Raw genomic sequence first — 144,179 nt, forward strand, 5'->3', positions numbered from 1 at the left:
CAACACAGAACTTCGCTGACGCGCCCCTGCGGTGGAGGCACGCATTAGGGAAGTAAACAGGAGGACGTCCAGGGATGGCCTCCCAGCAATTAGCGTCCGCTCTGTAGCCATCTTTTGGCTATAAAGCGGGCGCAAAGTGGTTAAGAGAGGGGAGGGAGGGGGGAAAGAAAATACATTTTTATCCCCCCCTTTTTTTTTGCCCTCCCTTTTCTCCTCTTTGGGGGGGAGGGGAGGGAGAAATAGCCTTCCCCCCTTTTCCTTTCTTCCCTTCCTCCTCCACCCTTGCCCCTTCCTCCTGCTCTCCTATATTCTTTAAGAAAAGGTGGGGGGTTGAGGAGCAGAAGGGCCGAAATCTAAACAAATTACCTATATAGAAAAATGCAATATATCGGTAATGCCCTAAAATATTGTTTGAGGAAGAATGTAGTTGAATGGTTGAATGAGTGGGGAAGGAGGGAGGGATATGTAGAAAGGAGAATGGTCACGAGGGAAAGGGTGAGATTTAGGATATTTGGTGAAAAGAAGGTTAAAAATTAAAAAATAACTAATATGAGTAATCAATATACTTTTTTGTCATGGAATGTGAGAGGTATGGGTACGCAAAACGAACACAGGTTTTTACAGAAATTAGTAAACTAAGATAATTTGTATTCAAGAAACACACTTGACTAAAGAGAGACTGGACTATTTAAAGAAACCTTGGATACAATGGTCTAGCCACTCATGTCATACAACATATTCAAGAGGGGTCTCTATTATGGTGCATCGGGCAGTGACGTTGGAATGTATTAAAGAAAAAAGAGACCCGCAAGGAAGATATGTTTTTGTTTTTGCCTTGATGCATTCATTGCCATTTGTAATTATGGAAATATATAACCCTCCACCTGCTACAAAGGGAGTATTGAAGGAAGCAATATTACTTATGTCAGAATACCCAGAGGCACATGTGTTTAAACTCAAAGAAGGATAGGTTTGGGAGAAATAATCAAAAAGGAATAGTAGGATCAAAGGTGCTGGAAAAGTTCATAAACAAAGTACGTCAGTATAAAAACCAATTAACAGTTAATGTAAGAAATTTCAAAAAACACGAAAAAAACTTTGAGCAAGGACACCAATCAAATAAGATATGTAACTTTTTGATAAGATAACAGATCCCATCATTGGCAATTTCAGAAGTGAGAAAAGAGAAAGGGGAGGTGGTAAAAATATTACATTGATATGTATACATCGACATTGCCCTGTACAAGAGAAGAGCTAGAGGAATACCTGAAGGATTTCGATTTTCTTAAATTAACAGAGGAACAAAAGGAGGAGATAGAGAGCGATATAGTGGTAGGTGAAGTGCAAGAAATTAGACCATCAGAAAAACAGCGCATCAGGGAGACTCATAGTCTGATGTAAAAAGCATAAAAAACAATTTATTAGATAAAAAAACTAAAAGACGTCTGATCCTCCTGGGATCTTAAAACCATTACATCAGTCAATCACGACAATATAAAACAACAGTTGCTTGGTGATGAATTAGCCCTGGAATCTTCTATTCGTGACTTTAAAATGTTGGTAATAACAGGGTTGTGCTGCCAGTACAGTCTATTATGCACAAGGATTTAGTGATTGTGGGTGATCCTCTCCCAAAGGCAGGGGGAACCAATAAGGTTCATAAACAAGTGCAAATAAATGGATGGAACTGAGTTCCAAAAGTCACTCACTTTGCTGATGGCTGGACTGTAGGGCTGGGGCGCCGTCGTGCTGAGCTTGAGGAGTGGAAGAGAAAGGATCGATCCTGCTCCCTGTGCTCCGGGACGGAGGTGCAGTGTACGCTGAAGGATATTTATCCAAGTTGGACACAAGGTGGCGTCCACCTTGTGTGTTGGAGAGGCTTGGAGCGCAGCGCACCGCGTGTGAAGCCGCTTGCCCGAGCGGTTGTTGGTCACTGTTAGTCACGTGGAGGGCTCCGTAGCGGGGAGTAGCCATGCCGACCGGCCTGCTAACATGTTTCACGCGCATGCGCTTTATCAAAGCTGAGGCGGCGTGCGGCACCCATAAGAATATATGGCATCGGGTTGTGTAGAGGGGCGGGGAATATTGGAGTGAGCCAGATTAACCCCTTGTGTGTCAATACGCGTGTTTGGCTTGGAGCTTATTGAGCAATAATATCTATTGGTATGTAGATTTATGGGACACAGACAACAATGGATTCGGTTTTGATTGAGATGTTAAGTGAGTGAAAAGGGATATTAAAATATGAGGAAAAGTTTGGGGTGGGGAAAATGAGAGATAATTATGTGAGAGGGGGGGGGGGATGTATATAAAAGGTATATAAAAATGTATATAGGATGTAGCGACATATATTTGAATAAAAATTGTAAATAAAAAATGAAAAATTTAAGAAAAAGGGTGAAAAGTAAAAATGAAAATGAAAATAAAAATAAAAATAAAAATGAAAATAAAAATGGATATATGTATATTTAGAAAGTTGAATAAGGGTATATGTGTAAATTTTTTATTTGGAAGTATATGATAATCTATATATGTACATACACGCATATATATATATACATGCGTATTCACCTATACAGATACATAATACAATGGGGGGGGGAAGGGGGGGGGGTCGTGCTCTAGATGCTACCCTATAGTTGTTACAATTTGTTGGACAAATTTGGATACTAATGGGGATGATGCATTGGTATTGGTGATGGGTTAAGAATAACGGGCAGTGGGTTATATTTATGTCTGACAGATGTGTATCAGGAGGTTATACTGAGGATATTGATATCTTCATTGAGGCCTTCTGGTGAAAGGGTACCCATAAGATATATCCAAAAAGTTTCTCTGCGACAAAGGAGGGAAAATCTTTCGTTATCCGTTAGGGTACCTTTTGGTAAGGACTCAATTGCAAGGACCATTTTTTAAAAATCTTTATCATGGAACTGGCGGAAATGGCGCGGGACACTGTGTTTAATGCAACCCTTTTTAATTAGGCAGCGATGTTCACCCACCCTGATGCGTAGGGCCCGTGTAGTGCGACCTACATAAAGGAGGCCGCAGGGACAACGTAGGACATAGATCACATATTCGGTGGAGCATGTGATGAATTGTTTTATCTCAAAAGTTTTTCCTTTAGGTGTGATGATGGTGGATTGACCATTAGGGATGGATTGACAGGTAAAACAGCCTCTTTTGCGACATTTATAGATCCCATGTCTATTGTCGAAATACAACCTGATATCAGAGAATATTTTATTCAGATTTTTACCTGATTTTGTAAGTTTGCTAGGAGCAATAATATTTTTTATTGTGCGGGAACGTCTGAAGGTAATTTGTGGTCTAGACGGGAGGGATGATACCAGGATCGGATCTAGCTTAAGAATATCATAATGTTTGAGAATTATTTTGGAAACATGTTGATATTGTGTATTGAAAGTGGAAATGAACCTAACTGTGGGACTGTCGTATGTGGAGTCTTTGGGACGCTTTTTAGTGGGTGAATGCTTGGTTGCATGTTTCCTGAAGGCCTGTGTGATTAGGTCATCTGGGTAGCCTTTTTCTATAAACTTTTTTGCCATCTGTTGGCCTTGTTGTATGTAATCATCAGTTAGGGTACAGTTTCTACGCAGCCTCTGGAATTGGCCGCTGGGGATGTTTTTCTTCCAAACTGGGTGATGACAACTCTTGTAATGTAGATAAGAGTTGCCTGACGTAGGTTTGATATGATTGCTAGTGGTGACATTTTGCTCATTATGGGATAGGACAAGGTCCAAAAAGACCAGCTGGTTTTGGTCAATAACTGATGTAAAGGATAGGCCCATGGGGTTGTTGTTACAAAAACTGACGAAGGAGGCAAAATTGTCCACGCCTCCACTCCATATGAGCAAAATGTCATCTATATATCGACCATAAAACACAATGAACTCAGCCAAGGGATTATTTGTCCAAATATTTAGTGCAAGAGGCTATCTTCTCTATGGGAAAGGGTAAATCCCCAGGAGTGGATGGAATACCGTTGGAAATGTATCAGCGATATGTGGAGATTATGGCACCAGTTATGACAAAAATGTATAGAGAGACATACTCACATTGAGTAATGCCCCCTCTATGTACAAAGCAACAGTTATATTGATACCAAAACCAGATAAAGATAGAACTGAATGTGGGTCATATAGACCAATTTCATTACTAAACATAGATTACAAGGTACTGGCAAAAATTTTAGCTTAAAGGCTTAATGAGGTAATTTTGTCTATTGTAGCGGATGACCAAACTGGATTTATACCAGGGAAATCCACTTCAATTAATATTAGAAGAATGCAGTTTATGATACAGATGAGAGAGTTCATTTCGGAAACAAGTGCCTTGGCATCATTATATATGGCCAAGGCATTTGATTCCATAGAATGAGAATTTCTACAGACAGTCCTGGGAAAAAATGGGTTTGGGGAAAAATTTTGAAAATGGATTAGAATAATTTATAAACAACCATTTTCTAATTTGTTAATAAATGGGATATTATCCTCCACGATAAAACTACACAGAGGAACAAGACAGGGTTGCCCAATGTCACCTCAATTATTTGCGTTGGCAATTGAAGCATTGGCAAATAAATTTAGGCAATCAAAAAGGTATAAAGGGATTAAAGTGGAGAAAAAAACTGAGCATATAGGTTTATATTCAGATGATATTATATTATATATGGGAGACGCACAAGCATCCCTGATGGAAGCAATGAAAATAATAGAAACTTATGGATTATTTTCGGACTTAAAATAAACTGACAGAAGTCAGCACTTATGTTGCTAGATACAGGTAATGAAAGGAGAGTCCAGACCCCATTAAAAATAGTTGATGTGTTTAAATATTTTGTAATAAATATCACTCTGAATCCTGAGGAAGACATTAAAGCTAATTTAATTCCCTTGGTAGAATATTTTAAGAGAAAACTGGGAATATGGATAAGGTTACCAATATCAATGGCAGGAAGAATTCACCTGATTAAGTCCATTATACTTCCCAAGTGTCTGTATGCGTTTGCACATTCCTCGATAAAAATACCAAAACAGATATTTAAAAAATTAAACTCACAGATGACTAGGTTTATCTGGGCATATGGTAGATGTAAACTAAAACTTGGTAAATTACAAAGGCCAAAAATAGAACCTGGGTTGGTTCTCCCGGACTTATACCTATACTATCTTGCCGTCGGAGTAAAAATCCCTCGTCTAAAGGTGGCCAGGGCAGTATGGAAGGAAGCAAAAAAACTGAGGAGTTATACTGATATTCCAAGAGAAGCTGCCTTATGGAACTGGGAATATGGATAAGGTTACCAATATCAATGGCAGGAAGAATTCACCTGATTAAGTCCATTATACTTCCCAAGTGTCTGTATGCGTTTGCACATTCCTCGATAAAAATACCAAAACAGATATTTAAAAAATTAAACTCACAGGTGACTAGGTTTATCTGGGCATATGGTAGATGTAAACTAAAACTTGGTAAATTACAAAGGCCAAAAATAGAAGCTGGGTTGGTTCTCCCGGACTTATACCTATACTATCTTGCCGTCGGAGTAAAAATCCTTCGTCTAAAGGTGGCCAGGGCAGTATGGAAGGAAGCAAAAAAACTGAGGAGTTATACTGATATTCCAAGAGAAGCTGCCTTATGGAATAACCCAACATTTGCGCATCAAGAAATTTTTGAAGATAGCAAATTCTGGAAGCAGAACAAGATTACAACTATCAGTCAGCTGTATGATAAAAACACAATATTAATTTATGAAAATCTGTGTAAACAATATAACTTTTCAAGTAAACAGTTCTATAGATACATTCAGCTTAGACAGGTACTTCAGGCCTAGTTTAGAAGGAAAGAATTCTAAATATCGAAATATCCCCTTTATAGGTATTTTGAGATCACAGGGACCTAAGGGATTAATATCTAAGCTCTACTCACACTTGTTACAGAAAAAAATAGGAGGTGAACCATTGAGAATAAGAGATAAATGGCAGGCAGCTATCCCAGACATGAGTGATCAAGAATGGGATGAAGTCTGTAACTCTCACCTGAAAGTATCCCCGGCAATGAATAATAGGATAATTCAGTTAAATATAATTCACCAGACATACTTGGCTCCAAATAGACTGTATAAAATGGGGAGGATGCACGAACCAAAATGCATTAGATGTGGGCAGGGGGGAGCAGACTTCCTTCAAATAATGTGGTATTGGGGTAAAATAGGGGGATACTGGCAACAGGTGATTAGAAAAATATAAAAAGTTTTAAATAAACCTATTTTGGCTACGTTGGAACTCTGTTTGCTGGGGATATTAAGGAATAAGAAAGGTGGCAGATATAATCAGATTTTCTTACAGGAAGTATTATTTCTAGCAAGAAAACAAATAATAGAGAAATCGATTAAACCAAACCCACCGACAATAACTCAATGGGTGAGAGCAGTAAATCAGGTTCTACCTTATGAAAGAATAATGTATGAACAAAGGGGAAATGTGCAGAGATATGAAAATATATGGGCAAAGTGGAATAGATCATGCTTAACAATGGACCCAGGAATATCTGAAAACGCAGGGTAATGTGACCATGAGTGGATGTGAGAGAATGGAGTGAATGAGAGGAGAAAATGGAAATGTAATTAGATGTATATGAAGAATTGTATAAGGATATAAAATGTAACTATGTAAATTATTATGTAAGAAAAATATTTTGTAATAAAGAGTATTGAAAAAAAAAAGAGCAGAACATAGCAGAGGAGCCCGGCGAGAAGACCCCCAAAGTCAGAAGAAGACCCCCGGATCTGTCTAATAAACTACTTTAAAAACCTGTGTTGTGTTTTTTTATTAACACTTTTTCCCTCAGGTGAATGGGTAGGGGTAGTTCGTTCCCCATACTCATTCACATAAGGGGGCCCCAGATCCCAGCCCCCCACCCTATTAAAGGTGGCTCCCCGATTCTGATAAGGAATGTCAGCGAAGAGGCCCTTGTCCTCATAAACATGGGGACAAGGTGCTTTGGGATGGGGGGGCCACAGTTCCCCTCCTTCCCCAAAGCACCCCCCCATGTTGAGGGCACATGGCCTGGTATGGCTCAGGAGGGGGGGGCGCTCGCTTGTCCCAGCCCCCTTTCCTGAACGGCCGGGCTGTGTGCTCGGATAAGTGTCTGGTATGGACTTTGGGGGGGACCCCCACACCATCCATACCAGGCGACAGGGCTAGCAAGGTGTCAATCTCGCCGATGGAGGAGGTCTCATCTGAACAAAGCACCTTCTTCCACATATTTGCTGTGTCCCCCACAGGGCTTATGGCAAACTTCAAACAGGCTTTCTTTCAACACTAGCTTTCTTTTTGCCACTCTTCCATAAAGGCCAGATTTGTGGAGTGCACAGCTAAGTTGTCATGTGGACAGATTCTCCCACCTGAGCTGTGGCTCTCTGCAGCTCCTCTAGAGTTACCGTGGACCTCTTGACTGCTTCTCTGATAAATGCTCTCCTTACTCGGCCTGTCAGTTTATGTGGACGTCCATGTCTTGGTAGGGTTTTCAGTTGTGCCACACTCTTTCCATCTTCAGTTGATGGATTGAGATGTTTAAAGCTTGGGATATTTTTTTATCCCCTAACCCTGCTTTAAACTTCTCCACAACTTTATCCCTGACCTGTCCGGTGTGTCCCTTCATAATGCTATTTGTTCACTAAGGTTATCTAACAAACCTCTGAGGGCTTCACATAACATCTGCATTTCTACTGAAATTAAAATACATACAGGTAGAATGTATTTACTAATTAGGTGACTTCTTTGGTAACTTTACTAATTAGGTGACTAAATTTTAGTTAGGGGTATCAGAGTAAAAGGGACTGAATACAAATGCACATCACACTTTTCAGATATTTGTTAGAAATTTGGAAAACCATTTATCATTTTCTTTCCACATCACAATTATGTGCCACTTTGTGTTGGTCTATCAAATAAACATGACAAAATGTGGACAATTTCAAGGGATATTTCAAGGCACTAATTATATATATATATATATATGTATATATATATATATATATATATATATATATATATATATACATACATACATATACACACACACACACACACACACACACACATACACTGCTTCCAAATATAATACTTGGCTTCTAAAACAGGGGGTCAGACTAACGTGTAGCACTAACCCCCGAAGGAGCTGCTGGTTATTTTTGGGCTTACCGTTACCTTCTGTTCTCCTTATGGCACGTCTAGGGGATGTCCCGTGGTAGATGGACCAGTAACTTGAGACTGACAATAGATCCACTTAAATGGATTTTATTTGCAAACTCAGACAATTGAACAGTCTTTCAACTTGGGATCAGAGGGTTGGAAAGGAAGTTAAGGTACTCTTAGCCCTTGTACACACGGTTGGAGATTCCGACAACCAAATCCGTCAGATTAATTCCGGAAGAGGTCTGGAAGTGATCTTGCATACACACGGTCGGACTAAACTGTTGGAAAATCCGATTGTACATAACATGATGACTTTATTTCATTACGACGGGACTACGTTCAGGCTAGTAGCCAATAGCTTTGGTCTAGGAATTTGATGTGAGCATGCGTGGCACTTTGTCCGTCGGAGTAGGCTACACATGATCGGAGTATGTCCGATAGGAGCATTTTGTCAGAAAATTATACCGGCAAGTTGGAAAACTTGGTCCGTCGGATATTCCAACGGAAACAGTCCGATGCAGACCACACACAGTCGAAATATCCGACAAAACGGTAGGACACATTCAAAAACGTTGAAGAACTTGCTTACTTTGACTGCATCCAGAGAATAGCCATTCGCTATTTGCTAATTCCTGCTTTACAATAACTGCAGTATGGAGGTCAATGAGGGCTTGTTTTAAAAATCCTTTACTGCTTTTTAACAATATGCAATTATTTTAATGCTAATCGTGTGGGCATATGTATACTTTAAATACCTATTTTATCCTAGGTTACACAAACAAGTTTGATACCTTTTTCTTACCTACAGGAGAACAGATGTAAAGACGGTGACACCTTGGCTTGCTCCTATTGTATGGGAAGGTACCTTTAATATAGATATAATCAATGCTCAGCACCACAAAGCAGGCACTCGCATTGGTCTGACAGTATTTGCTATCAAAAAGTAAGTTAAAAACTACAATACATAACATTAAAGCTACTGCACATGTTGTTCAGATATAACTTTGGCTGGGTCACCATGCAGCACATTTGACCTCTATAAGTTGTGGTCTTTCTATCTGTCTGGAGCCATAACAAACCTGAATTGCCGATGGAGATATTGTGACTCTATCACAGTAAAGTGCAATAGATCTCTGGCTATTGAGATCTCTCCATCTGTCATTCACTTGGAGATCACTTATTTGGATTAATGCACAGTTCGTTATTGTCAACTTTGAGATTCTGTACTCTGTTTCACAAATATAGACTTTTTATTGTGATTGTTTTTATTTTTAATTACATTCATATTTTTGCACTCATTTTTTATAATTAAATTAATGAGCTTATGTCGGCTCATGCGGAGCATATTCAGTGAATGTTGACTGCACAGGACTATAGTGCTGATGAAAGCAATCTACTCTGAAAATAAGCGACCGGTGTTGCGGTCGCCTGTGTGGGGCACACTTAGTGGACTTTGCTAAGTATTGGATCACAGCACTTACGATATGCCCGCTGAGCGACTTCTGAATGGCTGGATTCTTTTATCCTAACAGAGAATCAGACAATAGCGTCCTGGAGAGCTGTGGTAACATATTGGATACATATTTGAATAGTTAAAATCTGCCGATAAATCATCTGGATATTGCGGCGTCCATAGACTTAATTGAAATTAATAGCCTCCTGGTTCAAAAAGGACTGTCTGATTGCAATACACTTGTCTTTTGTGGCTTTAGTTATAGCCTGCTAGTAGAAACTGACATTTGCACAGAAAACTCTTTGAAACAAAGTAGCATGGTTTAAACGGAAAATATATTCAATTTGAACTTGGGCAAATTAATGCCGGTGAATGAACTTGCACCTTACATTTATACATAGTAAATGAACACTTTGCTACAAATCTAGTTAGAAACCAGGCTGATAGCAACAGATGTAGCTTAATTACCTATTTCTCCCCCTAGCTTGCTGTTGACTGCTTGGTAAATGTTTAAAGACATTTTGAGTATTTCTCAATGTTTAATATATATTAATCGGTTACAGCAGCCAACAGCAATTGGTCCAGACCAGCGTCATTTTTGTGTTTGTTGTGTGTGTTATTTATGTATGTCCTGTTGGTAGTCTGTCTTTCATGGTATATGTACTGTATATTTATATATGGGTATTCTTTATGAATTGCTCTTGGTTTTTATTAATTTAATTGTGGTTAATAATGAAATTAAACATATAAAAATAAAAATATAATTTTTGAATGAATTAACCTTATTCTGAATTATTTTTTGGTGCCCAAAGTAACCCGTTTTGCAGTCCGTGCCTATCGAACTGCGTTTTTTTCTTTTTCTATATGCCATTAGGTTACGGCACCAATACCTTAATTAAGGATGAATGACTCAATTGTGGTAAAATAAAAGTGATCCTTTATTAGTGGACAAACTTGAACTTTTTTCCCTTTCCCCTTTCCCTAAAATGAATTTCCCTACTGCAGTAATTATTAATTTGGAACCATTAATCAATATGGGGATAAGAATTGTCTATTTCCAAAGTTTCCAGACAGTTGGTGAGCTTTGCCTAGGAGGGAATTTACAGGTAAGCCTGACAATCCAAAACAAGGAGCTTGAGGCAATCCGGTGTGGTAAAATTTCATGCGACTCCATAAAACTTCCTCACCCCGTCACTTCCGGTGAGGCTCCGTCACTCTAACAGCTGACGGCGGGCCTTTACTGCGCATGCGCCAAGTCCGTGATCTGAACGGCGCATGCGCAAGATCGTAAGTTCAGCGGTGGTTAAAAATTATAGACAGAGAAATGCTGGTGGGCGGGCGGAGCTGAACAGATGCTCAGGACGTCAGCAGCAGCCCCGCCCACCCTAGTAACATGCCCCTGAATCTTAAGTGGTGGTGAAAAATCATACTCATGTGGGCGGAGACTTGCGGGTGGGCGGGCGGAGCTAACGATGGCTTTATTATATCATCGGCAGCACCAATATGTATATATTTGTATATATTTATTAAAGCTGAACAATAAGCAGTGTATTTATTAAAGCTGAACAATTAGCAGTGTATTTATTAAAGCTGAACAATAAGCAGTGTATTTATTAACCACTTGGGTACCGCGCTATTGCAAAATGACGGCAATAGCGCGGACCCACATTTTCGGGACTACGTCTATTGACGTAGTCCCGGTTACGAGCGGCCTGCGCGCCCCCTGAGGGGCGCGCGTGGCGCGCTCTGTGATCGGCGAGTCCGTGAGACTCGCCTGATCACCGATCCGTGTAAGGGGTCGATCCCGACCCCTTATCACGTGATCAGCTGTCAGCCAATGACAGCTGATCATGTGATAAAACGGAGCCGGTAATCGGCTAGTATTCCTCCTCGCGCTGACAGCGCGAGGAGAAAAAAAAAAAGCCGATCGCCGGCGGCCGTGTTCGGGACATCAGTCCCGATCACGGCCAGCAATTTAAACGGACACCTGCCCCCTGCCAGTGCCCACCTGCCACCCGCAGTGCCATCCTGAAATAAAGTAAGTGCCCCCCTGTCAGTGCCACCCAGCAGTGCCCATAGTGCCCACAGTGCCACCCAGCAGTGCCCACAGTGCCACCCAGCAGTGCCACCCACAGTGCCACCCAAAATCTGCCTCAAAGGTGCTGCACCCCAGTGCCGCCCATCAGTGCCCAGCAGTGCCGCCCATCAGTGCCCAGCAGTGCCGCCCATCAGTGCCCAGCAGTGCCACCTATCAGAGCCACCTATCAGTGCCACCTATCAGTGCCCATCAGTCCCATCTATCTGTGGTACCTATCAGTGCCCATCCGTGCCACCCATCCGTGCCACTTATCCGTGCCACCCATCCGTGCCATCTTATCTGTGCCCATCTTTGCCCATCAGTGCCGCCTTATCTGTGCCCATCGGTGCCGCCTTATCTGTGCCTATTAGTGCCGCCTTAACTATGCCTATCAGTGCCCACCAGTGCAGCCTATCAGTGCCCACCAATGCAGCCCATCAGTGCCCACCAATGCAGCCCATCAGTGCCCACCAATGCAGCCTATCAGTGCCGCCTAATCAGCGCACTTCAATGAAGGAGAAAAATGACCCGTTTGCAAAATTTTATAACAAACTATTAAAACATGATTTTTTTTTTTTTTTTTTGCATCTTTTTTTGTTTGTTTAGCAAAAAATAAAACTCCGAGCTGTAACTAAATACCACCAAAAGAAAGCTCTATTTGTGGGAAAAAAATGATAAAAATTTCATTTGGGTACAGTGTTGTATGACCGCGCAATTGTCATTCAAAGTGCATCAGCGCTGAAAGCTGAAAATTGGTCTGGGACTGAGGGGGGTTTAAGTGCCCAGTAAGCAAGTGGTTAAAGCTGAACAATTAGCAGTGTATTTATTAAAGCTGAACAATAAGCAGTGTATTTATTAAAGCTGAACAATTAGCAGTGTATTTATTAAAGCTGAACAATAAGCAGTGTATTTATTAAAGCTGAACAATAAGCAGTGTATTTATTAAAGCTGAACAATTAACAGTGTATTTATTAGGCTGCTTTCACACTGGGGCGGTGCGGGCGTCGGCGGTAAAGCACCGCTATTTTTAGCGGCGCTTTACCGTCGTTTTAGCGGCGGTCTGCGGGCGCTAGCGGGGTGGTTTTAACCCCCGCTAGCGGCCGAAAAAAGGGTTAAAACCACTGCGCTTTGCCGGCGGTATTGCTGCGCTGTCCCATTGATTTCAATGGGTAGGAGCGGTTTAGGAGCGGTGAATACACGGCTCCTTCACCGCTCCAAAGATGTGGCTAGCAGGACTTTTTTCACTGTCCTGCCAGCGCACCGCTTCAGTGTGAAAGCCCTCCGGCTTTCACACTGGAGTGACAGGGGCCGGTTTATTTCAGGCGCTACACAGGCGCTATTTTTAGCGCTGTAACGCCTGAAAACCACCCCAGTGTGAAAGGGGCCTTAAAGCTGAAGAATATGGGCACAATATTGGGGACAGTGTGTGCGTTTGGGGACAGTGGCTGCATTTGGGCACAGTGGCTGCGTTTGGGGCACAATGTCTGCGTTTGGGGACAGTGTGTGCGACAGTGTCTGTATTTGGGCACAGTGGCTGCATTTGGAATGATCACAGTCAATTGCGTGGTAAACGGCCAATGGCTGTTTACCAGCATCAGTGGCGAGCAGTGTTCCCGGGAACACGCCGCCACCAACGTGCCCGCGCAGAGCACGCCCACGATTGCCGTGGAGATGTGGGGCGGAACCATCTGTGGTCACGCGGTAAACAGCCTCATGGCTGTAATGGGGCCTAGTCCTCATGTGATGGGGACCAAGGCCTGATGTGATGGGGGGTCCTGTGATGTGATGGGGGGTCTTCTGATGTGATGGGGGTCCTGTGATGTAATGGGGCCTAGTCCTCATGTGATGGGGACCAAGGCCTGATGTGATGGGGGGGTCCTGTGATGTGATGGGGGGTCTTCTGATGTGATGGGAGTGTCCTGTGATGTAATGGGGGGCCTAGGCCTGATGTGATGGTAACCAAGGCCTGATGTGATGGGGGGTCCTGTGATGTGATGGGGGGTCTTCTGATGTGATGGGAGTGTCCTGTGATGTAATGGGGCCTCATCCTCATGTGATGGGGACCAAGGCCTGATGTGATGGGGGTCCTGTGATGTGATGGGGGTCTTCTGATGTGATGGGGGTGTCCTGTGATGTAATGGGGGCCTAGGCCTGATGTGATGGTAACCAAGGCCTGATGTGATGGGTGGTCTTCTGATGCGATGGGGGGGTCTTCTGATGTGATGGGGGTCCTGTGATGTAATGGGGGCCTAGTCCTCATGTGATGGGGACCAAGGCCTGATGTGATGGGGGGGTCCTGTGATGTGATGGGGGTCTTCTGATGTGATGGGGGTGTCCTGTGATGTAATGGGGGCCTAGGCCTGATGTGATGGTAACCAAGGCCTGATGTGATGGGGGGTCTTCTGATGCGATGGGGGGGGGTCTTCTGATGTGATGGGGGTCCTGTGATGTAATGGGGGCCTAGTCCTCATGTGATGGGGACCAAGGCCTGATGTGATGGGGGGGTCCTGTGATGTGATGGGGGTCTTCTGATGTGATGGGGGTGTCCTGTGATGTAATGGGGGCCTAGGCCTGATGTGATGGTAACCAAGGCCTGATGTGATGGGGGGGTCTCCTGATGCGATGGGGGGGTCTTCTGATGTGATGGGGGTCCTGTGATGTAATGGGGGCCTAGTCCTCATGTGATGGGGACCAAGGCCTGATGTGATGGGGGGGGTCCTGTGATGTGATGGGGGTCTTCTGATGTGATGGGAGTGTCCTGTGATGTAATGGGGCCTAGTCCTCATGTGGACGTGTGATGTGTTGCCCTGAGTTGCTAGGTCACATGGCTAGCTTCTATCCCAGGGACATCTGGCTGCTAGGCTGCCTGAGGGACATTGTGGGAGAGCAGCGTAGGGTTGGGACTTACAGCTTGTAGTCCAACCAGAAGCAACAGTGCTCCTGTCTGGGAAAACAAGCTGCGGTCGGGAGGTAAAAAGGAACAGCTGTCGCCACAAAGGGACCATACACCGTGGTACCAGAGACCATTGTGAGTAACTAAAGCCATTACCCAAGCAGTCTTCTCACTAACCAGAGATGCTGAAGTGGGAAAACTTGAGTTAGTGCCAAGCCAGGGACCTATCTGAGGAGACGCTTTGAGAGCTCCTTTGAGTGCTGTTCACCTGAGAAGGTCGGAGATGCTACACTGTATCCAAATTAAATTTTTATCATTTTTTTCCCACAAACAGAGCTTTCTTTTGGTGATATTTGATCACCTCTGCGGTTTTTATTTTTTGCTAAACAAATAAAAAAAAGACATAAAAGTTTTCTCCTTCACTGATGGGGCTGCAGTGACGGGTACCGATAAGGCCACACTGATGGGCACTGATGAGGTGGCACTGATGGGTGACACGGATGGGCACTGATAGGTGGCACAAATTGGCACTGATAGCTGGCAAGGATTGGCATGGATAGGCGGCATGGACGGGCATGGATAGGCGGCACAGATGGGCATGGATGGTCACTGATAAGCGGCACTGTATTGTATTATATAGTACTGATGGATGCCAATCAGTGCCAAACAATAATGCATACCAATCAGTGATGCCCATTGTGGGCACTGATTGGCATCCATTGTGGGCACTGACTGGCATCCCTGGTGGTCTAGGGGGTGCATACCTGGTGCTGGGCATCCCTGGTGGTGTCCCTGGTGGTCCAGTGTGGGCATACTCGGGGGAGGCTGCAATGATAATCGATCAACACAGACCCCCCCCCCCCCCCCCCTGTCAGAGGAGCAGCCAATCGGCTCTACTTGCATCTGACAGACGCAAGTGAGGAAAAGATGATCAACGTCTCTTCTTATTTACACTGTGATCAGCCATGATAGGACACGGCTGATCATGTGGTAAAGAGTCTCCGTCAGAGGCTCTTTATTGAGATCGTAGTTGCGGGGTGTCAGACTGACACACCGCAACAACGATCGCCGCGATGCACGCCCCCGGGGGTGCAAAGTGGATCAAAATCATGAGGACCTCATATGGCGCCCGGTCAGGATTTTGAAACCACTTTGCCGCTGTCATTTTGCTATAGGCCAGGCGGCAAAGTGGTTAAGAGACCATAAATCTCTGTGCATTAAAAAAGTGTCTAGTGCCCATCAATTCTTTTTGCACTGCACCCAACTTGCCTTTTAACCCACTCTACACAGAAGGATGTCAGCTGTCCCTAACTCTTAAAGTCACCAATATGCCTCCAAGAGCCCAGGACTCTACTACAAGAGGAAAGAGCGCTACACAGAAACCCAGGTATTAGTACAAGTACCACAAGTAGGTGAGGAATCTTTGGAGTGTGGCACAGTAAACACTAAAAACTTCCTAACAGCAGCATCAGCCACACTGTGATGTAATGGGTTCTTGATACACCAGCTAGTTGCATTGATCGAAAAACAATCATGATTTTTGACCATCTGGCCCCCGGAACAGTACGCCCTTGCTTCGCTGTTACAAGTCTCCTATTACTGGACAATAGGGGTGCAACGGATCCAAAAAACTCACGGACCGGATCGTTCCTCGGATCTGAGTCACGGATTGGATCCGTTTTCGGATCAGCCAATAATAATTGAATTTGCAAAAACCTGTTTAATGTGATTGTAGCCGTATTAGTGCAATTGTGACAGAGAAAATTGAGTACTGTCCGTGATACTTTTTTTATTTGCACTAACATACAATTTTTCAGGACAAGCTTTCGGGGTATGTCCCCTTCTTCAAGGTCCAAGCAGTACTGATTTACAAATTTTTAAAAATTTGTAAATCAGTACTGCTTGGACCTTGAAGAAAATTTGTAAATCATTACTGCTTGGACCTTGAAGAAGGGGACATACCCCGAAAGCTTGTTCTGAAAAATTGTATGTTAGTGCAAATAAAAAAAGTATCAAAAACCTGTTAAAATTCCACCACAACATAGTCCCCACTGTAATATATATCTCCCCCACTGTAATATTGGCTGAGCATGGCTGGGTACGGCTGGCTACCGCCGAGTATGGCTGGATATTACAGGGTATGGCACAGTATTTGCTGGGTACGGCAGAGTATTGGCTGGGTACGGCAGAGTATTGGCTGGGTATGGAGGGATGGCTGTGACTGCACTTGTCACAGAGCAGTTCTGTGGACACAACAGATGCAGCCCGCAGCGCTGCTGCCTTCCAATTTCTCCCCTCCACTGTACAGATCAGTACACAGAGGGGAGAGAGGAACTGGCGTCACTATGACGCCAGTTTGTTAACAAGTGATCGCTCCGTCATTTGACGAAGCGATCACATTGTAAATGGGTGCACCAAGATGGCCGCCGCTACGGAGCTAGGCCGAAGCCACGGCCTTTCCTAAGGCCGAGGCTGCCGGGGCACTCCGCGGATCGTGGCGTGTGCTGATCTGAACAGGGTGACCTGTTCGCTTCACGGATCGGTGATGATCCATTGCACCCCTGCTGGACAATGCAAGTGCATTCCCTTCCCCCATCACATCAGGCCTAGGTCCCCATCACATGAGGACTAGGCCCCCATTACATCACAGGACCCCCATCACATCAGAAGACCCCCCATCACATCACAGGACCCCTATCAGTGACCATCCATGCCCATCTGTGCCGCCTATCCATGCCCGTCCATGCCGCCTATCCATGCCAATCCTTGCCAGCTATCCGTGCCAATTTGTGCCACCTATCAGTGCCCATCCGTGTCGCCCATCAGTGCCACCTCATCAGTGCCCATCAGTGTGGCCTTATCGGTACCCGTCACTGCAGCCCCATCAGTGAAGGAGAAAACTTTTATGTCTTTTTTTTATTTGTTTAGCAAAAAATAAAAACCGCAGAGGTGATCAAATACCACCAAAAGAAAGCTCTGTTTGTGGGGAAAAAATGATAAAAATTTAATTTGGATACAGTGTAGCATCTCCGACCTTCTCAGGTGACCAGCACTCAAAGGAGCTCTTAAAGCGTCTCCTCAGATAGGTCCCTGGCTTAGCACTAACTCAAGTTTTCCCACTTCAGCATCTCTGGTTAGTGAGAAGACTGCTTGGGTAATGGCTTTAGTTACTCACAATGGTCTCTGGTACCACGGTGTATGGTCCCTTTGTGGCGACAGCTGTTCCTTTTTACCTCCCGACCGCAGCTTGTTTTCCCAGACAGGAGCACTGTTGCTTCTGGTTGGACTACAAGCTGTAAGTCCCAACCCTATGCTGCTCTCCCACAATGTCCCTCAGGCAGCATAGCAGCCAGATGTCCCTGGGATAGAAGCTAGCCATGTGACCTAGCAACTCAGGGCAACACATCACACGTCCACATGAGGACTAGGCCCCATTACATCACAGGACACTCCCATCACATCAGAAGACCCCCATCACATCACAGGACCCCCCCTATCACATCAGGCCTTGGTCCCCATCACATGAGGACTAGGCCCCCATTACATCACAGGACCCCCATCACATCAGAAGACCCCCCCATCGCATCAGAAGACCCCCCATCACATCAGGCCTTGGTTACCATCACATCAGGCCTAGGCCCCCATTACATCACAGGACACCCCCATCACATCAGAAGACCCCCATCACATCACAGGACCCCCCCATCACATCAGGCCTTGGTCCCCATCACATGAGGACTAGGCCCCCATTACATCACAGGACCCCCATCACATCAGAAGACCCCCCCATCGCATCAGAAGACCCCCCATCACATCAGGCCTTGGTTACCATCACATCAGGCCTAGGCCCCCATTACATCACAGGACACCCCCATCACATCAGAAGACCCCCATCACATCACAGGACCCCCCCATCACATCAGGCCTTGGTCCCCATCACATGAGGACTAGGCCCCCATTACATCACAGGACACTCCCATCGCATCAGAAGACCCCCATCACATCACAGGACCCCCCCCCCCCATCACATCAGGCCTTGGTCCCCATCACATGAGGACTAGGCCCCATTACATCACAGGACCCCCATCACATCAGAAGACCCCCCATCACATCACAGGACCCCCATCACATCAGGCCTTGGTCCCCATCACATGAGGACTAGGCCCCATTACAGCCATGAGGCTGTTTACCGCGTGATCACAGATGGTTCCGCCCCACCCCTCCACGGCGACCGCGGGCGCGCTCTGCGCGTGTACGTTGGTGGCCGCCCCACCTCTCCATGGTGATCGCGGGCGCGCTCTGCGCGCGTACGTTGGTGGCCGCCCCACATCTCCACGGCAATCGCGGGCGCGCTCTGCGCGGGCACGTTGGTGGCGGCGTGTTCCCGGGAACACTGCTCGCCACTGATGCTGGTAAACAGCCATTGGCCGTTTACCACGCAATTGACTGTGATCATTCCAAATGCAGCCACTGTGCCCAAATACAGACACTGTCACACACACTGTCCCCAAACGCAGACATTGTGCCGCAAACGCAGCCACTGTGCCCAAATGCAGCCACTGTCCCCAAACGCACACACTGTCCCCAATATTGTGCCCATATTCTTCAGCTTTAAGGCCCCTTTCACACTGGGGTGGTTTTCAGGCCTTACAGCGCTAAAAATAGCGCCTGTGTAGCGCCTGAAAAAAACCGGCCCCTGTCACTCCAGTGTGAAAGCCGGAGGGCTTTCACACTGAAGCGGTGCGCTGGCAGGACAGTGAAAAAAGTCCTGCTAGCCACATCTTTGGAGCGGTGAAGGAGCCGTGTATTCACCGCTCCTAAACCGCTCCTACCCATTGAAATCAATGGGACAGCGCGCAGCAATACCGCCGGCAAAGCGCCGCTGCAGCGGCGCTTTGCGGGTGGTTTTAACCCTTTTTTCGGCCGCTAGCGGGGGTTAAAACCACCCCGCTAGCGCCCGCAGACCGCCACTAAAACGACGGTAAAGCGCCGCTAAAAATAGCGGTGCTTTACCGCCGACTCCCGCACCGCCCCAGTGTGAAAGCAGCCTAATAAATACACTGCTAATTGTTCAGCTTTAATAAATACACTGCTTATTGTTCAGCTTTAATAAATACACTGCTTATTGTTCAGCTTTAATAAATACACTGCTAATTGTTCAGCTTTAATAAATACACTGCTTATTGTTCAGCTTTAATAAATATATACAAATATATACATATTGGTGCAGCCGATGATATAATAAAGCCATCGTTAGCTCCGCCCGCCCACCCGCAAGTCTCCGCCCACTTGAGTATGATTTTTCACCACCACTTAAGATTCAGGGGCATGTTACTAGGGTGGGCGGGGCTGCTGCTGACGTCCTGAGCATCTGTTCAGCTCCGCCCGCCCACCAGCATTTCTCTGTCTATAATTTTTAACCACCGCTGAACTTACGATCTTGCGCATGCGCCGTTCAGATCACGGACTTGGCGCATGCGCAGTAAAGGCCCGCCGTCAGCTGTTAGAGTGACGGAGCCTCACCGGAAGTGACGGGGTGAGGAAGTTTTATGGAGTCGCATGAAATTTTACCACACCGGGAATCTCTGATAATCAGCCGGCTCAGGTAAGCCTTTTGCTTACATATGAGTAATTAGACTTCCTTTATCGTTAAGGCATTTTCAGGACAAAGGGTACCTATTTTACTCCCCATAAATCGAACTGTATTGATTGGTGGTTATATGTTATGTCGTCACTGTTTACTGCCCATCGGAAGGTTATAGATAAGAAAAGGCAACTTTTTGATATTCCAATAATTATGACACTCCTTCAATGCCACATGAACTGTTCCCTTGATCCTTTCCCATTAAAGGGTCATCCCCCTCTGAGATGCACACAAACTTGCACATATTTGGTTTGCTGTTGGGAGGTAAGTAAGAGACAACCACCCCCCTCTTCCCCTCCCTCTGTCATGATCGGGGGTCAGGCTCGAAAACCCAATTGCTATAGCAGTTGCAGGACTACCCCGCCCAGCAGGATAGGTACACAGGCAGTCATCCTGGCAGATGACGCAGGCTCACCTGAGGTTCGGAGTCTGTATGCCCTTTACACACGGTCAGACTTTCCGGCGGAAAATACGATTGTGTGTGGGCTCCATCTGACTTTTTCCGTCTGAATTTCTGACACACAAAGTTTGAGAGCTGGACCTAAAATTTTCCAACAAAATCCAATGGACAAAGTGCCATGCATGCTCAGAATAAAATTAAGAGAAGAAAGTTGTTGGCTACTGGCCCATTTATAGTTCTGATGTATGTGTTTGATGTCACCTCGTTCAGAACGATCAGATTTTCCGACAACTTTGCGTAAACGTGTGTATGCAAGACAAGTTTGGCCCAAAATCCATCGGAAAAAATCTTTTTATCGGAATGTCCGACCGTGTGTACAGGGCATAAGTACTAACTGGTATTCACCAGAGCTACTGATAGTGGAGATGGATTTTGCTGCGAGTTAATACCAGGTCACGGTCCTTGGGATCGCCCCACCAGGAGGTGAGCGAGCCGGGTCCAGTAGCGGATAAGAAGGTAAGAATCAAACAGAAGCGTGATCAGTAAAAAAGCCAAAAGGTCGGTAACGAGTAGTTTCTGGTTGGGATCAGGCAGAAGCGTAGTCGAAAAACAAGCCAAGGGTCGATAACTAGCAGTAGCAAATATGGACGGCAGAAGGGAAGACAGAAGCGAGATACTGGATGGAGATTGCACTTCTTCTTTGCCAGAGTATTGTGTTGAGACACAGCCGACATCATGAAGTTCATGCGAGGATCAAAGAGTTCAAGGTTCAGCAGAAATCAAGGCACAGGGCAGGGTTGTCCAAAAGATCTGACAAATCACTGTCTAGCATCTCAGATAGCTCAGTGAGCAGATTTATTGCCAGACACAGCTGAGGTCCCAGGTTCTGACAGTACTTCCCTCATCCCCTGGACGTCTTAGGGCTCGGTTTGTGAGGGAATCTCTGGTGGAATTCTCTTGTTAATCTAGGAACATGAACATTTTACTCTGGCCCATATCCTTCTTATTGAACCAGATATTGTAATTTGTTCCATATTCTTCTTCACCCTGTACCTCAATAGATGGAGGCGGTGGAAGAATTCTTCCAGAAAAAGTATTTTCATGAAATGGTTTGAGTAGCGAGATGTGAAACACAGATTGAATCTTCATACTGTCCGGAAGTTGTAGGCAAAAGGTGACTGGGTTGATCTGGGCAGAGATCTGGAAAGGTCCCACAAACTTTTGTCCCAACTTTGCAGAGGGAACATGAACATTCAGATTTTTAGTAGATAACCAAACTTCATCACCCACATGAAAGGTAGGAAGTTCTCTGCAATATCTTTCTGCAGCCTTTTGTAAGTTTCCTGAGCTTCCCTCAAAGCAGTGGAAGCCCATCAATAGGGGGCGCAGGGGAGCTGCCCCCCCCCAGAGCTGGTCATCATAAAAAAAAGTTCCTTTAAGTGTGCTGTGGGCACCTGACGCATAGGTGTCTATGAGAAGCATGATGAGCATGAAACCACGTGAACGAGTCTGGGAAGCTTTATTGGCTGCCTTTAGAGTGTCTTCGGGATGCAGACCATTGCGCCCCGAACACTCCCACTGTCCTGAGGTGGTTTATGATTGGCAGTGTCCATAGGATGTAGGGAGGTGCTTGCCAAGCAGAACTGCAGTGTCACTCATGGTTTCTTGAGTCCACTCATCATCCTGGTCCCTGTGGCTCTATCCCTGTACAGCGGGGGCAGCTCCTACTCCTCCTGGCCCGTCCATACTACAGGGGACCCGGTAGGCTGCTCTATGATTCTGCACTCAGTGAACTTACAGCCGCTCTGTCTCTCATGCTGTGACTGCCTGCAGGTAAGCAACAGACCTCTTCCTGGGAAGCCTCCACATTTCTTTACTCTGTTATGGAACTAGGTAGATTTGCTACTGCTATGTTGTCCTTGCCATCTACTCTGGGGAGCTGACAGGTGGGCGAATTGGTCTCGGGATCTCTGGAATGTGAGAAGAGAGAGAGCCCAATTTACAACAGATGTTTGTTTTGCAGGGATCGCAGTGCACAGCCCAGGCCAGCGAGACAGCATCATTTCCCCGCTGCTAGGCTGATCAGTAATTAGTGGAACATCTCAGCCATATTCTTGGAGACAGAGTGGGCAAGTGCAAGAAGGAAATGAGTAGGGGATTGGGGACCAATGTGTACATGGGAAGGGGGGGTAATATGTACAGGAAGGTGGGGGTAAAATGTACAGGGAGGGGGTAAAATGTACAGGAAGGTGGGGGTAACATGTACAAGGAGGGGGTAAAATGTATAGGAAGGTAGGGGTAAAATATACAGGAAGGTAGGGGTAAAATGTACAGGAAGGAGGGGTAACATGTACAGGGAGGGGGTAAACAGATACAGAGATTGTATGGCTGAATTTGCATTGCATTCACACCAAAATGGTGCAGGGCTTTTTTTTTTAGTCTGCACTGAAATTGGATCACATGAGTGTGAAGACCTATGCGATCAGATTCCTGCACCATTTGACAGTTCACGGTACGATCTGCAAAACGATCTGGTGGTGTCATTAACTTTGTATTTACACCCACAGAAATTTACATAGGGTAGTGTGAACGAGTCCAATGCAATGTGGGAACTGGCACTGAATGTTTTTGTGCCCGGTGTGATCCCCAGGCAGTGTCACTTCCTTTGCTGTCCAATCTGGACTTGTGTAAGTGTAAACCCAGTCCCTGTGTGTTGCTGCTGGATGGGCACAGCAGCCAGCAGGTGTACAGATCTGGGAACTCAGCACAGGGATGGTGGGAACCCCTCATAATGGGCACAGGAGGTGTACAGACCCAGGAACTCAGCACAGGGATGATGGGAAACTACCATTCTGCTCATTGACAGTGAGGTGTGAGGTTGTTGGTTCCTTAGATCCTGTGTTTCCAGAGACCAGGGGCTAAAGTTGCCTGTGGAAGACGCTGGGCCTGGCCCCAGGAGAGATGAGTCTCTGTCTGCCTTTAGAGGGAGGATTGTTGAAACTCTGAAGCGGATTGAGACAGAAGAGGAGAAATTTGTGCCAAAGTGTTCAGAAGAACAAGCTGCGCGGAAGCAGAAAGAACTGGTGAGTTCTCTGAAGGAGAATAGTGGAGCATTTAAAGAGAAATATAGGAATGAGGAACGGTTTAGCTAAATGTGAAGAGCAGCCACTTCCTGAATGGAAAGTGTCCCAATCAGTGAGGAGATGCAGGTACAGACAGAGTCAGCAGAGAATGCGAAAGTGGACCTGGAGGATGAGCCCAGCTCTTCAATACCTCAGGCATCTGCTGAGCCCTCAATGGCAGAGGCCTCTGTCCCCCTCCCTCTGCAACAGCAACATTAAAACATCTGAGCAGGAGGTTAAGGGAGGTACTGCAATGCTGTAGTTTATCACTAAGCTGGAATCCCCTTTGGATGCAGCTTCCTCGGATGATGATGATAAGATGGATACAGTTCCTAGCCCTGTGGAAGAGAGACCTGTGATCCACCATGAAGTCTGCAATAATTTGGGGGGGTCTCATCCCACCGTCAGCCATAACATTGCAGAAGTAACAGCACAGCAAGCAGGTATAGTGTGTGTGCGCAAGATGGTGGTGTGAACTTTGATGACAATGGGCTTTCTGGGGGTTGTAGTGCTACGAGCAGTCATGCATGTCCACCATACAATACCATCTGATTTATCTGCTGAAAACAAGGCTTCAGATTTAAATTAAATTGGTGAGAGTGTTGGGAATAACTGTCAGCTTCAGTCTGCAGAGAGGAGCTCCATGGACAATGTAGTGACTTTGCCTGGACCAGACACAGCGGCTGTTCCTGAGAATAGTGGAGGAGATGCTGGGAGCAGTAGTTCTACAACTCTCCAGGAGTCTGCAGTGGACAGGACTGTGATGGAACCCAGGAAAGAAGCTGAGCATTCAGAGCAGAGGGAGAGGGTGGGTACTCTGTTAATCCAACGACTGCTATCCCAGCCGAATCAGACTCTCTGCCTGCTGGTTTGATTGTGTTTAAGGACAAGACTGCAATTACTGGTGCTGTAAGAAAAATATATGCTGGTGTTGCTGCTACAGGATTTAGGAGGAGGGAGCATGGAAATGTTTTATCTTCCTCAATGTTTAAAAGGAGGAATGTTGTGCAGCTTAAATGGGAGGGTGGAGGACTTCCTCCGCATAAGAGGGCAGTGGTGAATAAAATTCTGCACGTGGGGTTTAGGCCCACAGATAGCTTTGTAATGTGACCAAAACCGCACTACCCAAAATAATGTTAGCTGCCAGCACCGCAGACTCACTGCAAGAAATAAAACAACACTAATATAAATTACACTATAATCCTAAATCAATAAAGTAATACATATCAAATTGACTTATGATATTCAATAGTGATCCCTATAGCATATCATGGATTAGATTAAACCAATCCAATGATGTATGTTATCAATAACCACACTGTGCAAAATACGTGATCAACAATACATTAAATGTATATATATATATATATATATATATATATATATATATATATATATATATATATATATATATATATATATATATATATATCCACCCACCCAAGTGAATATATTATAGTCCATGAACATCAAAATATTGAAGTATAAAGTGAAGTATCTTGAAAATTAAAGTGACTTCTGTGAATTGACTGCGGAAATCTACCACCACATGGAGAGAGGTTTACCAGGTGTTTTGGACCCAACTAGGTATATACCTAATGAGTCACACGTGTTTGTTGGTGTAAACACACCCAGGGATACAGCTGGCAAACTTCCAAATACCCATGTACACCAGAACGGACAGATAATAACTCAAAACAGATGATGTAGATATTTATTTATTTATTTCAGTTACTTATATAGCGCCATCAATTTACGCAGCGCTTTACATATATACATTGTACATTCACATCAGTCCCTACCCTCAAGGAGCTTACAATCTAAGGTCCCTAACTCACATTCATACATACTAGGGACAATTTAGACAGGATCCAATTAACCTACCAGCATGTCTTTGGAGGATGACCATGTAGGATGACTGAGGACGGTAGTTCTTCCCCGTATAATGTAGACCAAAAAGAAAATACACCCTCGTAGTGTGATACCGTTTTAAAACATTTATTACACAAAAAAGGCATAAAAATGGGTACTCACATAATTAGAGGCAAATATAGGCATAAAATTATGATCTGGCTACGCAGTGGCATCAGCAAGCCCTTCCTGACGCATTTCTCCTAAACAGGCATCATCTGGGGGTGCTGGTTCACTGCGGCCACTGCGTATTTATAGTATATGGGGTACTCACAATGAGGGTCAGCTCCCCGCCATCTGGATCCAGATACATACTACTTCCAGTAACACTAAGATGGCACCCGTGGCTTGCTATCCAAGCCTCATTCTGGTATATACATCTGGTCATTATATATATGACCAGAGCGGCGCATCTAAATCCATATTACATATAAGTATCTGTGAATTTATCAAATCATTTGCGCCTAACTATATCGCTAATATATATATATATATATATATATATATATATATATATATATATATATATATATATATATATATACATAATTGTTTTGAAAAGGGGCATAAACCTAAGCACAAAACATCCAGGAAAATGTCTGCTGGACCGGAAAGGGTCCTCCGCAGAAAATCCTATTGGACAACGAGAGAATGGACCTCAATAGCATCCCGCTTCAGAGTGTACTTCCGGCTGCACTGCTCAATGCACAGTACGCACACCGGAAAGAAGCGTTTAGTTGGAAGTGGACCGCATTGCGGCTCACACCTCGCTATTGCCGCAGATGGAGAATAATGAACCACGTGAGTGGCTCAAACTTCACCATCCCCGCGAACACAGACACCCTCACAGGCCCTATTAGTAATTAAACACTGTCTGCTAGGGCAAATCCAATAATCTAGCGGTGTCCACAATTGGACAATAAAAGCCCCTAAGTCAATAAAAATCTATTATTAGGGACAACATTCTATAAAATAGATTATTGGACATAGTAATTCCTTACGGGGAACTGACCCCACCGTGTGCCCCCTTATAATAAACATATAAAAACATAATAAAATTTAAAATAAATATAATTAAAATTAAAAAATACAAATAAAAAACAGGAAACGGACAACTCTCTCTCCATAGGTCTTCAAACACATTTAGAGAAGAAAGATAAAGATCAAAAAAATAAAAAACGTAAAAAGTACTCTAGAGATTTGGGTTATTCCAATTCGAGGTCTGTCTTTGGGTGTCAGAAATTTGTACTAACTGAAAAAAAAATCAGAAATTCCTATGGAGTCTGGAGCTGGTGTTGGTGGCAACATTTCAGCTGTCCAATCCAGTTCTGCCACCCAGAGATTATTACAGACCCCTAAGGATAGAGGTCGAAAACACAAGGACGACTCCGTACCTCACCCTAAAAATAATAGAAATATATGCACCCCAGTTCAACAGAGGGGTACTAGTAATAGCCCAAACAGGAGGGGAGGAAGGGGTTACCCCAGAGGTAATCATCACAACTCTGGGCCTAACCCATATAGAGATTATGATTATTACTCTCAATATAATTCTCCCTCCCAACAGAACAATTACTCTGTCCCTTACAATGGACAAATGCGTCCCCCAAATCGCCCTTATCCGGCTAATCATAATAGATTTGCCCCTTTACAGGATACCTATAATGACGATTATAGTCATTATATAGCAGATGAATTTGATCCTTCGGTATATAGTCAAAATCAATATGAGTATCAATCATTTAACAATCAGGTTTTTCAGCAGGACACGGTCGAAAAAGGGCTCAAGACGCAAAAGAGGGTGTAGAGGCGGTAGGAGAGTTCAGAGGAAAAAGGAGAAATATAGTAGGCCAAGGGGTATTTAATCTGAGTTCAAAGACACTTACAAAGGAAGAACTATACATTTTGGATAAGGGCCTTAAATATGCCCCTCCAAAGAAATTAGATAAATTTCACACTTTCATTGATGTGCAGAAATTTATCAGAAAAATAAACATTCAGAGATATCTTGTGTCTAATCCCTGTGAGAGATTGGCTATAGCTGCTACATTGGGAACAGTACATTCTAGATTGTCTAATCCATCATTGTTTAGTCCTCCAGTTCCCATTGCTCTTAGCGATTTGGCAGAATTACCAGTAAAAAAAATCATACACGCCCCCATCGTTTCAAACTGGTCTCAATTCACTCAGTAAAAATAAAGAGGTCATTATACGTCCTGCCGACAAAGGCGGGGGTATTGTGTTACTCGATAAGTGTGACTACGAGCAGGATATGTTCAAAATTTTGGGAGATACAGAAACATATAAAGAAATGTTTTATAATCCCACCAATCACTTTAAAGAGAGATTGGTGGAATTAATACAGGAAGGGTTTGATAAGCACATTTTGAATAAAAAGAAACAGATATATTTAGTGCCATTAGCACCTAGGATACTTACAATGTATTATCTACCTAAAGTACATAAGGATCCTATCCATCCACCAGGCTGCCCCATTGTGAGCGGCATAAATTCAGTAACGTCTAGAATTGGCCGATATATTGACTTTTTTCTACAGCCCTTAGTTAAAACGAGTTCCTTCTTATTTGAGGGATACGAGTCATATTATTCAATTACTGAAAATATAGAGATTAAAAGAAATTGTCTGCTAGCCACGACTGACGTGGCCTCGTTGTACACTTGTATTCCCCATTCATTGGGGTTGGAAGCAGTCAGACATTTCTTAGAAAGGGATCCTTCTATTGTGCACAATCAAAGTGAGTATATAATGGAATTGCTTGAATTTGCTACGGGCCATAATTACTTTTGGTTTAATGACAAATTTTATATTCAACAAAAGGGCGTGGCTATGGGGGCCTCGCCAATTTATTTATGGTGAAGTGGTAGGAGGATGTCGTCTATCAAGAGGGTGGTTCCTCCCTAGTCCTATAGGCTAGGAACATAGACGAAATCCTCATCCTATGGGATGGAAGTCCAGAATCTCTGCAGGACTTCTTTTCCACTCTGAATCGTAGGATTCGTTTAACATATGAATCCAATGCAAACGGTGTACATTTTTTAGATTTGAAAATTAGCATTGATTCAGGGAGATGGGCGTTTCAGACTTTTTTTCAAGCCGACTGATAAGCCACGACCGATGGTGACCACTGTCAATGGGTATAAAGCAGTTTCAGTTCAACAGTTACCAATCGAACATATCCAATAAAAGGATTCCACACATGTGCTTCTAGATATGTTGTTTACTTAATAACATGTCCGTGTGGTAAACAATGCGTTAGTCGTACTACACGTACGTTTTCCATTAGAGTGGGAGAACATATCTCTAAAATCAAGCGGTGACGTTAAACATATGCTCCCAAGACACTATAGGGAGTGCCATGATCGCAACCCTATTGGCTACTAGTTTCTTGGTGATCGATAGTTACTTCCCACCGTGGAGGGGTGGTGCTCTGATTAGAGGTGTCTCTCGAACTCGAAACATACTGGATGTATGAGCTTCAATCATACCAGCCGTAGGGTATCAATGTGGAATGGGACATAAATGCCTTTTTAAATAAAGCATGAATTCTACATGGTTTGTCCCCCTATTTAAGGTGCATTTTCATATTTGGAGAGTACGGCACTAATTTCTGTTCCTTTTTCATCATTACAAAATTTCTATTATTTTTTATTTTATTTTATCTCATTCTAATTTCATATTTATTTATGTAATTTTTATGGAATATTCTGTGCTTATCATCCGTGTCCTGTTTTTTATTTGTATTTTTTAATTTGAATTATATTTATTTTTAATTTTATTATGTTTTTATATGTTTATTATAAGGGGGCACACGGTGGGGTCAGTTCCCTGTAAGGAATTACTATTATGCCCAATAATCTTGCTTATAGAATGTTGTCCCTAATAATTAAATCTTATTGACTTTGGGGCTTTAATTGTCCAATTGGGGACACCGCTAGATTATTGGATTTGCCCTAGCAGACAGTGTTTAATTACTAATAGGGCCTGGGAGGTTGCTTCCGTTTGCGGGGATGGTGAAGTTTGAGCCGCTCACGTGGTTCATTATTCTGCATCCGCGGCAATGCGGTCCACTTCCAACTAAATGCTTCTTTCCGCTGTGCGGGATCGAGGCTTGAGATGCTTTTGCGGTCCATGCTCTCGTCGTCCAATAGGATAATAGGATTTTCTGCGGAGGACCCTTTCCGGTCCAGCAGACATTTTCCTGGATGTTTTGTGCTTAGGTTTTTTCAAAATAATCATTATATATATATATATATATATATATATATATATAATATAGCGATGTATTTAGGCGCAAATAATTTGATAAATTCACAGATACTTATATGTAATATAGACTTAGATGCGCAGCTCTGGTAATAGATATATCATGACCGAATGTATATACCAGAACAAGGCTTGGATAGCAAGCCACGGGCGCCATCTTAGTGTTACTGAAAGTAGTATATATCTGGATCCAGATGGCTGGGGAGCTGACCCTCATTGTGAGTACTCTATAACCTATAAATACGCAGTGGCCACAGTGAGCCAGCACCCCCAGATGATGCCTGTTTAGGAGAAATGCATCAGGAAGGGATTGCTGATGCCACTGCATAGCCAGATCATAATTGTATACCTATATTTGGCTCTAATTATGTGAGTACCCATTTTTATGCCTTTTTTGTGTAATAAATGTTTTAAAACAGTATCACACTACGAGGCTGTATTTTCTTTTTGGTCTACATTATACAGGGAGGAACTACCGTCCTCAGTCATCCTACATGGTGAATATCTACATCATCCATTTCGAGTTATTATCTGTCCGTTCTGGTGTACATGGGAATTTGGAAGTTTGCCAGCTGTATCCCTGGGTGTGTTTACACCAACAAACACGTGTGACTCATAAGGGCCGGTTCACACAGCGAGGCGAGGCGAGGCGACACGGCTCGCCTCGCCTCGCTCCCGCAAGTCGCCCCCGTTCTGTACAATGGAACCGTTCTGAGAGGAGCGACTCGAGTCGCTCCGACTCAGAAAAAAGGTTCCTGTACTACTTCGGGGCGACTTCGGGGGCGACTTGCATTGACTTCTATACAGAAGTCCTCTGCAAGTCGCCGCTGAGCTCCCCGCAGGTCGCGGCGAGGTAAGTCGGAGACGCCTCGCCGCGCCTCGCTGTGTGAACCGGCCCTTAGGTATATACCTAGTTGGGTCCAAAACATCTGGTAAGCCTCTCTCCATGTGGTGGTGGATTTCCACAGTCAATTCACAGAATATATATATTTAATGTATTGTTGATCACAAGATTTGTCCTTTATCCGTCCGGTGTCTTTGGACATATTTTGGGAGAAATATGAGCATGTGTGTAGGGGCCTTCCGGACTGGAGAGAGCTCATCCCCAAGCTTGTATTACCCCAGCCACTCATTAAAATGGTGACAATTCTTGTCTGCAATGAGTCCATACCACAAGGGGATTTATCTGTATGGTTGAGGAGGTATGGAGACTTCCCGAGCCCCCTAAAGAAGATTTTTGGATGATCGGGAAATACGGATGGGGGGTGGTCTGTGTAGTTAAAATTTTATGTCATTGACAATGTCGTCCAGCATCCGCAACCCTCAGCTTTCCTGGGGAGGGACCGGCTGACCATCTTCTACCTGGGTCAGCCAAAGCTATGCAACAAGTGTGGAGATAAAGGGCATTTTGCATCCTCCTGTCTGGTGATAATATGGCCTCTGTGTCAGGGTGTAGGACATTTGGCTAAGGATTGAAACATTATAAGGTGCAATCTGTGCAATGCAATGGGACATCCTTACAGTCAGTGTCCTGAGGCAATGCACAACAAGCCTGCGCTCATGAGAGGTGGATGCTCAGAGCTCATCAGCTGGAGTGCCTGTGATTCCCTCTGAGTCTGTGCCAATACCCAATATGTCTGTCTTGCCAGTCTGCGGTGCCTCAGTCTGTGCCAATACCCAGTATGTCCTAGTATGCCTGTGTCATCCCAGTCTGTGTGTAAGGTATCATTTACTGAGAATGTGTCCAATCCTTCTGTGTCTGTCTTCCAAAATTGCAGAGACAGCAAGAGGTGGTGGGGCAGGTACATCAATTACAGTGCCAATCCCTCCCCCTGGACGCTGCAGGGTTTCTATTGAGGGTCATGGGGTGCAGAGGAGTGTAAAAATGGTGAAGAGGCTGGCCTGGTGGTAGATAAGGGAAGGGATAGTGAGGGAGGATAGGAGTGGGGAAGCTGTTGATTCCAGTTTGTCCAAGAATGATATGCAGTGGTTGAAGGATAGGAGAAGGAAGGCGAAAATAAGGAAAAAAAGGGGTTAAGTTACCTTAAAGCCTAAGATTTTGCTTTTGGCAAATAAGTTTGGGGTCCTGTCAGATGATGACAATGAGTGGGACTTGTCGAGTTCAGCATCCTCTATGAATGAGTGGAGGGTGCAATAAAGCGCGCTGGTTCTCCAGGGAGAGGGAGTAGTCAGGCTAAGAAATGGCTGGCTCAACTACTCTAATGGCAGTTCCCACTCCGTTAAAAGTGGCAATCATTAATGTTGCCAGCTTAAGAATAAGTAAGTGCTCGTCATATGGCCTCATTTTTGCTCAGCGAGTTTGATGCTGACATTTTGTTTTTGCAAGAGACCCATCTGTTGGTGGGTGATTGAGGTAGAGATTGGGAGATGCATGGTCTTGGACATCTTTGTGAGGGGGCAGGACCTGCGCCTGATTAACATCTATGGTCCCCAAACAAAATGGGACAGGAAATGCCTTTTTACAGCCCAGCAGGTTTTCTTTGGAGGTGATTTCAATACCATTACTAGGTCTAAAGACAGGAGAGGTTTCAGAGATAAGCTGGGCTATGACAGCCTTTTTCTCAATGTGATAGTTAGGGAATGGTTGATGTGCACATTAAGCACTGCTCAGACAGCACAGGGTTCACTTTTCAGTGAGGTAGTAGTCAGAGTAGGATAGATAGTTGTTTTTTTTTTTTTTTTAAGGGAGACTCTGCTTTTCGGCGCCTGTGTGTCAGGCAGTGGAGTTTTCCAATCACTGTATTCTATCTGTGAATCTGAATGCCTCAGATATGCCACCTAGGGGAAGGGGTATCTGGAGATTAAATCCAACCCTCCTAGAAGACGAGAGAGAGTAAGACAATCCTTTGAGAATTTTTTTCAAGCACAGGTAATGATCCTAGACTTTTGCAACAGTAAGTCAGAATAGTGGGAGCTTGTAAAAAAGTGGATTGTTGGGCTTTTCAACTACCTCAACTACCATAGGAAGAAGGAAGCCGCAACATAAGTATATCACCTTCCAGCATTTGCGGAAGGAAACTTCACCACCTCGTTTTGAATGGAGCGATCTCTGAGGTGAAGCTCCTCCTTAGGAGACATCAATATGACCAGCACGCCTCTTTGATTCAGGAGAGGGACTATGGGAAATACCATTCACCTGACCCTTACCAGAACTGTAAACAGAGCGTAGCAGTTAAGCTGGTCAATGGCCTGAAGGACAGTATGGGCTCTCTGCTGAAGTCCAGGTCAGGGATCCTGGAGGTTGTCAGGTCATACTATGCCAATCTCCCGGGAGGAAAGAACCTTGATCGGACAAGGATGTTGGATTTTTTGGACTCTACACCAGGTCTGGAAAGTAATGTTCCTTTGATGAAGTTGACAGATGAAATCACTGAAGATGAGGTAATCAAAGCTATTGATAAACTGGCCGTCAAGAAAACGCCAGGGCCAGATGGTTTGATAGCCGAATTTTATAAATGTTTTAAGACAATACTGGCTCCTTACCTTGTGGAGGCTTTTAATGGCTGTTTGCCGGAGGGTTCTCTCCCACCCCCCATGAGGAAATCTGCAGTGACCTTTCTGTCAAAGGGTAAAGATCCTTCGATGATTGGGAATTGGCGCCTCATTAGTCTTTTTAATGTTGATAAAAAAGATATTGGCAAAGATTTTTTTCTGGCGATTATCACCAGTGGCAGGCAGTTTGTTCTCCCACCATCAGCAATGCTCAGTCCAGAGTATAATCACTTTCTCAACAGTGTTGGCTGTCCGGGAGGCCTTGGAGTATTGTAGGGCTGCTATTTGGGGTACATTTTTGCCGACATTGGATCAGGCTAAGGCCTTTGATTGGGTTAATCATGAGTACTTATGGCTCCTTCTTGGCATATATGGCCTGGAGCGGGGTTTCATTGATTGGCTCAAGATTTTGTACAAGGGGGCTGAAAGCTTTCTTCTGGTTAATGATTTGGTAGGGCAGCCCTTTGTGGTCGGCTCGGGTGTGCATCAGGGGTGTCCATTGCTTCCTCTTCATTAGAAGGCTAGAGAGTGGACCATTTTGTGGGGTACCTTTGGGCATTGATGGTGAGCCTCCTTTGAAGGCTGTGCCCTATGCTGATGATGTTTTTGTTTTTGTCTCTGGGACTGGGGAGGCGCAGGAGGTGGTCTCAGTGATAAGGCAGTATACAGAGGCATCAGGTTCAAAGGTCAACCAGGACAAGTGTAAAGCGATGGGCGTGGGAGGTGAGAGCTTTGTTCTCCTGGATTACTTCCCAGAGTGTCAGGTCACCTTGAGGCCAGGTGACAGATGCACACCGTAGGGATCAGGAGTGCACCACAAGGTTGTGGACCCTACGGCTGACTGCTCTGGACGGGGGTCAAGGTGATAGGAAGGCAGGGCCGCCAGAACACCAAGATGGATCCCACCGGGGTTAGAGTGTAAGATTCCCTGGGGCGCGGAGTCTAAGAGCCAGCAGGTGTTCACCAGAGCCTCTAGTGGTGAGGATGGACTTGGCTGCAACTGGCTCCAGGTCGCGACCCCCAGGGTCCCCCAGCTCACACCCACAGTAGGCAACAGGAGGATAGGGATGGTGAGGGAGAAAGCCAAGGTCGGGGCCACAAGCAGACAGGAATAGTCAGGGACATGCCAAAAGGTCAGGATCACAGGCAAACAGGGATAGTCAAGGACACACCAAAGTCGGTAACGGAACAACAGCAGAGCACACGGCAGGTAACAGGAAGCTAACACACAAAGGTTGATCAGCAGGGTTGGCCTGCAGTGCACAGGTTAATATAGAGTTCTCTGATAGGAGCTAGGGTGGAGCCATGCCAGAGGACGGATTACAAAAGCAGTCAGGTGAGGGTCGGCTGGTCTCTAGAGATGAACACGTGGAGACAGGTAAGCAGACAAACTCTATTGCATAACCATGACACAGAGCCCCAGCAAACAAATTGAAGTTCTAGGCATTGAATTTGGCCAAAGTGACTATGGTCATGCAAATTGGGTGAACATGCTGGAGAATGCCAATGCCAAGATGGCAAGCTGGTAAGGTTGGCGGCTTTCCTTGAAGGAAAAGGTTGATCTGATCAAGACTTACCTGATTCCAATTTTTCTGTATGTCAGTTTTGTTTGCGTTTTGCCAGTTTCTCTCTATAACATGGTTTATAGTCATTTCTTACTCATGTTTCCCCATGTTTTCCTGTGTTATTCATGGTTCCCATATGTCTCACTTTGCTCATACAATTTACATGATCGGCAACCTACGTTTCTCATGCAGCCTTGGTTCTCATTCTACTCACGCTACTCATGGTTCTCGTTCAGTACGTTCCTTCATGCAGTTTACATTCCTGTCACAGGTTACTTTTCTCAGTCTGCTCATGTTTCTCATGCAGGTTATGTTCCTCACCCATTACATAGGGAACCGATCCTGTGTCTGGTCATCCCTCCCCCTGCTCTCGCTCGACTCTTCCCCCTCCTCTCACAAGCTTTCAGCTCAGCAGCAACTGGACTGGAGATGCTTCTACTGCCACCCAGGTGGGAGGAAATTGATCTTGATAGTGGAGGCTGCAGAGAGAAGCAGGTGCTCTGTCAGATTGGATGGAAAGCGTCTGAACAGCAATTTTCAAGTCTTGCCCCAGATTCTCAATTGGATCTAGATCTGGACTTTGACTGGGCCATTCTAACACATGAATATGCTTTGATCTAAACGATGCCCTTGTAGCACTGGCTGTATGTTTAAGGTCATTGTCCTTCTGGAAGGTGAACCTCTTGATATGAGGTGGGGGGTGGCAGAGGTAGGTCCGCTCCGCATGGCGTCAGGGGGGAGGGGTGGGATCTGTTGCTACTAGGATGCAGACTGGCAGCTGCCAGGCTTTTGTCATTATGACCTTATACGCATTGAAGGCTTCCCCATCTGTGCTTATGCAACTTTCGGATCTTGTGCATACTCACGTTTTTTCATGTAATTTACGTTTCTCGTCCAATTCACATTTCTCATGCAACTTACGTTTCTCATGAAGTTTGTTTCTAATGCAATTTACGTTTCCTCAGGCCAACGCACGTTTTACATGTTACTCTAATTTCCCTATGTTACTCACGTTTCCCCATGTTTTCCTGTGTTATTCATGGTTCCCATATGTCTCACGTTGCTCATAAAATTTAGGTGATCGTGCAACCTACGTTTCTCATGCAGCCTCAGTCCTCATGCTGCTCACACTACTCACGGTTCTTGTTCAGTACGTTTCTTCACGCAGTTTACATTCCTGTCACAGGTTACTTTTCTCAGCCTGCTCATGTTTCTCACACAGGTTATGTTCCTCACACAGTTGCGTGTTTTTTTCACTCAGTTTCTGGTTGTTATTTTTCTTCATTTGGCAGGGTACCGTTCATATGTTTTGTCAGTTTGAGTTTACATCTTCACGGTTAAATCATGGCATTCTCCACTACAGTTACCTGTCTTGTTACAGGTTCGCACGGATTGAGTTGATAGTTTTTAATTGGCTTGTACAGTGGCAAGTCTCCCCATCCGTGTTACATACTTTACATCTCAGTTTCTGTTTCATAAGTTATCACTTGCCTGACACGTTTTCAGGTTCATAGGCCTAAGTTTACATTTTTAATTTGCCTGATGTGCCTCAGGTAACTTGGCCTTCTAGTTTGAGACTGGTACGTTTTCAGGCCGGCACAAAGTACATTTCTTTATTGTCATCTCGTTCATGAGTCAGGTTCATCCACACGTTAGTTCTTGGCAACACTCCACTGCAGGGTTACCCATCACATTATGGGTGCCAAAGGATTGAGTTAATTGTTAATTAACTAATCGCTAATTGGCTTGTACAGTGGCAAGTCTCCTCAACCGTTTCTCACATGACCATGTCACGAGTTCATACGTCATGGCATGTCACTACTCATATCACGTCTTCAGGTTGCATAGGCCTGAGTTTACATTTTTAATTTGCTTGATATGCCTCAGGTAACTCAGCTTGGCTAGTTTCTTGAGACAGGTCATGTCACAGGCAGCAGATATCAAAGACTTTGCCTCCATCCATCCTGCTCCAGTTAGGGGTTCTGAACATGGTAGCACGGCCTCCTTGAAACCTCCTGGTTCAGCCACCACTCTGGCAGTGGCATAGGATCAGGTGGTGAGGTATGTGTCATTTTGCTACTAAACTATCCTTTGGGTCCTAAAACAGCCATTGGCCTTTGGAAACTGTCGTACTAGCACTCAGCTGATTACTCTCCCATGTAGTATGCTGTCATGTAGTCGTCCACTATCTGAATGTTTTTCTCCTCATAGTTTCCTAACAGGGTCCCTCCGATCGGGAACTAACGTCACTTTTCTCTGTGCTCACGTCCCTCGGACGGCAAGGTAAATGGTAGGCTTGGTTATTTGCACGGATAATCAGTCTACCCCAGGTGTTGTACAAAACAGATCCAGGTCTTTACTCTTTGTTGTATGTAGGCTGGTTTGGCTGCCCTTTCAGTTCCTTTTTTACATTCACTATAGGTTCATCAGTGGGGTAGAGCATACAGCAGCAGATGCTCAGTTCCGTTTTAGTTACCTTCCCTTTTCCAGCATGTCCCAGTCAGGTACGCCTGTGCTACACCGTCCCGGTTTTTCCTGCTACAGTTGAAGTTTGATCAACAAATCATTGTCAGTTTAAGTCTAGGAGGCTGGTGACATGGCCTGGGATACCTTCTAGGCTTTTCCATCTCTGTGTCCTAGGTCTATTGTCACAAACATTCAATATCTACCTGCTTTAGTTGCCTTTTTTGCCACTCACAGCTCAAGCTTTCCACAAGCTGGTGCCCGGTCACAGTCCTAGACTGATTTATGGTGGCAACAGCAGAAGCACCTAGGGATAGGCCACTTTGCCTTTTCCTAGTGTACCCTTCTTCACTAGCGCTGCGCATGAAACGTTGTCATACCTGGCTGCCATACCTACGTTTGACCATTCTTTTGGATAGGTGCGGTTTTCTCGCCGCTCTCACATCACTTCCAGTATTACGATCTGCGTCCACTTCCGGCCACTCCCTACGCATTACGTCATCCATGTGACTTCATCAGGGAACGGTGAGAAAACATTATATATATATATATTAGTGATTTAACATACTACACTATTGGGGGCATCCTTCTCCTCTTTTTTCCCCCTGTGTGAGTTTTATAACATTGGAGTGTGTAGATGTGGGTGCGGAAGCTTTGTGCAGTTTAAACCAACTACAGGGACGGAGGGCACCCTGGTGGCAGAGATCGGAATAGGTGAAGAGGCTATCCATTACAACTCTATGCTGACATAACAAGGAGTGGAGGTGAGAGTTCTGTGAGCTCACTGTTGGATTGCACATTTATATTTGCCCACCTAATTAGAATCTGCTGGAAGTTTATATATGGGAGCAACTTGTAAAAGACAATCACTCTAGAAACTTTTAAAAGATGTTTTATTATTACCGCATGGACATCTTCTTTTAACTTTCACTATTTTTGATCATTTATTATTAATTTATGTAGCGGATGACATTTTAGACAAAATGCCATAGGCATGTAAATTTAGATTTTGCTTCAGAACAGTAGGGGTTCTGAGGGTTAATTAATTAAGTAGGTTGGCCTTGACATCAGTCTGGCCGGGCTGTGTTGTAAGTTCTGCCTGGTCATGTGAGAAGTGAGGTGCACATGACAGGCCAGAACCAGGTCTGGTTGGACGTTTTGAGCATCAACCTTCTCGGAACCAATCAGTGGGAGTGCCGGGCCCCGCTGGGGAGTCTGGGAAGGGGTACTTAAGATGTGTGGGTCACGTGTTTAGAAGAGAGGAGTTTGTGAGGCTCATGTGGTCTGCTCTGGTTGCAGGACCGGAGTAGCCCCGTGAGGGGTCCCGGTCACGGGGTGTTCGACATCCCGCAACATGTTCCTGTTAGAGGCCCCTAATAGACCTGCCTGGTCTGGGGTAGGGATCCGTCTGTTCCAGAGTCTCGGAACCTGCTGGTCCGAGGAGCAGCAACTGAGGGAGGACTCAAGGTGTGCTCTCGGCTTGGAGAGGCACCACAGCTCGTGGAAGTAACCGGGGGAGGACTCTTCGGAGGAGGGCCGACAAGTGGCATCCTGGGAAGTGCCTGGTTACTGAGTTGGGAAGGACATTGACAAATTCACATTTTTCCAGTACCATTGAGGAGACAGAGATCGTTCCAGGTACTGAGGAAAAAGGTTCCTGTTCACCTTTAGTTACAACTTGTACACGTTCATAGGATTGTTTCAAGTATTCGAGTCGATGTGCTGACTGCCATGATCTCTGGCTAGAGATCGGTTTAGCCTTGAGGTACCCAGCTGCGAGTGGCTACTCTCTGGATGGAATTAAAGACTTTGCTAGACCTGCAGTTCAAGGTGCCTGAGTTCTTCACCCGTGCCCTCTGTTCCCACGAGAGACTGTGTTATTGGATGTTATTACTGCAAAATAAAACCTTTCAAAAAGGACTGTATTTGTGTCAGCGTTCAAGTTTTTGGGTATCAACCCTGGGAACCCCTAGATGTGGACGAGCAGGCCAAGAGGAGGTAACTGGTAAGCCCAATAAGTCAAGGCCGTCCTGCAAAGGAGTGTGGCCGCTACATTTATATGCCATTATTTTAAGTGTATGCTCTGCACACCGTTGCGCAGGATCACTTTTTATATTCATTCAGTGTTTGGTGTTGTGTGAATACTAGATACTAGATTTTGCTGCAGGTTTATTTCATGGCACATAAAACGATATCTCCCTTGGGGGAACACAAGAGAGGTTCACCTCCAAAAAGAACAAGGGAGAAGAACAGATAGCTACTTTAGGCTGCAATAGATGGATATAAATAAATAAATGTTATGATATAAAAATAGAAAACATTATTTTATCAAAAAATACCATAATTGCAAAAATTCATCAAGTACAATGACTAATTCATGAGTATTCCTAATATGTTTGATATACAATATTCACTTCACACCACCTACAGTGGTGTGAAAAAGTGTTTGCCCCCTTCCTCATTTCCTGTTCCTTTGCATGTTTGTCACACTTAAGTGTTTTGGAACATCAAACCAATTTAAACAATAGTCAAGGACAACACAAGTAAACACAAAATGCAATTTATAAATGAAGGTGTTTATTATTAAAGGTGAAAAAAAATCCAAACCATCATGGCCCTGTGTGAAAAAGTGATTGCCCCCTAAACCTAATAACTGGTTGGGCCACCCTTAGCAGCAACAACTGCAGCAACAACTGCAACCAAGCGTTTGCGATAACGTGCAATGAGGCTTTTACAGCGTCCTGGAGGAATTTTGGCCCACTCATCTTTGCAGAATTGTCCTAATTCAGTTACATTAGAGGGTTTTCGAGCATGAACGGCCTTTTTAAGGTCATACCACAACATCTCAATAGGATTCAGGTCAGGACTTTGGCTAGGCCACTCCAAAGTCTTCATTTTGTTTTTCTTCAGCCATTCGGTGGTGGACTTGCTGGTGTGTTTAGGATCATTGTCCTGCTGCAGAACCCAAGTTCGTTTCAGCTTGAGTACACGAACAGATGGTCGGACATTCTCCTTCAGGATCTCTTGGTAGACAGCAGAATTCATAGTTCCTTTTATCACGGCAAGTCTTCCAGGTCCTGAAGCAGCAAAACAGCCCCAGACCATCACACTACCACCACCATATTTTACTGTTGGTATAATGTTCTTTTTATGAAATGCAGTGTTCCTTCTACGCCAAATATACTTGGACACACACCTTCCAAAGAGTTCCACTTTTGTCTCATCGGTCCACAGAATGTTGTCCCAAAAGTCTTGGGGATCATCAAGATGTGTTGTGGAGAAATCGAGACGAGCTTTGATGTTCTTTTTGCTCAGCAGTGGTTTTCTCCTTGGAACTCTGCCATGCAGGCCATTTTTGCCCAGTCTTTTCCTGATGGTGGAGGCATGAACGCTGACCTTAACTGAGGCAAGTGAGGCCTGCAGTTCCTTGGACGTTGTTGTGGGGTCTTTTGTGACCTCTTGGATGAGTCGTCGCTGCGCTCTTGGGGTAATTTTGGGCAGCCGGCCACTCCTGGGAAGGTTCACCACTGTTCCATGTCTTCGCCATTTGTGGATAATGGCTCTCACTGTGGTTCGCTGGATTCCCAAAGCTTTGGAAATGGCTTTATAACCCTTTCCAGACTGATAGATCTCAATTACTTTCTTTCTCAATTGTTCCTGAATTTCTTTGGGTCTCGGCATGATGTGTAGCTTTTAAGGATCTTCTGGTGGACCTTACTGTGTCAAGCAGCTCCTATTTAAGTGATGCCTTGATTGTGAACAGGTGTGGCAATAATCAGGCCTGGGTGTGGCTAGAGAAATTGAACTCAGGTGTGGACAACCACAGTTATAGTATGTTTTAACAAGGGGGGCAATCACTTTTTCACACAGGGCCATGATGGTTTGGATTTTTTTTCACCTTTAATAATAAACACCTTCATTTACAAATTGCATTTTGTGTTTACTTGTGTTGTCCTTGACAAGTGTTTTGGAACATCAAACCAATTTAAACAATAAAGTGTGACAAACATGCAAAGGAACAGGAAATGAGGAAGGGGGCAAACACTTTTTCACACCACTGTATGTGTTTATTCAAGCATTAGCTCACTTGGCCACTGGGTGGAACTCTGAGACTAGAAATGTCTATCTTCAGGTTATCAAGGGAAGTACATTTTAATTTTCAATTTCCACAAAAGATTTCAAGGAATATTACACATTGTGGATCCTCTGCTGTGTAGAGTACATACAAATAACATAATGAATAATGAACAGAAAGGAAATGGAAGGCACAAACCAATAAGCTTTAAAGTTTTATAATGGGCTGCATTGTCTGTACAGATAGCCACAAGCATATATCCAAAGTGCATTTCTATACACCTTTTGGTATACTCGGGCATCCTACAGACTGAGGGCCATACCCTATTGGAGAGCTATATGATAAAATAAGCATATTGTACACTTTGTTTACTTTAACGATAACAATATGACTTGTTTAGCTTTGAGGTTCTCCTCTCATATTTGTGAGTTCGGACTGCCTCATTCAGGGGGAGGAAAGTTGCACCATCTTTCGTACAAAAGTATGCTTTCTCCCTGAGTTATCAAAAGCACAAGTAAAATAAAGAACAGGCGGCCAAGAGAAAGTAAATAAGAAGAAATAGAACAGGGATAGGCAATTAGCGGACCTCCAGCTGTTGCAAAACTACAAGTCCCATCATGCCTCTGCCTCTGGGTGTCATGCTTGTGGCTGTCAGAGTCTTGCTATGCCTCATGGGACTTGTAGTTCTGCAACAGCTGGAGGTCCACTAATTGCATATCCCTGAAATAGAAGGTGGGAGAGGGGATAAGGACTCCAAGATCCGACCTTCACCTTCCAGAAAGCATCCTTATCGGTTATTGTCTGTGGATGAATTATTTGATCCATGGGTCCCATGTTTTTCCAAACACTTTCATTTTTATCATTTAAGATTGGTGATAGATGCTCATTTATCATAATCCAGGAAAGTTTGAGCTGTTCAAAAGGTATAATGGCTGACTTCCAATACTTGGCAATAGTAATTTTCACAGATACAAATGTGAAGGTAATAAGTCATCTCTGATTTCTCGAGGCTTCCTCCACCTTGCATCCCATGTTGCATCCTTGTTTTTTCTGTTGTGGAGACTTGGTCAAATTAACTTTGATGAGGGTCTAAATAACATGATACACTCTGATCCAAAATCGCCTCACCTTAGGACACTGCCACAATATATGGTATGCTGTCCCTTTCTGACCACAGCCTCGGAAACACAATGAAGATCCTGCCCCCCCCCCCTCCCCGGGACATGGGTAGCCAATCTGGCCAGTACCATATACCAACTCAATAACACTTTATCATTTGCCTCAATGATGGAAGTAGCGTGAAACGCGTTAGTTATTTTATTCAAAAATCCTTTTTTGTTCCCTTTTTGCTGTGACGTTTTGTTCAATGAAGTTTTGCACTTGCATTTTGAAGAAATAAAGGCATCGAATTTTTACACAATCCGGAGTGCGGCTATCCAGAGTAGGGATGAGCCGAACACCCCCCGGTTCGGTTCGCACCAGAACTTGCGAACGACCCCCGCGTTCGTTACGAACGTTAGAACCCCATTGAAGTCTATGGGACTCGAACGTTCGAAATGGAAAGTGCTAATTTTAACGGCTAATATGCAAGATACTGTCCTAAAAAGGGTTTGGGGACCTGACTCCTGCCTCAGGGGACATGGGTCAATGCAAAAAAAGTTTTAAAAACGTCCGTTTTTAGCGGGAGCACTGATTTTAATGACGATTAAAGTGAAAAAAAAAAGTGAAATATTACTTTAAATATGGTTCCCTGGGGGATGTCTGTAGTATGCCTGTGAAATGCCACGTGTTTACCGTGTTTAGAACAGTCCCTGCACAAAATGACATTTAACGGAAATAACACCATTTAAAACTGCTTGCGGTTTTAATGTTATATCTGGTTCCTGCAATATGGTTGAAAATCATTCAGAAAAATGGCATGGGTAGCCCTCCCTGCCCATTACCAGCCTATTTGGGTCTTGTACGCATATTAAGGGGAACCCTGTACCCATATTAAAAAAAGGAAATGCGTGTGGCCCCCAGGCCCTATATACTCAGAACAGCAGTATACAGGCGGTGCAAACAAGACAGGGACTGTGTAGGTTTGTTGTGTTAAGTTGAATCTGTTTGTAATTTTCAACTGGTACATTTTTAAAGTGTAGCTCCAGTCAAAAAAACTATTTTTAAGCTTTTTGGAAAACATAGGGAAGGGTTATCACCCCTGTATAATTTGTTTTGTCGTCCATCTTTTTTCATCTCACTTGCTGCTGTCTCCTTCCGTTTGCAAGTAGGAGATGTTTGTAAGTTGGATGTTTGAAAGTAGGGGCCTGCCCTATATTATAGCGGTATGTACTGGGTACAGAGCACGCAGACAGCACGCACTATCTCCTAACACTACTGACTGCAAGCTCTATTATTAACCACTTGACCACTGGGCACTTAAACACCCTTAATAACCAGACCAATTTTCAGCTTTTGGTGCTCTCACATTTTGAATGACAATTACTCAGTCATGCAACACTGGACCTATATGAAATGTTTGTCCTTTTTTTCACACAAATAGAGCTTTCTTTTGGTGGTATCTAATCACCTCTCAGTTTTTTTATTTTTTGTGCTATAAAAGAAAAAAGACCGGAAATTCTGCGAAAAAATGAATTTTTCTTTGTTTCTGTTATAAAATTTTGCAGATTAGTAATTTTTTCTTCATAAATTTTTTTTTACTGGTTACATGTTTTGAGTTGCAGAGGAGGTCTAGGACTAGAATTATTGCTCTCGCTCTAACGTTCTCGGCAATACCTCACATGTGTGGTTTGAACACCGTTTTCATGTGTGGGCGGGGCTTACGCATGCGTTCGCTTCTGCATGCGAGCACATGGGGACATGGGCGCTTTAATTTATTTTTATTTTTTTTATTGTTCATTTTACTTTATTTATTTTAGTTTGACATTTTTTTCCCCAAAAATATATTTTTGATCACTTTTATTCCTATTACAAGGAATGTAAACATCCCTTGTAATAGGAATATGGGGTGACAGGTCCTCTTTACAGTGAAATCTGGGGGTCAATATGACCCCACATCTCACCTCTAGGCTGGGAAGCCTGAAATAAAAAAATAAAAAAAGATTCTGGCTTTGATCGTACTGGCGAGTTGGTAGAAGCACCGGAGGGCGGTGAGGGGTGGGGGCGTCTATGGCTGGGTATTTCAGGGTATCACCGAGTATGGCTGGGTATCTCCGAGTATGGCTGGGTATGGCAATTTATGGCAGGGTATTGCAGAGTATTGGCGGGGTATTGGCGGGGTACTACAGAGTAATAGCAGGGTACTGCAGAGTATTGGCGAGTACTACAGAGTAATGGCAGGGTACTGCAGAGTAAAGGCAGGGTACTGCAGAGTAATGGGGGGTACTGCAGAGTAATGGCAGGGTACTGCAGAGTATGCACTGGTATTGCAGAGTATTGGCGGGGTATTGGCGGGGTACTACAGAGTAATAGCAGGGTACTGCAGAGTATTGGGGAGTACTACAGAGTAATGGCAGGGTACTGCAGAGTAAAGGCAGGGTACTGCAGAGTTAAGGCAGGGTACTGCAGAGTAAAGGCAGGGTACTGCAGAGTAATGGCAGGGTACTGCACTGCAGAGTAATGGCGGGGTACTGCAGAGTAATGGCGGGTACTGCAGAGTATTGGGGGGTACTGCAGAGTAATGGCAGGGTACTGCAGAGTAATGGGGGTTACTGCAGAGTAAAGGGGGGTACTGCAGAGTAAAGGCAGGGTACTGCAGAGTAATGGGGGGTACTGCAGAGTAAAGGCAGGGTACTGCAGAGTAATGGGGGGTACTGCAGAGTAATGGCACTGGTATTGCAGAGTATTGGCAGGGAATTGAGGGGTTAAATTCGGTGAGCAGCGATGTGGGCACTGCAGATGCAGCCCACATTGCTGCTGACACCGATCTCTTTCCCCTCTGCTGTACCGATCGGTACAGAGAGGGGAGGGAGGAACCGGCGTGATTAACATGACGCCGGTTTGTTTACAAGTGATCACTCCGTCATTTGACGGAGCGATCACGTGGTAAACGGCCGCGACGAGCGGCCGTTTACCGTGATCCGTGATGCGCCGGGTCCTGTGGACCCGGTGGTCACGGATGCTCTCGAGTGCGCGCCCCAGGGGGCGCGCGAGAGCAGAATTCTGGGAGGCCGTTAATTAACGGCCTCTCAGAGTTAAACAACCGCCCTGAAGCCGTTAATCGGCAATGGGCGGTTGTTAAGTGGTTAAAGATAGATCACTAGCTAGCTATATAGGTGAGGTGAATCTAGTGTAGTGGTGTATACTGCGGTCAGGGCACAGACAATAACCACTACACAAGAGCAAGATAGGAAATCAGCCAAAAACGATTGGTGTGTAACTGTGTTGAAGGTACACAGAACACCCACTGCTTCAGATTCCAACACACTACACGAGGCCGCCTCAAAGGCGGCCTTATATAGTGTGGGGCGTGCACTACACAGCCTGAGCTATGATCCTGCCTGTGGCCAATCATGGCTCTCCTCGCTGCTGGCGCTGCGATTGGCCAAGCATGCGGGGTCACAGTGCATGCTTGGCCAATTATGAGCCAGCAATGCACTGCGCCATCGCAGTGCATTGTGGTCCGCGCGCGCCATACGAATTTTGACGCGAACGGACCAAGAGTTCGGATTTCGACGAACGCCCGAACAGCCAATGTTCGAGTCGAACGTACGTTCGACTCGAACACGAAGCTCATCCCTAATCCAGAGTTTCATTCTGTTTCTACACATTTGGCTTATGCAATCAGCCTGCACCTGGAACCCCATTTGGAGAGCTAGCAGCCTGTCAGTGGTTTTGATTTGGAGCGGTGAAATCTTTGTTTGTTTTGTCGACTTTCTGGATCTTTTTGCATCTTCTAAATATCACCAGCTCAGAACATCCACTTCTGTTTACCGATACACAGGTATTTACAGCTTCGTTTATCTCTCCGATCTATTTTACCAGTGGGGTTGAGAAATTCTGCCTGAACAATCCTGAACATGGATCCAACCATCATCCCAACAACCACAGCAGAGGGAACATTCAGTAGAACCCTCACGGCGCCGTCCAATAATCAATTACGACGAACATCACAGACACACACGGTACAATCTTTGGATGATGATAGTGTGCCTTTAATATGTCAATTCAGGAAACTTGAGCATTTGATGGCCAAAGAGATCAGAGTTTATTGGGACATTAGTTTTCTGACAGAATATATTTCTATAGCACACATTCCACGTGGACTGCGTATTAAAAAGTTTCCATCCTCAGAACTATTCAATGATGACGTGAAGAAGGAATGGACTGAAGCACTTGATATCTGCTCCTTCACCTTAATGAAGACTTTAGTGTCATCTAAACAAAAAGAAATAGAAGTGCTACAAACAGAGATAACCTCCGTTCAAACAGACCTAGCAAGGATGCAAACTCACCCTGACTTTTTGAATTTAGACAGCCGACTTAACAGCAAATTGGATAAAATGGAAAAATCGGTGATCGACAGTAAAAGAGGGAAAATGGCTCGTGATAAAACAGACTATGAAAATAAAAAAGTCTATGTTTGGAAGAAGCCACGATTTTTTCCTGGACGTTCTCGGAGGAATCCAATTAAACAAGTCAGTTTCTCAGATCATGATAGTGACCTGGGAGATGATACCCTTGCGTATACCATGTCAGACTCTTCTCCAGAACACCTCACAAGTTCTATAGAACCGTCAGGTTCAATCAAATCTACTACAGATCAGTCACCGGGAAACCCTCAAAGATCCAGTCAAACCAAAAAGAAAAAATCATCCATAAAAAAGTCAGGAGAGGGGGCAAGAAACACAGAAGTCGCGAAGGACACTCAGCACATATCACGGACGAGAACCAGAAGATAGCCCTAAACGTTATCAATGTTTCAGAGAGAATTTTATTGAAAGAGGAATGTCATTTATTATCAAGAGGACTTGGTTTTTGCCCCAATAGACACTTTGATTTGTTTGGAACTATTTTAGATGTTAATAGGTTTTCACGAGCTTTAACACTCAAGAAACATTTCTTGGACATTTCTCCCACAGACATTGAAGCTGAGGTTTCCTTTGACACCTGCGAGCGGGGTGAGTCTCTTGATCTTCCTTCACCTGTCAAGTTTTGTGATACTTGTGCATTATTAGATTTACAGGATCTTGCTATGGAATCGGATTCCTTCCCCCTTGACCCTATCGATGTTTCCCTAAAAATGTCATTTAAGACTAGATCCAACTTTTACCCTATCGAGTCAAGGGGCAAGGATCTGGATTTATTCCAAAAAATGGTGGAGAGAGACTTGACCCGCCTTGCTCGCACTTGTCATAAAAAAAATTTCTTGACAATTTAACAAATGCTGAAAGAAATGCTTTCAAATCATTGTCAACAGATAAAAACATAGTTATCAAGAATGCGGATAAGGGAGGCAGTGTGGTGGTCCTGAATTCATGTGATTATAAAGCAGAAGCACTGCGTCAACTTTCAGATACCAACACTTATCAATTACTGCGATCTAACCCCACTGCCTCCTTTAAACTTGAACTTTCTAATTTGTTGAATAGAGCTGTCAGGGCTGGTCTTCTGTCTGAAAATGACAAAATCTCTTTTATTCCTGAGAATCCAGTCATGCCTATTTTTCACTATCTTCCTAAGGTCCACAAGGGGTTAAATCCCCTTGTGGGTCGACCGATAGTGGCAGGAATAGGATCTCTTAACGAACGATTAGGAGAGTGGGTGGATAATTTACTCCAGCCTTTAGTCCTAAGTTTACCTGGATATCTCAGAGATACTGGTGATTTGCTGAGTAAATTACAGAATCTAAAGTGGCACTCTACATACAGATGGATCAGCTGTGATGTTATCAGTCTGTATTCCAGCATTCCACACCGACTGGGTTTAAGAGCAGTAGCTCACTTTTTACAAACATCTGGGAGGTTTTCTCTAGCACTTCAAGAATTTATATTGTCATCTTTAGAATATTTACTTACACATAATTTCTTTATGTTTGACGGGGGCCTATTACCTCCAGAGATGCGGGGCCTCCATGGGAGCAAAATTTTCGCCCTCATTAACCAACCTGTACATGGGTTGGTGGGAGAGGTCCTGCATCTTTGGACATGATAGCCCCCGCCGCAAAGATACCATATTTTTTGGGCGTTTCATAGACGAAATGTTATTTATTTCATCTGATGAGTGTGCCAGTTTGGAAAATTGGCTTACCTATTTCAATGACAACAATTTAAATTTACAATTTACTGGAGTCATGAAAATAAGCACCATAGAATTTTTAGATGTCAATCTGACTGGTTCAGAAGAAAACATAGTCTCTGGTCTACATAGAAAATCAATCGCAGGTAACACACTTTTAAGAGCAGACTCAGCCCATCCTGGTCATACTATCAGAGGGATACCATATGGACAATTTTTGAGGTTGAGGCGTTTATGCAGCACCCCAGAAATTTTTCAGCTGGAAGCCAATGAGATGGCCAATAGATTCAAGGAAAGAGGATATACACCCGCCAATATACAAAAAGCCTTGGTTTCAGCTAGTACCATCCCAAGAGATACTTTGTTACAAAATAAACGTTCCTCCAGTAGAAATAGCAATAAAAGTAAATTTTCTTCCTTAGAGACAAACATCCCTGTGTTCTCCACATCTTATAGTTCAGAATTTAATGACGTGAGGAAAATAGTGACTAAATATCTCCCTATTTTATTTAGCGATTTTGCATACAATCAAATCCTTTCCAGAGGTATAAAAACGGTTTCTCGCAGAGCACCTACTTTAGGACATACCTTATCCCCCAGTTTATTCACAAGTAGCAAATCCGACCAACATTGGTTAAGATTTACAGGTAATTTTAAATGCGGTGGAACAGGTTGTGCTTACTGTTGCCATATCATGAGAGGTACACAGATTACTTCTTGTGTTAATAATAAAATTGCTGACATTAAATATTTCATGAATTGCAACACTAAGTATTTAATTTATGTCATCACATGCAATCTTTGCCATATACAATATGTAGGACGCACCACACGCAGACTTAAAGATCGCTTATATGATCATTTATATGACATTGAAAAGAACAAATCCACTAATGTGGCTAGACACTGAAACATTGTACATCAGAAGGATGTTTCAAATCTATTTATACAGGGGATTGAGAAGGTGGTGACCCCCAAGCGAGGAGTTGACAGATTTCTCATACTCTGTAAACATGAGGTTTTCTGGATATTCTTTTTAGAAACCAGAATTCCGACAGGGTTAAATTTTGATTGGGATGTTTCATATTATTATGATTGAGAAATCTTTTGAAACACTGTAATTCCCCCTCAGGATTAAGATTACCCTAATTTAATGTCACCTTTTATGATGTACTAGTGTTCCAGTTCTGTTTCTTATTTTCCATCAGCTTTTTCAGCCATCCCAAAATTTAACGTTATAATAGTCATAGGTTCATTCACAATAACACCCTCTACAAGCTTGTCACATGGGATCAAAATGATAACATCCATGTGAACGTCTAAAATTATATATGTGTGCGCTAGTCAGACACACCAAGTGGGTGGTAATTGACATTCCTTCCCCATATTTACTAAGACTATAGAGGGGGGTTTTTGTCTAGTTTGTGAATGTTACCCATATATAGATATTTTCAGATACAGTATACATTATATGGGTATAGTCTCATAGATATGGGACACACTCACTATTTTACATGTATGTGGTTTACTGATATAACCCAGATATTGGGGAATTTGTATATACCGCATTACACACTTTGCGGTTTATGCAATTTATTGATGCGGTTTACATACAGCACATTTCACATTTAACCATTGTACAGATCTGGAAATATTCTTTTTCCGCGACTATAGTCTTTTAACAAGTAAATCTTTATATATTTTTTCACTTTACATAATCTAGAGAGGTGTCATTTACATTAGGTTAATAAATAAATAATAATAAAAATAAGAAATAGAAATCAAGAGATCTCACAGCATTGTAGCGTGATCCCTTCTGCATATATATAGTCCACAAACCGTGTTCACATGAGTTTATACATATTGTGGTTATATATATCACGATTTTATCTCATGCGGAATTGATCATGTTCAATCACCCGTTATAGCCATTGCATCTTTGCCTCTATTCCATCATAGACTCTCTCATACTATTCACTCAGGTCATTGCTCTTCAAAGAAAAGGAGATGTTTCACAGTATTACAGTGAGATATTTCCTTTTCATACTATACAACCTATAAAAAATGTCTAAGTGACTTTATATACACTGCGATTACACACTATACATCACTATTCTATGTAGAACAGTTGGTGTCTGTACACTAGTTGCATTTATTGTATTACAGACATTTCTGCACGTCGCTGTATTGGTGTTTTTATATGGGCGACCCGTGTGAACAACATGAGTTAATTATAGTTTAGGAGGGAAGGGGTTAAAATGTTTGTTCCTTTTCTCACCCATTAATCGTAATATCTATGGAATATTCAAGTAGATGGTTGATTGCCTAAAGCATACGCCTCATTTGGGTGCATTTACTGTTTTAGGCACTTGATTGAGGAGTCTAGGCTTATTCTAGTGTCCGTGAGGGTTCTAAAAGGTTTTTTGTTTTTCTTTTTTGTTTCTGTTTTTATTTAACTATTTTACATGTTATATTTGTATATTTGTGTGTTTTTATAATGGTAGTTGCAGGTACATACTTTATTTTATGCATTGATTGGTGTATTTACATTCATTTACACATCGATAAAAACACGAGATTGGTTGGTGTATGTACAACTTTAGAAATATTTGGCAATTGTGATCTGTTTCTGAATCTTGGACTTTCCATGCATGCATACTACTTGTCATCGAAATAACTCCATCAATTGTATGGTTTCATATTGGTTCTTTTATTATTATCCTTTTCTTTTTTCACCAACAGTTCACATAAATATGGCCATCGATCTGATGTGATTTTGTTTAGTGCAGGTTCATCCCTGTCACTGTTATATCACAGTTCATTCTCTAAATGTTTGAGTTTATTTACATACATATAAACATTCAATACTGTTTCACTTTGAATTTTATGACATTTATTCATATTCTTTATCTATGCATTAAAAGGTTATTCTGCACTAGTGCACAATTACATGTATTATTATCACCTTTACACTAATATATTTATATACACACATTTATACACGCCTATATACATATATACATTTTTATTTTCACTTTTTGTTATTTTCACCTCTATATGTATACATATATATTTTTTACATATTTATACTTTTCATCAAATCACGTTTTAACACACAGACATGTTCACCTTTTTTCCCCCTTTTTTCCTTTCCCAGTTATCTTCACCAACCAACAACTGGGTGTGGAATGCATGTGTGGAGAATCTATGATGATAGCCTTATCAGCTGTCATGGTTTTACCTCTGATTTCACTGTGGTGTGCTTATACATGAACAGTATATATTTGTTTGTCATTCAGAACATAAGCTAGCTATGAGTAAGCGCTGTTTGTAGCGTGAAACGCGTTAGCTATTTTATTCAAAAATCCTTTTTTGTTCCCTTTTTGCTGTGACGTTTTGTTCAATGAAGTTTTGCACTTGCATTTTGAAGAAATAAAGGCATCTAATTTTTACACAATCCGGAGTGCGGCTATCCAGAGTTTCGTTCTGTTTCTACACATATTGTTTAAATTGGTTTGATGTTCCGAAACACTTAAGTGTGACAAACATGCAAAGGAACAGGAAATGAGGAAGGGGCAAACACTTTTTCACACCACTGTATGTGACTATTCAGCAATTTCATAAACCTACAACCAATCTTAAAATGACACATAAAAACAATAGACCAACATAAAACATATACACAGATGGAGGAACCTCACACACCAACCATATACAGAGACTCCAAGGGGGACATTAGTCCCTTTATAGATATTAAAATAATTAATAGTTGGGGGCGTGGCCGGACCTCACAGGAAGATGGACGCATAACAGGTTAGCTCCCGCTATGTTAACTGCCACTTTGCTGCTGAGAGACTTTTCTTTGCTTACCCGGTCCAGCTGACATGGGGACAGCATCGCAGACATCCTCCGCCTCTCGTTCCCGCTCACCGAGAAGTAATCAAAGCGGCACAAACAGCAATTTTCCTGACCCTTTCTGGACACAGGGCTCTAACATGGCAGCTTCCCGCCAAATTTCCTCACATAACTCCCAGTTACCTCAGCAGAGAAAACCTGGAATGCAGCCAGATTATCACTCCGCTGACTCAGATATTTCAGTGGCCTCTGCTTCTGCCCTAGCTGCTTCACACCCAAGTCTTTTAGACCTCAGAACAATAGCAGCAGATATAAAGGATACACTGTCAGCTGCCATTGCAAACCTGCGTCTAGACATCTGTGCCATTGCTGACAGGGTTCTTGTGGTAGAAAACACAGCTGCCCAGCATCATATAATTCTGTGTAGAATGTCCCATAAAATAGATGACCACACACTACAGCTTAGAGACAAACAAAGACACACAGAAGATTTGGATAATAGAGAGAGAAGACATAATCTGCGTGTCAGAGGATTACCAGAGGCTGTGGATTCTGATCATTTACTGTCTGCCATTACTACTATATTCAATGACCTGCTATACAGACCAGTGCACACAAATATAGCAATGGAAAGAATTCACAGGGCCCTCAAACCTAAAGGCAGAGAGAATGATCCCCCCAGGGATGTGGTGTGCTGTTTGGTTGATTATAAACTTAAAGAAGACATTCTTCACAAAGTGAGAAACAGGATTCACATTATGTTTGAGGGAGCGGAGATTCATATATACCAAGACCTTTCTGGCATTACTCTGAAGAACCGAAGAGACCTAAAACCCCTATTAGACACACTGCGTGCCAAAAATATTCCGTACAGGTGGAAATTCCCCTTTGGGCTCTCAGCTACATTTCAAGGTCGCACGGCTCTGCTGAGAGTGCCCGAGGACCTACCATCCTTTTGCAACACCATGGGCATTCCTCTAGCAGAAGTCCCAAATTGGTACGCTGAATTCCGACAATCTGCGACTAAAAAAGAACAACACCACGAAGAGCCTATGGAGGCACAGGAGACCCGACACCGTCGTCGCAGATCTCCATCAGACGACAGGTCTTCAATGTCCACCAGAAGACAGCACAACGGTACAGGCTCACCTGAATCACCACGACCTAGAAGGGCCAGAAGGGACCACAGGTCACAGCGCAACCGTGTTTACCAACGCTAACAATCAAGCTTGGAGAGTATACTGGTTTAATCCACGGTTGTTTATAATCTCCTAGTTCAATGGGTTTATTGCATAGTACAAGATGCCTTTTCTAGCCTCTTTACACCGACTTTACTCATCTGCTTTGGTTAAACTGATTAGAGACTGTCAACATCATATAAATTCTGGGGTTAAGTTACTGTTATAGATTGGATATGATAAATTCTCTTACGCAATTCAAATCTCATGTTCCCACTAGAAGAGTGCATAGGAAAGTACTACTGCACAGTTTTTAAACATTCTCATACTCATTTATAGTGCTTTGATATTAGTTATTGCTCAGTCTGTTTCGTTCAATTTCCAGCAGTTGATTAGTCCTATATAAGGTTTTCCAATGTAGAACTCCCCTCCCCCTTCATCATACCCGTAGGACTACGGTTATTAGGATTTGTTTTCGGTTATCCTACTCTGAGGTGACCAATGAACTAGTATCATCCTCTGTATGATACCTAGAAACAGTCAAGCTAGGCAATGTTTAAATGAGATGTAAGGCATAAAGGTGGTCCAACAAGGCCCAAGGAAAATCGGAAGCATTATTAATTTTTTTTTGTCAAGACATTAAGTGAGACTCGTATTTTATAATTGTTAGTTTTGCATTATTACTTGTGCTGTTGTCCTAGTTAGTGCTTAGGTATGGCTATTTTACTTCCAGCACTTGATACGTTCATCCCAGGATTCTACCTTAAACTATCCCCACCTATCCTCACGTGGTCACGCCCACTGGAATGTGGCAGTGAGAGATTGTTATATTTCTTCCACCGTTATGGATATACTAAGGAACGTGAATGGGTTTATACATAGGTATAGTACCAATACAATTAGACACTACACAAGTAGTTGGGAGATACTAGTTTGGTTCAAGAAAGCCAAAAATACTCCGACTGCACTAGAATTATTTTATTACATTATTCTTATTTTATTTTTTATTATTTTATTTTTTTATTTTATTTATTTATTTATTTTATTTATTTGTTTATTTTTTCCTGTTCCGTACTTGTCTTCTTAGGTTAAGATAATCTTTAATATTAAGGTTAAAGTACACCCAAGACACCTTATTAATGGTATATTGGTAAGGACATTCTGGTGTGGCAAATATTTCTAATTTTACACTGTCTATTCCATACACCCACTAATATTTCCTGTTAGTTGTTCTATATATAATAGGATTCAGAGCTGGGGTTTCTAGTTCTTTCCAAAGAAGTATAAGTTTATATATAGGCGTGATACTGCTATGCTTTATAAATTTACAATTTATTTATTTATTTTTTTATTTTTTATTTTTTTATGTGAGAACATCTCAGTATTTTTATTTTCAGATTCCACAAAACAAGTCTCTACTCGCATACACCATGTCCTGATTTGCGTCACTCATGTAGTTTCTTGGGTCTATTATCATAATTAGATATTTCGTACTTCCACACCCATGCCAAATACATGACCGGTATCAACAGAAATTTTCCTAAGTTTCTCATATTTACACCTTTATAGGCATTTGGCATTGATAACAGCGGATTACCATGTCACTCATTCTCCTGTTCTCCGTGAGGTTTTATCCAACCCCCACACAGTAGCTTGGACCAGAGTTGGCCTGTGTTATATAGGCTTTCTCTGGCCTTGCTCTGTACTTCTCCAATTAATTTTACACAGGTCTTGGGTAGATCCCATAACCTGCGCGGTTATTGATTCAGACCTTTCCACACATTACACCATCTTAGCCTTATCACATAACCTGGTCTATTCCCCTTCCCCTTTCCCCTATTGCCAAAGTTAATCCAAAAAGAAAGCTACTAATCAAAACATACAATGTCTCTTGCAGGAAGGCACTGCCCTCCTCCCCAGGTCAGGCTATATTCTTTAAACATAAGGGGTCTTAACACTCCAGAAAAAATATCTCAGTTGTTTATGTTACTAAGAAAAGCTAAAGCGGACATTGTATACCTCCAAGAAACACATTTTAGATCAGATAATATCCCCAAACTTTTCAATCCAGAGTATCCAACAGTATTTCATGCCACTAATCCAGACTCCAAATCAAAGGGAGTATCTATTCTGATATCTAAAAAATGCCCATTGCAGATCCAACATACTTTGATTGATACTAATGCAAGATATATTTTTCTAAAAGGCAAATTGCATAACAAACTCGTTACTTTGGCTAATTTGTACGCCCCTAACAAACAACACGTTCCTTATTTCCGCAAAGCCTTACAAAATCTTAGTACATTTCGCACAGGCATGCTCATCGTCGGGGGTGATTTCAATTTGGCCTTGAACCCCTCACTTGATATGTCTTCAGGTGCCTCCTCTATCACACATAGGGCTCTTCGGGCAATAAAAACACAGCTATCTAACCTGGAGTTACACGATACTTGGCGCACATTAAACCCAAACTGTAAAGATTTCACTTTCTATTCCCCTCCGCATCGTAGATACACAAGAATAGACTACTTCTTCTTATCACAACCGGATTTGGATCTACTTCATCAAGCTACAATTGACCCAATGGTAATTTCAGATCATCACCCTATTTCTGTCACAATCACATTTTTTACATCCAACACTAGACAATTAATCTGGCGAATGAATAGCTCTATTTTAAAGGATCCAGTAAATGTAAAACGTATAAATGATCGCTTGTTGCAGTATTTTCAGGAGAATGATTCCTCCGAAATTACCCCGGTTACCCTTTGGGCGGCACATAAGTGTGTCATACGGGGAGAACTAATTTCCATAAACGCTCAATGTCAAAAAGCTAGAGCTCTGATATCCAAATTATTGGATAAAATTCATTCCCTGGAAAGACAGCATAAACAATCATTGGCTGATCAAACTTTTCAAGAGCTATTAAAAACTAGGGAAGAACTTCTAGAAGAACTAGGGAAATCCATACGTCGCAAATATGCCCTATCACAAAAAACCTTCTATGAGTTTAGGAATAAATCCAGCAAATTTCTAGCTAAAGCCCTGCAATCTAAAAAAGCAAATACTACCATTCATTACATAACAGTAACATAAAATATAATCATCCAGTGGAATTGCAAATCAATTTAAACAATTTTTTTCGAAACTTTACAACATACAATCCCATTCGCAGACAGGCTCAAACAAGGACAGGATAAGATTAATACAAGATTTCCTTACACAATATGGTCCACACCCTATCACTGAAGAGGAGGCAGATGATTTAGATAAACCTCTTACCAGGGAAGAAACGCTGAAAGCCCTCAAAATTATGAAGCCAAACAAAAGCCCTGGCCCAGATGGCCTTCCAGTTAGTTACTATAAAACATTCACTGAAGTTCTCATACCAAGGTTCTTAGAGACTTTTAATTCCCTAGATACTCTCTCAGTTAAAAATAAAGGTCTTTTAGAAGCCCATATAGTTATGATACCAAAACCAAAGATTCATCTATAGTTTCTAACTACAGGCCCATTTCTTTAATAAATGTCGATGTGAAACTTTATGCAAAAATTTTAGCTAATCGAATACTTTCTCTACTATCCTCTTTGATTTCTCTGGACCAAGTGGGATTTGTCCCAGGCAGAGAAGCTAGGGACAATACCTTGAAGGCACTCAATGTTCATCATTGGCTGACATCTTCCAACACCCCTGCATTTTTCCTTTCCCTCGATGCGGAGAAAGCGTTCGACAGAGTGGCCTGGGACTATATGACGGAAGACTTACGCAAAATAGGTTTCAAGGAACGCATGATGAACTATATCTTAACCTTATATTCGTCCCCAACAGCAAAAATCAGAGTTAATGGTCTTCTGTCGGACGCTTTCTCCGTGTCGAATGGAACTAGACAGGGTTGTCCCTTATCTCCCCTTATATTTATACTAACCATGGAACCTATTCTAAGTAAAATTAGAGCCAACAGAGATATTAAAGGAGTTGAAATAGCAAATACTCATTACAAATTAGCGGCTTACGCAGATGATATTCTTCTTTTTCTTACTGATCCCATCATAACAATTCCGAACTTATTGAAGGATTTTGACCTTTTCAAAAAAATCTCCAACCTCCAAATAAATTTATCCAAATCGAAAGCACTCAACATTTCTCTGTCAGATTCCATTGTATCGCAATGTCAGTCCAATTTCCCGTTTGGCTGGGATGCATCAGCCATAACCTACCTAGGGATACAATTACCTTTAAAACTACCTGATCTTTACAATAAAAATTTCGCCCCCATTTTAAAAATCATACAGAAGAACCTTCAAGACTGGAACAAAGGCAATTTTTCCTGGTTTGGTAGGGCAGCGATTATAAAAATGAATGTACTCCCTAGACTCTTATATTTACTCCAAACAGTTCCTATAAAACTACAGCCAGCTTTCTTCTCCACATACAAAAGATTATGTTTAAAATGTATCTGGGCCGAGAAACCATCACGGGTCAAATGGGATAAGCTAGTGTCCCCAAAATTGAAGGGGGGAATAGGTCTTCCAGATATTCAAAAGTATTACTGGGCTTGTCATCTGACTAGAATATTAGATTGGCATTTACATCACAAGACAAAGGCCTGGATAGGTATCGAAGAAGCTGTCCTCCATTTACCAATGTTTTATTTACCATGGATCAATCCACAAAAATTAACAGATGAGTTCAGATCACATCCTCTAATAGCTTCCATTACAAATCTTCCATTCGGTTCACAAGAAGCTACACATTGCCTCAGTTCCGGGCCCACTAACCCCAATTAACCAGAATCCGGACTTCCCTCCTGGTATTTCGCCTAAATCCGATGCTGACATATCTGCAGTGGAACCCATGAGAGCTAAATCCTTCTATCACAATGGTCAGATATTATCTTTTCAATAAATTTTAGCTAGTTTCCCTGGAATGAAGATTCCTTTCTTTAAATACCTTCAAATAAGAAATTTTTTGCAAAGCTCTAACTCCCAATCTCTGTGGTATAGAGACCATGCGCCGTTCAAAAACTTATGCTCCAAAACAGACCCTCAAAGACACCTCATTTCATTTACCTATTCTTTAATGTTCCCAGATGCTTCTTTCTCAAATGACACCACATGTAAGAAATGGGTTAGAGAACTGTCCTTGGATTTAACACACGAGGACTGGCAAAACATATATACATACATGTTACCTAAATGTTACCGCTCAAGAAAATGGATACAAATTATACTCTAGATGGTATAGAACGCCTGACCGAATTCACAAATTCCATTCTACTATCCCTCCCACATGTTGGAGATGTAATCTAGCGCGTGGTTCTCTTCTCCACATATGGTGGGATTGTCCTTTAATCCAACCATATTGGAAGGAAGTCCATAAACTCATCACTAAAATCACAAAAATCAACCTATACCCCAGACTACACGCCAGCTCAATACCTTCTGCATCATACATCTATTCCGCAATCGACTTATAAAAGATCCCTCACATTACATCTTATAAATGCAGCAAAGCTTTGCGTCCCCGTTCATTGGCGTTCTTCCTTTCCCCCCACTATTTCTGAATGGCTCTGCAGAATAGAGAAAATAGCTGAAATGGAGGGCTTGATCTCTCAAGCGAAAGATACCCATACTAAATTTCATAAAACGTGGTCATGTTGGTCACATTTTAAGTGCTCGACTACATATAACACCCTAATATCTGTCCCTGTTTAGCTTGACCTGGGGACCCCAACTTAATATAATAGAATAAATTACATTTCACTGCTTTTATTTAGCAGCTTGTACTCAATTCTGGATACTAATCCCTTATAAGGTAGACTAGACAACCATGTTGGTTGTAGCTCAGATTAAAGCCATACAGACCACTACCTTATATATAGTCTGATGTTAGGACTCAAATTATTTTAACGCACAGTCTGATCCCATTAGGGGTGCGTGAGATAATATGGAATTTACAGATTCATTGTTACTCTAGTTTGTTACACCTTTTTTTGGTTTCTTATGAGATGTAGGTATGCGACTAATATGACTCCATATATACGCATGTTTTGTTTAAATCAATTTTATCCAGCTTGGAGTAATTACATCTATATGATAGATATTTACAAGTGTGTTTTTTTTTGTTTAATTTTTATTTTATTGATCTATGCATTTCTATCTTATGCCAAATATCAATTCATATTGTTGCTTTATTTTCAAATTCTGTATTTCATAATTACAATGATATTCAGATTTATGTTTTACTATGTGTATGTAACATAAAATTTTTGTTTTATCAATAATAATCAATAAAAACATTGAAACAAAATAATTAATAGTTCAGTATGATTGGAGTCTTGGCATATGAATTTCCCTGGGATAGTAGATGTCTGGACATATATCTATTAGTTCCCCTGAGTTAGATCTACTAGTCTACTTCTTCTTCAAAGAAGGAAATGACTGCTCTATTGAAAGCTAATTTCTTGTTTTAGTTCAAGTACTCTTCAGGTGTCAGTTGATTTTCAATTTTTCAGAACGTTGAGTCCACTTTAAGTAGATCCTCAATTTAACCAAAGTCCACTGCTCAAAGTAATTGCCGATTTTCCATTGCAAAATTATACAGTCAGTCAATATTTTCTTTAATTATCAAAATAATTCACTAAAGTACTTCTTAAAAAACCTTTTGCACCGCTAACAAGACAATTAGCATGTGACACAATGTTTCATCTAGCATGCCGCACACAGCTGAATGTATCAATATTCATCTATTTTTTGTACTTAGCTTTCAGATGATTTTCAGGTGGCTGCTCGCAGATTTCAAAGATATCTAGGTTCCTTATATGGTTGGTGTGTGAGGTACCTCCGTCTGTGTATATGTTTTATGTTTGTCTATTGCTTTTATGTGTCATTTTAATATTGGTTGTAGGTTTATGAAATTGCTGAATAGTCACATAGGTGGTGTGAAGTGAATATTGTATATCAAACATATTAGGATTACTCATGAATTAGTCATTGTACTTGATGAATTTTTGCAATTATGGTATTTTTTGCTATTTAAATAAAGAATGTTTTCTATTTTCATATCATAAATGTATTTATTTATATCCATCTATTGCAGCCTAAAGTAGCTATCTGTTCTTCTCCCTTGTTCTTTTTGGAGGTGAACCTCTCTTGTGTTCCCCCCAAGGGAGATATAGTTTTATGTGCATCGTTTTTGGCTACGGCAGCAGCCTTTACATGAGGAGAAGTGATATTAGGTAATTAGATTAATACCAACATATGGAGTCAATTTAAGGTGGAGAGATCTCTTGTTTGTTTATTTCATGGCACCTATGTTGCACTGAAATTGCAGTTTATTATTGCACTTCACCTTTTTAAGTAATTTTTGCACTTTATTTGTGATCTCCTTTGATATTTATCCATATTATTAACACTTAGTAGCGCGAAGGCTCCTTTCGATTTTTTTATTTTTTTAAATCAACAGGTTTTATTTAGTTTACAGTGCATACATGTTATAGTGTACAGTTTCAGGCACGGTACATATCATACATGACTTCAAGTAACAGTTGTGTCTACAGCTCAGATCTTTATCATCACATCATAACATATCCAGGAAATGCATGGGATAAATAAGAACATGGACCTTCGGTATATTGGGACTCTCTTTGTCACCCATGAGCTTGGTAATCCATGAGTCATCTACTTTCCCGTGCACAGTGCAAAGGTCAGGTTATAAGCAAGTGTCAGACTCCCGCAGCCACCTGTCCCAGATTTTATAGTATTTCACAGGACATCCTCTATTAGTGTATATACATTTTTTATATGGGAGGGTATTGTTTATTTCTGCCTTCCAGTCTGCTATGTTCGGGGGGCAAGTCCTCATCCATTTCCTAGCTATTACCTTACGCGCTATAAATAGGGTCTCATGCAGAAATACTTTTGTGTACCTGTCGGTCGAGTCTGGCATGAGTCCTAGGAGGCACATTTTTGGGTCAAGCACGGCCGGAGAGCCCATATCGTCATGAAGGAATCTCACTATCTGTGTCCAAAGTCCCTGTATTTTGGGGCATGACCATAACAGGTGGATAAACGTGCCCGTCTCCCTATCACACATTGGGCACAAAGTGGACTGAGAGTTTCTGTATCTGGCTACCCTAAGGGGGGTGAGGTACGCCTGATGGATTATATAGGTTTGGGTCAGTCTGTCCGAGAGCCTTGGCGAAACCGTTTTACAAAGTTCCAAGGTTTCCCCCCATTCCTCGTCCTCTATGGGTCCTACAACCCTTTCCCAGTGAGGCTTAAGGCCATATGCTAGTTTATTTGTGACAGGAGTGGAGAGCATGTTATAGAATGCCAATATAAGCTTTTGAGGATCCGTATTTTTGACTATCGCCATGATTGCATTCGGAGTGGGTTGAGGAGGGGACGATGGAAATAGATTTTGGGTTGTGTGTTTGACTTGTAAGTATCTGAAAAACATGTGATCAGGAAGGTTATATTCTTCTTTGAGTGCGTGAAAAGTTTTTAGGGTCCCATGTGCAACTAAATGATGTAGGTAGAAAATTCCATAAGCGGACCAGCAATCCACATCCGGGATTCGCCAGAACTCAAGTAGGGTCCTGTTGTGCCATAATGGGGTAAAATCATTATATTGGAGAATCCCCAGATTGGCATAAGCGATGTCCCATACACGCCTGTATTTTCGCAATAGGGCCTTCTCCCCGCTCCGCAAGCCAGCATTTCCAGGGCCTGTTATCACATACAATGAATCTTCCGTGCATCTGGCCCACTTGGGGCACATCAGCTGGAGGAACCGCTCTCTGTCTGTCTTGTCTATGTGGTACAATTGGGACAATTGGGACGCAAGATAATATAAGTGAAGATCTGGCAATGCCATACCTCCCACGTCTGTAGGGTTTTTGAGTGCCTGCCATGCTAGTTTATGTCTGTTAGGACCCCAGACAAACGGTTTAAGGAGGGCTTCTAGAGTCTTAAAATATTTCAAAGGTAGGTATGTTGGGGAGTGCCATATCACATATAAAATTTTGGGAAGTAGAATCATCTTAATTAAGTTTATTCTCCCCCATACTCCCAGTGGCAGGCGAGCCCAAATCCTGAGCTTAGTTTTCACGTATGATATAAGGGGGTTCAATATTTAGATGTATGTAGTCTGCCGATATTCTGGACACCTATACCCCAAGGTATTTAATGGTACTAACTCTTTGAAGAGGTAACATGGCTTGTGACTCGGTTGATGGGAAACTGTCGATCGGTAGAATCGCAGATTTCTCCCAATTAATTTTTAACCCAGAAAAGGTCCCAAATTGCTCAATTGTTTGTAATGCCACGCGCAAGGAGGGGCCTGGGTTGGCCAGGTACAGCAAGGTGTCGTCCGCGTACATACTGATTTTTTCAATCAGAGTACCGGAGCCTAGTCCCTTAATTTCCAGATTGTCCCGGATGGATATGGCTAATGGCTCAGCTGCCAGGGCGTACAGCAACGGAAAAAGCGGGCAGCCCTGCCTTGTGCCTCTGCTGAGGTCAAACTGCTCGGAGGGCCATCTGTTCGCCGACACCCTGGCTGTGGGTGATTGGTATAGAAGTTGCACCCATTTAATAAATTTGGGCCAAAGTCATAACCCCTGTGACATTTCCATAAGTACCCCCACTCCACGGAGTCAAATGCTTTCGCCGTGTCCAAGGTTACTACTACCCTCGATCCTGCCTCCCTATGCACGGCCTGCAGGTTAATAAACAATTTGCGTAAGTTGAAGGATGTATTACGTCCTGGCATAAATCCCGCCTGGTCAACATGTATTAGAGAAAGGATAATTTTATTCAATCTCAGTGACAGTACTTTAGCAAGGATTTTAATGTCAGTTTGGAGTAGGGATATGGGGCGATATGATTCCGGATATCCCGGATCTTTCCCTGGTTTGGGAATGAGTACTATTACTGTCTCTCTCATGGACGGTGGTAAAGAAAAGGTCTCAAAAAGGTGGTTAAATAGCATGAGTAACTTTGGAGTAATAAATTCACTGAACTGGGAGTAAAACTCAATTGGGAGGCTGTCCGAGCCAGGGGATTTGGATCTGGCAAAACTGGCAATAGCCGAGGCTATTTCATCTGTGGTGAGGGGAGCCTCAAGAAGGTCAATCTGGTCAGTCGTCGGTTGGGGAAGGGCGATACCATGAAGGAAGGTCGTTTCCTGGTCAGTGGGGTCTGTTGTAGTTGTGCGGTACAGATCTGTGAAGAAATCTCTAAATCTAGCTGTTACACTACGCAGATCCGTGATCTGTTGTCCCCCTGGTCCATGCAGGGTGATAACCACTGGGGGTCTATCTTCACTGTGGACCATATATGCCAGCAGCTTACCCGCCTTTTCCCCATGCTCAAAGAATTTTTGCTTAGTGAAAAACAGCTTTTGCCTGACCTTTGTAAACTGAAGTTGGGTAACTACTCTAGATTGCAATTTGAGTCGGGCTGCTAGCTCCAGGGTAGGGTTGGTGGCCTATTCCCATTCTGTGGAGGTGAGTTCCGCTACTGCCCTATCAAAGACATCTGCGGACTTCGCCTTAATCGCATTTATGTCGGAGGCAAGGGTCATGCACGCGTATATTTCGAAAGAGTCCCAAACCGCTGAAATAGAAGCCATTCATTCGTTTTCTGCAAAGTATAGCTTCCATAGGTTCAGGAGCTCATCATCGTCCGGGAATAGGGACAGCCAGAAGGGGTTTAAGCGCCAAGGCTTTGGGGGCCTACCGACTGGAATACTCAAAGAAATCCAATATGGGCTGTGATCAGATAACAGCCTTGGGCAAAAGGCCGCTTCTAATAGCCGCGGCGTTAGGGTTTTGGATACAAGAATAAAATTAATGCGGGACATGGAGTTGTGGGACGGTGAGAAGCACGAGTAAGTCTTTGTAAGAGGGAATTTGTAGCACCAAGTATCTATTAAGTGGAGAGTGGAGATCAGTTTAGAAAATTTCGTCTCCCTGGCATCTGTGGCCGTCCCTTGTGAAGTCTGTAATCTATCTAGTGCTGGCCGTAGGGTGGTGTTAAAGTCTCCCATCCAGATTGCTGGTATTTCGGGATGGCGGGTCATAAGGGCAAGTTCCTCCATAATCACAGCCAAACTAAATGGGGGGGGGGGGGGTATGTAGAAGGCCAGGAGGAGAAACTGTTCACCATATAGTTTGGCATGGAGAAACACATATCTTCCCTGTGGGTCGGTAATTACTTCACAAAGCTCAAAGTGTACCGATTTGGCTATTAAAAGTGAAACACCTCTGGTGTGAGTAGTATGAGTGGAATGATATGCCCACCCCACCCACGGGCGCTGGAGTGCAATCTGAAGCCTCCCTTCTATATGAGTCTCCACCAAAGCCACTACATCTGCCCTCTGCCTCTTTAGGAATGAAAGGACCGCCGAGCGTTTAATTTGCTCACGCATGCCCCTCACATTCCACGTCAGGAATTTTATAGATGTCATCGTATAGCATATGAAAAATATCCCCTCACCAGGATGTACTCCTGAGGATCACCCGCTAGAAGGTCATGCAGTACCAAGAACATGAGCAGTATGAAAACCTGCCATTTAGCTAAACATGGAAAGGGTACCCAGTTAAGACATGTACCTGTTACAATCTTCTCATGTAATAACACTTGTGCACTCAAATTTTGAGTAAATACCTGTAAAACATTCCCCTCCCCCCACCCCACCCCGCACTCACCCCAACATGTGCGGGCATCATCCCTCAACAGTTGTGAACTACCGCCCCAGAGTCCCAGCTCCGGACAACGTGAAAAAATAGCAACAAAAAGGTGTAAAAACAGGAAGGATAAAAAAGGGAAGAAAAAAAGAAAAAGGCCACAAAAATGCAGCCCCTGTGTATAGCCAATGCCTCTGGTCGGGCATATTCTTGCTGAGTGGTCAATAGTCGCATAGCCATGTAGGTTGGGAAGAAGAGCCAGTGCCAGGTCCCAGTTCCTTCTGTAGTTCCGGCAAGGCTGGGTTCCAAGGATTAGTGGAGCCAGGCATCGCTGCGACTCGAGATCAAGTGGTAAATACAATGTGCAGTAGAGCTGAGGTGCGTTGACCACCTTGTGAGGCACCTCTTCAGCCAATGCCCATCTTCCCATACTCGTTTCCGGGGGCACAATGTGCACAAAAAAAAATTGCAAAAACAACTGTTGGACAACCCCTTCCCCCCTCCCCGCCTTGCACCCACCCCAACTTGTGCAGGCATAGTCCCTAAACAACTCTGAACTTCCATCTGGGAAAGAAGGAGACTGCGTGTAAAAGGAGTAGATGAGGAACAGTTTTAGCCACTGGGTCACACAGTGGTTCTGTACCAGCCGCCAGGTAGGGTAATAAGAACGGGGTCTAACTGAGCACCCCTGCAAGTTGGGTTGAAGAGTAGGCAGCACAATACAATTCCTCCGTTCATATACATAGCGGTTCCCAGTGGTTGGTGGGGCGTAAATTCGCCGCACTATGCATGCAGCTTGTAGGACCAGCACACTTCCAAAGCTCCGTGTGATGGATAAATGTAGGAGTAGTAAAAAAGAAGAAAGGCTCTCATACAGGGAGTAATAATGTAAATGAAGTCCACTCCGAGTATCTAAACGAATGAAGAGAAGAGAATTTGCGGTGGCGGGATCGGCAGAGGTGTAGGGTTTCACCTATCTCTCCTAGCTGATGAGACATACTGAGGTGAATTCACAAAGGTGAGATATAGGTCAAGGCGGTAATGAGGCAGAAGTAGTGAGGACAGGCCGAGTATTGGCGGAACCATGAGGCAAGAGGATCTCGCCATGTGGCACACCCAGAGTGCGGTCAGTCGCCCCTGCCGTGAGCAGGCCCACGTTCCAGCCAGGAGATGATCTCACGAGGGTCCTCAAAAAACAACACCCGGCCATCATGTTCCACCCTGAGGCGTGCAGTGAAGAGCATAGAATACTTCAGGTGACGGTCACGAAGTCTGCGCTTGACCCCCATAAAGCTCTGTCGACGTTTATGTATTTCGGCCGAGAAGTCAGGAAATATGGCCACCTTGACGTTTCCTACTGGGATGTTGTCCCTTTCTCTCGCCAGCCTCAGCACAGCGTCCCTGTCCCTGTAATTTAAAAGTTTTGCGATAAAGGTACGGGGGGCCCCCTGAGGAGGAGGCCTAGCGGGCATCCTGTGAGCCCTCTCCATCGCTAGCATGGGAGAGAAGGCCTCCCGACCATACGTGGACACCAGTAGCTGCTCCAGGAACACCGTCGGGTCCTTACCCTCCGCCGCCTCTGGGAGGCCGATGAAACGGAGGTTACACCTCCGCAGGCAATTTTCCATGTCGTCCTGCTTAACGAGCAGCTGGTTAATCTGCCTCTGCATGTGTTCAGATTCAGACTGCAATGGCGGCAGGATATCTTCCACCGTACTGATGCGGGTTTCCGTTTCCGTCACCCGTTCGCGGATTTTCTGGAAATCCTGTCTAATCAAAGACATATCCATCTTGACCCCCTCGATCTGAGCAGTGAGCGATGTCCTGCAGAGCGTAATGGCCTCCAACAGTTTATCCATGTCTCCCTGTCCACGCTCCCCTGCCGTCCGCTTAGCACCGCCATCCTCCCCCGCCTCCTCTCCCCCAGTCCGGCGGAATTGTGCCAGCTTTGCCGCAGTGGATTTTTGGCTCTTCGGGGGGGACATGGTAGCATGCACAGGCACAGCACCCAGAACCCGGCAGGGTAGATCGTGCAGAATGTATATGAGAACACAGGCACAGGTACAGGGTCTGCTGCTTGCTCTGGGGTGTACCAAGATGGCCGCCGGCCTCCGTGTAAAGGCCGGAGCCACGGACCCTCCTGAAGGCAAAGCTCCTAGCCCAGGCTCACCTCTCTGCTCAGTCTGTGGATGGGTGAAGCCCAGGAGGAACAGGATGAAAGCAGCGTCCACCGGCCCAGCACTACTCCGAGGGAGGGTGTCCCAAGATGGCGGCGGACCTCAGCAGGTAGGCCTAAGCCGGGGGCTCGCCTAAACGCGTCCGCCGGGCGGAACGATCGCGGGCGAATCAGACCGCCGAGAGACCGGGAAGCAGGCAAGGCGGAAGAAGGGTCCCCAGAGGAGCCGGCCACCCGCACGGTGTGTCTCTCAGAGCGGAGGATAATACTTAAACAGGATTAATTGATGGAGCCCTGGGCATGTAGGTCCTACTCCATGCTCCGTCAAGCCACGCCTCCTTTTCAATTTTTTATCACTACATTTGCATTCCCCACAAATGACCAACCAGTATTGGACACAAGTCTGAAGGACAGGTTAGTCTCACTGAGATGCACTATTCATACCAATATCCTGATTTTTAGTGCAGCAGTTTAAATCTGAGATTGGGGAAGTCCATGAGAGAGTCTTACATATTGAAAACAAAAAGGGAAAATTCGCTACAACATTCAACGATCTTGTTAATGCCCATAATGAAAGGAAGCTATATTGGAAGATTTGGAGGATCGCTCCAGGCACAACAATGTCAAAATTAGGGTGATCCCTGAGTCAGTTAATCATCATGAGCTTTATGCGTTTTTCACTAAACTGCTCCAGGACGCTCTCCTAGACCTGCTTCTTGAAGAGTTCACAAATAATCATATACATAGGCTCCCGAAGCCAAAGCACTAAACAAAATGTACCCCAAGAGACACAGGTGTCTGCATACACCTTTACAAAACTAAGGAGAAATTGATGGCCCTGACAAATGGACAGAGAGCCTCCAAGGTCTATTATTCTTTGGTGATCTATCACAGTAAACTCTACAGTGCAGGAGAAATGTAGCTACAGTTACCAAAAGGTGCAACTATCCTGCTAAACTAGAAATCACTCGAGAGGGAGAAACTTTCTTAGGTACCACACTGAATGACACTGCACCCCAAAGTTATAGCAGATCTGCCCAGATTTGTTTGTTTTTAACAATCAACGGTTGCGTCACCTGTTTTTCTGAGTTGTCGGTGTGCATTCGCATATAGCCATCTCATTTTCTTTGTATCCATTTTTTATTACCTACTTGCTTAGCTGTCTGCTGAACATCCAATTTCTTATTGAAGGTGCACATAGGAATTAAACTCTAACTCAGGGGTCATCAACCTTGTCCTCAGGGCCCACTAACAGGCCAGATTTTATGTATTACCTTGGGAAGATGCAGACTAGAATGCTGCAATCACTGAGCAGCAAATGATATCACCTGAGGATGGGGTTGATGACCTAACTCAAACTTTAAAAGCTCTTCATCTTCAAGCCAGAATACATATGCAAATCATCTCTCTTCATCAGTTAGGGGACTTGACCATCTGAAATTCTCTTAAGATACTGTTCCCATCTCCGTAACCTTCATCTTAGCTGTACATCACTGATCTCCAAAAAGATGCAGTTTAAAATGTCCTTAATGAACTTTAGGGGCCTCAATAGCCCAACTAAAAGGAATATGATTTGGAAAGATGCCAGATCCTTACAATGCGATATCCTGTTCCTACAGGAGACTCACTTCTGCTCTTAGAAGCCTCCATCCTTCACAAACAGGCACTTCCCATTCAGTTATTATTCCAATGCTCCTGCCAAGAAGAGAGGCATTCTCATCACAATAAAAAAATACAGTGTCTTTCAAACTTCTCTCTACACTCCAAGACGACCAAGGCTGATACCTCGCGATAGTGTGCAAGATCAGCAACATTCTTTACACAATAATTAATCCCTACCTCCCAAATGAACGACCCTTGGCTTATCTCAGAAAAATCTGGAAAAGACTATCAAAGTTTTGTCAGGACCATACTATAGTATCTGGAGACGAACACTATACCAAATAGTAACTTGGCTCTGTCTTCTTCCAAACATACTCGTTCACACAGAGCAACTTTGTCTAATTTAATTTCTTCTCAACTTTTTGATACATGGGGATGCCAACACTCAACATAATGATCTTTTCACATTTTCATTTATCATATTCCCGCATTAATTTATTCTTGGTGGATAAGTTCCTCTTGCAAAACATAACTAGATCTGATGTACTTTGTATAACTTGGTCAGATCACTCCCCTGTGTCTATCATGGTGAAGGGGGGGGGGGGGGGGGGTTCACATTCAAATCTGAACCAATAGGTGGAGAAACAGTGTTAGTCTAATATCCTACCCAGCATATCCCAACAAGCGTAACATAACTTGGCATATCAAAGAAGTTTTTGACATAATCTATTTCCAACCCTTTTACTTTGTGAATCACACTCAAAAGAATATATACACGAGTTATTCTCTTGAAAAAGGACATGGCTGCTGGATGAACTTCTCACCAAGATAAAAAAAAAATCAACATCAGCTCTCTGCCACTACAAGTTCCCAACTGTCACAAACTAGACATGATCACAGACAATTACTACTATCCCAGCATAATCATCAACTGAAAATAGCATCACTACTATTATGGGAACAGGGCAGGCAAGCTCTTAGCAAACCAAATCAGGGAAAAAGTTTCTAAACAAAAAATACCTTTTTTGAAACACCCAGTTATGGGATTTAAAGCGGTAGTAAACCACCTAAAAAACAAAAACAAAAAAAACTGCAAGACAATGGCAAAATGTAATAAAGTATGTGATGCATACTAGCACATTATGAAATACTTACCTTAGAATTAAGCCATTCCAGTAGCACCCGGTCACTGCTGAGAGGGCTGAAATATTCCCCTGACCTCTTCTGGGTTAACGCTCTCCGGCGTTATAGTATATCATACTATAAAATCAATAAAACTAAAATCAACCATTTTAGCCATTAATATCTCGAAGATTTAAAGTCAGCTATCCAATCACAATGTCCCCTCCCATAGGCCCAATGATCTTTGCAATATCTGGGCATCCCCATTCTCCCCTTTCCAACTTATTTAAAGATAACTTTATTCCTCTCACAGAATTGGTTGGCTAAAAACCGGAATAAAATTGTCATGGTCAGGGAGATTGGCAACTGTTAAGATGTCGAACCTCCCAAAAATCCTATACTTCTTTTGGATGTTGCGCATATATATCCCTAACTCCTTTTATCAATTGCTACAGATAATAGTATCCAAGTTTATCTGGCTGCACAAACAACCTAGATGATCTCTCTTTTTTTTTATATAAATTCTTTATTTAACAGGGCACAACATGCGGACAATACAGACATCACATCAGAGAAAAATACAATGGATTTACCTGCTGTACAGCTCTATATCTATTCTCTAAGCAAACATTAAACCACTTTATGTGAGGTTCCTTAAACATTTATAAGCAAGGTAAGAACCCCAAAAGTGGGAAACCTCTGCACTCTGCAAAGCCCCTACGATTTTCCTTGGCAGAAGCCTTTTTCATAGAAGATAGGAAAAAAAATTGGTGTAATATTCCACCAATTCTTTAAGGTCAGTATCCGATGAACCGTCATCGGATCTGATGGAAACATAGAGAAAGTGTTGTGGAGAGGAAGGGGGGAGGGGGGGGGGGTGGAGATTAAAGGGCAGGGGGGGTTGTACAGAAGAAAAAAAAAAAAAGAGGGGGGGGGGACAACATAATAGTAATAATGTATGCGTGATCTATACACATAGCCCCCAAATATATACACATGTACACACAGGGAAGGGGGGTAATGTAGGAGGGGCTGATACCCCCGGTCAGTCGCGGCCATACCTAACAGAGGTCCTGACAGCTCACCCTCATCAAGGGGGGTCTGTTAACCAGCTGTCCGAACTCCACCGTGTAAATAAACTCATGCCAGAAATACAATTTTTTGGAGAATTTCTCATGCAAACCTTTTTCCGTGGCCACCAAGTCCTTCATTGCATGTATGTCTGTCACTCTCTTCAGCCATACAGCCACTGTTGTCAGCTGGGTCTGTTTCCAGAACAGAGGGATACAGCTTTTAGCCGCTGTGAGCAAAAACGAAAGGATAGATTTCCTGTAGTTTTTTGTTGGGATTGTGGGGTGGTGCAGGAGGAAGAACTCCGGAGAGAACTACCAGAAATTGGAGACGCTCAATGTCAATTTGCCTGCCTCTTTAAGCTCCCTACTCAGGCTGGATTTTCCCTTTAAATGGGCTACCTCTCATATTAAATACCTGGGGATCCAGTTAGCGGCCAAGATAGAGGAGATCTTCCAAGTAAACTTCCCTCCTCTCTTGAATGTGATTAAGAGAGACCTGAAAGATTGGCAACACTGCCTTTTTACTTGGTTCGGACGCTATGCCATAGTGAAAATGACTCCTGTACCATTTTCAAGCACTCCCGATACATATACCTACCGCCTTCTTGAAAGCGATTAATAGGGTGATAACCCATTTCGTTTGGGCCGGGAAACCCCCACGGCTGGCCCAAAAAATACGACTTACAAATTACAAATTCGACTTCCAAAACTTAAGGGAGGTATTGCCCTCCCAGACACCCTTCTTTATTATGCGGCATGCTACCTCACTTGCATACTTGATTGGAGCAAACATGAAAGCCTGAAACAGTGGGTGCAAATTGAGAACTCACTGACGGGGATGCAGCTGGCTTGGCTTCCATGGTGCCAGCAACCTTTGCCAAAGGGGATAACATTACATCCTACAGTGGGAGCGACAATCTGGACAGCATGGAAGGTCTTCCGTGAAATGGCTCTGGTTCCGCTCCCATCCCCACTCACCCCAGTAGTGGGCAACCCGGCTTTTGCCCCGGGATTAAGAGATCCTAGATTTTTGGCCTTGACACTAACTGAGAGATCACAGGTCAGACATTTCCTTCTCAATGGGCAATGGAAGAATAGGCAACAATGGGTTCATGTGTTAGCATGGCCCAGTCAAAGTCCAGACCTAAAGCCAATTGAGAGTCTGTGGCAAGACTGAAAATTGCTGTTCATAGACGCTCTCCATCCGATCTGACAGAGCTTGAGCTATTTTGCAAAGAAGAATGGGCAAAAATGTCACTCTAGATGTGAAAAGCTGGTAGAGACATCCACAAAAAGACTTGCAGCTGTAATTGCTGCGAAAGGTGGTGCTACAAAAGTATGGACTCAGGGGGGCTGAATACAAATAAACAACACTTTTCACATATTTACTTGTAAAAAAAAAAAAATTACCATTTTCCTTCCACTTTAAAATTATGTGCCAATTTGTGTTGGTCTATCACATAAAATCCCATGACAAAATTTGGAAAATTTCAAGGGGTATGAATACTTTTTTCAAGGCACTGTATGCAACTATATAACCTAGTCATTCCAGAACCTACGTGGACCTTTTGGACGCACATCCATCAAAGAAAAAAGGGATAACCAACGAAGAATGCCAGAAAGCTATTCAATATTATTCCTGCTCCAGATGCATACATCTTTGGGAAACAGCCCATCCAGCTACGGTGGTACATAGCACGATTTCTAAATATTCCAAAGCTAGTGATAACTTATGCTGGAAGGACTGTAGACAGGTGGGAACTCTAAAACATATTGCGTGGTAATGTAGACATGTGCAATTCATTTTGACCACATTTAAATTCAGACAAATTTTTGGTTATTCGGCAATTCGGATGTATCTAAATCTCCAAATGAAATAGAAAACGAATAAATGAAATTAATTTTGTTACAAATTTCAAATTTTCGGGAACTTTTAAAATGAGATACAATGAAAAACTATCGACTGATTTGAATTCTGTCTGAAGAACAGCTGGTTGTTAAGGAGCGGGCCAGGAAGCCAACCATAGCTCCCTTAACACCTGATGCCGCTGTCAGTGGCCTGAATGCTAGCAATAGAAAATTCAGAAAAAAAACCAGCGGGAGTTCACCCCCCCCAATTCATAGCGGGCCCTTTGGGTCTGGATTTTAAGGGGACACAAAGAAAAAAACGCCCCCCCCCCCAAAATACCATAACGGACACTTATCTAAGCATACAGCCTGGCAGGTGAGCGAGCGTGTGCACCTCCCCCCCTCCTGAAGCATACCAGACCACATGCCCTCAAAGCACCTTGTTCCCACTGCCTGACCGAACCCTCGTCAAATGCTCCCACCGACTGCCTGCTCCTCCTCCGACTGACGTTTCTTAACCACTTCAACGCTGGAAGATTTAACCCCCCTTCATGACCAAGTCATGTTTTGTGATACGGCACTGCGTTAATTTAACTGGCAATTGTGCGGTTGTGCACCATTGTAACCAAGTAAAATTTATGTCTCGTTTTTCACACAAATAAAGCTTTCTTTTGGTGGTATTTAATCATCTCTGCAGTTTTTATTTTTTGCAGCATAAACAAAAAAAAGACAGACAATTGTGAAATAAATAATATTTTTTACTTTCTGCTATAAAACATATCTACTAAAAAAAATGTAAAAAATCAAATTTCTTCATAGATTTAGGCCAAAATATATTCTACATATTTTTGGCAAACAAAATCCCAACAAGCGTATATTGGATAGTTTGTGCAAAAGTTATAGTGTCTACAAACAATGGGATATTTTTTTTAAGGTTTTTTTTTTTACTAGTAATGGTGGTGATCAGCGACTTATAGCGGGACTGCAATATTTCGGCAGACAGTTGGACACTGACACTTTTTTGGGGACCAGTGACACCAATACAGTTAGTGCTAAAAATATGCACTGTCACTAAACTAATGACACTATCTGGGAAGGAGTTAAACATCAGGGCTGATCAAAGGGTTAAATGTGTGCCTAACTAGTGTGTTTGTGCACTATAGGAGGTGCTTTTACTAGGAACACAGGATCCAAGCCTCCAATACTGACAGAATGGTGATTTGCCTTGTTTACAAAGGCAGATCACTGTTCTGCCTCTGTGCTGAATGATTGGCAGGTGCTGGCGGACATGGAACATGGAGTCCACGGTACCCACAGATCAACTCCCGCTGTGTATAATCAGGTTGCCTGCAGTGCATGTGTGCGCCCGAGATCCAGAAGTGTCAGATCATGTACTTGGTATGTCAACCAGCGCAGCAGTGCCACCTTGCCACCGTATAAGTTATACGGGCAGCAAGTGGTTAAATAGCCAAGACGTGGAGTCATCCAATGACGTGGAGTCATCCAATGACATCAGATGACCCCTTCCCCTTCCCATGGACCCAGCTCCATAGGGCGAGCAGGCAGTTGGTAGGAGTGTTCAACGAGGCCGGAGATTTTTTTTGGGGGGCCCGGCGGTGCGGCAGGTGTCAGGATTATTTAAAAAAAAGCAGGCTTTCAGCGGGGAAGCCTGCTGACAACTGTGTCATTGGTTGTCAAAGCTGGGAAGCCAGCCGCCACATCCTTAACAACCAGCTATACTTAACACAGAATTCAAATCAGTCAACCGTTTTTCGACCGATACAAATTCAAATCATTTCTAAAATTTGGAGTTCGTTAGAAATCAAATAAACAAAATTAAATTAATGTCAACTAAATTCATTAATGCATCCGACTCTCTGCATTAATCAATACATCTGATAACCAAAAACGTTTCTAAATTTACATTTGGACCGAAACAAATTGCACATGTCCAGTGGGGTCCCAACTTAGGTACTGTGTCCTCTAGTAGGTCTGGTCAACCAATAGCAACCAGGTAGTTGTAGGGTAAGGTGTCTGAGATCAGCTGGGGCTGTCCCATAACTTTGCTAAATGGTGCCACAGACACAAGTTTTACAGATAAGGTACCATCAAGGACTTGCAACCTCATTTAATATGAAATACTACATTTTGGTTATATATTTTGTATTTGTTATACTAAAAGGCCTAATTGCTTATTTAACTCCAAGTGGTAGAGGAGTTTAAAAGGACTCATTGCCAAATAATCCTATCCATTACTCAGCTGCAGGTCATTTCAATCTACATGAATTGATATCTCTGTTCCCAAAATTTGAAGCGTTGTTTGTGAATGAAGGTTATTTACATTGAACAACAGAGCAAAAATCTAATTCCGTATTTGGGATCTGAAGCCTGTGATATGTATTCCAAGACAGGGATGAGTTTTCAAGTGATCATCAACTGTATTTAATTTTCGGGCTCGATATACCACCTGACACTATATGCCATTGATATGAATATGTACATGGCTTTGAGCTTCCACTTTATGTTACATGGCTGTTTGAGCCTTTTACCATTCATGTACAGTATGTTGCAATTAAATTACATATTGTACTTTATTAAAGTGTCAGCTAATCTGTTTTGCTAGGATTGTAAGGTTTATACATTTACCCGACCAGCCACCATCGTTATATGGTGGCAGGTCGACTCTTCTGCGCAAATTGCCGTAGCTGTATGGTGGCTCATGCGGGGGGGCTCGATGTCCGCTGCCGACCCAGGATTGCCTAGTACAGAGGCAGTACGGATATCTGCCTGTGTAAACAAGCAGATGCTGGTTCTGACAGGGGACGTGTCAGAGATCTACTGTTCCCAGTGATGGGGAACAGTGATCTCTGTCATGTCCCTGCCAGCCCCTACAGTTAGAACACGCTGAGGGAACACACTTAATCCCTTCCCTGCCAGTGTAATTTTTACATTGATCAGGGCATTTTTATAGCACTGATCAATGTAATAATGTCCCTGGTCCCCAAGAAGTGTCATTTGGGGTCAGATTTGCCCCCCCCGCAATTTTGCAGTCCTGCTAGAAAAAAAAAAATCACAGATCGCCACCATTACTAGTAAAAACAAATAAAAAAAAGGGTCCCAAATCTATCCCATAGTTTGTAGATGCGATAAGTTTTGTGCAAACCAATCAATATACACCTATTGCAAATTTTATTTACCAAAAATATATAGAAGAATATATATCAGCCTAATCTAATGAAGAAATTAGATTTATATTTTTGGGGGGGGATATGTATTATAGCAATAAGTTTTTTTTTTTGTTTTTTTTTCAAAATTGTTGCTTTGTTTTTTTATAGCACAAAAAATAAAAAACACAGAGGTGATCAAATGCCACCAAAAAATAGCTCTATTTAACCGGTTCCCGAACCAGCGCACGCCGATGTACGTCGGCAGAATGGCACGGGCAGGCAAATGGGCGTACCTGTACATCCCTTTAAATTTGCAATCCTGCCATGCTGGTCGGACCCCAGTGAGTCCGGTCGCGGGTCCCGCGGACTCGAACGCCGCAGGCATACCCGCAACCGTCTCACGGGCCGACTGAACAAGGAAATGCCGTTGTAAACAGCATCTCCCCGTTCTGCCTAGCAACTAGTGATGCTGAGCTTTGCTTCATGTGATTGGAGCAGAGATCAGTGTTCACTAAATTAAAGCCCAGCCCCCAACAGTTAGTAACACACCCCAGGAACATTTAACCCCTACACTGCCACCCACTGGTTAACCCCTTCACTGCCAGTGTCATTTACACAGGAATCACTGCATTTATATAGCAGTGATTGCTGTATAAATGACAATGGTCCCAAAAATGTGTCAAAAATGTCTGATGTGTCCGCCATAATGTCGCAGTCACAATAAAAATTGCTGATCGCTGCCATTACTAGTAAAAAAAAAATATTAATAAAAATTCCATAAAACTATCCCCTATTTTGTAAATGCTATAACGTTTGCGCAAACCAATAAATAATCGCTTATTGCGATTTTTTTACCAAAAATATGTAGAAGAATACGTATCGGCCTAAACTGAGGGAAAAACATTTATTTTTATATATTTCTGGGGGATATTTATTATAACAAAAAGTAAAAAATAATGTGTTTTTTTCAAAATTGTCACTCTATTTTTGTTTATAGCGCAAAAAATAAAAACCGCAGGGGTGATCACATACCCCCAAGAGAAAGCTCTATTTGTGGGGGAAAAAGGACGTCAATTTGGGAGCCATGTCGCATGACCGCGCAATTGTCAGTTAAAGCGACGCAGTGCCGAATCGCAAAAAGTGGTCTGGTCTTTGACCAGCAAAATGGTCCGGGGCTGAAGTGGTTAAAGCGATGCAGTACCGTATCGAAAAAATGGCCTGGGGGGGGTGCATGCGCGAGGCTCAACATGGTAGACGTGCTTCCATAGAGCTCCGCATTCCCCGCTGCTTTCCCGGATCATTTATGATATCCTGAACCGTAATCCTTTCACAAACTGACCGGGATTGCCTCCTGATACTCCACGGTAACTTAAGGTATGGTACTCACGGGACCCAAGGGCAAACACAAGCCGAAACCCATCAAAGAAGCTTTGGCCCGGGCCTCCTCCAAAATGGTGGCGAAAGCCTTAGCGAAACATCACGCCGTATCTCCGGCGGCCTCGGACAGCGGTGAAGAGGAGGACACAGACTCCAATCTTGGCGGCTCCCCACCTCTACCTTCCACAGGTATGTCGCAAGCTGCTTTCTTAAAACATATGGCATCTATGCTCCAGAAAGCCCTCAAGAACACTTCAGAACAAATAACTGACAGGCTCTCACGAGAAATTCGTGAGATAGGTCAGCGCACTGCTGATCTGGAGACGAGGGTGGATGATATGGAGCTCACCCTCCGAGACCACACACAAGACTTCTCAGTGCTCAGGAAGGAGAATGCCACCTTGCTGTCCTGTTTAGAGGAAGCGGAAAACCGTTCCCGCAGATCCAATCTGCGACTACGTGGAATCCCTGAATCAATAGACGACATACAGTCATTTACAACCGCACTGTTCCAGGAACTTTCACCCTCTATCCCCATTGAACGGCTTGAATTTGACAGAATCCACCGAGCCCTCACACGCCAACCAGATGGTCCTCCACGAGACATCATTATTAAGTTACACTTCTTCCGAACCAAGGAACAGCTGCTCAATGCCGCCCGCCAGAAAGAAGAATTGATTTTCCAAACCCACAAGTACCAACTCTTCTCCGATTTGGCTCCTCTGACCATATCTAAGCGTCGTGCTATGAAACCCCAGCTTCAGATTCTACTGCACCATCAAATTAAGTATACCTGGAGGTTTCCCTTTGCCCTGCAATTCACTCACTTAGGCCAACAGCATGCCTGCTCTTCTCCGGAAGCTTTACAACATCTCCTAGAATCGCTTCATTTGACCCCACCGGCTCAACCTTCGGAGACTGCACTGCCTCGGACCCCTGCCCGGTCTGCTGCTCACCCATACACAGCTACGCCCAAGCGCATCTCCCTGGACCCGGCTTTGGTCCGTAAAGGAACTCCATCACGCCGGCACGAGGACTCCTTCCTTAGCCCGAAGTCTCGCATCCCACGCTGACTTGGTTCCGTGAGCACTGTTTCTTCCTCTTTCATCCGCCCGATACCCTTGGTGTGCCCCCCCTGTGTCCTCGGGCTCCGGGCTCTCATAACCACCTTGCAGCTGTAATGTTGCTGCACTTGGCCCCAGACACCTCAGTTACTTTGTTTTACTTTTATTTTATTTTATTTTATTGACTTTTTGTATTAAGCTGAGACTCAGGGGTTCACACCGAGGATTGGTAATTGTACCCTAACTGGGGCGACCCATAAGAATGGTGTGCCCTCTGTAGGGCCTCCGTTAAGGTTCAGTCATTCCTTTTTTGTTTCTTGTTCTATGTTTTTTGTTTTACCCAACCAGTTTCGTTGAATGCATGTATTTTTTTTTTCTTCTTCATAAGCCTTGTCAGCTGGAAGATCGGTGTGTGGACGGGGGAGGGGGTGGAGTGAGGTTGCCCCCCCCGTCATTCTTGGGCACCTTTCCTTTTTCTTTTTTGTTTTGAATGTTTTTATCCATGTGCCCCCGGCGGCTATTCTGCATCACACCCTCTTCCTGCGTTAAGTTGCATACGCAGCGATTTATGTTCTCTTATATTTGTGCCTTCATTTAGGTCTATTGGGCTGCTCTCCCTCTCTCCCAACCCTATTCTTTTTTCTCTTTCTTCCCCTTTTGCCCCCCTTCCTCAACTACTACTACACCCTATATCTCTCTATCCCTCTCTCCCTCTCCTTCCCCCTCTAACCCCTTAAAATGATCATACACTGCCCAATGTGATAGGCATATAAGGTTTATCAATGGAGGCTCTATGCTTCGCTGTTTATACTTATATGTTTCTGGTATACCGTTTTAGGTTACTTTTCTAAGTTCTACTGAAACGATTTATTTGTCTGATCCTTTGGCAGCGGAGAGATGTCACTGCTCCCCCACCTCACAGTGCACTCCCTCTGTGGCCGTTTTTTCTTTTGTTGGCTGCAGAGATAGCGCGCTATTTAGTCGGGCTATAAAGAAGTTATTTTCTGCTTATCAATTGTAATGTCATGCCCTACGCCTATTCTTCTTTACTCTCTCCTTCTTCTCTCTGTTTCTTGTTTTTACTCTCTCCTTATTTCTGCTTTTTTATTTTTTTTGCTGGCCGGGTGACCCCCATGTGTCACCTATCACTTATTAATAATCCCATGCCTCCGCTCAGATGGCCCCTCTAAGCATCCTCTCCCTTAACGTTAAGGGACTAAATTCCCCAAATAAAAGAGTCAAGGCCTTTCGCACCTTTGTCTCCCTGGGGGCCGACATTGTGGCCCTTCAGGAGACACATTTCTCAACCCGTAGTACCCCTAAATTTTTCAGCTCCCGTTACCCCCAAGTGTACACCGCCTCTGCTGAATCGAAGCACAGAGGGGTCTTACTGGCCTTCCACTCCTCCTTGCCCTTTAAAGTGACAACAGAAATTAAAGATCCAGCTGGCCGTTACAATATTTTGATTGGCCTCCTGCAAGACGTGGAAACGACCTTGGTCTCTTATTACGCCCCAAATACTAACCCTCTCCCTTTCTTTTCCCACTTACTGCTGGTAGTCAGAACACATTCCAAAGGTACACTTTTCATGTGTGGTGACTCCAACTTAGTACTCCACCCACATCTAGATAAATCCCCATACTCTCCAGACCATTACTGTCCTTCCTCACAATTTCGCAGACTACTTCAGCATTCCTCTTTCCTGGATACATGGAGAGAGTGTAATCCATCGAAGAAAAATGATACTTACTATTCTTACCCGCATAATTCTTTTTCTAGAATTGACCACATCCTTGTCCCAGTCGCATCCTCTCCAATCCTACAACAATCTGTTATTCACCCTATTACATGGTCAGACCACTGTGCTGTGATCACCACGGTCTCCTCGCTAATATCTCGCCCTGCCACAAACACATGGTGCATGAATGAAGCCCACCTTACCAATCAGTCCTATTGTCTTGATATTCAATCAGCTCTTACTGACTATCTACTACACAATGCCACCCCTGATATATCGCCAACCCTGCTTTGGGAAGCACATAAGCCGGTAATCAGAGGCACCTGTATCTCTGTTGCCACCCACCTTAAACGCGCTAAGAAATCCAAACTCCATCAATTGGAATCTGACTTTCACCACCGCTTCCTGTTGTTCCAGGCGTCCCCCTCAGCCACTAATAAAAAACTACTAGAGAAGACCAAGCTGGAATTGGACCTTTTTTTGGCTGAATCGGCGGACAAATCTATCGGCCGGTCTGGCCACAAGATCTACACCAAGGCTAATAAGCCTGACACCTTCCTGGCACTTCGCCTCAGTAGACTGGAACATACCCACAACCCTATTAGACTTCGGCTGGCCAATGGCACACATTCAAGTAACCCTGTTAGAGTACTCTCTGAGTTTCGTAAGCGTCTTGCTGATTTATATGAAGGGAGGGGGTCTCTTCCCTCTAAGGAGACAGAGACACTTTTTCAGCACTTACCTTTACCCAAATTGTCTGATGCTAGCCGGGAGTCTATAGATAAATCAATCACGGTCGATGAGGTTCTCGGTGCTATTAAAACTCTCAAGCCCCACAAGCGTCCTGGTCCAGATGGTCTTCCAAGCATATATTATAAGAAATTTGCAACCACCCTGGCCCCACTCCTTGCCAATTCGTATAACGCCTTGTTAAAACAACAATCCCTCGGTCGTGATATGCTGACTGCCATTATAGCCATGCTCCCTAAACCCAACACAGATCATACCCTCTGGTCCAATTATAGGCCCATTTCCCTTTTAAATTTGGACGTGAAAATCCTAGCTAAAATTCTTGCCCTGAGGCTTAACCCAATAATTGGAGGCTTAATTCACAAAGACCAAGTAGGCTTTATCCCCCGTAGACAGGCCAGTGACAATATTCGTCGGGTTATTCTCCTACAACACATAGCAAAATCCCGCAAGATCCCTATGCACCTTTTATCACTCGATATCAGAAAAGCATTTGACACTGTCTCATGGCCCTATCTCCACTACATCTTAGCTCGCTGGGGCTTTGGTCCTAATTTTCTACAATGGGTGAGTGCCCTGTATGCCCACCCACAAGCCTACGTGAAATATTCTGGTTATAGTTCAAAGTGCTTCCCCATTCGGAGAGGTACGAGACAGGGTTGCCCCTTATCCCCATTAATATTTGCTTTAGTGATAGAGCCTCTTGCTGCGTTAAATAGATCAAATCCAAATATCCATGGCCTAGATATAGCTTCCACATCCCATAAACTCTGCCTCTTTGCAGACTACGCTCTTTTATTTATTACTTCCCCACATATTTCCCTGCCTAACCTCCACCTACTTTTAACCAAGTTTGCTAAGATCTCAGGTTTGGAGGTTAATCAGGCGAAATCCAAAGCCCTTAATGTGTCCCTCCCATTAGCCGAATTGAAACTCATACAGCTTAATTTTCCCTTTCAATGGTCCTCTTCCTCAATTCCGTATTTAGGAATCAAATTGACTAGTGATCCCACTCATCTATTCCAATCTAATTACCTCCCGATGCTAAAATATTTCTCCTCCTTACTTAATACTTGGCTACCCCTCCATGTCTCCTGGCTTGGACGAATCGCAGCCGTGAAAATGTCTCTGTTACCCAAGCTTTTATACCTCTACAGGGTCCTCCCAGTCGCAATACCACCTTATTTCCACAGGTCGATCCAGAGTCGGGTGTATAAATATATCTGGGGCACTAAGACCCCCCGTATTTCTAGACCCATTTTACTTCGCAGTAAACTTATTGGGGGCTTGGGAGTTCCCAACTTTCTACATTATTATCATTCCGCCCACCTGGCACAACTGACTCTCTATCATGCGAGGACGGAGATCCCCCTTTGGGTCGCCTTGGAGGCTATAGACGTGCACTCCATCTCCATCGCCAATATTCTGTGGCTCCCGGCTTCAGCTCGGGGCTCTATCACTAATCCCTTAACCCAGCATTCCTTACGAATCTGGGACAAATTATGCAAACCTTTTAAGTTACTCACTCCACACTTACCCTTACTTTCTCTAATCGGTCAACCATTATTTTATCCAGCCTTCTCCCAACCAGTCTCTTTCCAGGCCTGGACTCATGCCGGCCTGGATCGTATACATGATTTCATTTCCAACGGTGCCATCACACCTTTCCCAGTCCTACAGTCACAGACGCACATTTCTCCGCGGGAGTGCTTTAGATACCTCCAAATTTCCCATTTTATCCAAACAATTATAGGCCCTCACAGAGTATCGAACAACCTATCCACATTTGAGATTATATGTAACTCGGACCCGCATGCTCCGGTCATCATTTCCAGCCTCTATGCGCATCTCATGTCCTCCCTATCCCCACTTCCATCCTATGCTACTGCTTGGTCCAAAGACCTATCCATTGATTGGGATGCGGGCGACTGGACAAGGATGTGGTCAACAACTAAACTATCGTCACAGAATGTGGTGGCATTAGAAGCTAGTTACAAAGTCCTCATGAGGTGGTACCTGGTCCCAGTTAGGATTGCTAAATACATCCCAACCTATTCTCCCAACTGTTTTCGAGGGTGCGATGCAGGGGGTACCCATCTTCATATATGGTGGACATGCCCTGTGGTGGAACACTTCTGGGCACTCATATTCCGAATGGCTTCCACCCTGTTTAATACAACCCTTGTCCCGGACCCAGCCCTTGCACTGTTCAATTTCCCCCCACACAACTTCTCTAGGGCACAATTGCATCTTTTCCTCCAGCTCACCACTGCTGCCAAGCAGACCATTGCGAAAGCCTGGAAATCCCCTCTCCTGAATACTGTGGAAGTTAAAAATAGAGTCACCCAGGCTATGTGATACATAGTAAAATCGAAGCCACAATCTTGGATAAGATTCCCCAACACCTTAAAATTTGGCGCCCTTGGTCGGATCATTATCTCCCCCCTGATTTTGATAAACGTCTCCTGGAACCCTGATCCTATTCATAGAGGTGGTAGGGGAATTCTAACTTTCCATGGTGCGTGGGGGCCGCCTGGCCAGTACCTTTTCTTTCTCTATCTTATTTTTTCTCTCCTTATCTTCTCCTTTAGCCTCTATTCCTCTCTATCTTTAGTTCCCTCTTTCTTTTTCTTTTCTCTTTTCCCTCTTTTTGCTCTTTTCTCCCCCTTCACTGACTCTTTTGGATATTATGGCATATACTACACGTTATGTACCTGCTACTGTTGCCCAGATTGCCCGGGCAGAGTATCCCTACCTCTTGTGTTTTTTTTATAGTTTATGGACTCACACTTACATACTTTTCCCACCAATGTTACTTGTTGGTTTCTGATCCACATTGAATGGGAATTAGTTGTATAATCTGTATCTGTATACATAGTCATGGCTTTTTACTATACCAATGCTCTGCTGGAATGTCTTTCCACGTTTATAACATCTGTAACTGTGCCTGTTTCTTTTTCTTGCTTGTTGTCAATAAAATATTTGAAACAGAAAAAATGGCCTGGTCATTAAGGGGGCAAATCCTTCAGGGGCTCAAGTGGTTAAAGAATCAACTGGATAAAGACTGAAAGTATCAACATTAAAGCTGGACCTGTTTCTTACAAACTGCTAAACATGACAAGTTTTCTGGTACATCAGTCTTAGCCCCCGTACACACGGTCGGACATTCTGCCAACCAAATCCGTTGGATTTTGTCAGACGGATTGTGTCCGAAACTGTTGCATACACACGGTCGGACCAAGTTGTCAGGTTTTGCGGTTGCCAAGAATGCGGTGACGTAAGCTGTGTACGGCGGGACTAGAAAAGGGAAGTTCAGCACCACGTCCGGCACCCTTTGGGCTCCTTCTGCTGATCTCGTGTTAGTAGAAGTTTGGTGAGAGACGATTTGCGCTTTTTAGATTTGTGATTCAGATCGCTACTGCTCTTCGGGTTTGTGCTTGTCTTTGCGTATCTGATAATCAGTGCGTGCAGTCATTAAGTATTTGTTGATCATGGACTATATCTTGGTATAGTACGCTTTGAAAGGCATTTTTATTGTCTGCTTGCTTCTGCTATTCAGGTCGTTCTTTCAGGCCTTGCTGTTTATCGGTGCTTTCTGGTGTCCGTTCTGACCAGTCGACCGTGTTCAAACCATGTTTCGTCTACGTACTCGTCGTACAGTTTGTGCTGTGCATGGGCTTCGTGTTGGGGTTCTTACTTTGACACAAGCCCGGTCCATGAACAGGGAGGGGAGGCGTTTGTGGACCAAGAATTGGTTGCGCCAGCGTGACCAGTTCTCGCACATGCCTTTGCTCCGTGAGATCCGCAAGAATAATCCTGATGATTTCAGGAATTATCTCCGGATGACGGACCCCGTTTTTCACCGTCTGCTGGCTTTGCTGACCCCTTATATCACCAGGCAGGATACCTGCATGCGGCAAGCCATCACTCTGGAGCAGAGGCTCATTGCCACGTTGCGCTACTTGGCGACAGGGAGAAGCCTTCAGGACCTCAAGTTCTCTACAGGCATCTCCCCCCAGGCTCTGGGGATCATTATTCCAGAGACCTGTTCTGCCATCATTCAGGTCCTGCAGAAGGCACATATGAAGCTAAGTTTTATCCTTAAACATCACATTCTATGTATTTCATGATTGCTAATGTCTTGCATTTCTTTCCTCATTCCCTACTTACCATCATTGCAATATGGTCTAATTCTTATGCTCTGCCCCTTTTTCCTCATGCATATTTGCCTCACTAACTTCCCCACCATGCTCTTCTTGGCCCATAAAACTATAGTCTAGTCACTTAACAATGTCTGTTGTCAGCTCCATAGTATTGCTTACCCCTAAACACCCCCTAAAATCTCTACAAATGTGATGTGTGTGCTTCAATTCATGCAAAATTACCTTTTTAAAATTTTTGGGGTTGTGCCAAACTTATTAGGAACCCCCCTCCCCCCAACTGCTAGCTCAGCTGATAGCAATCCTCTATCTGATGACTTGACCAAACCAAATACACACTATACCTACCTTTTTGATGGTCACATTTATGAACGAATTCACCAAAGCATGTAGTGTAAGGGCCTGACTCAATACTTTCAAATGCATTTTTTTTTTAACAGATTAATTTTCTTGATATGTAATAGCAGAATGTCAAAATGTGCTTCCATTCTGTTTGTATTTTGTTATTATGACACTTCTTACCTGTCCCGTGGGCTGCCAATAGTGTAAGTAAGGAGGGGCTTCACAAAGTATCACACATTATTTAGGCATTCAGCTCTCAATCAGTGGAGAGGGTTACCTGTCCTAAACATCCCCCCTGATTTTTTAGCAAGGGCCCATCATATGGGGGGGGTGGGGGGGTGCTGACTCTCATAAGGGGACCTTATACTTTAGGCTTTAAATACTCCCAAAATGTTATACTAATTTACACCAAAAATGTGGGTGTCTAATCTGCTTGCAATGTTGATTTGGCAAATTACTCATTTTTGTTCTTGTTTCACTCCACAGTGTCCTTCATCGCCACAGGAATGGCAGACTGTGGTCTCCCACTTTGCCATTTTTTTTGAAGTTGTGCCTTTTTCACCAACAGTGCAAACCCAAGTTCAGAGCGAGATGAGGGGACAGTCTCTTCTTCAGATAATGTTATTATGTTGTGGGTCTGCTACACACACACCTGCTTTTTGTAACTAATGTATGTAGTGCATTACCGACCATAATCGTGCTCATTTTCAGCACCATGGCAGGAAAATGGCATGATTGTCCAAATTTACACCTCACTGTGGGTGCTTTTTACTAAAGGCACACTCACTATGCACTACAAGTGCACTGCAAAAGTACACCTGAAACTGCACTTGGAGTGCAAAGTGGAGTTGCCTTTAGTAAATCACACTCCTTCTCAGCACAAACTAAAATTTGACTACAAATACATTTTATGCGCAATGAAAAAGGAAGCCACACATTGTTGATAATTAAACTTTTTAATACAAGCACATTCACATATGCGTTTCGAAAAAGTTTTTACAACAAACCAATAAATTGTGTGTATCCAAAACAGAGTTTAATGAGAATTTTGTTTCCTTGTTGTTTTTGTGTAAACAGGCATGTATTAAACCGTAAAATACAGAACACAGGAACTTACAAAGTTCAACTTTGAAAAGCGAAGACAATATCAGACCTGAGTATGTACAAACTGGGCTGATATTGCCTTCATCACATGGGGTCTCACCCCTGAAAAAAACAAATTTGGAAGATGCACACAGTGTGTCAACATGTGCTATCTTCCATCATGGGGGATCAATGTACATGCTTTGGGGCTGAAACCCCTTCATCTCAGACACTTTACACAAAACATGTACATTGATCCCCCATGATGGGAGATAGCGCATGTTTACACACTCTGCATCTTCCAAATTTGGAATTTCGATAAATACAACATTTTGTTTTTAAAAGAGCAAAAATAAAACCCTATCTAGTTTTTGTTGTTTCACACTCTCCCCAAAACATCAATGATGTTCTTCATTTTATTTTTGACATCATTGATGTTTTGTTGGATAATTTCCAAATCACGATTGCACCCCATTAGCTCCCCGATCAAGATCTGGGCACTTTCACTGGTAAAACGGGAATCTTCTTCCACATCACCTACAAAACAAAGCAAAAAAACACACTATGTAATAAAAATATGGTGATATACATTGCTGAGCTTACCGGAAGCTGTGTTCTCCAACACTCACCTGTTGTGGTGACAATTTGCCCAACCTCCACGATCTCTCCTTCCTCCTCCTCCTCCTGCTCCTCTGTTTGTGCTTTTGGAAGTTGGCCTTCTTGGGGAGGGGTGTGGTCCCTGGTGTCCTCATACTTGCTGAGTCTTCTCTCCCCTATGAGAATGTAAACAAAGAATAATTAGCACACAGAGGGCATAAATAGGAATCTGAAACATTGCTTGGAAGTGTTGTACAATTGTGTTTTTGGGCCGAGTTACAAGGTGAGAACATTATTGGGTACACTTTGTTAAGCTGGAATACTTCCCTGCAGAACGATGTTTCTTATGAACGATTGAAACCATGAACTTGAAAGTGGCCATTTTAAAATGCACAACATGAAATCAAAGCACATGGAGGAGTATGCAAGCAAGAATAATCATATGAACACACGACAACTACTTACTTTTTTTAAGAACACGCTTGATCCTTAAGTACTGCTTGTGCTCCCTCAGTTTCAGGTCTGACCAGCGTTTTCTCAGTTGATCCTTGGATCGGCGTACCCCAAAATTCTTATGAAGACTCTTCACAACTTTAGTCATGATCTTGGCCTTTCTGATATTTGGGTTTGGGTAAGGTCCATACTTCCCATCATAGTCGGTCCTGTTCAATATGTCGACCATCTCCAACATTTCTCCAAAAGACATATTTGAGGCCTTAAATCTTGTCTTCCTGGATCGGGACGTTTCAGGCTCCGGGCTTTCCTCCCCCTCCTCCTCGTTAGTGGAACTATTATTAGTGCACACCTGCGTTCTCTCCGCCATGTGCTCTCCCCACTGCGCCAGAAGCGAAGGGGCGGGGAATAGTCTAGAAAGAACGTCAGGGGCGGGCAGAGTTTCACGCATGCGCACTGTATATAAAACGCAACACACATGTATCATCTGTACGATCTGGGAAGAGAGTGAGGCGAGGACGTGACGAACGTGCAAACGAAGGTAACATTTTAAACTTGGTGCTTCACTAGACTAGACTGCTTCTATATAGGCCGATGTTGGGACAAGATTAGGAGGGTTTTTAATGGCATGCTTAGTATTTGAGGGTTTGTCTTGTGTTGTGTCTTGCAGACAATATGGATCCATTCCAAAATGAAAATTTTATGGGGCTATTCCTAGAACTCTACAAGGAGATGCCCTGCCCGTGGCAGTCCAACAACAAGTTTTATGACGACATAACAAAGAAGAACGCAGCACTGGAGAAACTGCTTTCTTTGGTGCGGATCATGGTCCCCACGGCAGACATGGATTATCTGAATAGGAAAATTGGGGCCATGAGGATTACATATTTCAGGGAGAGAAAGAAGCACCTGGAGTCTTTGAGAGCAGGAGATCCAGATGCAGTTTATTCCCCCAGGATGGTTCACTTTGACAGGCTGCATTTTCTTGTAGACCAGGGGGTACCCAGGCCACCACTCAGGCCACCACTCTCCAGGATTCCTTCAAGGCATCCTTCACCCCCAGCTGAGGCTTCTGATGTCCAACCTGGGCCTTTCAGGCAGCAACATGTGGTGGGGCCCAGCTTGAGACAGGTATTGCATTGTTGAACATATTTCTTGTGTTACATTTAATGATGTTAACTAGATGTTCTTATTGATCAGTAAGTTGTGATTTATCAAAGTGGTTTACATATCAAGAGACAGTAGTGACCAAAAATGATTGGGACGGGAAAGAAAAATGCTGGGCTTAGAATGATAGTCTGTTCTATTGGGTAACATTCAATAAACAAAAGCCAGGAGCACAAAATGGTGTGATTGATGAGCAAAAAAACTAAAACTATGTCCCCTTGTCATACACAGGAAGACCTCAGTCGGGGGGAGGCTGTGGCACTCCAGGTCGGCCAGCCAGGAGGTCGAACAACGCCCTCCTCCTCGTGCCCCAACTACAGGAGCCCAGCCACAGCCTCGAAGGATGCCTGGAGGGAAGTGCCCAAGGAAGACGAGAGAGTGATGGCCTGGGTTCAGTCTGGTCTGCCAGAAGATGCAGCCTCTTGAAGATCCACATCCTGGGGACATAAATGGTATCTGAATTTCCTGTTCTCTAGGACTTCGGGACCAGACTTCTCTCCCTGAGATATGTACTCCTCAGGCCACCAATTTTTTATATTCTAATTTGTTCATGTCTGCCCTGGGGGCCAAAGGCTGCACCAAAGTAACAAGTTTCTCCAGCGCTGCGTTCCTATTTTTATTTTATAGCGACCAAAATAAAGGTTTTTTTTTGTTTGATGAAATACTTGTGTATGTGTTTTCCTTCCAAAAGGCCAGTTTATTTGTGAGCAGGCAATTGCATTTCAAAAATACAAAGTGAAATGAATAACAAGGGGTACCAACACTAAACAACCTCCTGTAGATTAAAAAATAAAAACCAAAGATAAAAAATAAAATAATGTTGTTGTGGTAAGTTTACACACAAAAAACACCCCAAAAAAAGGATAAATGAGCAAACTGTCTTTAAAGGAGATTTTTAGGAAATAAAAAAAAAAAAGGATCCAAAAAAGAATAAACAAAATCTAAAATTGTGTAGATGTGACGCAAACTAAAATTGTATTGCTGAAATGGTTAAAAAAGAGTAATGAAATACGTTCGGGAGAAGTGTGTGTGACTATGAGCATCAAAAGAAGTTTGTTCTTGCAGCATTGTAAAGAACAAGAGAATGCGCTTGATGAATGAATTTTTAACATTTCAGCGCGAGCAGTAGTTTTACCTGAATGAGCGCTTCCGTGTCGGAATTTGAATGTGAGCATGCGTGGCACTTTGTCCTTCGGAGTAGGCTACACATGATCGGAGTATGTCCTACAAGTTGGAAAATTTGGTCCGACGGATATTCCGATGGAAACAGTCCGATGCATACCACACACAGTCGGATTATCCGTCAACACGGTCCGATAGGACACATTCTGACGGATTCTCCGACCGTGTGTACGGGGGCTTAGATATGCGTTATTGCTGAGGAAATTTACCAATATACAACATATGAGGGTCCTGCTATGTCACATGGGTTGGTCACATGGGTTGATGTCACATGGGGACTATGACATCGTAAGGGGGCGGGGTCACCATGTGACCAACCCATGTGACATATACCATGTGACACCGCCCCATTGTCACTATATAAGTGGCCGCACAGCGCGGCTCTGGCATTCCGGCCGGAGAGAGAGACGTGTCAACATCTCCTGGAGAAGAAGAAGAAGAACAAGAAGAAGAAGAAGAAGAACGGAAGGCGGCGGCAACGACAGCGGCGACAGAAGACCGGGCCACCGCCTGCAAAAGAGCTATAAGAAGGCGCGGTGGCCCGGCAGAAGAACCGAAGAGGGGGACAAGACCCCCGAAGTCGGGAGAAGAGGCCGGCGGCGGGGAGGAAGAAAGCCGGACTCCTCCGCTAGCAAAAGAGCTACAAGAAGATAGTGGAGGAGTCCGGCGAGAAGACCCCCGAAGACGGAAGACCCCCGGAGCTGTGCAATAAAATATTTTATCTCGTGTGTTGTGTTTTTTTTTGGGGTACTTTTATTTTACAGGTGAATGGGTAGGGGTACATTGTACCCCATACTCATTCACATAGGGTGGGGGGCCGGTATCCGGGGGCCCCCTTATTAAAGGGGGCTCCCGGATTCCGATAAGCCCCCCGCCCGCAGACCCCGACAACCAACGGCCAGGGTTGTCGGGAAGAGGCCCTTGTCCTCATCAACATGGGGACAAGGTGCTTTGGGGTGGGGGGGCCGCGCGGCCCCCCTTCCCCAAGGCACCCCCCATGTTGAGGGCACGCGGCCTGGTACGGCTCGGAAGGGGGGGCGCGCTCGCTCGCCCCCCTTTCCTGGCCGGCCGGGTAGCGTGCTCGGACAAGGGTCTGTTGTGGACTTTTGGGGGGACCCCGCGCCGATTTTTTTCGGCGTTGGGGTTCCCCTTTAAGTCCATACCAGGCGGCGGGACCCGCAAAGTCTCCTTCGCGGGCCCCGCCTACCTGGAGACGCGCTCGAAATGAGCAGACTTTCCTCCGAGCGGGAACAGTTTGCTCATTTCGAAAGTGGCCTACACACGGGCGGACTGTCCGCTCAAACCAAGTTTCAGCGGACAGTTTTTCGGAATTTCCGAAAAACTTTGTTCGTCAAACTGTCCGCTGAAACTGTCCGCTGAAGCCCCACACACGAGCGGACTGTCCGCTGAAACACTGTTCAGCGGACAAAGTTAAGCGAACAGTCCGCCCGTGTGTACGCGGCCTAGGAAGGACTGTTTGTCAAGCTAAAGGGACATTGGGGTTTATTTACTAAAGGCAAATCCACTTTGCACTACAAATGCACATGGAAGTGCAGTTGCTGTAGATCCGAGGGGGACATGCAAGAAAAATAAAAAAACAGCATTTTAGCTTGCACATGAATGGATGATAAAATCAGCAGAGCTTCCCCTCATTTCAGATCTTCCGCTCAGATCTTCAGCAACTGCACTTACAATATCCCAGAACAATGGAGAAATTTGTCTAGTAAATAGACCTGGAAGTAAGGAAATCCCAGGTACATCGAAAAGCTTTCAGTCAAATTAGACAGTTTTCTTTTCCTATGAATGGGGCAAACGTTCAATAAAACCCCTGGTCTATTTTTATGAACCTTCAGAAATCACACAGATTCCTATTGTGGATGAGGCCACATCTGTTTGCCCAGATGAGGAGAGTAAAAATCTTGTATACTCCAGTCAATGGTAGCTCCTCTGTTGTTCACTTAAATGAAGGATAACCAAAGAATCAACATGGGAGAAATCTTTTTTGGAAAGAACTTGAAACCAAGAAAAAAAAAAACAAGAAAGAAATTATATATTTCAGGATCGTATGAAATAAAACATGATATTTCTGGGACGTTGTAAAAACAGACTGAAAAATGTAGAGTTTTTAGAAATCTTGTGTGTGTAATATATATATATATATATATATATATATATATATATATATATATATATATATATATATATATATATATATATATATATATATATATATATATATATATATATATATATATATATATATAATCCATAATCAATAGTTTAAGTATGCACATTTTTATCTTTATTCTCTGCGTATCATTATTATTTTAAATATGGACCGCTATGTACAATGCCTTGAAAAATTATTCATACCCCTTGAAATGTTCCACATTTTGTCATGTTGCAACCAATAATGTAAATTTATTTTATTGGGATTTTATGTGATAGACCAACACAAAGAGACACACAATTGTGAAGTGGAAAGAAAAATTATAAATGGTTTTCCAATTTGCCCAGTATTTGGCTCCGTCCATCTTCCCATCAACTCTGACCAGCTTCCCTGTCCCTGCTGAAGAAAAGCATCCCCACAACATGATGCTGCCACCAGGGGCATTGCTAGGTGGCAAAAAGACCAGGAGCATCAGCCCGAAGTCCAAGGCCGGACATACCTACCTGACCTACATACACTGACCTACCTACACTGACCTACATACCCTGACCTACCTGACCCACATACACTGATCTACCGGACCTACACATGCACTGACCTACATACACCGACCTCTCTACACTGACCTACCTACATTGAGTAGATGACCTACCTGACCAGGACGTCTTCATTTGTCCTGCAGCAGCTCAGCCCATCATCACAGCAGGCAGCCAGCCAGGAGGAGGACCAAGGAGGATGAGGATGAGGGAGGACGACGACCAAGTGAGCGGCGGCATTTTAATTCCCGCCTTCTGGAGCCTGCAGCACCTATGATGGACGTCACATGTCCCGCGGTCTCTGCATTCGACCAGTGGGACGTCCATCATAGGCGCTGCAGGCTCCAGAAGGAGGGACCTACTATGTTACTCGGCAGCTCGGGGCTAAATAGAATGCTGCATCTTTTCTGTCCCCCGCTCAGACATTCAGGGATATTGAGCCCACATTCAGGGCTCCAGCCCCAATAGCCCCCTATTAACGATGCCTTTTTCTGCCACCACCATGTTTCACGGTGGGGATGGTGTGTTCAGGGTTATGTGCAGTGTTAGTTTTCTGCCACACATAGCATTTTGCTTTTAGCCCAAAAAGTGCAATTTTGGTCTCATTTGACCAGAGGACGTTTGCTGTGTTCCCCACATGCCATCTCACAAACTTCCCATGGGCCTCTTGGCTGCTTCTCTGATTAATGCTCTCTCTAGGTGGATGGCCATGTCTTAGTAGATTTGCAGTTGTGCCATAATTTTTCCATTTTCGGATGATGGATTGAACAGTACTCCGTGAGATGTTCAAAGCTTGGGAATTTTTTTTATAACCTAACTCTGCTAAAACTTCTCCACAATTTTATCACTGACCTGTCTGGTGTGTTCCTTGGCCCTCATGATGCTGTTTGTTCACTAAGGTTATCTAACAAACCTCTGAGGGCTTCACAGAACAGATGTATTTATACTGACATTAACCACTTAAGCCCATTTTGCGATTCGGCACCGCTTTAACTGACAATTGCGTGGCCGCGCGTCGTGGCTCCGAAACAAAAGTAACCTTTTTCCCCCACAAATAGAGCTTTCTTTTGGTGGTATTTGATCACCTCTGGAGTTTTTTACTTTTTGCTATAAGAAATACCCCCCCCAAAAAAAAAATATTAAAAAAACATTTTTTTCCTCAGTTTAGGCCAATATGTATTCTTCTACATATTTTTGGTAAAAAAAAACCGCAATAAACGTATATTGATTGGTTGGCGCAAAAGTTATAGTGTCTAGAAAATAGGGGATAGATTTATGGCATTTTTATTAATAATTTTTTTTTTTACTAGTAATGGCGGCGATCAGTGATTTTTAATCGGGACTGTGACATTATGGCGGACACAGACAGTTTTGACACATTTTTGGGACCATTGGCATTAATACACGATCAGTGCGTATAAAAATGCACTGATTACTGTAAAAATGTCACTGGCAGTGAAGGGATTAACACTGGGGGGGGGCAGTGAATGGGTTAATGTGTGTCCTAGTTTGTGTTCTAACTGAAGATGGGAGGGTACTGTGCAGGGAAGATAACAGATCGTCTGTCCATACTCTGTATGAACAGATGATCTGTCAGTTCTCTCTTCAGAGAACCGGAAACTGTGTTTACACTAAACATGTGCGATTAGTTTCCTGAATTTTCGATTCGTACGAATTTCCGGAAATTCGTACATTCGGGAGGATCCAAAATACAAATTGTTATGCTTCTGAATTTTGTACGAAATATAAAATTTCATGAACGAACTTTGGATCCAAATTCCGTTGGAACGGAAACGTGACTGGTGTTTTGTTGACCAGAGGTTTTCTTCTGCTGCTGAGTGAGGGTTGGGAAAATGACCTTTTTTAATATGGGAGTGGGAGACGATGGGAGATTCAGAATCGGATAAAGTAAGAATGTTCGTTAATTACGATTATTCATTATGATGACGTTAAAAAACCCAGGAAGTCAGCACAGGGACGGTGGGAGCCCCTCATAATGATAAATTCATCATAACGAACATTTGTAATTGTTGCAAAAAGTTAACGAACCTTCGTAATTCGTATGAATCCAAATTGAATTTCGGACACGAATTACGAATTCTAATACGAAAACAGAATGAAATGAATTTATTAACAGCGCACGTGTCTAGTTTACACACACAGTTCCAGGTTTTCCGTGTGCCCCGAGCGATCGCGGGAGCCCGGCATCGCATTGGCTTGGGCAACATGCGCTCGCCCCCTACTGGCCACAGGGAGAAGCAACGTTACATAACGTTGTTTCGCCCAGCTGTTTCTGTTGCAGTTCAACTGTGGCGGCTGGTTGGCATGTGATTAAATTACACACAAGTGGACTCTATTTACTAATTAGGTGGCTTCTGAAGGCAATTGGTTCCACTAGATTTTAGTTAGGGGTATCAGAGTAAAAGGGGGCTGAATACAAATGCACGCCATACTTTTCAGATATCTGTAAAACAAAAAACAAAAAAACAAAAACACATTTATCAATTTCCTTCCACTTCACAATTATGTGCCACTTTGTGTTGGTCTATCACATAAAATCACAATAAAATACATTTAAGTTTTTGGTTGCAAGGTGACAAAATGTAGAAAATGTCAAGGGGTATGAATAGTGTTTCAAGGAATTGTATGAGTTTACACATTGTGTAGCTAAGATATCATGGGTAGCTGGTTATATATCAAAAGATAAATAATCATAAATATGACCACAAGACCTTCAATTACATTTTAGGTAGAATCACATCTTTTATAGTAAAATGCCATAACAGGTTACTAGAAAATCAATTTCCCCTAATCTAACATATACCGTACTTCGGCTAAACAGGGTTATATGGAAAAATGGGAGCAGGATCTCCAAGAAAGTTTTGAGCTAGACGAATGACACTCAATAGTTTAGAAAGCTTTGAGGTCTCTTGTCAATACTTCCATCATTGAGGCAAATGATAAAGTGTTACTGAGTTGGTATATGGTACTGGCCAGATTGGCTACCCATGTCCCGGGGAGGGGGGGGGGGGGGGGGGCAGGATCTTCATTGTGTTTCCGAGGCTGTGGTCAGAAAGGGACAGCATACCATATATTGTGGCAGTGTCCTAAGGTGAGGCAATTTTGAATCAGAGTGTATCATGTTATTTAGACCCTCATCAAAGTTAATTTGACCAAGTCTCCACAACAGAAAAAACAGGGATGCAACATGGGATGCAAGGTGGAGGAAGCCTCGAGAAATCAGAGATGACTTATTACCTTCACATTTGTATCTGTGAAAATTACTATTGCCAAGTATTGGAAGTCAGCCATTATACCTTTTGAACAGCTCAAACTTTCCTGGATTATGATAAATGAGCATCTATCACCAATCTTAAATGATAAAATGAAAGTGTTTGGAAAAACATGGGACCCATGGATCAAATAATTCATCCACAGACAATAACCGATAAGGATGCTTTCTGGAAGGTGAAGGTCGGATCTTGGAGTCCTTATCCCCTCTCCCACCTTCTATTACTTCTTATTTACTTTCTCTTGGCCGCCTGTTCTTTATTTTACTTGTGCTTTTGATAACTCAGGGAGAAAGCATACTTTTGTACGAAAGATGGTGCAACTTTCCTCCCCCTGAATGAGGCAGTCCGAACTCACAAATATGAGAGGCGAACCTCAAAGCTAAACAAGTCATATTGTTATCGTTAAACTAAACAAAGTGTACAATATGCTTATTTTATCATATAGCTCTCCAATAGGGTATGGCCCTCAGTCTGTAGGATGCCCGAGTATACCAAAAGGTGTATAGAAATGCACTTTGGATATATGCTTGTGGCTATCTGTACAGACAATGCAGCCCATTATAAAACTTTAAAGCTTATTGGTTTGTGCCTTCCATTTCCTTTCTGTTCATTATTCATTATGTTCTTTGTATGTACTCTACACAGCAGAGGATCCACAATGTGTAATATTCCTTGAAATCTTTTGTGGAAATTGAAAATTAAAATGTACTTCCCTTGATAACCTGAAGATAGACATTTCTAGTCTCAGAGTTCCACCCAGTGGCCAAGTGAGCTAATGCTTGAATAAACACATACAGTGGTGTGAAAAAGTGTTTGCCCCCTTCCTCATTTCCTGTTCCTTTGCATGTTTGTCACACTTAAGTGTTTTGGAACATCAAACCAATTTAAACAATAGTCAAGGACAACACAAGTAAACACAAAATGCAATTTGTAAATGAAGGTGTTTATTATTAAAGGTGAAAAAAAATCCAAACCATCATGGCCCTGTGTGAAAAAGTGATTGCCCCCTAAACCTAATAACTGGTTGGGCCACCCTTAGCAGCAACAACTGCAACCAAGCGTTTGCGATAACGTGCAATGAGGCTTTTACAGCGTCCTGGAGGAATTTTGGCCCACTCATCTTTGCAGAATTGTCCTAATTCAGTTACATTAGAGGGTTTTCGAGCATGAACGGCCTTTTTAAGGTCATACGACAACATCTCAATAGGATTCAGGTCAGGACTTTGGCTAGGCCACTCCAAAGTCTTCATTTTGTTTTTCTTCAGCCATTCGGTGGTGGACTTGCTGGTGTGTTTAGGATCATTGTCCTGCTGCAGAACCCAAATTCGTTTCAGCTTGAGTACACGAACAGATGGTCGGACATTCTCCTTCAGGATCTCTTGGTAGACAGCAGAATTCATAGTTCCTTTTATCACGGCAAGTCTTCCAGGTCCTGAAGCAGCAAAACAGCCCTAGACCATCACACTACCACCACCATATTTTACTGTTGGTATAATGTTCTTTTTATGAAATGCAGTGTTCCTTCTACGCCAGATATACTTGGACACACACCTTCCAAAGAGTTCCACTTTTGTCTCATCGGTCCACAGAATGTTGTCCCAAAAGTCTTGGGGATCATCAAGATGTGTTGTGGAGAAATTGAGACGAGCTTTGATGTTCTTTTTGCTCAGCAGTGGTTTTCTCCTTGGAACTCTGCCATGCAGGCCATTTTTGCCCAGTCTTTTCCTGATGGTGGAGGCATGAACGCTGACCTTAACTGAGGCAAGTGAGGCCTGCACTTCGCCATTTGTTGATAATGGCTCTCACTGTGGTTCGCTGGATTCCCAAAGCTTTGGAAATGGCTTTATAACCCTTTCCAGACTGATAGATCTCAATTACTTTCTTTCTCAATTGTTCCTGATTTTCTTGGCATGATGTGTAGCTTTTAAGGATCTTCTGGTGGACCTTACTGTGTCAAGCAGCTCCTATTTAAGTGATGCCTTGATTGTGAACAGGTGTGGCAATAATCAGGCCTGGGTGTGGCTAGAGAAATTGAACGCAGGTGTGGACAACCACAGTTATAGTATGTTTTAACAAGGGGGGCAATCACTTTTTCACACAGGGCCATGATGGTTTGGATTTTTTTTTCACCTTTAATAATAAACACCTTCATTTACAAATTGCATTTTGTGTTTACTTGTGTTGTCCTTGACTATTGTTTAAATTGGTTTGATGTTCCGAAACACTTAAGTGTGACAAACATGCAAAGGAACAGGAAATGAGGAAGGGGGCAAACACTTTTTCACACCACTGTAAGTGGTTAGTGGTTAGTAAACTAATCCACCCAAAAGAAATGAGGTTACACTTCTGGACCATTCTCTGTGTGGCTTTTTATGAATGTATTGTCTGCAACTGAATACATAACAAGTTAAGTATAAAGGAAAAAGATCACAATCACATCTCATCATCTGAAGGGGGACATACTTCACTGAAGCCAGGACACACAGCTCCAGCATAGCTAGACGACATTTTGGGGAAGAAAAAAAAACTTCACCCATTAAATCAGCAGCCATCTTTGGGTCTCGTCATTAGCCATCTAAAAGCCTTCCTCATAACCCTGTAATGTAGTGCTATGTAATGTGTCTGTTTCCAGAAGAATGACCGCAGTCTCCAACCATTCCTATAGCTTGTTTGTAGTCTATGGCAATTTCTTAATGAATGTCCACAATTTCTAACCCTATATCGTAGATTTATATAGCTTGTCTGCAGTCTCTGATAGCTTTCTGTAGTATTACATGTATTTAATATTTTCTGTAGCCCTTTGATCTTGTCAGTGTCTGCTCTTAAAGGTTCCATATATCAAGAAAGTTGACCACCATAGCTATATATAGCTCATTGACTGTTTCATTGCATTATAAGCATTTAAATTAACCAAACTAAATCAAAAACTTTATTGCCTTATTTTACAGATATGTTCAGTTTATCAAGACTTTTCTGGAAACAGCTGAATGGTTCTTCATGGTGGGATATCGAGTCAATTACTATGTCTTCACTGATCAGCCCAATAACATTCCTAATATAACCCTTGGTCAGAATAGACAGTTAATTGTCATAGAAGCCCCCTCCTACAAAAGATGGCAGGACATTACCATGAGACGGATGCAGATTATTCGAGATTTTGCACTTGTACAATTCACCTCTGAAGTGGATTATTTAGTCTGCCTTGATGTTGACATGAAATTTACTTACCACATTGGAGCTGAGATCCTGAGTGATATGATTGGGGTTATTCACCCAGGTTACTTTGGAGTACCACGATCACAATTCCCCAACGAACGCAGACCACAGTCTGCAGGATATATTCCAGCAGATGAGGGGGATTTTTACTACACTGGCAACTTTTTTGGGGGAAAAATAGAGGAGGTCTACAAACTAACCAACCACTGCCACCATGCCATGCTCGCAGATAAGGCAAAGAACATGGAGGCTCGTTGGCATGATGAAAGCTATTTAAACAGATATTTCCTGTATTACAAACCTACAAAGGTCCTCTCTCCAGAGTATTCATGGAACCCTTATTTTGGTGACTCAAAATTTGTACTGATAAAAAGATCTATCAGTGTTCCAAAAAATTACATCAGGATCCGAAGGAGACGAGCACTTTCTCCAGAATAAAAACAAGATTTTTTTAGTTTTTTCATTTACACTCAGGAAATGTATAAATTAAGGGTGGGATATAACTGTAACCCTGAAATTCATATAATGTGGCTGTAACCCTCATTAACCACTTCAATACAGGGCACTTTCGCCCCCTTCCTTCCCAGCCCAATTTTCAGCTTTCAGCGCTCTAGCGTTTCAGTGACAATTGCGCAGTCATGCTACACTGTACCCAAATGAAATTTTTATCATTTTGTTTGCACAAATAGAGCTTTATTTTGGTGGTATTTATTCACGACTCCGTTTTTTATTTTTTGCGATATAAGCGCAAAAAAGCGGAAATTTGGAAAAAAAAACAATATTTTCTTTTTTCTATTTTAAAAGAAATCCAATAAAATCAATTTTTGTCATAAGTTTAAGCCAAAATGTATTCTGCTACATGTTTTTGGTAAAAAAAATTCCGTTAAGTGTATAATAATTGGTTTGTGTGATCACGGACGTATGTACGCAAATGATCATGTACATATGTGTGCAGGTGATCACGTACATATGTGTGCAGATAATCATTGGGACATGTGATTTTAGTGGGACATATGTGGGGGACATGTTTTTATTATTAGGGACATGTGTTTTTATTATTTGGGGACATGTATGTTTTGGGGACATGTGTGGGGACATTGTGTTTATACTGTGTGGTGTGTTTACTGTGTGGTGATTTGTGTGTACACTAGACTGGTGATCAGTGAGTAAAAAGCTGTAAAAAACAGCTCATACTCACTGATCATCAGCCGGCTGCAGCGATCTGCTCTCCTCTCCTCAGCGATGACTTCTGTCATCTGAACGGCTGTTTGTTTACATCACATGACGGCCGTGATTGGACTGCGTGCCCTGACCGCAGTATACACTGCTATATTCACCTCACCTATATAGCTAGTGATCTATCTTTTATAATAGAGCTTGCAGTCAGTAGTGTGTGCTGTCTGCGTGCTCTGTACCCAGTACATACCGCTATATCCACCTACATAGCTGTTCTCTATTTGAGCCCACTTGCCATCTGCAGGAGTTATTGGAAGTTGTGTGTGCTTCCAGCACAGCACAGTATACATCTGTATATACCCCTTTATCTCTGGTGTTCTATAATAAAGGCATCTGCAGGAGTTAGTGGGTGTTCTGTGTACCTTCAACACAGTACACACCGATCGTTTTCAGACGATTTTCGATCTTGCTGTTGTGTAGTGGTTGTTGTCTGCGTGCCCTGACCGCAGTATACACCGCTATATTCACCTCACCTATATAGCTAGTGATCTATCTTTTATAATAGAGCTTGCAGTCAGTAGTGTTAGGAGATAGTGCGTGCTGTCTGCGTGCTCTGTACCCAGTACATACCGCTATATCCACCTACATAGCTCTTCTCTATTTGAGACCACTTGCCATCTGCAGGAGTTATTGGAAGTTGTGTGTGCCTCCAGCACAGCACAGTATACATCTGTATATACCCCTTTATCTCTGGTGTTCTATAATAAAGGCATCTGCAGGAGTTAGTGGGTGTTGTGTGCCTCTAGCACAATATACACTACCCAACTGCTTTTTTACCCAACTCCCTTCAGGCCATTACCATGTCTGGAAGGCCAGCAAGGAGAGACAACAGTGCTGGTCGTGGACGCGGTGCATTGTCATCAGCACGTGGCCATGGGACGCGCTTGTCCTTCTTTTCAGCAGCTGGACATGTTGAACCGCAACATGCCAACGACTTGGTAGAGTGGATGACCAAGCCCTCTTCATCCTCCTCATCCTCTCTCACCCAGTCTCAGGGTACTAGCAAAGCAGCTGCCAACGCATCATCTTCTTTCCTCTCAATGTCATCATCAGTGACTCCTTCCCTAGACCCACCACGTCCTCCTGAGGAGTCTCCTGAACTCTTTGAGCACAGTGTTGGGTACATGCTCCAGGAGGATGCCCAATGTTTTGTGGGCTCTGATGATGACACTCAGCTAGAGGAAGGCAGTAGCGTGAGCGCACAGAGAGGGGATGCTCAAGAAGGACAGCAATCTGGCAGTCATGTTCCACAAGCTGCAGCATACTTCCAGGTTTGCTACAGCGATGAAGAGGGAGGGGATGATGAGGGCACTGACTCCACGTGGGTGCCTGGAAGGAGAGAGGAGGAGGAGGAGGAGGAGGCACATGTCCAACGAGGCAGGATGCCCTCCGGGGGCCAGCTTAGGGGCAGCACACCGACTGAATCACACCGCAGAGCTCCGCCTGTGCAGAGCGCTGCCTCTGCGCGTTATTCTAAAAGTTCTTTGGTGTGGGCCTTTTTTGAGACGAGTGCATCAGATCGCACCGCTGCTATTTGCAACATATGTCTCAAGCGTATCTCACGTGGCCAAAACATCAGCCGCTTGGGCACCACATGCTTGACCAGACATATGTTGACCTGCCATGCAGCTCGTTGGCAAGCGTACCTCAAAGACCCACACCAAAGAACAAAGCGGACTTCTCCTTGCTCCTCATCAGCTGGCATCTCCAACCCCACTAGACCTTCAGTCCTCTCTGAAACCTGCTCTGAGAGGAATGAAGGTGTAGAATTAGGTGTGTCACAGCCAAGTGCTTCCGGGAACTCTGCTAGCGGTACACCCACGTCCGATTATAGCAGGCAAATGTCCCTGCCCCAGCTGCTGGACCGGCGAAAGAAGTTCACTCCCAGCCATCCACATTCCCAGCGGTTGAATGCTAGCTTGGCTAAATTGCTAGCACTTCAACTGCTGCCTTTTCAGTTGGTAGACTCGGCCCCGTTCCGTGAGTTTGTACAATGTGCGGTTCCTCAGTGGCAGGTCCCCAAACGCCACTTTTTCTCACGGAAGGCGATTCCGGCTCTCTACCGGCATGTGGAAGGCAATGTCCTTGCCTTGCTGGACAGGGCGGTCAGCGGTAAGGTGCATATTACCGCTGACTCATGGTCCAGCAGGCATGGACAGGGACGTTACCTGTCTTTCACGGCCCATTGGGTCACTCTTCTGGCAGCTGGGAAGGATGCAGGACAAGGTGCAGTAGTGTTGGAGGTTGTTCCGCCACCACGCCTCCAAAATGCTACTATTGGTTGTGACACACCTCTCTCCTCCACCCCCTCCTCTTCTTCTTCCTCCATGGCCTCTTCCAGTGCTCTGTCCTCAGAAACAGCGGTGCTCCGTAGGCGTTGCAGGGGCTACGCAAGTACGCAGGCAAAACGATGCCATGCCGTGCTTGCGCTGGTTTGTTTGGGGGACAGAAGCCACACTGGGGCGGATGTTTTGTCAGCTCTGCAGGGGCAGGCCGAGAGGTGGTTGACGCCATGCCAGCTTAAGCCAGGAATGGTGGTTTGCGACAATGGCACCAACCTCCTCTCCGCCCTCCGACAGGGATAACTGACCCATGTGCCCTGTGTAGCTCACGTCCTTAACCTGGTGGTGCAGCGGTTCTTGGGCATGTACCCCGGCTTACAGGATGTCCTGAAGCAGGCCAGGAAAGTCTGTGTGCATTTCCGCCGATCATTTAATGCCTGTGCTCGGCTGGCTGAGCTCCAAAAGGAGTTGAACCTGCCCAAGAACCGCCTTATATATGACATGCCCACCAGATGGAACTCAACATTGGCCATGCTGCAGCGGCTGCACACGCAGCAGAGGGCCACCAATGAGTACCTGTGCGACTACGGCAGCAGGACAGGGTCAGGGGAGCTTGGTTTTTTCTCACTACGCCAGTGGGGCATGATCAGGGATGCATGCACTGTCCTGTCACTGTTTGAGGAGGCCACAAGGATGGTGAGCAGTGACAGTGCATGCATCAGTGACACTGTACCTCTTGTCCACCTCTTGGAGCATACGCTGCGTGGAATAATGGACAGGGCACTTGAGGCAGAACAGAGGCAGAAAGAGGAGGACTTCCTTGCCTCTCAAGGCCCCCTTTATCCAGACAGTGTTCCTGCTGTGCCACCCATCACACAGGAAGAGGATGAGGAGGAGGATGAGGAGGAGGATGAGGAGGAGGAGGATGATTGTGTCAGCATGGAGGTGGAGGCTGGCACTCAGCATCAGCAGCAGCAGCAGCAGCAGTCTTGTAGGGATGATTTACAGTCCCAAGAAACACATGGACTTGTACGTGGCTGGGAGGAGGTAGCTGCGGATCATGTTGTCCTTAGTGACCCAGAGGACTCCGGATCGAATGCCTCAGCTAACCTACACTGCATGGCCTCCCTGATCCTGCAAAGCCTGCGGAAGGATCCTCGTATTCTTCGGATCAAGGAGAGGGACCATTACTGGCTGGCCACTCTCCTTGATCCACGGTACAAGGGTAAGGTTGCCGACCTTATCTTGCCATCGCAGAGGGAGCAGAGGATGAGACATCTCCGGGAGACCTTGCAGAAAGGTCTGTGCAATGCGTTCCCAGAGACTGGGAGGTTACAAACTCCTGGTCCTGGACAACGTGTTGCTGAGGCATCGGTCAGAAGGAGCGGTGGAGAAGGTGGCCGTCTGACTGATGCTTTCAGACAAGTTTTTAGTCCGCAGCCCCAAGGTATGATCGGTTCCAGCACCCATTGCCAGCGTCTGATTTACATGGTGCAGGAATACCTAGGGGCAAGGTCAGACTTGGACACCTTTCCCCCTGAAAATCCTCTGGCTTACTGGGTCTTGAGGATGGATCACTGGCCAGAGCTTGCACAGTATGCAATTGAGCTACTGGCCTGTCCTGCTGGTGGCTTTGTTACCGATCACAGGGTGCGCCTGTCCACCAAATCAGTTGATCGACTGACCTTCATCAAGATGAATCAGTCTTGGATCACCCACAGCTACCAAGCACCTGAAGCTGATGAAACAGAATAATTTTTTTTGAAATATCACATCCCTTCAAGACTGCCTATGCTGATGCTGAGTGACTGTCCTGTTATGTTGATTGTCTATCCTCTTCCTCCTCCGCTGATATGTTGGAAGAACATTTCTGGTTCTGGTTGATGCCATCAGCCCAATTTTTCTGCCCCTGTTTAACAGGGGCGTTTAAGTACAATTTTTGATGCAATGCTTTGCAGCAGGGCTAATTCCTGCAATCAAACAAGAGTATATGGGAGAGGTTGCAGTGTGGTGGCACCAGCACCAGTGCCTAAGGCCCAATTTTTCTGCCCCTGTTTAACAGGGGCGTTTAATTACAATTTTTGATGCAATGCTTTGCAGCAGGGCTAATTCCTGCAATAAAACTAGAGTATATGGCAGAGGTTGCAGTGTGGTGGCACCAGCACCAGTGCCTAAGGCCCAATTTTTCTGCCCCTGTTTAACAGGGGTGTTTAATTACAATTTTTGATGCAATGCTTTGCTGCAGGGCTAATTCCTGCAAAAAAACTAGAGTATATGGCAGAGGTTGCAGTGTGGTGGCACCAGCAGCAGTGCCTAAGGCCCAATTTTTCTGCCCCTGTTTAACAGGGGCGTTTAAGTACAATTTTTGATGCAATGCTTTGCAGCAGGGCTAATTCCTGCAATAAAACTAGAGTATATGGAAGAGGTTGCAGTGTGGTGGCACCAGCAGCAGTGCCTAAGGCCACATTTTTCTGCCCCTGTTTAACAGGGACATGTAATTACAATTCTTGATATAATATTTCACAGGAGGGCCCCTTCCTGTGCCCACCCAGAGTAACGGTGAGGACTTATAGTGTTGTGGCACCAGCACCACAACCACCAAAGGTCAATTTTTCTACCACTGTTCAACAATGGCATGTAATTACAATTCTTGATATAATCGTTCACAGCAGGGCGCTCCGGCGCCCACCAAGAGTCACTTTGAGGGCTTACAATGTTGTGGCAAAACCAACACCTTGTTCCGCCATTTCTGCAGAACATATAGGGCAGGCCCCTACTTTCAAACATCCAATTTACAAACATCTCCTACTTGCAAACGGAAGGAGACAACAGCAAGTGAAAAAAGATGGACGACAAAACAAATTATACAGGGGTGATAACCCTTCCCTATGTTTTCCAAAAAGCTTAAAAATAGTTTTTTTGACTGGAGCTACACTTTAAAAATGTACCAGTTGAAAATTACAAACAGATTCAACTTAACACAACAAACCTACACAGTCCCTGTCTTGTTTGCACCGCCTGTATACTGCTGTTCTTAGTATATAGGGCCTGGGGGCCACACGCATTTCCTTTTTTTAATATGGGTACAGGGTTCCCCTTAATATGCGTACAAGACCCAAATAGGCTGGTAATGGGCAGGGAGGGCTACCCATGCCATTTTTCTCAATGATTTTCAACCATATTGCAGGAACCAGATATAACATTAAAACTGCAAGCAGTTTTAAATGGTGTTATTTCCGTTTAATGTCATTTTGTGCAGGGACTGTTCTAAACACGGGAAACACGTGGCACTTCACAGGCATACTACAGACACCCCCCAGGCACCATATTTAAAGGAATATTTCACTTTTTTTTTTCACTTTAATCGTCATTAAAATCAGTGCTCCCGCCAAAACGGCCATTTTTAAAAACATTTTAGGCATTGACCCATGTCCCCTGGGGCAGGAGCCAGGTCCCCAAACCCTTTTTAGGACAGTATCTTACATATTAGCCGTTAAAATTAGCGCTTTTCATTTCGAACGTTCGAGTCCCATAGACTTCAATGGGGTTCTAAAGTTCGTTCGAATTTGGGGTCCGTTCGAAAGTTCTGGTGCGAACCGAATCGGGGGGTGTTCGGCTCATCCCTACCGGTAACAGTATTTCTATGAGTCTTTCAGGACAGCACCTGGAGAGAGCGCAGCTCCACCCACTTTCCCAGGAAACACTACAGTCAGTTTTCTTTAAAGACTGGATGCTTCCACTATAGCCTCAGTTGTTCATAGAGTACCTCCAGCCATGCTGAAATTAGATAAGCAGAACATAGCAATAACACTACATTTGATAATACAATTAGGGCGGGTCATCGGTGCTGTCCTGAAAGACCCGTTACCGATAAGTCTAACTAAGGTTTCATCCCGTCGTCTTTCAGGACAGCACCTGGAGATAAGAGAGTACTTACTCTAGGGTGGGACAACCGCCTGCAGGACTTTCCTGCCAAATGATTGTTCCCGATTCTGACAGTCCAATCTGTAGTGGCAGTTGAAGGTGGAGAAACTTGTCCACGTGGCCGCTTTACAGATCCGACCCGGAGAAACCCCTGCTATTTCCGCCCAGGACGTTGCTACTGCCCTTGTTGAATGGGCCACTACCCCTGTGGGAGGATCTGCCCCTGAAGCTCTATAAGCTTCACTGATGGCCGTTCGCAGCCATCTACCTATAGTGTTTTTGGAAGCACTATACCCTTTACGTGGCTTGGAAAACAGAATAAAGAGTGAATTTGACCTTCTAAATTCTCTTGTGATTTCTAGATAGTGTAGTAAACATCTTCTCACATCCAGGCTATGGAAAGACTTCTCCTTAGAGCTGGATGGTGTAGGGCAAAAGGTAGGGAGAATTATTTCTTGTGTCCTATGAAATGCTGTCTGAACTTTTGGCAGGAAACTCGGGTCAGTTTTCAGCACTACCCGGTCTAGAAATATATAACAGTACAGTAGTGTAGTGGTTAGCACTCTCACCTAGCAGTAAAAAAGGTTGCTGGTTCAAATCCCAACCAGGACACTACCTGCCTGGAGTTTGCATGTTCTCCCTGTGCCTGCGTGGGTTTCCTCCGGGTACTCCGGTTTCCTCCCACACTCCAAAGACATGCAGGTAGGTTAATTTTGTTCTGTCCAAAATTGGCCCTAGTATATGAATGGAGACTTTGGATTGTGGGCTCCTTGAGGGTAGGGACCAATGTGAGTATGCAATGTACAAGGATAGGGACAAATGTAGACACTCACTCAGGTTGAACTGGATGGACTGGTGTCTTTATTCAACCTAACTATGTAACAGAAAGGTTCTACTATAGATAGGGCTTGCAACTCGCTTACCCTTCTAGCTGAAGTAACTGCCACTAAAAGCTAGTTTGAGCGACCATAATTTGATTGTCGCTTCCTCTGGAGGTTCAAAAGGTTTTTTGGTCAAACCTTGTAGAACCAAAGATATATCCCATTTTGGAAAAAACTTAAAAGGCATTGGCCTAGCTCTGGACAATGCCTTAAAAAAATGTAATAAGCGGCTCCTGAGATAGTTGTCTCTCCAGGAAAACGGATAAAGCGGCCACTTGGACCTTCAGGGTACTGGCCGCCAACCCCATCTCCATTCCCTCATGGAGAAATTCTAAAACCGAAGGGATTTTCTGTGGTGAAAACTTTTTTGTTGTGCACCAGGAATTAAAGCATTTCCACATTTTAAAATAAATTGCCCCAGTAACCTTTTTCGGCTACTTAAATGGGTTGAGACCAGTTTGTCTGACAAGCCTTTTCTTTTGCGGATCTGCTTCTCAGTAACCACCCTGTTAGTCTGAGGTGTTCTATGTTTGGATGTTGAAGGAGACCGAATACTGACATAGCTGCCCTGATAGAAATTGGTAGGTTTGTCTGGGTCTTTTTCACGGCATCTTGAACCTTCACTATCTTTTCCTCTGGGTAAAAGATTCTCTCATGTATGGAATCAATGGTATATCCGAGGAATTTTATTGACGGAGATGGAGTCATGTTCGATTTCTCCCTGTTTATTATCCAGCCTAGACCTTCCAGGTGTCTTTGTCCCTACCAGATCCTTCTCTAATAGATCCCTTGTTTTGGCAAATATTAGGAGGTCGTCTAAATATGGGACAATCAATATGCCCTTCACTCTGAGGGGGGCTAAGGCCTCTGCTACAATCTTTGTAAATATCCTTGGGGAGGAGGACAGCCCAAAAGGAAGAGCTCTGAACTGAAAGTGTAGAATTGAGCTTCCCATCTTGACCGCAAACCTTAGGTGTTTTTGCGATGCTGGGGTTATAGGTACATGGAGATATGCATCTCTCAAGTTTATGGACGCCATAAAACAGCTTGGGGTCAGGAGACCATTTACTGAAAAAATGTGTCCATTCTGAATTTCTTGTACCTGATTGATCTGTTTAGTATCTTCAGGTTCAGAATCAATCTGAATTTGCCAAAGGCTTTTTTACAAGAAATATGTGCGAATAGCATCCCTGTACTTCTTTGGGGGGAACATTTATTATCACCCTCTGTTGAATCAATTCTTGCAAGATTGAAGTCATGGCGATAGATTTCTCTAGGTCTCGGGGAGCCTGAGTGACATAAAAACGAACAAGTGGAGTTTGAGAGAACTCCAATCTGTAACCCTCCATTATAGTCTTGAGGATGTACGGACTGGTTGTTATCGTCTTCCATTGTGGAAAGAAGGCTTGCAGCCTTGCTCCCACAGTCAGAGGACGGTCATTGGCTTTTGCGTTAGGGCTAGTGCTCCAAGTTCCTGGCTACCACCGTTGAGGCCATAGCTGGCTTTAAATTTTCTAGGGTTGAATCCCACTCTTTCTTTAATAGGGAGTCTGCCCTCTTGTCCAAACACTCAGTCCATAGATCAAGTCCAAACTAGCAGAGGTTCAATGTTCTCCTAAAGAAATATACACCACGGTGACTAAACAAAAAATAAATAAATCATGAAAATAATCATACCCAATGTCCAGAAAGACAACCCTAACAAACCTTAGAATACTCAATGCAAAGACACCATGCAGAGCAAACAATCACAAGCTCCTTACCTTCAAAGCAACCATCCATCAAATGAGTACACCAACCAAAAGGTCTGGCTCCATATCTGCTGTTTATAAAAGCCCGCCCGACGTGTGCATTGGAACAATTGGCAACAGGTGATACAGAATACACAATTAACTCTATAGTGACTCCGTGTGCATGGTGCCTAAATAATGCATCCTTGCGCATAGATAGCAACCATTGGCGCATATAGAGTGCGTCCTCACGCACAAATAATGGGTCAGTACATCCGCCATTACCGAAACAATGGCGCATACTTAGTGCGTCACGGCGCACAAGAGACACCTCAATATCTGTGCCAATTCAGTGGCGAAAATCAATGTCCCCACCAAACAGTACTACATAATGCCGCATGCGCCAAATGCAGCAGATGCACAGCCACACATAAACGTCAAATCCAATAACAGCAGTCAGCAACGCACAACCACTGCATCCTCACACATAAGAGACACATCAACATGCGCACCAATGCCACGGCGGGAACCACGCAAGCGTCAAACAACAACCCACATCTGTGTATGCGCCCAACGCAGCAACAACGGCATCCACGCGCCAACAGCAATACCAGTGATGACAATCACCTTTCCAAAAACACCAATCGAGCCCAAAACAGACCCCAACATATTAATGCCAACACACAAAAACTGCCAGTGCCATGGTAGTCACCAAATATCCAAATATTTAAGTGCCAGCCAGCAACACCACTGTTCGCTCATAAAAACGGCAATCGCATGTGAACGACTACTGAAAAAACAATAAACATTGACTGATAAATCCCATTGTACAAACGCTACCTAAAGTAGGGAGGTAGGGAGGTCCCCTCGACGCCACCACCACAACACCACCCCCAAGGGTGAAAGGGAGACAAGAACCACTGTCCTCCAATCCCCGATGCTATCCAAGCCAAGGGAGACTTAACCCCTTTCCCACAAAAGTTGACAACTCCGAATCCTCGAACTGCACAGGACATAGATCCCACAACATTTCTTACTCCTTCTTAATGTTAACGACCCCTATAGGAGCTATACAGTAAATTTTTTAACCTCATTTGCTTACTCCCATGTTTTGCTCCGACATATATGTACCCATAATTCATTAGATATATACAAAAAAAATATGTACAATAAATATAAATATATTACATATAGACATCTCATTTACATGATTGGCAGGAGAATCCCTTCTACATGTAGCGATGAAGAGGACGGACATACAGTTCAATATAAGCATCTGAAAATCTCATCAAAGAAAAACAGATTGACCTCATAAATCGCATGATTTGTTAGGAGACTGGAGAATTGCATGTGGAAATAATGTTTAGAGCATGATATGTGTGCCTAAATGGTACTGAAATCTGCAGTATATTCTTAACGCCTTCCCGACGAGCCACTGCAGTTATACAGTGGCAGATTGGCTCCTCTGGGCGAACCATCGTAGCTGTACCCAGTGGTAAACTCAGTAAAGAGTGCAGAGGCTCTTTACCGAGTTCGGTGTTGCGGTGTGTCAGACTGACACACCACACCACCGATTGCCGCTCTACATGCCCCCATGGGCACACGCTGGCTGTTATCCTGAAAGACGTCATAGGATGTCCAGTCAGGATAACTGAACCACTGCCTCGCTGTCATTCTGCTATAGGCCAGGTGGGAAGTGGTTAAAGAACATTTTTGTGGGAGTGAAAATGAGCTATGTAGCCCAATGCAAGTTTCAGCCATTGAGTCTAATGGTACAATTGTAACTTCCCCAAATAAATCCTTTTCATGTTGAGATGAAGTGTATCTTTCTCTCAAAGAAAATTGTCCTTGCAAGAATGTTGCTTCATCGTCTATTTTGTTTAGAAGAATGCTAGAATGAGAAAGGTTTTTTCATGTAGGAAAAAAGGAAGAAGAAAATAAATTCTCTGGGGGCGTGGCCTCGACGGGGACCTAGATGGCCGCTTGAGATCGGAGCTCCTGCTATCTGGGGACTGCACGGCACAATTTGGGGAGCCCGACGCACGATTGGCCATGAGTAGATCCACCAGAAGCTCCTCTGTCTCTCGAGCATCGGTGGATACCGGGACACAGCCACACTGAAACATCCCGGAGCTGTTCCAGACGCAGCGCCAATTGTCACAGGCCGCGCTGGCGGCCTCCCACGCGGCAGCGCAGACCCAAGCACCGGACTCGCCTGAGTCACCTCCGGCCGCGCCAATGCACACCGCGGGCGCACGGTTTCCACATCCCTCTCAGCCGCCGAGCCTGCTCGACCTGGAGAAGTTTGCTACGGACATTAAATCGACTGTGATGGCGGCGGTGGCTGATCTCCGCTCAGACATACAGGCCGTGGCGCACCGCATCAGTGAGGTGGAGGAGGCCTCGAGAACCCATGCCTCGAGAACCCAGCTCACCCACCTCCTGGAGCTGCACAGGCACGTCGAGGACCTGGATAACCGCGGGCGCAGACACAATATCAGGGTCCGCAGCGTGCCTGAACACATTGACCCGGGGCTCCTCCAGCAAACTGTGAGTAACATCTTTAATTCATTAATTGATCGCCCAGCTGACTCCCCCATTGACATGGAGAGGATACATCGGGCGTTGCGCCCCCAACCCAGGGAGAATGAACCGCCCAGAGATGTGGTCTGCTGCATCGTAAACTTCCCCCTGAAAGAGGAAATTCTTAAAAAGGCTAGGGAGAGGGGTCGCATTGTTCATGATGGCACAGAAATTAAGTTGTTTCAAGACTTATCCCAGATAACCTTACAAAACAGGAGAGCGGTGCGCCCCCTGCTGGAGGCCCTATGGGCACGCAACATTCAGTACAGGTGGAGGTTCCTGTTTGGTCTGTCTGCGTCCGCGAGGGGACACACGGCCCTGCTCCGTACGCCCGAAGGCCTACCAGCTTTTTGTGACCAACTGGACCTTCCTCGCGTGGAGCTTCCGGACTGGTACTCGTTTTATTATCCGGCTGAACCCTGGTTGCCGGTGTCTGTCAACCTCTCACCGAAAACTCAACGACAGAGATCCAGAAGACACCGGGATGGTCCTCTTTCCCCGGGTAACCGCTCCTCCCGCCGAGACCTGTACCAGCAGGACCCTGGTTCTCCATCCTCACTGCCGGCCAGGAGGGATCGTTTGGATGCTTGAAGACTTCGCCTTACTCTCACTCCATGCTGCTATGCCCTAGCCATTTGACAGATGATCCTTTACTCCCTTGCCCTCACATGGCCCGTTTTCCGGAGCTTCTCTCTGGCTGACTGCCCCTCTCTTCCCCCTCCCTCCCCTCCCCTGCTTCTCCCGTTCCCGGCATCCCCCCCCCCCTTTTTTTTCTTTTGTTTTTTTTTTCTTGTCAGATCCTGCCAAGGGTTGGAAGGACTCCTGCCTTTACAGCACCTGATGACACCTATCTCGACCTGGACATTCTTGGTGGTGCCGCAAACTCTCCATACTCCCTGGACTGGACTCTCCGGGTAAGACCGGCTCCGAGGGCAGGTAAGCTTTACTGCTCCCCGGTCGGGGGACGTCATGCCTTCTGTCCCCCCAGAAAATGGCCTCCACCCTCTCCCACTCCATGTTCCGGATACTCCGAAGGCATCACCTTGCTGAGGGACACGTTGCCTTACCTTTACAATCGACTTGAGGGATGGCCCCTGTGCCTTAACGGAACTGGGAATGACCGTCCTCTGGCCCTTGCAGCAGGGACCCATATTAAGGTCTTATAGCCTCGATTGTGCCCTGACCCTCGGAGCCGGAACTACGCAGTGACTTGCCCGGTTGTTGATACACTTCGACCACCCTCCTCTGACCCGTCTACGTTTTTGGCTCTCTTTTCTTTATTTATTTAGTTCTTATTTAACGTACTTAAGCTTTTCAGCTTGTCCCTGCCCTTGTGTCTATTTTTTCTTCTCTTTTTTGACTGGATGTCTGCTATTACCATGGGGGGGGGGGCTCTGCACGCATCCTCCTTGTCAGGTGACCTGGCCCTTTGGTTGCTGGTGCCTCTGGGGGGACGGGTGCGGGTTGCCCTCAACCTACTTACCTCAGTTTTCCTTTTGTGGGGGGCTGATTTGTCTGGGGGGGCGGGGGGTGGGGGATTGTGGGTGGGGGTGGGATCATCGCATTGTTTTTTGTTTTGCTGCAGTGTCTGGGTGGGGGAGATTCTTGATTCTTGATTCTAGGTTTTTCTCCTGGGGGTCTCCTCCTCTCCCTACTGTGAGGTGGTTCCCTCCCCCCTTCCCTCTCCCTTCTCTCCCTCCCCCCCTCTTTCCCCTTCTCCTTCCCCCCCGTCCTCTTCCCTCCCCCCTCCCATTCCCCCCTGGCCCTCCCTTTTTCCCTGTCTTCCCTTCCCCCCCATCCCCCTTTTTCTCCTCCCCCTTTGCCCGTACCCCCCCTGGATGTGGAGATGGTGGGGAGGATACTTACTCTAATATTAGCCTGTACCACAGGTTTGATTGGCTGGATATGGCAGACATGGAGGTCCATGGCTCATACGGAGGGGACAGGAGGAGACTTGCAAATTAGGATGTCCCTCCTTGCCTCTCTAATTGTTATAAAAGGTTACATTCGCATGCTTGTTAATACTCAGGTTTCGGTTTGTTCATGGTGTTCTATATATTTGTTGCACTAATTTTGTACGCTGGCTCCCTAATGTTATACACACTTACCTTTAGCCGGGTTCTACCCCTGCGGTCCCTGGATTGCAGAGCCACCTGTGGTTCTCCCGTCCTTTCTCTCGCTCCCACACAGCGGGTCCCTACTGGATCCCTGCTGACTCCCCAGTCTACTCTTGTCTAGGTGGAATAGTGTCTCTGTTCCCACCTCTGGTAATTTTCCCCAGTCCTTATCCCCCCTGCTTCCTTTTGTCCCCTTACCCCTAACTCCTTATTCCTTTCTCTTTCCTCCTGCTTTCCTGTCCTCCTCTGGGGCTGGTTCTGCTCGTCCCCCCTCTTACTGCTTGCCTGGGTGGTGCCCGTTCCTTGATCCCGGTCCGCCCCCCCCCTCGGGTCCCTGAGCTTCCTCGCCGCTCTCCTGTGGTTGGGGGTCTCCCAGTTCATAGCCGCATAGCTGCTGACATGCCGCACAAAGCCGCCTTTACCACGCCTGTCGAGCTGAAGTGTGTCTCTCTGAATGTGAAGGGACTTAACGCTCCTGAAAAGAGATCGCAAATTCTGACTTCCCTGTCCAAATATAAAGCGCACTTAATTTTCCTTCAGGAGACACACTTCCGCTCAGATGCGATACCCAAACTATCCAATCATATATACCGCACGGCGATTCACGCCACGAACCCATTAGCAAAAACGAAAGGTACCTCCATATTGATATCCAGACACGCCAACTTCCATCAAACTGACTCCCTGATCGACCCGGAGGGTAGATTCGTCTTCCTTAAGGGTACATACGCTTCCAAACCTATAACTCTTGTGAACATATATTGTCCTAACGAACACCAAGTTTCCTTTTTTAGGAAACTAGGTGACCTCCTCTCTTCCTTTCAGACTGGCCTGGTTCTCCTGGGAGGGGATTTCAACGTGCCTTTGAACCCTGTTCTAGACTCCTCATCGGGAGCTTCGGCCTTACCATACAGGGCTCTCAGGTAAATTAAATTGCAACTTCAGAATCTGACCTTGCACGATGCCTGGCGCACCTTAAACCCCTCCGGGAGGGACTACACCTTCTATTCGGCCCCCCACAATAAATATTCGAGAATAGATTATTTTTTTATCTCCCAAACAGACCTGCCCTTATTGCAACGTACGACCATTGAACCAATGTTCTTGTCTGACCACCACCCCATCACGATCACACTCACGTTCCCTGACAGGACCACCAGATCTAAAACGTGGAGATTAAACCCTTCGGTTTTCTCCGACCCGGTGACGCTAGAGTACTTAAAGAGTCGTATCGCCCTCTACTTCAAAGAAAATGCCTCCCCGGACGTTTCGGCAGTTTCTCTGTGGGAAGCGCACAAATGCGTTATTCGGGGGGAACTTATTGCGCTAGCCTGAAAGGCTAAGAAGCTGCACCAAACGTATATCTCCGATCCGACCAAAAAGATTGCAACCCTGGAAACAGTACACAAACAATCGTGAGCCCAGTCCACCTTGCAAGAGCTACTTCATGCACGCGCGCTCCTTCTAGAGGAACTGAACATATGAACTAGGCGCCGCTACGTACTGGGTCAAAAGGTGTTTTACGAGCATGGAAACAAGAGCGGCCGCCTTCTGGCCCGCTCGGTCCAGGCTTCTAAAGCCTCGTCTACTATACACCACTTGAGGAATGCTCGTGGATCACTTTTGAATAAGAATGAGGATATGGCTAACGAGTTTGAAGCCTTTTACTCCAATCTATATAACTTATCCCGGCCCCATTCTGGTTCACCCTCGTCTAACACTTGGCTAGAGCTCATCAGGCAGTTCCTTTCGCGTAATTCCCCGACGCCAATATCTCCCCAACAAGCTCAAGCCAAGGAAGTTCCGCTCACCAGGGATGAGCTGGATCTGGCCATTAAACAAATGAAACCCGGCAAGAGCCCAGGCCCGGACGGATTCACGCTCCAATATTACAAACTTTTCCTAGACGCGCTAGCCCCCAAATTCCTTGCGACCCTTAATGCCCTTTCAGACCCCCAGACGCTGCCCCGTGACATGCTCATGGCGCATATCGCCGTTATCCCAAAAGAGGGGAAGGACCCGTCCCATGTCTCCAATTACCGGCCCATATCACTCCTGAATGTAGATATAAAAATTTTTGCAAAAATGCTGGCGAACAGGCTGCTTCCTTTGATCTCTTAAATTATTTCTCCTGACCAGGTAGGATTTGTCCCGGGCAGGGAGGCGAGGGACAACACGATACGTACCCTAAATATACACCACTGGCTTACGTCCTCCTCCTCAAAGGGTTTCCTTCTATCGCTGGATGCTGAGAAGGCATTCGACAGAGTGGCCTGGGATTACATGCCGGAGACGCTCGTGGCTGTCGGTCTGGCGCCCTGTATGCTTGCCTTTGTGATGTCCCTATACTCCAACCCTTCGGCACGAGTGAGGGTTAATGGCCACCTGTCGAATGCCTTCTCTATCAGCAATGGCACGCGCCAGGGATGCCCCCTGCCCCCCTTAATCTACATCATGACCCTGGAGCCCCTACTTAATAGCATTAGAACCAATCCTGATATTGAGGGAATCTCAGTGAGTGACAGGGAGTTCAAAGTCGCCGCGTTTGCAGATGACGTGCTGCTATCTCTACGATCGCCTCGCACAACCTTGCCCAACCTTCTGAAGGAGCTGGAACACTTCCATACCCTTTCTAATCTGAAGATCAATTACACTAAGTCCCAAGCCCTGAACGTTACCCTCCCTGCCTCGGAAGTGGCCCACTGCCGGGAAGTCTTCCCCTTTCGATGGGAGGAGGAAGCTATTACATACTTGGGAATTAAGATTACCTCCAAACTAACGGACTTGTACGCAGCCAATTTCCAGGTGGCTATTGCAAGGATTCAGTCCCACCTTAAGGACTGGATGGGACTGAATGTGTCTTGGTTTGGTCGCTCCGCATTAATCAAAATGATCGTCTTGCCAAGGCTCCTCTATTTAATGCAAACCATCCCAATTCACCTCCCCCTGTCTTCTTTGCCACCTATCGCAAGGCTTGCTCTGCGTTTATTTGGAGGGACTCGCCCCCTCGAATAAAATACTCTACGCTCACTCGGCGGAGGAGACTTGGGGGTATTGGTCCCCCAGATCTCCGACGATACTACTTAGCTAGCCACCTAACAAGACTGGTAGATTGGAGCATCCACAATTCCGGGAAAACCTGGATAGCCTTGGAGACTTCGGCTTCAGTGACCCCCTCTGCACCAACTCCCCTGGCTTTCCCCTGAGCATTGGCCACAAGAACTCCGCTCGCACCCTTTCATTTTTCCCTCCCTCTCTGCCTTTAGACAGGCGTTAAAGGCCGGCTTAGCTGCCTCAGAGCCGGGGCCGCTGACTCCCCTAAGGGGCAATCCGGCCTTCCCCCCCGGGCGAGGCGCGTTCCTTCTTACTCTGAGAATGGCCCCATGATGATGTTTTGGCTCTCCACTTCTACTCTCGGGGAGCCCCCCTCTCTTTTGACGCCCTGGTAGCTATCTCTAACACAACCTCATTCCCTTTCTGGTCCTTTCGACAAATTTGCCACTTTCTAACGACCCACGCCGACCAGTCCTGCTGGTCCAGGCAGTTCACGCAGTTCGAGTCCCTATGCTACCAGAAAACGACGCAGAGACACCTAATTTCTATTATATACGCGCTCCTCTCCTCGAATCAGTCCGCACCCCCGACTTCCGCGCAAATAGCCTGGAATAGAGACCTAGGCTCTCCCCTCTCCGCGGACCAATGGGAGGCGATATACGATTACACTCACAGATGCTCCCTAAACGTAGCTGTCCAGGAGAATGCTTACAAGATTGCCACTAGATGGTACCGAACACCGGCGCGTCTCCATAAATTCTCTCCCTCCATCCCCGATACATGTTGGAGATGTGGCGAGAGTGGAGGCACTATGCTACACATCTGGTGGTCCTGTAAGAGGTTACAACCCTTCTGGAAGGAGGTCAGTGAGATCATTGCACAAGTTACAACATATAATTTGGACTATACGCCAGAACAATTCCTCCTACACCACTCTTTCCTGACAAAAAAAGCATACTATAAATGGCTGGCCATGCACATGGTAAACGCGGCTAGACTCTGTATCTCAATACATTGGTGTTCGGCTCGCGCACCTACAATTGGTGAATGGCTTAGGAAGGTCTCCACCATTAGAGAAATGGAAGAACTAACACACACCTCACAAGACAGGATGCATACATTTTCATTCACCTGGGCGTGTTGGGTTCATTTTACGACCACTGGACGGTATCGACAGCTGACGGGTTAGAGCGGCACTCTGCTTGGGGGCCTGGGGGGGGGGGGTGGGCTCCGCCGGGACTGACTGACGTGCAGCATCCCCAGACCCCCTTTTCCTTGTTCTGTCTGTTTCCTTCTTTCTTTTCTCCCTTTTGTCTGTTCTAACCCTCTTCCCTTCCCATCTTGTCGGAATGTCCGACGTTCACCCACAGGTAGTAGGCCTCTTTTGGGCCCTACCCAGTTATCCTGGAGGATACTCTTTGCGATTTATTGGAACCGGAACCACCTGATTGACTCCCCCCTCTCATGGGCTGAATATTGCCGCCTGGGGAGGGGAGAGGGAGGGGATACGGATTGCAGATCCTCCCTCCACGCGCTATGATCTATATTCTTACGATTGTGCTGCCGGTTCAGTGCGTTCAATGTGCTATGCATAAGATGTACCCTGTGTATTATTTGCTTATACATCCTGCTGATTGACCTGCTTCTTTTGTTCAACAACGATCATTGTTACATGTTTTCTTTTTGAAAAATAATAAAATCTTTATGGAAAAAAAAAAAAAAAGGGAAATAAATTCTCTGTCACTTTTACTTGTTAATCTCCATCTCACAAAAAATCCACGAACCACAAACAAGAACATTGCTCATGCAAATGTAAAAAGATTCACAATTGTGTGTTTATTATTTCCAAATGATCCTAATTTGAGCCCAAAAAATGTGATGTGTGTACTAACATCAGAAATAAAAAATGTCATTCCCAAAAATAATAGGGTAACATCACTATTCTACACTCGCACACCAAGAACCAGCAAATATCACAGAATAAATCAAGAAGAATAAGTCCTGACTAATGTAATTCCACCACCTATATGTCCAAAGAAATTCAGTATATGTGTATTTATGTGTAGGAGGGTCACACATGTAGCAGCTCGGTGGCTTGCAGGTTAGCACTTCTGCTTAGTAGCCCTGAGGGTCTGGGTTTGAATACCAAACATGCCACTTCATGTTGAGAAGTTTTCTGATCTCCCTATCTTGTTAAACATAACTCTTGACTCAGGGCCTAGTCTAAATGTAATAATGTAATATATAATATATATATATATATATATATATATATGTGTGTGTGTGTGTGTGTGTGTGTGTGTAGGAGGGTTCCACCACCATTCCAAATTACATCATATGTTTTCTATGGGCAAGGACTCTAATCAGCCTTAAAATTTCCCCACCAGCACCAATTGCAGCCTCTTACCAAGCCAAACACCACAACATGACAGCTGTTTAGCCCTCAGCATGCTGACAGTAATCACTCATAACCAGCCTTCAAAACAGGTGGAATATGCAAGAAACAGGTTGTTCACTGGCTCTCTGGCCTTCCACAGTACATCTGCATTGATTAACCTTTTAGCCCTTGTACACACGGTCGGACATTCCGACAGAAAATGTCTGATTGGACCGTGTTGTTGGATAATCCGACCATGTGTGAGCTCCATCGGACTGTTTCCGTTGGAATATCCAACAGACCAAGTTTTCCAGCTTGGCTATAAAATTTTCCGACAACATGATCCGATTGGACCTTGTCCGATCATGTGTAGAGAATTCCGATTGGAAAAAGTGCCAGGCATGCTCAGATCAAATTCCTACACCAAAGCTATTGGCTACTAGCCTGAACGTAATCCCGTCGTAACGAAATAACGTCACCACGTTCTGAACGATCGGATTTTCCGACAACTTTGTCCGACCGTGTGTATGCAACAGTTTCGGACAAAATCCGTCGGACAAAATCCAACGGATTTGGTTGTCGGAATGTCTGACCGTGTGTACAAGGGCTAACACCCCTGGGACTTAAGACTGTTTTACACCACAGAGATGCAGCCTAAAAACACGTCTCAGCACAGTGGCCAACAGGGTAGCATTTCTGCTTAACAAAACTGAGTTTGAATCCCAATCCTGCTACCTGGCTAGACGTTTGTATGTTGTGGTGTTAAAGTTTCTTTTTCACCAGTGGTAAAATTTTTGATGGGTTTCACAACAAAACTCCAAGAAATCACATTATAAATCAAGCAAGTGTGGGTTTTCATCAAATCTAGAACTATGGTGTTTTGGTCCAGATATGGATGTCTAAGCCCCTGTACACACGATCGGAGATTCTGCCAACCAAATCCGTCGGATTTTGTCCGTCGGATTTAGTACGTCGGATTTAGTACGACGGATTGTGTCCGAAACTGTTGCATACACACGGTCGGACTAAGTTGTCGAAAAATCCGATCTTTCAGAACGTGATGACGTAATTTCGTTATGATGGGACTACATTCAGGCTAGTAGCCAATAGCTTTGATGTAGGAATTTGATCTAAGCATGCGTGGCACTTGGTCCGATCAAAATTTGCTACACATGATCGGAGTATGTCCGATCGAACCAGTTGGTCGGGAAATATTTCCAACATGTTGGAAAATTGGGTCCGACGGATATTCGGACAGAATCAGTCCAATGCATACTACACACAGTCAGATTATCCGACGACACGGTCTGATAGGACACATTCCGACGGATTCTCCGACCGTGTGTACAAGGGCTAAGTCTGGTGTGATGCTGCACACATTTGAATTTTGTATGCGTATGATTTCCTGTTTTGGACCTTCCACATGCCCAACAACATACAAGTTTGATTTGGCTATTTTTGGGATCATTGATCATGGGCAGAGCCTTGAACAGGTGTTATTTTGAGCTTTACTCTGCAAGGATATAAATGCTGAGGCATTTTTTCATTTGTAAAGAGTGTGTATTCCTAATGAACAGGTGTGAGCACTTGAGGCTTACCTCAAGAGACAGAATAAATTACACTTGTGGGTGCGTCCTTTCCCTTTTGGCACATGTAATTATGGGAGGTACCACAGTGTGTACCAGCCGCTATACCTTTGTTGGATGCCTATACAATTAATATAGTGAAGGATCCTGCCTATGTTTTTGACATGTACGGAGGTTCAGAGTTGGCACGTGCCCTGGTGTGACTATACCATCAAGCCTTTGAGATTCACACAAGTCACTTTTTATATTTTCAATACTGTTTGGACTTTTGCACGTGTGCAGTTTCTTATGATTTTCTATGTGCAGTAGTCATTACTGTATTTCTATTTTTCACTAAACACTAGGTTATTTATTTTTTGATTATACATCTGTTTTGATCACTGATATTTAAAGTGCACGTAGCCATACTAATATTTTGACTATAGATTTGATATTGATTGTGTATCACATACATACTTCTACTAAGTGCCGCACTCTATTACTATTTTTTATAGCACTTGAGGCTTACCTCAAAAGACAGAATAAATTACACTGGTGGATGTGTGCTTTACTGGGTGGAGGTGAGCAAGCTTAGCTAGGTTATTCAAAGGCCTACATTTGTGGTAGGTGTTTGGCCCATGAAGAAGCCTGAATTGATCTTTGCACTGTGTATATTGGGTTACAAATAGATATGGTGGGTTTTGGGGTATGCATAATTCCTGACCCACACCCCATTAAGACTGTTTGATGGTTGCTTCTAAATCTGAGATGAAAAGGAAGTATCCTGCCAATTCATTCCTGCTGTGTGTGGCAATGTAGTTTGTGCGCTGCCTTTTTGGCTTTTGTATTAATTGTGTCTGTTTTTGATTATGATAATTCTGCAATATAACTTTTTGGGGTTTGGGGCAAGGACTTCTGATCACAAAAAAGGTTAGTCATGCTTGTTGTTAACTTGATTTGTATTCCTGCTTTTCTAATGTCATTTGATCAATGTGTCACATTTTTTGTGTCATATCTTTGTAGATTGTAAGCTCTTTTGAGCAGGGCCCTTCTAACTATATTGTCAAATGCTGGTGCATCATTTCCATGCCTTTTTTTGGCCCAAGAACATTAATGTAGCAAATGTTTATACTTGTGTTGAAATAAAAAGTTGATTGCTTTTTGTTTTAAGTTTGATTTTTGCAGACTCAAAATACATATTTTATTAGTGCAAACAATTCATACCACTTCAAATCTGTATTACATCTAGTTGCATACAAAAGTATTTGGTTGTGCAAGTCCTTGAGTAGAAAGTGTAATGGGGGAGGAAGAAAATATATTCTTCTACATATTTTTCGTAAAATCGTAATAAACGTATATTGATTGGTTTGCGCAAAAGTTATAGCATCTACAAAATAGGGGATAGATTTATAGCTGTTTTTTTTGTTTTTTTTTTACTAGTAATGGCGGCAATCTGCGATTTTTAATCAGGACTGCAAAATTATGGTGGACACATTTTTTGGGACCATTGCCCTTTATACAGCGATCAGTGCTATAAAAATGTCACTGGCAGGGAAGGGGTTAACACTAGGGGGTGAGCAAGGGATTAACTGTGTTCCCTCTGTGTTCTAACTGCAGGGGGGAGGGACTCTTTACGGGAGATGACATATCGCTGTTCATACCTTGTATGAACACGCGATCAGTCTCTTCTCCCCTCCGAGAACCGAGATCTGTGTTTACACACACAGATCCCGGTTCTCTGTGTATCACGAGTGATCGTGGGAGCCCGGCGATCATCACTTAGGCTCCAGGGCGAGCAGCGGGTGTGCGCCCTAGTGGCCACCGGGAATAGGGACCCAACATAACAGTTTCGCCCAGGTGTGCCATTCTGCCACAGTAAAAACTGCGACAGCAGGTCAGCAAGTGGTTAAGAACCAAATTAAGTAAAAGTACCCCAAAAACTATTGTTTACAAAAATTTGGTGTGAAGTTCCCCCCAAAAATCCACACCAGACCCTTATCAGAGCAGGCAGCCTGGAGGTCAGAATAGGTGGGAGACACGGCTTGGGGAGAAGATGGTTATTTTACAATAAAGTGCTTGTCAAAAACCAACTCTTGTACTTTTCTACATTTCACTGCTTTTTTTGGTGAATGGGTAGGGTTACAATGTACCCGATACCCATTCACATAGGGGGGCAGGATCTGGGGGCCCCGTTGTTGAAGGGGGCTTCCAGATTCTGAAATGCCCCGACCTGCAGACCCCAACAACCACCGGCCAGGGTTGTCAGGAGGAGGCTCTTGTCCAAAATGGGGACAAGGTGCTTTTGGGGGGCGCAGAGCCCCCCTACCACAAAGCACCCACCCCCGATGGAGGGCATGCGGCCTGGTAGGGTTGGGGGGGCTTTCTTGTCCCCTTTCTTTCCTGACCTCCAGGCTGCATCCTCGAATAAGGGTCTGGTATGGATTTTTGGGGGGCCCTCTGAATCCATACTAGACACTAAGGGCCTTGTATGGACCTGGGGGGGGGGGGCGACCCCACGCAGTTTTTTTTTTGAACGCCAATTTTTCATTTTGTTTTTTGTACATTCAGCTGTCAGCGGGAAACCTCACTGACAGCTGATAACTCATTGGTTGTTAAGGAAGAGACCCCTTGCTTAGCAACCAGCAACTTAGCAATTCGGCCCCCTTGAACTTTTCAACCTTTTGCCACATTTCAGGCTTCAAACATAAAGATATAAAATTTTTATTTTTTGTGAAGAATCACCAACAAGTGGGACACAATTGTGAAGTGGAACGAAATCTATTGGATTTTTGAAACTTTTTTAACTAATAAAAAAATGAAAAGTGGGGCGTTCAAAATTATTCGCCCCCCCTTGCGTTAATACTTTGTAGAGCCACCTTTTGCTGCGATTACAGCTGCAAGTCGCTTGGATTATGTCTCTATCAGTTTTGCACATCGAGAGACTGAAATTCTTGCCTATTCTTCCTTGCAAAACAGCTCGAGCTCAGTGAGGTTGGATGGAGAGCGTTTGTGAACAGCAATTTTCAGCTCTTTCCACAGATACTCGATTGGATTCAGGTCTGGACTTTGACTTGGCCATTCTAACACCTGGATACGTTTATTTGTGAACCATTCCTTTGTAGATTTTGCTGTATGTTTGGGATCATTGTCTTGTTGGAAGATAAATCTCCTTCCCAGTTTCAGGTCTTTTGCAGACTCCAACAGGTTTTCATCCAGAATGGTCCTGCATTTGGCTGCATCCATCTTCCCCTCAATTTTAACCATCTTCCCTGTCCCTGCTGAAGAAAAGCAGGCCCAAACCATGATGCTGCCACCACCATGTTTGACAGTGGGGATGGGGTGTTGAGGGTGATGAGCTGTGTTGCTTTTACGCCAAACATATCGTTTTGCATTGTGGGCAAAAAGTTCGATTTTGGTTTCATCTGACCAGAGCACCTTCTTCCACATGTTTGGTGTGTCCCCCCAGGTGGCTTGTGGCAAACTTTAGACGAGACTTTTTATGGATATCTTTGAGAAATGGCTTTCTTCTTGCCGCTCTTCCATAAAGGCCAGATTTGTGCAGTGTACGACTGATTCTTGTCCTATGGACAGACTCTCCCTCCTCAGCTGCAGTTCTCTGCAGTTCATCCAGAGTGATCATGGGCCTCTTGGCTGCATCTCTGATCAGTCTTCTCCTTGTCTAAGCTGAAAGTTTAGAGGGACGGCCAGGTCTTGGTAGATTTGCAGTGGTCTGATACTCCTTCCATTTCAAAATGATCGCTTGCACAGTGCTCCTTGGGATGTTTAAAGCTTGGGAAATCTTTTTGTATCCAAATCCGGCTTTAAACTTCTCCACAACAGTATTACAGACCTGCCTGGTGTGTTCCTTGGTCTTCATGATGCTCTCTGTGCTTTCAACAGAACCCTGAGACTATAACAGAGCAGGTGCATTTATACAATGACTTGATTGCACACAGGTGGATTCTATTTATCACCATCAGTCATTTAGGACAACATTGGATCATTCAGAGATCCTCGCTGAACTTCTGGAGTGAGTTTGCTGCACTGAAAGTAAAGGGGCCGAATAATTTTGCACGCACCACTTTTCAGTTTTTTATTTGCTAAAAAAGTTTAAATTATCCAATAGATTTCGTTCCACTTCACAATTGTGTCCCACTTGTTGGGGATTCTTCACAAAAAATTAAAATTGTATATCTTTATGTTTGAAGCCTGAAATGTGGCAAAAGGTTGAAAAGTTCGGGCCAAATACTTTCGCAAGGCACTGTATATAATATGAAAATAAAAAGCGCAAAGCTTACATCTTAATCAGCAGCATATGCTGACAATAGGCGAATGCCTTAATAGCCAATGCCACATGAGCATGGTTGTTACCATAATATTAATGTTTCAAATGCCAAACATTGTACAGAATGAAAAGAATCAAACATTAGTAATTGTATTTTCTATGTGCGATTGTGCTCAGCTCTGTAGCGTAGTGGTATGACCTGCTACCGCCATGGGTTTGAATCCCACTGATGGTATCACCTAGTGAAAACTTGCATTGTGCTCAGCAGCATAATTACCACAATATTAATGCCTCAAATGCAAAACATTATTGTATAGAATGAACAGAATCAAATAGTAGTTTGGTTACATCCATAATTTTAACTCTTCAAACGCAAGCAATGGTATGTAAGTATTCAATAATATTGTGTGGAATTCCAAAAAACGGACTATTCAAAAATCAGGACAAAAAACAATGTGCAGTGCCTCCCCTCCTCCCCCATCCATACCAGGCCCTTCGGGTCTAGTGGATTTTAAGTGCCAAAATATATCTTTAAAAATGAGATGGACCCCCCCCCCAAAATCCATACCAGTGCATGCAGCCCGGCAAGTCAGGAAAGGAAGGGGATGAGTGAGCGCCCCTCTCCCCTCCTGAACCATAACAGGCCACATGCCCTTATGTTGATGGGCACAAGGGCCTCTTCCCGACAACCCTGGCCAGTGGTTGTCGGGGTCTGCAAGCGGGATACCCATTTACCAAAAAAGTTGTGTAATGTGATAAAAGACAATAGCCAGTTTTTGACAAGTCTTATATTAAAATTTTTTGCTTATCCTTCCCCGCTTCTTCCTCCTTCGGTCTTCCTCCACCACCGCACCACTGAAGATCCAAAAACAACCCTCCACTGCAGCCCGCTGATCTGTCCGCTTCCATGGTGCACGTTATATATAACTATAGGGCGTTGCCACCGGGTGGAGTCATCTGGTGACCCCGCCCCTCGTGACATCATGGACCCATCATGCCCTGGACGGTGAAGTCACGAGGGGTGGGGTCTCTGAATGATGTCACCCACCCCATCGGAAGAGATACATTTTTTTAATCTTCAGCGGGTCAGCGGCGGAGGAAGAAGAAGCCGGGCGGGGGAGGGGGAGACTGGTGGAAGGAGGAGAAGATCAGCGGAAGAAGCAGGAAAGGAAAAGCCGTAGGAAGAAGACAATTTTTAAGATCCCGTGTGCTGTGAGTACCCGAGTGCTATGAGTACCTGTGTATTTTTGGATATTAGTATCAGGAAGCTAGTTGTTAATTGGACAGAGCATAAATTCCCAATCCCCATTAAATTAGTGGGTACGATGACCAGCGAGTATGGAGATGCGACTGTGTACATCTTGCAGTATGTATGTGTTCCTTGATCATCCAATCCAGGGCAAATACTGCTGTTCAAAATGTAAGCATGTTGTTTCCCTGGAAGCCCAGGTTCTGAATCCTGGGAAGCAACTGTCAACAAAGAGAAGACTCTCCATACCAAAAGAGAGTTGGGATCATACCCCGCAGGTGCCAGAAGGGGCCAGCACAGAAGAGGGTGGAGACAAAGAGGTGCAGGCACCAGAGCAGAGCAGAGTATGGATGACGGTCAGGAAGGGTAGAAGGGAAAGAGTCAGGGAGGCCGATCCTGGGCTGGAACATCCCAATAAGTACGCCCCATTGCATGATATTGCAGAAACCAGTCAGGGACCTGCATTGCTGGAGTGATGCCCCTAGCAGCCAGGGGGAATAGCCCCAACATTCATGGGAAAGGAAAGATATTCTGGTGGTAGGGGACTCAATTATTAATGACAAAGTCAGAGGAAGATGGAGTGTCCTAAAAAACTATTTTAAGGACTTAGGATCTAAATTGAGGAATAGGACCTCCAAGGTAGTATTCTCAGAAATACTACCAGTACCTTGGGCCACACCAGAAAGGCAGTGGGAGATTAGGGAAGTAAATAAGTAGCTGAGGACCTGGTGTAGAAAGGAGGGGTTCAGGTTCCTGGAGAACTGGGCCAACTTTTCAGTTGGTTACCAGCTCTTTAGCAGGGATGGACTGCACCTAAATGGGAAGGGTGCAGCTTGGCTGGGAGAGAAGATGGCTGAAAAGTTCAGAGGGTAGTATTAGTAGTAGGTTGACTAAAGTACCTAAACCCCCGGTAAGTGAATTACTAAATCCCAATTGTAGCCTCAGAACAACCAACAAGGAGATAGTATGCGACCAAACAAAACTATAGGGCTTGTTCACTAATGCCAGGAGTCTGTCTGACTAGATGGGAGAACTTAGAGCTGCTGTTGTATAAGGAGGATTTCAATTTTGTGGGAATTTCAGAGGCCTGGTTTAACAGCTCCCATAATTGGCTTGCAATCATTCAAGGGTATTCCCTATACCACAGATAGGGAGGGTAAAAAAGGGGAAGGGGTATGCCTATATATCAAGAATGATGTACAAGTGAATGTGAGGGACAACATCACTAATGATGTTACGGGAATTACGGGTAAAGCTTCAAAGGGAGAAAAACAAGGGAAAAGTAATACTGGGAGTATGTTATAGGCCCCCCTAACCAGAGGGAGGAGGGGGGAGGTGGATGTTTGGATCACAGTTTGGAATGGCGGCAAGAATGGGAATTGTCATTATAAATGGGGGATTTTAATTATCCAGACAGACTGGGCGGAAGGAACCATGCATTCGGCTAAGGCTCACCATTTCCTAAATGTCTTGCAGGACAATTTCATGGGTCAGATGGTAAATGCACTAGGGCTGCAACTAACAATTATTTTCATAATCAATTAGTTGGTCGATTATTGTTTCAAGTAATTGCATAATAACCTTAAAAAGAAAGTGTGGTGTATAATTTAGTTAATATGTAAATAAAAAATAGGAATTTATTCTTAAATATCTATATGCAGTGGTAAATATAAATAACCAACTATATGGCAAGGGAAGGGAGCAAAACTCGAATCCACTCTCAGAACAACAGACAGAAGAGATATATTATATATACACCGGTTGAATTTGGTAAATATCATCAGACTCAGGAATAAAAATAAAAAAAAATAAAAAAGAGGGAATCCCTTCCTGACCAACTGCCGCAGTTCTATTGTGGCAGGTTGGCTCCCCTGGGCGAAATTATGTAACTGTACATCGGTTCGCCTTTTAACCACTAGGGGGCACTCACGCACCTCCACGCCGGAGCTGTCGAAAGTGCCGGGCGAGCGCGATTACCACCTTGCACCCGCGATCGCTCGTGACAGAATGAGAACAGGGATCTGTGTGTGTAAACATAGATCACGGTTCTCTCAGGGGAGAGGAGACAGATCATGTATTCATACCAAGTATGCCAATCTCTCTCTTCCCCTACAGAATATATTGCACTTCACCACCATTACTAGTAAAAAAAAAAAATGCCATAAATGTATTCCCCATTTTGCAGACGCTATAACATTTGCGCAAACCAACCAACATATGCTTATTGCGATTTTTTTTACCAAAAATATGAAGAAGAATAAATATCGACCTTAACTGAGGAAAAAATAATAATTTCTTTTAAATTTTGGATATTTAATAAAGCAAAAGTAAAACAGTGTTTTTTTTTAAAAAAAAATTGTCGCTATTGTTTATAGCACAAAAAATAAAAACAGAGGTGATCAAATACCACCAGAATCTGGTGCAGCTGTGCATGTTAGCCAATCAGCCGCTAACTTCAGCTTGTTCAACTAAGCATTGGCAAGAAGACCTGGAAGCTGATTGGTTTCTGTGCAGATTTTGCATGCTCCAGTTTTAGTAAATCTCCTCCGATGTCTTTCTACAAAGAAAATGTAATTTTAAGAACATTCGTTCAACTTTCTAATCGTTAGTGTGGTCAAAGCGATGTTAGTTTTTGACCACAGGGATGGGAAAATTTGAAGGAACAAAATAGAAAACTTCTTGGTCAAGGAAGTGTAAATAATAAATGCGGCGCTGCCAGCAAACTATACTATAATATATAAAACAACACTAAATAAATATCCAGTGAAATAAGTGAATCCACCTCACCCAGTGTATGTAAAAAACAGTAAATATAGAAGACGCTAAAATTAATGCATGTATAAAACCATTATGACAACATAAATAAATAAATAATCTAAAAAAGGGTAGGACGTGACTATAAATCAAAAATAAAAAGTGCACATAAATACAATGAACAATGTAACGTGCCGACTTATTTAAAAGTCCATGAAATTGCTTCGTGAGTGTACAATCAAGTCCATGCAAAAAAACGTGATTTTCAAGCCAGTGATATTCCAGCAAACAACTTCAGTGCCAAACAGGTGCACCAAACCGTTTCCCCCAGCCTCTCACCTCAAAAACTGAGTAAGCAGACTCAGAATAAAGCCCAACGGCTATTCATTTCTCTTCCATCCAGCAGATAGTATGCACATTCCTTTCCCAGACTCTTCCGTTACCTCCCAGTACAATGTACGGCCCGCAGAGTATGAAATAAAGGACAGGGGGGGCTCTCATGTGTAGTAATTCACAAAAGAATTTTAATGTAATAACTGAACACTTACATTAAGGCTAAGAACAGCAGATGACAACGAATCATTCGAACTTCCGGTCTCGGCCGCGACCGGAAGTGATACGTGTAGCACCACAGCTCCTTTCCCTGACGCGTTGCGTCACTCCCTCGTGACTTTCTCAAAGGGTTAAGGGTTATCATAACCCTTTGAGAAAGTCACGAGGGAGTGACGCAACGCGTCAGGGAAAGGAGCTGTGGTGCTACACGTATCACTTCCGGTCGCGGCCGAGACCGGAAGTTCGAATGATTCGTTGTCATCTGCTGTTCTTAGCCTTAATGTAAGTGTTCAGTTATTACATTAAAATTCTTTTGTGAATTACTACACATGAGAGCCCCCCCTGTCCTTTATTTCATACTCTGCGGGCCGTACATTGTACTGGGAGGTAACGGAAGAGTCTGGGAAAGGAATGTGCATACTATCTGCTGGATGGAAGAGAAATGAATAGCCGTTGGGCTTTATTCTGAGTCTGCTTACTCAGTTTTTGAGGTGAGAGGCTGGGGGAAACGGTTTGGTGCACCTGTTTGGCACTGAAGTTGTTTGCTGGAATATCACTGGCTTGAAAATCACGTTTTTTTGCATGGACTTGATTGTACACTCACGAAGCAATTTCATGGACTTTTAAATAAGTCGGCACGTTACATTGTTCATTGTATTTATGTGCACTTTTTATTTTTGATTTATAGTCACGTCCTACCCTTTTTTAGATTATTTATTTATTTATGTTGTCATAATGGTTTTATACATGCATTAATTTTAGCGTCTTCTATATTTACTGTTTTTTACATACACTGGGTGAGGTGGATTCACTTATTTCACTGGATATTTATTTAGTGTTGTTTTATATATTATAGTATAGTTTGCTGGCAGCGCCGCATTTATTATTTACACTTACTTTCTATGTAGTACTGAGATTACTATTTATTGCTTGGCTGCTTCCACTTTTCTAGTATATTTGGTTATTCTTTTACACATATATGTAATCAGTTTATTTAGATTTGTTAGCACATACCCCTTTTTATTTTGAGTGAGGTGAAGCGCACTAGCACTTTCTACTATATATTCTTGGTCAAGGAATTTCCTGGTGCCTCCATGGCAGCATACCAGTGATAGCTCTGCCCCGGAGTCCTCCCCTCAGGATAGTTACTAGCTTATAAAAAGGAAACCCATATCCCCCTAGCATTCTCCTTTTTTTCTCATACCTGATGGATAGTTTTGTATGTGGTCTTACCGCTGCCTGGCGCAGCTTCCTTCTGGGTTCTGGCCTCTCCCAGACGCAGTCCCCTGTCTTGGGTTGCTAACAGCACTGAAAAGAGGGGAGCCCCTTCTGAGGGTCTTTTGGGGCAGCAGCAACAGCTTCCTAACAGGGGCTTCAGGTCTGCAGACAGGCTATGCTGGTCTTTGAAGGCAGGTAGGGACTCTTTCTGAGTCTATTTTCCTTTGCTTACCTTTTCCCCTCCCCCCTCTCCATTTAAGCTCAAACAAGCTAAAGGTGGCAGGCTCTAATAAAATTGTCCTGCCTGGGAGTGCTCCTGCAACTCTACCATTTCAACTTAGTAAGTGGTCTATTCCTTACCTTTCTCAGAGATGTGGGTAGGTGTGTATATAGGCATATATGTATATATGTGAATATATGTGTTTAATTTATTTTATTTAATTGAGTGATTAAACCTTTGTGTAGTTTGTATACTTTGGTATGCGGTAAAGATTAGTCAATATGTTTGTGAATGTACATATATGTATATATGTATACCTATATAATTCTAGGGAATATGGGGTATTTTGGGGAGTATTTCCTTTTTTTCGCTTGCAGTTAGTTAAAAATGTATATATATGTGTATGTATGTGTGTATGTATATATGTGTATAGATATGTATGTATGTATGTATGTATGTGTATCTAATCTCTAATAAAGAAAAATAATATATATATAAAAAAAAAAAAAAAAAATCGTAGAATTAGATAATGACAATTTTTTTTTAGGAGCCTTTTTATTATTTCCTGTCCATTCTTTTAGCTTCTATTTCAGTCGCTTTTCCGCCCTTACTTGCCTTCACAATTAGGAGCCAGCCGCCATTTGACCAAGACCCTCGCTTTCTTAGGAAAGGGCACATACATACTTTATAAAAAAAAATAAAAAATAAAAGAAGAAGAAAGGAATTAGACTAAAAGAGTGCCTTGGGCTGTTACTCTCATTTCAGCCCTATACACCAGAACACGTCTAACAAGACTTCTGGCCACCAAAGTGGACGCTCCAGTCCAAGCTCAAGACACAGCCATAGCTATCATCAGTCTAAATGTCATCCTCCAAAAGGCAGCAGTCAAGCAGCCCGTTCAGACAAGAGGTCAAAGAGTGTAGGGCATGTGGAGTGACGCCTTTACCAGATAAACATCTCTGCCAAAATTGCTTGCAGGGTTATGCGATTCAGGGGACCAAAGTTGAGCAGGTCACAGACCTTATTAAAAGAGTAGTCAAAGACTCCTTAACTGAACTAATGCAGGTGAACCCCTCTCCGCAGGGTTTTTCTGGCGGGAGTTATCCATTCCTGGCCTGTCTTTTGCAGCCCCTGCAGGCGCTATATCAAGCCCACCTACCCGAGCAGGAGACAAAAGTGACTCGGAGGACTCCATAGATGAATCAGATCCGTGTGGATTCCATTTTTTCGCTAGCGCAACCAGTTCTATTGGTGGTTAAACAAGCCATTGGTTGGGAAGAAGCAGTAGAGCCTCCAAAAAAAATAAATAAATAAATAAAATAAAATAATAAAAAAAAAAAAAAAAAAAAATTTCCCCTTCCTGGAGGAATTGAAAGATCTAGTGGAGGGTGAATGGGGAAAAGCGGACAAACGTTTTTCCTTGAATAGACTTCAGAAGTTATATCCTCTGGCGGATTTGGATGCGGCTTTCCTGGACACTCCTCCGGTAGTTGACGTGGCGGTAGTGTGGCTAGCAAAGAATATTACCCTTCCTATGGAAGATTCTGCTTCCTTTAGGGACCCATTGGATAGACGAATAGATGTGGACCTGAAGAAGGCCTACCAGTTGGCTGGCGGAGCCTGCAGAGCATCAGTGGCCCTGGCTTCAGTCTCCAATGTGGTCAAAGTGGGGACGGAGAATATCAAGGAGGCTATTTGGGAAGATGTCCCCAAAGATATTATTAAAGCTTTGGTTGAGCTTAAAATATTAGCAGATTTTATTGGAGAGGCTGCAATAGAAACTATGAGATATTCAGCCAGGGCAATTTTCCATGCTGACATGGCCAAAAGAGCATTGTGGCTAAAGCCCGTGGGCAGCGGATGCAGCATCCAAACAAAATTGTTGCAAAATCCCGTTTGATGGGAAGGCCCTCTTTGGAAAGAGGCTGGAAAAGGCAATCTCGAGAGTGACTGGGGGAAAATCAGGGTTGCTCCCCCAGGATAGAAGGGTTAGGCGTTCTCGAGTGGTGTCGTCTAAATATCAGTGGTCTAGAAATAGAAATTCCAGCAACTTCTGGCAAAGTAGGGACTCCAAAAGGACTTGGAGAAGCACTCAGGCTACTTTCTTGAAAACATATAAACAAAGAAGTCTCCCCAGCACCCAGGAGGGTGCGAAGTCCTTTTGACAAGAGGTCATCCCCACCAGTAGGTGCCAGTTTGAAGGAGTTTGCAGAAGCCTGGCTGCACAGATGCAGGGACCTGTGGGTGGTATCTACGGTCAGGTTCGGACATTTATGGACTTCCAAGAACAGCCGCCACAAGACTCATTCATTCAAACAAAGATCCCAACCTAACCTCAAAATGCAGAAGCTCTGCAAAGTTACCTTCAACTCCTGCTGGTGCAACAAGCAGTGATACCCTTCCCTCCCTCCGAAAGATTCACAGGGTTCTACTCTACTCTTTTTCTTACCCCCAAAAGAGATGGAGAGTGGAGGCCGGTAGTGGATCTGAAAAGGTTAAATCGGTTTTATTCAGTTGGAATCCTTCAAGATGGAATCATTACAGACAATCATAAAGGCAGTTCAACCAGGAGACTGGATGATCTCGGTGGATTTGCAAGATGCGTATTTCCATGTGCCCATGCTTCCTGCCTTCCAAAGGTTTTTGAGGGTGGCAGTAAGATCAACTCGCGTTCAATTTCAGTGCCTTCCTTTTGGTCTATGCACATCGCCAAGAATATTCTCAAAGGTGTTGATTGCAGTTCTAGCACTCCTCAAGAGAGAAGGGACTTTGAGTTTTCCATTGTCTGGACGACATCCTATTGCTAGCATACAGTTCAGACCAATTGGTAGAGAATAGGCAAATTCTTCTGTCCACTCTGAAAGAGTTCGGTGGCTAAAAAAACACAGGAAAGAGGGTCCTGATCCCGATGCAAGCAATGGTTTATCAAGGTGCCCTCTTTGACACCAAGGCAGGCACAGTGCTCCTCCCCCCCCCCCCCCCCAGAAAATGACAGCGATCGCTCAGAAAATGGGCCACGTAAGAATGCTATCTCACCTGTCGGTGTCAAATTGCCTAAGTCTGATTGGGACCATGTCAGCCTGTATACCGATGTTGCCCTGGTCCCATTGGCATCTGAGGACTTTTCAATGGGGCTTTTTTGACACAATGGAAGAGGAACTCACTGTATCAAAGGATAGCAATATTGATATCCATGAAGAGGGGTCTGCTATGGGGGACAAAAGAAGACAACATCTCGAGGCCTCGCCTCCTACAGGGCCCTCTTGGACCAGCCTTACCACCGATGCGAGCGCGAAGGGGTGGCGGGCACACTGTGGTCACCTGGAGGTACAAGGGAGATGGGATATCCCCACAGAGGGAATAATATCCAATATCCTGGAGCTGCGAATGGTATATTTGCCACTGATAAATTTGGAGGAACATGTACATCAGAAACAGGTGCTGGTCTGTCTGGACAATAAAGCAGCGGTAGCATACATACAACTTCAAGGGGGAACTCACAGCCTCATGCTGTTGAGAGAGGTAGAGCCTATTATGTTGTGGGCAGAGAGAAATCTGGTGGATTTGAAAGCAATCTATCTCCCAGGGCCGTTTTGAATCAACAGGCAGATCTCCTATCTCGCTGTTTCCCAGACAGCAACGAATGGGCGCTCCATCTGGCGGTGTTCAGGTGGATTGCGAAGTTACAGAAACCTCCGGAAATAGACCTATTTGCCTCCCCGACAAACGCAAAGTTGCCAAGGTTCCTGTCCCGCCTACCTCACCCTGGAGCAGAGGCGATAGATGCCTTATCGTGCCCGTGGCACTGCAAGACGGCATATGCATTTCCTCCCAGACCATTGGTTGCAAAATTTCTGCTTAGATTATCGAGGGAGCTGGTCAGTGTTGTGACAGTTCTTCCCTATTGACCGAAGAGGCCATGGTTCTCTTGGACAATGAGCCTCAGTGTACGTCCTCCGGTCAAGATCCCAGTATTCCCGCAACTGCTTTCACGGGGGAAGTTTTTTTCATCCAGCCCCCACACAAGCTGAACTTACATGCCTGGATCTTGAACAGAAAAGATTCCAATCCCTAGGATGTTTGGCGGGCGTAATTTCAACCCTATTAAAGGCAAGGATGCCCTCTACTAATTACATTTACTCAAAGATATGGGATAAGTTCAAACAGTTTGCGGAAGACAGACAGTTGAACCCAGCTGTGCTGTCCATCTCAGTAATCTTAGAATTCTTACAATCAGGCTTGGACTTGGGACTCAGCCTAAGCTCCATAAAAGTCCAAGTGGCAGCTATTTCAGGGAGTACCCAGAAAAGATGGGCAGAAGATGCACTCATTGTAAAGTTCTAAGGCAGTCAAGAAGATTCGCCCACCGCTAAAACGTTCCTTTCCAGCCGGAGATCTACCTCTGGTTCTAGTCTTAACCGTTCATCCCATTGGATTCTGCTTCACTTTGGAATCTAACCCTGAAACCGGTTTTCTTGGTGGCTATTACATCATGAAGAAGAGCTTCAGATTTGCAAGCGTTGAGGGCAGAAAAAAGAGCACATAACCTTTTTCCAGACAGGGTAGAACTACGGACAGTGCATGCTTTTGTCCCGAAAGTTTCTTCCCATGCCACACTCTCTGAAGCCTGGGCACTACCAACCTTTACAGTCCCGCACTCTGGGGCGGTACAAGAACTGGACATTTCAAAAGTTTTAACACGCTACTTACAGGTCACGAGTCCCTTTAGGTCCGCGAATAGGCTATTCATAATACCATGGGGTAGGAATAAAGGGAAAGAAGCCACATCTAGGACTATCGCCTCTGGAATCTGCAAATTAATTCAAAAGGTGTATAGAGCAAGAGGGTTGGATCTGCCAGCGGTCAGAGCTCATTCAACTAGAGCTGTTTTGTCCTCATGGGCGGCAAGGACATGCGTATCTTTAGAGACTATCTGCAAGGCAGTCACATGGACGTCTCCAAATACGTTCATGCGTCACTACAGAATTGACCCAGGGGCACTAACTTTGGTGGAATGTGGTAGAAGGACTATTGAGTCAGCCCTGGCATTGCCTTAAATAAAGTTTTCCTTTGAAGCATTACCCACCCTGGTTTTAGCTATTCATTGTATCACTGGTCTGCTGCCATGGAGGCACCAGGAAAACTGAAAATTGTTTCCTTTCCTGGTGCCTATGCATGGCAGCATACATAACCCTCCCTGGTATTCGATATAATTGGAGAATGCTAGGGGGGATATGGGTTTCCTTTTTATAAGCTAGTAACTATCCTGAGGGGAGGACTCCGGGGCAGAGCTATCACTGGTATGCTGCCATGGATAGGCACCAGGAAAGGAAAATAACGGTAAGTATGAAACAATTTTCTGTTTTTCAGACAGTATGTGGTTTTTATTCAGAAATTACTTTCATTTTAAAACAATGTTAAAAGCAAGAGAATTTTTCAAACGACATTCTTTAACCACTTCGGCCCCAGAAGATTTTACTCCCTTAAATGACCAGAGCATTTTTTTGCGATATGCAATCCTGCTTTTGTGGACTGACTTACAGGCACGTCAGTTTGCGCAGGCGTTCCATTCTGCTTTTAGCTGTGCGTTTTGCATTTGTGCACATGTGATTTTGCAGCGATTTGCCTTTTACATTTTTGCTTTTTTTTGGCCAATTTGTTGTTGGGCAGATAAAAAAAAAAAAATGCAAATCCCTGCAAAAAGGCACTACATGCTTTTCTGCAGCATCTCCATTGAAGTCTATTGAACCAAAAAAAAAAAAGCACAGTTTTGTGTTGAATAAAGTCCTTGACCCTTTCCAAATACGCAGTGGCTGAAAAAAAGCATAGATGTGAACATGTCCCATAGGAAACCATGTTAAATGAACTGTAGTGCCTTTCTGAAAAAAGCACCAAAAATGCATTGGTGTGAAACAGGCCTAAGACATTTAGTAGCAGCAGCATGCTTTTTTTGCATCACCTGTCATGATGGGGTAAAAAAAAAAAAAAAAATTGCCCTTAATAGTACAAAAAAGATAAAATAATTGCTACTATAAGGGGTTCATTTATACCGTGAAATAGTGAATGTAATACTATATATTACTTATCATACAGTATAAATAATAATAATTACATCCAGAAGTAGGATATGTGGGCATTTTAACCACTTAAGCCCTGGACCAATTGTCAGCCTAAGGACCTTTTTACAATTATGCCGCGTACACACGATCAAACAATCCGGTGGAAAAGTCCGGCAAACTCAAGTCTGCCAAACAATCCCCCCCGTGTGTAGCCTCCGGCATACTTTTTTGACCCGAAAGTACGGCGGACTTAGAATGCCGTGTTGCACACCAATCTTCCCGCCGGACTCGCATTTCGGCGGACAATCCGGCCGTGTGTATGCCAGTCCGCCGTACTTTTGAAATGAGCGGACTTTTCCCGCCCGGAGAAAAGTTCACCAATTTTGAGCGGGTCTCCAGGTAGGCGGGGCCCGCGAAGGAGACGTCGCTGGCCCCGCCGCCTGGTATGGACTTAAAGGGGAACCCCAATGCCGAAAAAAATCGGCGTGGGGGTCCCCCCCCAAGTCCACAACAGATTCTTGTCCGAGCACGCTACCCGGCCGGCCAGGATAGGGGGGGCGAGTGAGCGCCGCCCCCCCCGAGCCGTACCAGGCCGCGTGCCCTCAACATGGGGGGTGCCTTGGGGAAGGGGGTGCCGCGCGGCCCCCCCACCCCAAAGCACCTTGTCCCCATGTTGATGAGGACAAGGGCCTCTTCCCGACAACCCTGGCCGTTGGTTGTCGGGGTCTGCGGGCGGGGGGCTTATCGGAATCCAGGAGCCCCCTTTAATAAGGGGGCCCCCGGATACCGGCCCCCCACCCTATGTGAATGAGTATGGGGTACAATGTACCCCTACCCATTCACCTGTAAAATAAAAGTACAAAAAAAACACAACACACGAGATAAAATACTTTATTGCACAGCTCCGGGGGTCTTCCGTCTTCGGGGGTCTTCTCGCCGGACTCCTCCGCTATCTTCTTGTAGCTCTTTTGCTAGCGGAGGAGTCCGGCTTTCTTCCTTGCCGCCGGCCTCTTCTTCCGACTTCGGGGGTCTTGTCCCCCTCTTCGGTTAGTCTGCCGGGCCACCGCGCCTTCTTATAGCTCTTTTACAGGCGGTGGCCCGGTCTTCTGTTGTCGCCGCCGCCTTCCGTTATTCTTCTTCTTCTTCTTCTTCTTCTTCTCCAGGAGATGTTGACTCGACGATCTCTCCGGCCGCAATGCCAGGGACGTGCTGCGCTGCCACTTATATAAGGACAAGGGACGGTGTCACATGGGTTTATGTCACATGGGTTGGTGCCACATGGTGACCCCGCCCCCTTACGATGTCACAGTCCTGGAGGATGCTGGGACTGTCGCCATGTGACATCAACCCATGTGACCAACCCATGTGACATAAACCCATGTGACACCGCCCCTTGTCCCTATATAAGTGGCAGCGCAGCACGTCCCTGGCATTGCGGCCGGAGAGATCGTCGAGTCAACATCTCCTGGAGAAGAAGAAGAAGAACGGAAGGCAGCGGCGGCCACAGAAGACCGGAAGGGGGCGCGGTGGCCCGGCAGAAGAACCGAAGAGGGGGACAAGACCCCCGAAGTCGGAAGAAGAGGCCGGCGGCGAGGAAGAAAGCCGGACCCCTCCGCTAGCAAAAGAGCTACAAGAAGATAGAGGAGGAGTCCGGCGAGAAGACCCCCGAAGCTGTGCAATAAAGTATTTTTTCTCGTGTGTTGTGTTTTTTTTTGTACTTTTATTTTACAGGTGAATGGGTAGGGGTACATTGTACCCCATACTCATTCACATAGGGTGGGGGGCCGGTATCCGGGGGCCCCCTTATTAAAGGGGGCTCCCGGATTGCGATAAGCCCCCCGCCCGCAGACCCCGACAACCAACGGCCAGGGTTGTCGGGAAGAGGCCCTTGTCCTCATCAACATAGGGACAAGGTGCTTTGGGGTGGGGGGGCCGCGCGGCTCCCCCTTCCCCAAGGCACCCCCCATGTTGAGGGCACGCGGCCTGGTACGGCTCGGGGGGGGGGCGCTCGCTCGCCCCCCCTTTCCTGGCCGGCCGGGGTAGCGTGCTCGGACAAGGGTCTGTTGTGGACTTGGGGGGGACCCCCACGCCGATTTTTTTCGGCGTTGGGGTTCCCCTTTAAGTCCATACCAGGCGGCGGGGCCAGCGACGTCTCCTTCGCGGGCCCCGCCTACCTGGAGACGCGCTCGAAATGAGCGGACTTTCCTCCGCGTGTGTGGGCGAGTCCGTTCATTTCAAAAGTTGGGGCGGATAGTATGGCGGACTTAGTACGCCGTATTAGTCCGCTGAAAAAGTGCCGTGTGTGGGCAAGTAGCCCGTTCGGAAAGTCCGACGGACAGTCTGGCGGAAGTCCGCCAGACTAAGTACGTCGGACATACTGCTACGTGTGTACGCGGCTTTACGCACTGCATTGCTTTAATTGCGTGGTCATGCAATGTTGTACCCAAATGAAATTTTCGCCCTTTTCTTCCCACAAATAGAGCTTTCTTTTGATGGTATTTGATTGCCTCTGCGATTTTTATTTCTTACGATATAAATGGAAAAAGACCGAAAATTGTGAAAAAAATATATTATTTTCTACTTTTTGTTATAAGAAAAATCGAATAAACTCAATTTTAGTCATACATTTAGGGCAAAATGTATTCAGCCACATGTCTTTAGTAAAAAAAAGTCAATAAGCGTATATTTATTGGTTTGTGCAAAAGTTATAGCGTCTACAAACTAGAGTACATTTTCTCGAATTTACACAGCTTTTATTTTATGACTGCCTATCTCATTTCTTGAGGTGCTAAAATGGCAGGGCAGTACAAACCCCCCCCCCCAAATGACCCCATTTTGGAAAGTAGACACCCCAAGGAAATTGCTGAGAGGCATGTAGAGCCCATTGAATATTTTTTTTTGTCCCAAGTGATTGAATAATGACCAAAAAAAACAGATGTTTAAAAAAAGTTGTCACTAAATGATATATTGCTCACACATGCCATAGTTATATGTGGAATTGCACCCCAAAATATTCTGCTGCTTCTCCTGAGTATGGGGATACCACACGTGTGGGACTTTTTTTGGGAGTCTAGCCGCGTACACCGAAAACCAATCACCGCCTTCAGGATTTCTAAGGGTGCACATTTTTGATTTCACTCCTCACTACCTATCACAGTTTCGAAGGCCATAAAATGCCAAAATAGCACAAACCCCCCCCCCCCCCCCCCCATGACCCCATTTTGGAAAGTAGACACCCCAAGCTATTTGGTGAGAGGCATGTTGAGGCAATGGAATATTTTATATTTTGCCGCAAGTTGCGGGAATATTACAAACTTTTTTTTTTTTTGCACAAAGTTGTCACTAAATGATATATTGCTCACACATGCTATGGGCATATGTGAAATTATACCCCAAAATACATTCTGCTGCTTCTCCTGAGTACGGGGATACCACATGTGGGGGACTTTTTGGGATCCTAACCACGTACGGGACCCCGAAAACCAAGCACCGCCTTCAGGATTTCTAAGGGCATTAATTTTTTATTTCACTGAGCCTGAAACTGACAGATGAGTGAGATTCACGGGTAAAAAAGCACCTAGGCTGTCAGCAACTGTATAAAACGCTACAAAAAAAACCCGTTAGCGATCGCAGGGATCAGGCCTGACTCTGAGAACGCTGCAGTTATGTGTTTAGTGTTTTGTAAGTGACAGTGATCGATCAATACTGCACTTGGGTGGGCTGGGCGGAGGGGCAAAACGCAGGTTCTAGCAGGTATCTGGGCTGATCCCACTAACAATGCGTTTTTTTGGAACCCTAAACTGCTGGTCACGTTAGTATAGATCTGATGAGATCAGATATTGATCTGTTCAGATACTATACCACTATGGGAGATGTATGCTTTGTGCGTGGGTGTTAGCGGTACTGGCACTAACCTAGCGCTGCCTGGGGCGACGCAGACCCTATCTGACCCTAAAACCTAATTGATATCACCCGCCGGGTGATCAGGGGGTTAAACCTTTATTGGGTAATAAATGGTGGGTGCCCTGATGCTATAAAAAGCAAACTAGATAACCAGCGTCACCTGTAACACTTATACGGTGATCACTGGTGAAATGGTTAACTAGTGGCAATCAGGGGGTTAAAACCTTTATTTGGTAGTATATGGGGGTACCTGACGCTATATAAAAACCTGACGGGGAACCTAAATAACTAAATAACTAACTGGCTAACCAGCGTCACCAGTGACACTTATACGGTGATCACTGGTGAAAGGGTTAACTCTAGAGGCAATCAGGGGGTTAAAACCTTTATTAGGTTGTATATGGGGGTACCTAACACTATAAAAACCTGGCGGTGAACCTAAAAAATAACTAGCTACCTAGCGGCACCAGTGACACTAATTCAGCGATCAGAAAAACTATCACTTAGTGACACTGGGAAAAGGGGGTGAAAGGGTTACCTGGGGGGCAATCAAGGAGTTAAATCTTTATTAGGGGGGGTAGAGGGCTACCCTGGACCTAACACTAACTGCCCTGACACTTTTTACAGTCACAACTGACACTAAATGCAGTGATCAGTAAATAAATCATCACTGCAATCAGTGACACTGTGACTGGGGGGGGGGGGGGGTGATCGGGGGGGTTATCAGGGGGTGACTGGGGGTGAAAGTGTGCCTATCTGTACCTAGGTGTCAGTGTAGTGTTGGTGCACTTACTATGATGTCTTTTCTCCTCGCAGTCCGGTCAAAAAGACCGACACGAGGAGAGTGACATCACTTCCTCCTGCCTGTGTTTATACTACACAGGCAGGGGATGCTTCTCATTCGCCAGGAGCGATCATGAGGGGATGGCCAGAAACCAACGGCTATCCCCTCATCCCGGATCGCTCCTGAAGCTTCCCACCCGCTGGAAGGCAGGCATGTACGGGTACGTGCTTGTGCCTGTCCGTGCTATTGTGCCGACGTATAATTACATGCGGCGGTCCTTAAGTGGGTAAGTAAGAGCAGACATGAAGCTATATGAAGGGTGGAAGAGAGATCTAAATCTGTTATATTGAAGTAGTACTAAAAGCTAAGACTTTTTTTTCCCCATGGATATGATCATTTTAAATAAAATTGCACAATACTGGTAAAAGTTTACTTTAAATGTAATTGTAATGCATTCTATTACCTCCAGTCTATCAGCCTTCACCTTCTCTGGGTTCAGATTTTTTTTTATTTTTTACAACAAACATGTTATACATACCTGCTCTGTACAATGATTTTGCACAAAGCAACCGAGATTCTCCTTTTCTGGGGTCTCCCACCGACTCTTCTGGCTCCTCCTGCCCCTATAGCAAGGTAATAACAAAAAAAAAAAAAAACCTTCTGCCTTTTAGAACCACTCACTTCCTGCCAGGACTACATGTAGGGTTGCCACCTTTCCTTCAAGCCAAACCCGAACACTTTCACGGCACACTGCAATTTTTTGTACTACACTCTATAGGAATGCAAAATACCTGGGACACCTTTTTGGTTACCCAAAGAGAGTAGTAATGAGGTGTGCTATGGTGAACAGTGGCTGTGGCCAAATTGCATTAACGGGGGGAGGGTGGGGGAACTTAAAGGGGCATGGTTAAACAAAAGCATTCGTGTACCCAAAAAATATCATTCGATTAATAAAAGAAATGTCAGTTAAAATATGAAACTAGCCTACCTTAAAATTGGACATTGTCAGCCAGTAGGGCAGTGGATGGTATCAGTAGAGCAGAAGACGGTGTCAGTAGGGCAGTGGACGGTGTCAGTAGGGCAGTGGACGGTGTCGGTAGGGCAGTGGACGGTGTCGGTAGGACAGTGGACGGTGTCGGTAGGACAGTGGACGGTGTCGGTAGAGCAGTGGACGGTGTCAGTAGGGCAGTGGACGGTGTCAGTAGGGGAGTGGACGGTGTCAGTAGGGCCACAGTGGGTGGCGTCAGTGGGGCAGAGAACAGTGTCAGAAGGACAGTGGATGGTGTCAGAAAGTCAGTGGACAGTGTCAGTAGGGCAGAGGACGGTGTCAGTAGGGCAGTGGACGGTGTCAGTAGGGCAGTGGACGGTGTCAGTAGGGCAGTGGACGGTGTCAGTAGGGCAGTGGACGTGTCAGTAGGGCAGAGGACGGTGTCAGTAGGGCAGTGGACGGTGTCAGTAGGGCAGTGGACGGTGTCAGTAGAGCAGTGGACGGTGTCAGCAGAGCATTGGACGGTGTCAGTAGGGAAGTGAATGGTGTCAGAAGGGCAGTGGACGGTGTCAGTAGGGCCGTGGAAAGTAACAGATTATATATCAGACAGTAAAATTAATAATTATAAACGGAAAAAATCCTAAAGTGAGAAACTCTAGGAAGTTACTGCTTAGTTAATCTCAACTGTGCCAGAAAATAAAATGATATTAAATGTAAATA

General features: G+C 44.3%; 1 protein-coding gene across 1 annotated transcript; it reads left to right on the plus strand.

Annotated features, from left to right (window-relative positions):
• Positions 1-6,554: 6,554 nt before the first annotated feature.
• On the plus strand, positions 6,555-100,136 carry LOC143987424 (histo-blood group ABO system transferase-like). The gene is made up of 3 exons (XM_077486125.1): positions 6,555-6,583; positions 9,028-9,162; positions 99,431-100,136. The coding sequence occupies exons 1-3, from the start codon at positions 6,555-6,557 to the stop codon at positions 100,134-100,136; spliced, it is 870 nt and encodes a 289-aa protein (XP_077342251.1).
• Positions 100,137-144,179: the final 44,043 nt, after the last annotated feature.

This window comes from Lithobates pipiens, unplaced genomic scaffold (genome assembly GCF_037356315.1).
Source record: "Lithobates pipiens isolate NorthernLeopardFrog02 unplaced genomic scaffold, aLitPip1_a1.2 Scaffold_1, whole genome shotgun sequence".
NCBI lineage: Eukaryota > Metazoa > Chordata > Amphibia > Anura > Ranidae > Lithobates > Lithobates pipiens.

Coding starts and splice junctions, on each gene's coding strand:
- LOC143987424 (XM_077486125.1), top strand. CDS start 6,555: ATGGACCCAGGAATATCTGAAAACGCAGG. Junction 6,584..9,027: donor GGAATATCTGAAAACGCAGG/GTAATGTGACCA, acceptor TCTTACCTACAG/GAGAACAGATGTAAAGACGG. Junction 9,163..99,430: donor ACAGTATTTGCTATCAAAAA/GTAAGTTAAAAA, acceptor CTTATTTTACAG/ATATGTTCAGTTTATCAAGA.